The 127,449-nt window shown below is 45.7% G+C and overlaps 5 protein-coding genes across 11 annotated transcripts; 1 reads left to right on the forward strand and 4 right to left on the reverse strand.

The window, feature by feature from the left end:
- Positions 1-19,142: 19,142 nt before the first annotated feature.
- On the reverse strand, positions 19,143-39,696 carry fam53b (family with sequence similarity 53 member B). Its single transcript, XM_084670817.1, is given in 6 exon segments — positions 19,143-20,190; positions 20,193-20,229; positions 25,684-26,471; positions 28,119-28,173; positions 28,863-29,062; positions 39,429-39,696. Coding segments are annotated over 5 exon segments (1,254 nt in total). The 5' UTR covers positions 28,923-29,062; positions 39,429-39,696; the 3' UTR covers positions 19,143-19,876.
- A 2,111-nt stretch (positions 39,697-41,807) lies between these two features.
- Positions 41,808-45,859, reverse strand: hpdl (4-hydroxyphenylpyruvate dioxygenase-like). Of its 4 annotated transcripts, none has more exons than XM_084669280.1 (5): positions 45,730-45,859; positions 43,093-43,259; positions 42,588-42,739; positions 42,356-42,486; positions 41,808-42,186 (listed from the first exon to the last, which is right to left on the reverse strand). In XM_084669280.1, exons 1-5 carry the CDS (start codon positions 45,747-45,749, stop codon positions 41,982-41,984), a joined length of 675 nt encoding a protein of 224 aa, XP_084525406.1. In that variant the 5' UTR covers positions 45,750-45,859; the 3' UTR covers positions 41,808-41,981. The 4 variants fall into 4 exon arrangements, with proteins under 4 accessions (XP_084525406.1, XP_084525407.1, XP_084525405.1 ...); XM_084669281.1 differs by lacking the exon at positions 45,730-45,859 and adding an exon at positions 44,380-44,464; XM_084669279.1 differs by lacking the exon at positions 45,730-45,859 and adding an exon at positions 43,357-44,085.
- Positions 44,567-59,188, forward strand: zranb1a (zinc finger, RAN-binding domain containing 1a). Its single transcript, XM_084669278.1, has 11 exons — positions 44,567-44,707; positions 45,414-46,282; positions 49,369-49,556; positions 51,258-51,411; positions 51,948-52,019; positions 52,489-52,687; positions 53,100-53,220; positions 53,988-54,117; positions 56,521-56,750; positions 56,972-57,189; positions 58,434-59,188. The coding sequence occupies exons 2-11, from the start codon at positions 45,439-45,441 to the stop codon at positions 58,441-58,443; spliced, it is 2,166 nt and encodes a 721-aa protein (XP_084525404.1). The 5' UTR covers positions 44,567-44,707; positions 45,414-45,438; the 3' UTR covers positions 58,444-59,188.
- Positions 59,189-59,719: 531 nt separating this feature from the next.
- Positions 59,720-98,277, reverse strand: LOC146260437 (C-terminal-binding protein 2). Of its 4 annotated transcripts, XM_084669285.1 has the most exons (10): positions 98,190-98,277; positions 70,689-70,843; positions 68,443-68,587; positions 67,607-67,813; positions 65,043-65,257; positions 63,009-63,139; positions 62,264-62,391; positions 61,966-62,083; positions 61,558-61,633; positions 61,048-61,186 (listed from the first exon to the last, which is right to left on the reverse strand). In XM_084669285.1, exons 1-9 carry the CDS (start codon positions 98,245-98,247, stop codon positions 61,570-61,572), a joined length of 1,221 nt encoding a protein of 406 aa, XP_084525411.1. In that variant the 5' UTR covers positions 98,248-98,277; the 3' UTR covers positions 61,048-61,186; positions 61,558-61,569. The 4 variants fall into 4 exon arrangements, with proteins under 4 accessions (XP_084525409.1, XP_084525410.1, XP_084525412.1 ...); XM_084669283.1 differs by lacking the exon at positions 61,558-61,633 and having other exon boundaries at positions 59,720-61,186; XM_084669284.1 differs by lacking the exons at positions 61,558-61,633; positions 98,190-98,277 and adding an exon at positions 76,839-76,977 and having other exon boundaries at positions 59,720-61,186.
- Positions 89,189-91,318, reverse strand: LOC146260438 (uncharacterized). The gene is given in 3 exon segments (XM_084670403.1): positions 89,189-90,670; positions 90,672-90,780; positions 90,814-91,318. Coding segments are annotated over 3 exon segments (1,914 nt in total). The 3' UTR covers positions 89,189-89,370.
- Positions 98,278-127,449: the final 29,172 nt, after the last annotated feature.

Consider the following 127,449-nt stretch of genomic DNA (forward strand, 5'->3'; position numbering starts at 1 on the left):
CCTGCTTTTAAGGGGCCCAAAGCAAAATTAGGGTTTCAGGGTTTGGCCCACTAATCTCTCTAATAATGACAGAAATATATCTGTGTGTGTACAAATTGGAATGGGTTTAAGTTTCCAACACTCGACTAAAGAAACGGACACTCTGCAAAGTTCATTATCTGCATACGTCCTCTTTATAACCCAACGGAGTGCAGCTATTAAAACAGCTATCAAAAAATTCAAGGGTGTCCAGCTATGACTTTTCAGCTTTCTATCTTTTATGCTTGAATTAATATAAATCAATATTCATAATATTTGTGTTTTTTGTTTTTTTTTGTTGTTCAAATCCTCTTAAACTTCTTAAACTTTCAAATACTTTTTCTTACTCAATCTTTCAGCTACAGCCACCATTTAAACTTTAAAATGTTGACAAAACCCTAAACAATTTTTTTTTATCAGCTTTTTGATATCTATTTAAAAATTCATTTCAGCTTTCAGCATTCCAACGCATTTTCTGCAGGAAATGCACTTTCTAGTTATTCTATTTCTTCCGTCGCACTTTTCAGCTCCTTCAAATGTCAGCAGTTTCAGTGGTTTCCAGCTATGACTTTTCAGCTTTCTACATCTTATGCTTGAATTCGTATTCATAATGTTTGTAACATGGTTTTCCAATTGTTTTTTTTTTCCAATCCTCTGAAACTTCTTCGACTTTCAAATCCTTCTTCCTAAATCTTTCAGCTACAGCCACCATTTAAACTTTAAAATGTTGACAAAGTCCTAAAAAAAAAAATTTATTCAGCTTTTTGATATCTATTCAACTTTTTTCAATATCACTGATTATGTTTCATGAGTTTTTCAGACCGTTTTTGAGATTTACATGGATGTGTATTTGAGAGCCTAGATTGCGGACTGAAATGCTAGAGTGGAAAGGAGCTTCAGAATCTGGTTCAAAAATATTTTTGGTTTGCCAGCATTGCCACAGTTTTCACTCTTCATGCTTAATTTTTGGATCAATAGATATGAAAAGTTGTGCTGGTCGTAGACAGTTGTCTGTGGAATCCAACAGACTTACACATTTGTTCAGAGCCAAAGTCTCTGAACAACAAGCGAAACAAAGTCCAACTCTCACCCCATAGAGACCAATGCAAATCTGGTGACACTTTCTCAGAGAATGCAGAATGTACGTGTTTTTGAAACTGCCAGTAGAATCGTATTTCTGACCGCACATATATCTCTGCTTCGGCAGTCTTGGGTCTCTGAAAATATCCTTATTTTTTGTATTGGACGTATAGTTTTGTTTCTAGGTTAACTTGTTTGAGGTGGATTCTAGGTACATTTCTGTTATTCTCTCTGCCCTTTGATTAGCTTGTTAACGATCACAGCTGCGCCATCATTGTGGCAACCACACAGACACGCACTACTCAGTCTCTCTCACAGGTGATTGGTATTTTGATTAGTGGAGTCACATAACAGAGCTATTCAGTCAACTCAGACCGACATCTTGCAAACCCCTCGCTTGTCCCTCCCTCCTCCACACTCTGGTATTTTAAGAGGGCGTTCTCCTCTAAAACCATAATTTTAAAGCTTTCTGCTTCTGCATACCTCCGACATATTGGAGTGGCATAGTGGCTGCATACCCACCACCACCACTACCACATACACACACACACTTCAAAATAAAAGCCCTTTTGAAGGAATTCTATATGTAATTCTTGTGATGAGGTGCATAATTTCATAACTTTTTAGTCTATATACCAAACATTCTGAATATGTCTCATCACTCCCTCTCCCCCCATCCAATCCTGCAGTGACGTGCAGTCAGGGTAGGCAAGGTAGGCTATGCCTACCCTGCCAAAATTCAAACGTAAAAATGTTTATTAAATCATTTTATTTAATAAACTTGTATTTGTATTTTTACTGATTATTCTTGTGATTTATATATGCAATATGTGTGTTATTCCAATTGTTTAGACGTTACGATGACAAATGTAGCAGTTACATAAGCAGTGCTTTTACTGTCCATTCATTGCGGACGACAACGAAAAACTCATGTTGCGCATGCGCACTTCGATCCTGTAGTCTTTAGCATGTACGTCGAAAAGCACAACTCTGCTGTGCCTTTGCACGTAAATATGTTATGCCAGTAATCATCTGCGTTACGTATAAAACAAGGACCAATTAAAATCGAGATATTACTGGAAATTTGCGCAGCTAACGTCATTACACTGGCTACGTTGTAAGCGTAATCCCCGCAAAATTCAAGTCAAAATGACAGCAGCGGTGTCTGCCGATATCAGAGTTGAGGAATTTCTAAAAGCTTGAGTTTATTCAAAAAAGGAGTAAATAGCAAGAGGGAGGTCTATGCCTGACTTAGATGGACTACTGCAGCAAAAGGGACATGTTTTCAATCTTTTCAAACAGACTGGTATGAAAAGATTGGCTGTGCTAGCAGCGGCTGTAAACTACTGCCTACTGTTTACTGCATTTACTGTTTTGACATATTAGCCTAACAATAAATTAGGTAATCTGGTTTTCATAACTCGGTGCCTACCCTATTACTGACATCACCGCACGTCACTGCAATCCTGTGATTACAAGGGAGTATCACCTCCTTTATTGGTTATCAGGCCCCTTGCATCCCTGCAGTTGCTGTGCGGGGTCAGCTGAGGGGGGTGGATCAAAGCTTCATTTTTTTTCTTTCCAACACATTTTCTGCAGGACATGCACTTTCTAGTTATTGTTGGAACGCTGTTGGTTGTGATGAGCATACGGTCGGAACAGCACCTTTCTACAGCAACAGCAGCTTAGCAAATCCTGCTTTAAATTTTTCAAATTTCAAAACTGTCTTAGGTGAAATGGTTCGTGCAAATTAATAATTGAGTGTCGAACTACACAGGGATCTTCTTATTGACAAAAATCAGCCATGCCCATCGAGTGTTTGGTTCCTTGGGAAGACTATGGAAAGTGTCAGCATTCCCTGTACAGCTGGGAACACTGCAATTACGACCGTGGTGAATTTTTCAATATCCTTGAAGAACTTCCAAACTTTCTTTGTAATTCCCATGGAGGTACACAGGGCAATGCACAGCTAAACTGTCTGTGTCTGAGATCTAAATTTGGGGGCGTGACAAAGGTACAGACCAGAGCCCAAAAAGGTGAAGCCACCGAACTGACATCATTTTTTGATACTGACTGTTTTATAGCTACATTTTTTAATTAGGTAAAGACGCACTTGTTGCGGGAGTACAACGGTACTCCCTTAGGAATGATTTGCTGGATCTTATGTTAGTTTTGTTTACTTCCTCTAGGCAGGAATGGCGCAAGCACTTTCGCCGGCCTAGGCTAGATGTTTCAACAGCACCCCCCCCACACACACACACACACATAACTTTAACTTGTGAACGCTTTGGGAAAGCAACAACAAAGATGACCGTGGTGGTAAAGTTATCTAGTTTGAAGTTCGATATTCAACAGATATTTGGACGCCCAGTATTGTTATTTTAACCGTTGTTTAGCACTGCTACGACCGACCGCTTAGCCAATGCTTTTGGCTGCCTAATCAAAAGTCAATAGCTCAATAGTCAATAACATGAACTAGGAGCGTCAAAATAATGTTAAACTGTTGAATATGTATGCATTCATGCTATACAGCATTTATTGAGTTCATTTTCATCTCAGGTTATTAAAAACTATTTTTTTAATTAAAAAAATACATCTTCAAAAACTTCAATAGCTTTTTGTTCATGGGACCTATAATCCTCAAATTCATTTCAGAGTGTTCACTATGCATACATGTTGCACAGCCTTGAGTTTTTTCATTTTTATATCACACACTTCTGCCACGGGGTGCCACCCCTCAAAATCTCTTGCCACCCTCTTGCCACCCCATCAATATTTTTCTAGATCCGCCCCTGCCAGGTTGCGCTCTATGTATGTAGCACTAGTTAGCTTTCCACAGGCATTTCTCATTTGGACAGATGGGGGGGAAATTTTTGTCTTGTTTTCGCTCATTTAATCCGTTCAACCTTACCCGTTTCCATATAGTTGAAACGTAGGGCTATATCTACGAATGTGTGGACTCAAAGATAAATAAAAATGTTTTTCATTTCCGGCACAAACAATCCCCTCAGTGAAGTTTGGCTAGCAACAGCAGCTAGCTTGCTCGTAGCACAATTTACCAATAGTATTGTAGCGACCCTGTGTTATTGGACATTCATTGGTTGTTAGTGTTCATGTTCTTATTGGAGGGTTTGGGGGGTTGTGGGATAGCTGGGGTGGTTCTCTTTGGCTGTAGCCTATATATAGGGGTGTTTTGGCGGTTATCTGTCTCTCTGTTTCCCTTCGTGTTTAAGGTTAACAACTGTGTGTAGGTAAAGCAGCAAAACCGGAGCCATTAAGCATCATTGTTAAGATTGTTCAGATTGTGAGATTATTGGTATTAGTTATAAGGCGTAGACAGTGGCCCACAACTGTCTGTGTAATAAACACCCAGCACGGTTGACTCCCGACTCCTCCATTAGCATCCCGGCTAGGGGTGTTACAGTATGAACCTGCAGAGCCGGAGACCCCGGAGAGCTGGGAGACCCCGGAGAGCCGCAGTTTCAGGCCCGCAGTTCTAGGACCCTGACAGCCCCACCTAACAATGTCACTAGATGCAACAATATATTTGAATGGTTTGCAAAAGGCAAGAAACAAGGAAAACTCTGGCATATGTGATAATGTTTGATGAGACAATTATATAGAAAAAGGTATAATATTTGAAAATATGTTCGAATAATGAACATAGGATAAGTAAAGAAAATTAAATTATAAGCACATAAAATTAGAAACAAATTTACATATTCCATATGTGTCAAGATCCAGTGTAATTTGATCAAATGAAGTAAACAAATTAAGGAAGATAAAATAGCCTAAAGAAAAGGTGGAAAATATATCAATGTGGACAGGTGTGATGCCTGGGACTAGAGAGAACCAATATACACTTTGATGGGCTTAACTTCACTAAAGTGCCAAAGTTAACAAAGCATGTCCTGAGAATGTAACCACATCTCTTGGGAATACAACTACTTAACATGAGTAAATTCTTGATTCATACTGCAGATAATTCAATTCCACACACACACAGGGTCCTGTCTTCCCAGTCAAAATGCTTATGCAATGTTTGTATTCTGTGATTCATTTAATTATGCAATTCTATCCTCTATTAAATATCAAAGTTAGCTGAGGAAATTTAAGTTAAACTGTATTCAGTTATACTTTATTTTATTTCATGTCATCATCACAAATGTTTTTGTCTTTGTGTTATGTGGGATGGATGGGGCTGCAGAGGATCCACCGCTTCCTTCTCTTCTGCTGCTGGTGGTGAACCTCTATGGTGGATGGATGGGCTGCATGACAATGCTTCCTTTGGTGTGGATGGGCATGCTAGGATGAACTGTTTTGTATTGGACATGACTCAAAACATTGACCACGTCAGTGGATCAGATCATCTTTCATATACTTGTAAATGCTGCACATGCCTGTGTGCATGCTACATTTTGTATGTGTCTGACACAACAAAGTACTGGAAAAGTTAAGTTATATTCTATTCTATTTGCTATGGCTTTTACAGTCACTCAATCTCAACCACAAATGTGTAATGTTAGAGAGGCAAGACACAAGGTTGACTCTCGGGGCAGATTCAAGATATACATTATTTTGAACAATTGTCAAACAATGACAATCACCCCTCCATATCACTCCATCCCCCTCCATCTAGACCTCCATATCGACCTCCATACGACTTCATCCTTCAATATGAGACAGAAGCAAAAAAAACAAATATTTTAAAAAATATATGGATATTTGACTTTTCCTGACCCTTCAATATTCAAACCCCAGATTGTGAAGTCAGCACTACTTACTAGTTCAGTGGTCTCCCTTTTGTGCACAATTGTTTAGATATCCCCCTATCAAACTCCTCCACTTCACTGAAATAGTACAGACAATGGCCGGGTTTCCCAGATTCGTTAAGAAGCTCTTAGGCCGAATCCCAATACTCTCCCTTACCCCTAGCCCTTGGCCCTCGAAACTGAGGGTTAAAGGCTACATATCCCTAAGAAATGGGACGCCACTTGGTTACAGGTACGTCATCTAGCACGTATCGATTTATCCAAAGCAAGTAGTGTTATGCACTGATATTAAACAAAATTCGCTGCTTAAAACTGTAGACATGCTAATCAAATAAATGCGGGACTGTTGTGCAATTCAGCACTGTAACATTATCGTAACAAAATAGCGATTTTTAGAAACGTTTAAATTAGGAAAATGGTTGCAAATATATATGTTCAGGACTGTGTATAACACAGAACGAGACTGTCATCATTTTTAATTAATGAATTAAGCCGAAAAGATTACATTTCTCTGACTCTCTGGATGATCTGGCCGCCATTGTTGCCGGTCGCGCAGTATTCACATAGTAAAGTCCATTACCAGCGAATTTCGTTTTATATCAGTGCATAACACTACTAGCTTTGGAGATATCGATACGTGCTAGATGAAGTACCTGTAACCGAGTGGTGTCCAATTTCTTTGGGATATGCAGCCCTTACCCCTCAGTTTTGAGGGCCAAGGGCTAGGGGTAAACTAAGGGCGAGGGGTAAGGGGAAGGGGAGTATTGGGATTGGGCCCTAGGTTTCAAGTAAGGTCCCGATCTTACTTGGTTTTAAGGAGTGTATACCCATTAGTCTTAGTCCTCCCCCTAGCTCAAAAAGAGTATTGGGACACTAGCTCTCACAGGAATGCCCAAAATTAAGGGGAAGGGGAAGGGGGAGTATTGAGATTCGGCCTTAACGCTAAGAGCTTCTTTGGAGCGTTCTAAGAGCGTTTACATTCTCTACTTACCTCCGATGATAAACTGGTCCAGAGATTAAGACCTTTTCTGCGTCCTACAGGGACAGATTCCTCAGCATATTCAGGCCGTGTATGATGGCCTACACAAATTCTATGATTATTTTTTAAGACAGTAGGCTGCAGATTTCATTTTGCTGACAGATAAAATCCACTTGCTTTTATCATAGTTTTTTTATATAATTCATATAAGACACCTACAGTAGTTGGGCTTGCCAAAATCAAACTATGGTTTCAATAAAACGACACAAATAGTCTAAAAGTTCGTATTGCATGAAATTATCATAAGTGAACAGATAATTGTACCAGAATTGTTTTAAATGTTTCGCTAACTTAAATATGTTGAACAATACTTGATTACATAAGCTACGTCGCTCTACTGTTTCATTAAACAAATAAATACAGAGTAGACGAACAATTTACAGTTCGTTTTGAAGCAACCTATGTGTGTAGCTTGCTTGTGCTAAAACTACTGAATGTTAGCTTATCAACTCATTTGTTTGACGTTGAAAACCACTCCGGTGTCGTGAAATGATTTTGACAGCAAAGTTGAAGTTAGCTAGCTCATGTTAACTTTATTGTCCAATTTAAGACACCAGAAATCACATTAGCTACTTACACTCTGATTCTAGTCCATCTTGTTCTGAGCCGTAATCCTACAATATTCACGAATCACTACTGCAGGAAAATATTGATAATCTTGTTCCGGTCCATGTTTATCCAATTCGTTACGTGGCGCCGTCAGATAAAACAATGGTCCTGAAACTGCGGTCCTGAAACTGCAGCTCTCCAGGGTTTCCGGGGTCTCTGACTTTGCAGGTACATGCTACTCCAATTTAACGGGGTCAGCTTCTCCACGCAGGGCTCTAGACTGAGACCAAATGGTCCCATTTGGCATTGTCACTGACAATGATCGCTTCCAGCAAATTTATTTTGAATGAGCCATTTCCCCCTAAAAAATGCTTATTTAATTTTTTGGGGGCATATTTTCAGTTAGCAGATGGTATGTACCATCTGCAGTATTTAAGATGGAATCGCGATTGAATCACAATTCCATCTTAAATACTGCCGGTGACAATTGTTAGAATAGCTTGTTTTAAAGGGGGTTCTTAATGAATGAATGCAAAATGAGTATGCTTAATGCTTGAAAATATCACTAGAAGGGAAAAAGGGACGTTCGGTTAAATGGTTAGGACCATTTTTTTACCGGATTGCCCAACATCTTTGTTCAAACTTTTCAACTGAGGCTGCTATCACTATTCCCTCTTGCAGGGGGAAGGAGAAGACAACCGTTTCATTCTACACTTCACTCAGGGGCGGAGCAAGGGTTGTGTCTCGGGGGGCGGAAACTGATTGGGGGCCCCCCTGTTATTCACATTTTGCAGGGCAATAAATTATAACAATAAAAAGTAACCAATGGCAACCTCTATTGTGAACAGCACATATTAGCCTATATAATAAATGTGTTCAGTCATCATAGCCCCTAATGTGCGAACAAAATGTAGGCCTAGGCCACTACCCTCGCATTCATTAGAATCTTTCACACACTAGGCCTACACAAATCCATGCATAACATGGGTTTAATTATGAAAATGAAGTTAAAGACAGGAGCCTATAGTCATCCTAACAGTGATAACTAATAATAAACAAACATAGGCCTATATAACAATTCTTTCAGCAACAATTTGGGCAAGAAACATGCAAAAACAAGCCCCCATGAAAAAAAACAGAGTCTGGGGGCATGTTCCCCCAGACTACATTTTTGAAAATATAATTTCAAGTAGTGTCCTCTAGTGGGTTTTAGGAAGAGAAATTAACAAATTTAGATTTAAAATTTGAAAAATAAGTACTTTTTTGGGGGGGCTAATGAAACTTTTGGGGGTCCACCCCATTTTCTTTTCCGAACTGACATGTATGGTGCATCTCTCAAAACCAGCAAATTCATAGCCTACACACAGATCAAAACACAAACACATTATTTATACATTTCAGACGGCTGAAAGTTATCGGAAGTACCTAAATGCGATAAAGAATTGCAAGGTTGGGGAAAGTACGGCCATGTTGTTGTCAATGAGAAATGGTAGGCTGTGTGTGTTAAATTCATGGTTTTCCATGCTGAGCTCACGGTACATAGTACGAAGTGTAAAAATTTTATCAACCACATCATCGGCCTTAGACAGATATTCCCAATAGAACTCCGCTCTAATTTCCCTAGCAGCATCAGGTTGACAAAAAAGTTTCGGGTTCATCACAGCAAATTTCTCAGCCATTCTCCTGATATCAGCAAAGCGATGCTCAAACTGCAAAAGTTTATCCTACGTCCACTACGTCTCTACGTCATGTAAACAAATAAAAAATGTATATATATTTAGTAAAATTGTCTTTTAGTTAATCCCCATGCTTGATGGAGTAACAGGAATGAATGAGACACTAAAACCAACTGATGATCACGATAATCCTTGTTGATACAACTAGCCCAGGAACACTGCGCCACAATAATAATCTCACCTGCAAAGAAGGAATCTGATATATTTGCGAAGAGATTGCACACAACTATATGGAAAAACTATATTTAGTAAAATTGTCTACCATGGATACAATCAACGTTTTGTTGCCAAAGAGAAATTATGAAAAAAAAAAAATCTTAGATTGCGGGGCCCCCTCGGGTGCGGGGCCCAGGGTTTACGGCGCCCCCGCCCCCATCCCCCCTCCGCTACGGACTTCACTTTTAGTATTTTGAACTGTGAATGAGCAGCAACAAATGTATGCTTTTAAATCGATGCAATCTTCGTAAATAATAAGTATGCATTTTTATATAAAATATATGGCATTGAGCCTCATGTGAACTGGTCTGTGACATGCAACAACTGTATTTATATGCTGCTGTTTGCAAGGGATTTTTGTATTTAAATGCTAACATTTTTATATGTGCAATATCCATATTTATTATGTGCAATATTTATATTTTACATGGTTATCTATTGTATATTATTTTCCTTTATTTGTATTTACTCTGCACAGGAGTATTGTTTTTAGTTATAGCACTAGCCTACTTAGGAGCCAGTAGAACACAATTTTGTTCATATATGCACTCAGTGGTGGATTTAGTGATTTGGGGGCCCCAGGCGAAGACAGGCATGGGGCCCCCTTAACTCCGATTCTTACTCTTTTCAATCCATATTATAATTATGAATATATATATATATACATATATGTATATATATATATTCATAATATATTATATATATATTGATAAGCTATAGCAGCCTCCGTTGAAAAGTTGGATCAAATGAAGATATTGGGCAATCCGGTGTAAAAATGTTCCTAACCTCTATGACTTTAACGTCACTTTTTCCCTTCTAGTGATATTTTCAAGCATTTAGCATACTCATATTGCATTAATTCATTAAGTAGCCCCTTTGAAACAAGCTATTGTAACAACATTGTCACCGGCAGTATTTCAAATGGAATCGCAATTCAAACAGTAGGCTACAAGTACCATCTGTTAACTGAAAATATGCCCCCAAAAACGTAAATAAGCTTGACAGTTATTTAGGGGGAAAGGGCTAATTCAAAAAAAGTTTGCTGGAGGCGATCATTGTCAGTAACAATGCCAAATCTGGTCTCAGTCTAGGGCTCTGCGTGGAGAAGCTGACCCCGGTAAATTGTGCTTCGAGCAAGCTAGCTAGCCTAGCTGCTGTTGCTAGCCAAACTTCACTGAGCAGCACTTGTGCCGTTGGATACCAGTGGAGAAAAACTATGTTTCCTTCTGTAGTTTCAGTTTGGCAATTAGTTGTTTATTCTCCTCATTTGTCTTTCTCTTTTGTGCTCCGCTCGATGAGTTACATTTAGAAAATTGTTTTTTGCATTCACTTCACTCTTCTACTGTCTCACATTAACCAACTGATGTGATATGCTTTGATGAACAGTAGTTGCAATCGATGGAATAGTCCACAGTAGTATCGGGTGGGAGGGGAGCCTGCGTTGACACAAATAGAATAAACGCTCTGTTGGTATCTTTGTTGATGCTTTTGTGGAAGGTTATGAATTGTAATTGATTTGTATTATTATTATAGTTATTATTGATCATATAGTAATTTTATGTAGTCTTTCAAGGGCACCCCTGGCATCTGGGGGTCCCCTGGTAGCTGGGGGCCCCAGGCGGTTGCCTACCTTGCCTAATGGGTAAGTCCGCCCCTGTGTGCACTCAGTCTGTACTGTTGAATGACAATAAAATCTATCTATCCATCCATCCCAAACAGACATTTGGAACAACACAAACTAGAGAGGGTACAATTTCTGGGGAAATTGTAGGGTGTGCTTGCGTCGGTTGGTAGGTGGGTCCGTCCCCTTACATTTTTCCCTACTAGAGATATTTTCAAGCATTAAAGCCTATTATTATATGGCAACGACGGTACGAGCTTTCTGATATCTGATGCCAGACGCGTATTGCCCTCCTCAGCGGTCAATACGGCTCAGTATTGCCCTCTGACGTGTTCTTCAAAATGAGCGACGAGTCAGCTGCTGAGTTTTACTATCCAGATGATGCTGAAAAGATTTGTCATCGAAAGCGAGGGTGAAGACTAGACTTTTTTAATCACCTGTGTCGTTATTTTGTGTTGAAATTAAAACCATTTTAGCAGAACCATGTTGTCCGCTTTCTATCAAAAGTAATGAGTTGCTAGGCAACACATGAAACACAGCATGAGAAGATTTGAGAGCTAGCTACAATTAGCCTAGAGGTACCATTTATTTTCGTTTACAAAATGAAAAGAAGCTAAAAATGCCATATAATAAACTACTTACTAACCTCGACCGTTCGGTCATGCCGGGAAATATCAAACCTCGGCTTTGCCAACTCTTTTGGCAGTTTCAAAAACATCACCCAATTCTGCTTTCATGGTGCGTGTCTTTTTTGTTGCCACGGTGATGGCGCAGCTGTGATCGCTAACAAGCTGGGCAGAGAGAATCACAAATTTAGCTGGAATCCACACCTCAAACAAGTTAACCTAGACGCAAAACTATACGTCCAATCCAAAAAATGAGGATATTTTCCGAGACCCAAGACTCTCCCGAAACCAGACATGTCATTTATATGTCTATACAGTCAAAAATACGACTCTACCGGCAGTTTAAAAACACGTCTACTTTCGAAATTCTCTGACAAATTTTACCCACCTTTCCATTGACGTTAGTAAGAGAATTTGAAAGGTTGCTCTCGCTTCAAGGCTCAAAGCTGAAAATCTGTAAATGTTAGTAGTTACATTGGCTGAAAGAGGACACATTTTCCTACATTTTAAGGTATAACTTGTTTCTGTAAGTTAAACTATATGAACGTCAGAGGAAATTATTTGACAATTTAGTTGAATAAATTTAGCAGGCAGCACTGCAGCAGAGTGTGCCACTCTGCTGGCTGGCTGCTCAATCATAAAAATCAAGAAGGAGCGACATTTTTCATGTATTTAAAACTGTCATAATTTAAAATTGGCTGAATATATTTTAAAAAGCTGAATCATTTGGGAATAGCTGAATGTCTTGTGAACATTTTTAAGGTTGAATGGTGTCTCTAGCTGAAAGTATTCTGAAGTAGTTTGAAAGAGGAGAGGAAAGAGAGGAAGCTTTTTCATGATTTGAAAGGATTTACCATTACTTTTAATGGGAGAATAATTTGCACAAAAACCTTAATGTCTTAAAAAGTATAAAAGTGAAAAATACCAGAAGTCATAGCCAACATCCCCTGAAGGAGCTGAACGTTTTGATACAAAAATTGTAAGAATTGGTGAAAGTATGGAAGACTAGTTAAAGGCCAAAAAACGGCAGAAGAACTGAGAAGTTGAAAAGCAATAGTGAATGCTTAACAGCATTCTCACAATAAATAATGGGGCTTCCCCAGACTAAGATTTTCTTTGGTCGACCAAGACTCGACTAAAACGTCTGAAAATCGACTAATCGAAATTTGAAACGCTTAAAAAAAACGTAAACATTTTTGCGATCTGATCAATGGCTGCTGGACATTGCAGATTCAGCCGCTAATAGCCTACTACTAATAAGACGTATCACCAGTCCTGTTGTAACCCAATGCAGATGGTATTTAGTGTCTCTTACAATGTACTACAAATTAAAAATATTGTTTGTTTAACATGCAAATCATTAGAGCGCGCTTATCACTGCCTGAACTTGCAGCATGCAAACTTACGTAGAAGCTGAGTGGGGAACGGTGCAACAGAGAAAGATTTTGTTGTCTTGGCCGGAGAAGATAATGTCATTCTATTTGGATGTGGTTCTTATAATAGGCATATTCATTTTTCAACCCAGCGCGTTAGCATGAGTGAAGTAGGGCTAGGCCAACGTACGTTTGTCAGGTGGTAAGTTACATAATATTCAATGTCGAACTATGGAAAATAAACCGCTGTTGGCAGAGTTTGCATTCAACGTTTTTCGAGTCACCCAGTACTTTGTAAATGTAAATGGACTTTAATGAAATGCTGCCATACCACAGATTTCTTTACCATTTCGACTAATAACACCAACAAAGTAGGTGTTAGGTATGGCAGAGTTTGTAGTTCTGCAGCCAATTGTGCTCGTGCCATGTTCAAAATACCAAAACAAAACAAAGTGCAGATTAACGAAAGGGAAAATAGTAACCTTTTCTTTAAAAAATTTTTCTTTTAAAGTTGCTTTATTTGTCTTAAATAATATAATATACAATTTCTGTAGAACATTTAATTAATTCATCAATGACACAAGCGGGAATCAGATCTCACACTGCCATATGGCAGCTCGACTAAAAAAATCCTAGTCGACTCGACCAAGAGCATATCGACCAGAAAATTGACTAGTCAACTGAGTGGGGACAGCCCTAATAAATAATCAATATACATCATAGAAATCAAAGGTTGTGCCCTTGCCAAAGGCAAAGAACACCCAATTACCACGGTGTATGAATTGTGCTATATAAATAAACTTGCCTTGTCTAAATATTAAGACTGCCTTAATTTGGGGTAGAAACATTAGCCACCTCTCTCCCTGGCTTAGCCTTGCGGTAAGGGTTTAGTTGCTATGCCAACAATCTGTTGGAGTTGTTGACAAATGGAAGTAGTGTTGGGGTTAAATTAGGAATCTTAAAAAACGCATACATTATTTGTTAATAAGACAACTTTTTTTCAATATTGTATTCCTCCAACAGATATAGGTTTTCAGCAGTTTAAATGTATCGATCTTTCGCCATAAGTGTTGCTGATTTGTCCTCCATCTTCTCTTTTTTTCGCGGTGTCTCATTTTACCCATAATGCAAAGCGCAACAGGCTATCTAAGTCAGTCTTACGTGAAGCTTTATGCAACAGATAAATTGAAGTCAGACTTTAGATTTAAGTCTAAGACTAGGTCTGTTTGTATGCAACTGGCCCAGGGGTCGCCGTTCTAATGGCTTGCCATACTGTTCAGCAAATGTTCTCACCCTAACATTGGTAAGTCACTAAAACAGCAACCCTGGGTCAAAGTTTTTGATAGGTCATCAATTTCTGTACAACACCGGCCCTGCGACAGAGGCACAGATGTTCATTCAGATCCTTGACATATTTATAGATAGGCCAAATGTTCCAGACATTGATTTAAGCAATAAGCCCCAAGAGGCAGTGGTTTACACTGATTTTAGAACAGGTAAGGGGAGTTGTTAGGCACGACGCGAAGCGGAAAAGCTTATTGCTTTTCTAAAACTGTTACTACAAATATTTGATTTGGTTTCATCAATAAAAACAATTAGACACAAAATAGTTCAATAATAAACCGTCATTCTTCCGCTACTACAAAGTATAGTTCCTACATAAATCGTTGCCACGCAACAGCCAGATGGACATCTTTGCCGTCTTTTTCAATTTGAAATATTCGATGCGCAGTAATATGGAATGTTTAATAATGTTATGAGGACAACCTGTGAGGTTATGCTGGATTTTACAACGGCATGGAACGCCATATAGCCAATCACAATTAAGGATGGGAACAACCAGTTTTAGAATTCATATTGTTAGCCAGATGTAATTGACCTTCTTATCCAATGTCACCAACATTCCATGCAATGTTTCATCATAATGACTTCTGCAAGATGTTTATGTTACATTATATGTTACATCCAGGACAGGATAATGCTTGTGCCTGAGGGAGATGTCCACACCCTCTCTTTCCATTCTGCAAAAACCTTGGGTCACAAAGCTGATTATCTCATTTTCATATTAGTTTGATTGACACGTTGTTGAAACACAGCCTACTATAGTTTGTTTCTACTGGCCTCATAACTCCCCAGCCACACCAACACACTGCTCTATCCAGGAGGCATTGAATCTTCATGGTGCGCACATGCACACACACTCAGCTCCATAGGTATAGGTTTCTATGTCATGTTTGCATAAGACTCTCCTTTTACTCAGAGCACACACACCGCTGCTCTTGTACACACCTGCGTTTTACCATCTACTCAACGGCCAGCTGTGTTACCTTGAGCTTTCATCTGCACTCGTTAAACTCTTCCTGTTTAACAGGAAATGGTAGGTGAGCTGACCAGACGGTGCTTGTACACCTGCATCTCAGATTCCACTGTAACCGGTGGAAACAGTCTTTGTTTTGATACAAGCTTGTTATTGTACCCACCCAATACTACCTACTCTCTTTTGTGTGTGGAGCAATGGTCCAGGGGAAGGCCTACAATGTTGGCTAAAGTCCCTTCTTTTCCCCTTATTTCATCACTGTCTCAACCCCAGGGGCAGCTATGCCAGTAGCACTTGACTTTATAGTGTGGGAGGGCCCATGGAACCGAGTCCAGAATTCGCACCACTCCTCTCTCTTTCCCTCCCTTGCCCTCTGTGTCTTTTCCAAGCAATCTGAGAGGAGTCTGGGTTCATACAGAGAAGGCTCTGTACTGCGCTTACATAGACACTGGCATCACATGCCTCTCCAGAGATGCAACTCTTCCGTTGCCCCCAAGCGGACAGTCCACTGAAGCCTGAGAGTTTCCTTCCCTGACACAAGGTTGCAACCCCATTATGTCATTGCAGGGTGTGTGTATGGAATGGTGGTGGTGGTGGTGGGGGGGTGACTGGGTGGTCACGTGTCTCTCTGTAGCCAGCAGGTTGGATGGCTTATCGCCTGAGCAGAGCTGGCTGGAGATCTGAGGCTGTATTTACTCCAGCAGAGCTGAGCTGTATCAGTGGAGGTGTCTTTTGTAAAAGGCCAGCCATTGACAAAGGGCACAAACACCCCACATCTCATAATCCCAGCACTGATGGGACGCCTCCGGGACTCAACCTGACTCACCAAATCAAAACTTAACTGCGTGTCTGTTAACCCTGCTTTGACGTGAGCAGGCTTGTGTGACCTTTACATGTTTCTTGCCGTAAGTGAGAGGTTAGGGTGTTCAGCAATTACAAGAAAGTTTTAGTAATGGAGGCATGGTTGGCTGAGAGTGTATGTTCTGAACTAACAGAACTTTTAATAATAAAACTGTAGAAATGCATTAACAGAAATATTATCTTGATTAACTTCAAACATCCACATGGTAAACTATTGTGAAAGGGGATCACAACTAGAGATAAATTGGCCACCAGGCAGTTAACGCGCTATACATAATGCATGGCTACATAAACGATGTGTTATGCCACCCACAACACCTCCTGTGGCATACCCAGTTCTTTGTAGGTTTAGACCAGGTAGTGTGTGTGCCACATCCCAGTAACCCAGGAAACGTAGCAAAACACACCCGAGTAATGTTTGACTTGATAAAAAAGGAAAGAGCCCTGAAATGGCATGTACAGGGCTGGAAATGTTCTGTGGCTGCATGAGCTGCAGTAGATGAGTGACCACATGAAAAAGGGGCTTAGCTCCCACCAAGGTAGATATGCACAAACTGTCGCAGAGAGAGAGAGAGTGAGAGAGATAGGGAGAGAGAAGAGAAGAGAGAGGGAGAGAGAGGAGAGAGAAGAGAGAGACGGAGACTGTAACCAGGGACATAGGCGCACACAAAAAATGCATGCTGGGAAGTTTCCGTGTTAGTTTCCTTGCAGTGAGACTTTAAGTGAAAAGCACAGCAACACATGGCTGCCAACTAGACTTAACGGTCCACAGACACAGATGGGGTCAGATGTCATGTTATGTCAATGCAGGTTCTGAGGGTTCAGGACAGGCAGAGAACCTTCCCCCTCCTGCTCATAACTCCAGTGCAGAACACACTGCTTGAAGGGTCGAGGTGGACTGTCTGTCTCTTTCCACAGTCTGTTGCCCTCACCCCCATCATCAGCAAGTGTTTTGAGAAGCTAGTAAGGAACTTTATCACCTCCATGTTACCGGCTGCTCCTGACCCATTGCAATTTGCATACCCTCAGAATAGATCCACTGACGATGCAATTGCCATGGCACTGCACACTGCCCTCTCCCATTTTGACAAAAAGGACTCCTATGTGAGAATGCTGTTTGTGGACTAGAGCTCAGCTTTTAACACCATAATCCCTGCCAGACTAGACACCAAACTCAGGGCCCTTGGCTTATACTCATCCCTAGGCAGCTGGATCTTCAACTTCCTGTCGGACCGCCGTCAGTGAGAATGGGCAACACCACCTCTACAACACTGACTCTAAATACGGGAGCCCCACAAGACTGTGTGATGAGTCCCCTCCTGTACTCCCTGTACACCCATGACTGCACGGCCACACTCCAACACTCCAACAGCATGGTCATCAAGTTTGCTGATGATACAACGGTGATAGGCCTATCTCCAGTGACAACGAGACACACTGGTGCCAGGAGAACAACCTTTCCCTAAATGTCAGCAAAACCAAGGAGCTGATTGTGGACTTCAGGAAGCAGAGGGGGGAGCACTCCCCATAACCATCGACAGAGCGGCAGTGGAGAGGGTCACCAGCTTCAAGTTCCTCGATGTTCACATTGGAGAGGACCTGACATGGGCCACACACACCAAACATGTGGTGAAAAAAGCCCAACAGCGCCTCATCCACCTCAGACGACTGAGGAAGTTCGGCCTGAGTCCCCCCATCCTAAAGTCCTTCTACAGCTGCACCATAGAAAGCATCCTGACTGGTTGCATCACTGCTTGGTATGAAAAACTGCACTGAGCTGATCCGCAAAGAACTTCAGAGGGTGGTATGGTCAGCGCAGCGCATCACAGGAGGTAAACTTCCCTCCCTACAAGACAGCTTCTATCTCCAGGCCATCAGGCTCCTGAACAGACCTCCCTTCTAATTCCTGCACATCATTACTTTTTCATTTATGATTATTTTTATTGTTATTTTTGTCCGTACTATTTGACTATTTAAAAACTGCAATATTGTAGGTAGCTCAGCGGCAGAAAAGCCACTGTACCTGTATATTTGTGTATCCTGTACATGAGAAATAAATGGAATTGAATTGGACCTGTGCACTGGTCCTAAAAAATCTGGATTACAATATAATCCAATTAATTAAAGATAATTGTTTTTACATAAAGATCAAGCCAACAGTTGTTCTGTGTGAATTCAAGCCTAGGGTAACATAGCATGTCAGCCTCTCGTTAAATTGTCTCTTGTCTGTTTCATTGAAGCGAAGATGTACTGTAGCTCACACATTTGAGGAATGACTGACATTATGGCAAGTCTGAACTACGAAGCCAGGCCCCTTAAGCCCTGGCGACATGCAGCTGTCGAGGAGAGAGAAAGAGAGCAGAGAAACAAGAAAGCAGAGATGATAAATATAGAAGATAGAGCAGAGAGACAGAGATTCACAAAGGGAGGGGAAGCAAAGAGAGTAGCAGAAAGCAGCGGCAGTAGCCCTGACACATGGCCCACATTCACAGCCACCTCTCACGTCACGGTGCTCCTCAAAGCCCTTTTGTTTCCCAGCAGAGGGAGGGAGGCTGTGAGAGAGGTCTCTGGGGTGAACCACCGCTCCACCACTTCACCCCAGCCGCCATTTAACAGGAACAGAACTTCCTAACCCAGGTTGTTGTCCCTGGCCTGACTGTTGACTCCCCCACTGTCTCGGCACACAAACGCAGGGTCATCAAAGTGTATCCACCAAGGCTCCTTTGGTAGACTGCTGCTTCCTGCCACTGAACTGGGTCACACTACAGTACTGTCTTAACTACTAGTCAAACAATAACTTTCAAGAGAACATTGTGTTTGTTATCCTAAGCCCTCCAAGGGCAATACTGTATCTGCTCTCAAACATCTATGACTTGCTGAGAAAAAGTTATTTACTAATCGGAAAAAGGAACAAAAATGACAGGATCTGACAAATGGCACACATAAAGCTGTGTTTATTTGTAAAGAAATATGTTCATGTTTTACATACTTTTGCATTTACAAACTGTAAAAAGAAAGAATATAAACACTTTTACCATCACTAATGTTATCTCAAACGGAGAGGAGAAAGATGTTGGTAGCCCAAATGTTATAGTCTGTTGATGTTAAGCCCCAGTGGCACACTTCAGGCTGCAGGTGTCTGTGCATTTACAATTAGACAAAGGAATCTACAGCAGCTCTCAAAGTAGTCTCCATGCACATTGTCATGTACCCATTGTGTACTATTGAAGAACGTCACCAGAAACATCTGCTGTCCCTAGGTGTAGAGAGTTTGTACAAGCCTGCTGTGTATCCTCTCCATATCCAAGTACAGGTAATCAGGGCGAACAGAGAAATGCTTTAAGAAGTCAAAACAACAGAGCTTTCCCAGCTCTTCTGTACCCCACCCACACCCCTCCAGAGCATGTGTGTGTCTCCAATCTGTGCTCTTGAGATACAGAGACATGATATTTGACAAAGGCGGGTGGGAGGGTGCACACAGGCCCAGCGAGAGACACTCTGGGATCCTTCTCAATGCTCTCCATCGTCTCCACAGTGTTCACAGTCAAAGCAGGTGTCTAGGCACTAGCCCCATTAGCTATTCCACTTAATCCTTTATGACTATTTCCGTGTTTTTTCTTCTTCCTATACCCCCCCCCCCCCCCACCCTGAGGGCACTTGGTAGGGGTTCAGTTCCTCTCAATCTGCTCAATGTCAAGCTCGCCCCCCAACTGATCTCTTCTGGTGCTGCATAAGCCCGTCCATACTGGCTCACGCTCCTTGCCATTGGTCGTCCCCACTGTCACGTCATGGTGGCCTGGGGGGTCCGGGTCCAGGTCCTCGATGGTGGGGCATGACTTGGTGCTCAGCATGACACCATCCTCTTTGGTGTCTGGAGGTAGGTCTGATCCCTGGTGGCTTGGAGGTTGGGAGTCTGTCTGGTACTGGGTGGAGCTCCTGGCGATGGGTGTAACCTGGCTTGACTGGCAGCAGTCTTCCCCGTGATCCCAGGGCAACTAAGGCTATGGAAATTCTGGAGTTTCTGTGGATCAATGTAAAGAGATCTGGTTTAGACTTTTCATGTACCAAACAGAAACACAATCCCAGACCCAAGTCAACAAGTGTAATCGCTGGACTGGAATGAGTCGAAAACAGGAATGGAAACCTAACAAATATTGTACTACTGGCAGTTTCCGCCAATCGATCTCCGTGGTGATGGAATATTTGGTCATCAATCCTCTCCCTGTCAGACCCCTGAGCTGAACACAGGCCCTCTGCTAACCACATATCCTGCTAATACATCAGGCCACTATGTTTTGTGAACAGTATAGAAGACCAACTGAGTTACAGTACATTGCTGGCTATGAGATCAGAACCATACAAACCAAAAAAATGACAGAAAGTGGAATTAATTAATAAAACATTTTAACATAGGAGAGCAACTGGTGGCAAGAAGGGAAAGGGAGGTAGAAATAACGAGAGAGAAAGACAGATATTAAGAGAGACAGCGAGAGAGAGACTTAGGCAGTGAGTGGGGGGGTGGGGGCCATCATTCATGTCACGCTGGCCCCTGGACTGCACAGCCCTGCCACTGGCGGTGCACAATGAGCGCATACATCTGGGGCGCCATGTGAATTCCTCTGGTAAATCCACGTGCCAGCGGCACAGAAGGCGTGTCGGGCCTCTCGACAGCTGGTGCCGTTCGCTGGAGCCTGGATCACTGACGCCCCCCTGCTTTCTGGACAGGTGGCCAGGAGGCCAGGGCAGCTGTCCCTGATGTTTGACCTCTGGAGGGGAGCCAGAAGATCTTTACAGAACAGGGGGGCCCTCCACATCTCACCCCCACCGACAACCTCACCTGTGCTACCATGCCTTTTACGTAATGGGGTTACACTCACGGGTGGGTATTTAACCACACACACGCCATGTCTGTATCTTGAGCGGACGGACAAGCCCGCCCAGGATACAACTGAGCTGGGAACAGTATGCAGAAGATGAACAGTCTGAAAGAGAAAAGGAAATGCTGACTTGAAGCTGATTTTCTCTCTTCTAGCAGCCCCGACAGCAGAGGAAGGCCCATGTCAGAGCTGCTGGAGATCAAAGCAGATCTTTCTGCTGTTCCTCAGCTTCCAATCTCCAGGCCCATTCCTCAAACACCAGTATGACCTGTGCCCCAGTACTGTCTAGCCCAGTCTGGCCCTTTCATTACTGCTTCACTCTGGATAACAGGCCCTGAGACAAAGTGTGTAACAAACTAATAATCCTTGCTGGTCTTGCTCAAACTCAAAACTATATCAGCACAAAATCTCCAAGTGTTTGTCAACAAATAGGATATTGACTATTTGAACTTAGTTTTAGTGGTTGAATCACCCTGGGATCTGCGACGGTGACCCCTTCATCCTCTGCCAGGAACCTCAGGGTTACCATGGACGAGCTCTCCCTCACAGTCCACATTGCTGCTGTCTCCCAGTCGTGTAGATTCACCCTCTACAACATCCGGAAGATCAGGAGATACCTGTCTGAGCATTCCACCCAGCTGCTAGTCAAAGCACTTGTCCTCTCAAAGTTGGACTACTGCAAGTCGCTGCTCGCCGGTCTCCCAGCATGCGCAACCCGCCCTCTCCAGAGGATTCAAAATGCAGCAGCCTGCCTGGTCTTCAACCTACCCAGACGCTCCCATGATACCCCTCTCCTCCCTTTACTGGCTACACATCATGGCCCGTATCAGATTCAAGACCCTGGTACTGACCTTCTGAGCGGTGAACGGGACTGCACCCGATCATCAAGTCTCTCCTCCAGCCTTACACTCCCACCCGCCACCTACAGTCTTCTTCTGACAACCGTCTGGTGGTCCCACCGCTCAAGAGCACCCGGTCCCAACACAAGCTCTTCTCCTGTCTGGCCCCCCAATAGTGGAATCAACTCCCCACCTCCATCAGAGACACTGACTATCTCCCCACCTTCAAGAAAAGGCTTAAGACGCACTTGTTCCGGGAGTACAACGGTACTTAGGAATGATTTGCTGGACTTGATGCTATGCTCCAGGATCACAATGGCTCTTATTGACAGACTTGTTGCTGTTGTTGGTTAGTTGTAACGGATTTAAATTCTTGTACTCGCTGTGAAATATTTTAATGTTGATTGTTTTTCTACAGGTACACTCTTGCACTTTTTGAGGTTCATGTTGTTTAATTGTAACTTGTTTAACTACATGCTCTTATGGTTCTTCCCTTTGGCACTTATTTGGTTTTTCCCAATGTATGCTTCATGTTTTGGCTGCCCACAATATTGGGGCTATCTTGTTGTTATGATCAGTGACCTATGCACTTTTGTAAAGTTCTCTGTTGGAAGTCACTTTGGATAAAAGCGTCTGCTAAATGAATAAATGTAAATGTGAAAAAACAGGAGATAAGTGGAAGGAGTTTACTAGTTATCAGGCTGATCCCCCCCCCCCCCCCCACTCTCCCTCTTCGGCTTCTTTACTGCCTGGGGATCCAGGGAGGTGAAGTGGAGTGAAATAGAGCCCAAGAGCAAAGGCACAGATCTCATCCATAATGACCTTAAGTCCCCCGGGTTGATGGTGGCTTATCAATAGCTCATGAGCAGAATTTACGGAGATCAATAACTATTTACTCTACACTCAACCACCCCCCCAGCCAATCTATAATCTCTGCTCCACTTCCTGACTTTCACATTCCCCCTTCCTCCCATCCACCCCACTTGTGAGTTCTGGAAGCGATTTTCCTCTGAGCCTCGGTTCTAAACCAAAGCCACTGGATACGAGATGGGAAATGTCAACAAACATTTGGACTTTTTGTGCTGATATAAAGTTTTGATCCTCATCTCCCTCCACTGGCTTCCCATCACGGCCCGTATCAAATTCAACACCCTGGTACTGACCTTCCGAGCGGTGAATGGGACTGCACCCAACTACATCAAGTCTCTTCCCAGCCTTATACCCCCACCCGCCACCTACGGTCTTCTTCTGACAACCGTCTGGTGGTCCCAACGCTCAAGAGTGCCAAACACAAGCTCTTCTCCTGTCTGGCCTCCCACTGGTGGAATCAATTCCCCACCTCCATCAGAGACACTGACCCACCTTCAAGAAAAGGCTTAAGACGCACTTGTTCCGGGAGTACAACGGTACTTAGGAATTATCTGCTGGACCTGATGTTAGTTTCCTCCAGGATCACAAATGACTCTTATTGAGAGACTTGTTGTACTTGTTGGTTAGTTGTAACTGATTAAATATTCTTGTACTCGCAGTGAAATATATTATTGTTGCTTGTTTTTTCTACAGGTACACTCTTGCACTTCTGAGGTTCATGTTGTTCAATTGTACTTGTTTAACTACATGCTCTTGTGGTTCTGGCCTTTGGCACTTATTAGTTTTTTCACAATGTATGCTTTATGTTTTGGCTACCCGCAATTTTGGGGCTAGCTCGTTGTTATGATCAGTGACCTATGCATTTTGGTAAAGCTCTGTCTTGGAAGTTGCTTTGGATAAAATCTTCTGCTAAATGAATACATGTAAATGTTAATAAAGATTTATTTGAATAATCATATTGATGCTGTCAAAGTGCATTATTTCCTGTGTAGATACTATGTAAAGCTTGTCCAGGAGGAGGTAAGGGTTAAGGGTGACTTGAATCCCAGAAGGATGACACAAACAACAATGGAGATGGACTGGGGCCCTGCATGATGAACAGCAGGAAATATGCATTCTTAACAAACTGAGACCTCTTAAGTCTCGCAATGAAAACTGTTTTGTTTCCCTGAGTGGAATACTCCTTTCTTCCTGCTAACCAGGGCTGATTGTGAGTGCGTGTGTGTCGTGGTGGGTGTGGGCCGGTGCACAGTTGAACTCTGAGTGACTCTCTCATACAGGCCAAAGCCTGTAAACGTTTGCGGCCTTGTGTGTTTGTGTGACAGGGAGGATGTGTGTATGAGTGCTTGTGTGGATAAACCCTTCTGAGAAGAGTAAAGCCTCAGAGATATGGCGTCTCGGGGTTGAGGCATCGTCATAGTAACGGAAGCCAAACAGTTGTAGTCTCAAACTGTTGACAGGTGTCATGTCGGACACCACCAAAGACAGATCCACAGGTGGATTCAGAGGTCTGTCCCTCAGTGGGGTTAAGGCTTGTTTGGGGTGAAAGTACACCCACCCTCTTCTCTATAGGTGCAGGTCTAAAATTTAGGCCGTCTATCAGCCGCGATTGCATGTCGGAGAATAGCACGGACACGCGCTTCACAGCGCAGTTGAGATTGTGTGCGTGCATCCTTAAGAACTGTAAGTCGTATAACTTATGTTGTCAGTTCATTTAAGCCTGTTATTGTATTAGTGTATAGTTCTTGCAAATCTAAATTAAGTTAATTGGTGATATTCGTTGTTTGTATTCTTCTCCTGCCAGCAAAATTTTGTCTGTTGATTCGATAGTGATTGCTGCCATTGCTCACGTTTGTATTTTAGGTGCGTTATTATGCTGAAGTAGTTTTAATTAATAAATAGTGGGTATATTGTTATTATTTGCTACATAATGCTTCGCCTATCAAGATCAAATGAAGCAGACAGTGTACATGCTTCCGAGAGGCCTACCTTAATCGATAGGCTAGGCCACTGACGATTAACAATAAGCTGTTATGTGAATTATTAATTGGTAGCATTTATGCCATTTAGAACATACTTGAGTGTAAGGTGTAAGTAGGCTAACTTTATTTCTTTCGGGGAAATGGTTGTTTTGGCTGGGGCGAGGGGGGGACCTTCCCCCACTGCAAAACAATATCCTAGAGGAAACACTGAGTTGTGTGCCTGTGTCTCTGGTAAGATACTTTGCTTGGCCTCGTTAGACCATCTAGCTAAGGATTTCTTCAATGAAAGGAAACAATTGCTGAGAAAGGCGTGACCCTGGACTTGATATGAACAGAATCGTCTTTATATCGCCAGCAGGGACACTTTCAAATGAAGTGGATTGAGACTTAAGCACACACACTGGCTTGAGCTTTTAAATTGTTTTTTCAACAAAGACTAAAGTGACCTACAACTTGTGTCCCTCCTAACAGCTGATTGGCCAGGCCAGCTAAATGTCTGTTTCCCTGTACACTGCTGTCCCTAAACCTGTGATCAGGCCCATAGAGTGACTGTGAGGGACATCTCAACCTTGAGGGAACAGTCTGAAGGTGACTTTACTTTACACACAGTGTACATAACCTGTACACTCACTGACTCAACTGCAATGCTTTGGGAGATGAGGGTGAGTTGTTGGATGGTTATCTTTAAACAGACAAAGTTTGTACCAGATGATGTCTTTCTCCTATGGCTAAATTGGAGAACAAAGGCTTTACTGTCTGCATTTTAAAGTGTGTTTCATGTCGATGCCAGGGTTTTTCATATCCTTTGTATATGAAACATGACTAACAGGCTCATGTTTGTTTGATAGAACAAGACTCTTTTAACCCGGTGCTAATGAACCATGATCTCCAACCCTGCTGTACTGACCTGGGTCATCTTGGCCAGATCCAGGGAAGGCCTCTGCTTGTGTGTGTCGGCTGGTCTCCGCCGCTTCATGCCAATCTTTTTGTGGTTGAGGACGCAGGGCTGCGAGCGGCTCCGTGCCAGTCCCCCTTGCCCCGCACGGCGCTCCAGCTCGGGGGTGGATTCTGGGGAGCTGGGCGGCGAAGGCCCGGGGAGCTCTTGAGGGAAGATCTGTTCATGGGAGAGGTAAAAAGCCTGGGTTTGGGGTTCCAAGGAGGACGGGGAGAAGGAGGAGGAGGGTCCGAGACCGACGGAGGAGGAGGAGGAGGAAGAAGGGGGGCAGCCAGCCTGGGCGAAGCAGGGCAGCTCCAGGGTGTTGGAGCGGGCGGGGAGGCTGAAGCTGGAGCTGCGCTGCATGGCTGGAAAGTCAGCCTGGTGCAGCCCCCCGGCCAGGCCACGCTGGATGCTGCCCCCGCTGTGGCAGCGCCTCTTCTCCACCGCCGTCCACACCCGCGATCCCTGAGGACGCCAGCTGGAGCGCCAGCCCCCCAGCTCGTCCGAGCAGGACAGGGAGCGGCACTGGCGCTTGCTGGGTGGAGCGGTGGTGGAGGAAGAGGGGGTGGCGGCCTCGGTCAGGCTCAAGTCCTGCAGGAGGCTGCTGATGGCGCCCGAGTTGGCACCCACTTCCAGCCCCCAGTGAGTGTGTCTCTGGTGGGCCTCGGGCAGCGCGTCCCACAGGCTCTCCAGACTGGAGCCCACAGCCTTCTGCTGCATGGCGCAGCCCCTGCCCACGTCTCGCCACCTTCCCGTCTCTGCAAACACCACCGGTAGCCGCCATTAGAAAAAAAACTGTTAAACATTTAAAACAAACAGGCCCCCCTCTCTATGTATTTAAGCTTTCCCCTTTTATCTGTAAAATCTCAGAAGAACCCTTCAGGCATGAAGTTCCAGCAGACGTCCCCTGAGAACCATTCTCTTCTGAGAATAGAGAGGCTGGGAGCCAGACATAAGCCCCAGGAACAGCAGTTCCTGGTGAATGGCTCTCTGCCATGACCTGGGGAGGCCTACTGCACTCGAGCCCTCCAACATCTGTGGAGGCTGTGGTGTGGAAACATCCAGCACACACAGCACCCTGCTCTGAGAAACAAAGTGAGACAAAGACACTGAGCAGGAGAGAGCTCAGGGCTACCCTGCTTTACAAGAGTGTTGATTTTGGTGCTGGTACTCCATTGTACTGTATGCATTACACCTGGAGGACTGAAGCACTTCTTGGAGAAGAGGGATCTGTCAGCAGATTGGGGGAACACAGCTCAATGTCTGACCTCCCCAAGCTGTTCCAAACAACCAAAGACATACTTGGCCTCTTGACAATCGCCCCTGAGGGGAGGTGTTGATAGCAGACAGCCTACAGGCTTTATATCAGAGAAAACAGGCACAGTTCCAAATCGGTAACCTGGCTGCAAGCTGCCACACACAACTGTAACATTGCAACTGCACAGAGGTACAGCTATCATCCAGCAACTCCCCATTCCCCCCCGTTTCTGTGCTGTGCTACAGGTGCTGTGGTCACACTAGATGGATGACTCTCTCTTTTAGACTAGATTTACAGAGAGAGGGGGACCTTGTTATACAAACGACACATTTTGGGCTGAGCTGGGCTGACGCCTGGTACGGAGGAGGAGAAATGATTTTTCCTATTGGAGGTCAGAAAACAAAAATCCCAAAAATGCCTTTGGTCGGAGGAGCTGAGGGGAGAACAAAAGGCACTGTGCAAGACAGCTAACATGCTGTGGTGGGTGTGCTCTGTCAGGCATGGGGACCCATGCACCCAGCACCAGGCTGAGGCTTGCACAAACTCCCTATTGATCTACGAATTGGCCGGGGAATGGGCACTGGGTTAACGGGGGATACTAATCAAGATTGGGCTTTGGTCTGTTTTCCCAGTACAGAAGACAGGCACGCACCTAAAGCTCTTTCTCCTTCTCTTTGAAATCCATTTGACCCCTCTGTAGTACATTTTATGAAGTTAAAAAGTCTGTTCAACTCGGCAGATTCTGAAATGGTGTAAAGGGCCGCAGGCATATGGTGCAGTGTCGAATGTGGCAAGAAAAGAAAGTCTTTACAAAATGTTAAAACACAAACTAATTGCCATCATAAAAGAAACACCTGTTAGGCATAACACCATCAACCATTATGTTACCTTTTACTGTGAAGTGACAATTCCCTCACCCCCGGCACCTGTACATGTCACCAAACGTATCCTTCCTAACAAGCTGCTGAAAGGTGCCATAAGCACATACTTGTAGTTCGTCTCCCCAGTTTGCAATGTTGAATAAAGCCCAAAGAGTGGCAACTATGAGCAGATAAGAACATAAGGAGTGGGGCTGAGGTAAGTCACTGGGTCGGGACTGCTAATCAACACAGGGAGGTCACAGGAAGCTTTGGCTGCACTAACTCACCCATGAGTCCGCAAGAGAAAAGTGTTGTTCCCTGGCTCATGGTCTGCGCCTGGCACTATGGAGAGAGAACACACAAACACGTTAGAAACATCCTTGAAAGTTGACTGTCAGACAAGTACCAAAAAGTCCCCTCAACACAGAAGCTCAAAAGTGTAGCAAAAAAAAACTAAAACAAGGAAGTTGTCAGTATCCCCTCCCTTCAGCTCTTTACGCAGGAAAAGCAGTCAACAGAGACGGGTCTGTAAAAGCATGCAGGACAAGGAGTGTATGTGCGGTATGGAAATGTGTAGCAGCCACAGATGGCGAGACTCTGTAGACAGACTTTACCCTGTGCCAGAGACGATATACGGCACACAGCCCAAATTCAAACCAGATGATGCACCCTTGCAGCAATAATTTAAGCTTTTATTATTATGCGATCACTCCTAATTGGGGGAGGGGGGAATTCAGTGTTTCCCACTCAAATGATTAATGTTGAAATAATGCAAAAGCTTTTGCAAAAATTCCTTGGGATTTGCTAAACCAATACTTGAAGTTTTTCAGCAAACTCAACTTTGGGGAAATTAAGTCGATTACTGGGGAATTACATCAAATGCACAAACTTTAATCACAGGTTAATTTGGCTGCTGATTAACCAGGCTCAAACTGCAGAAAAACTCAAGACTAGTTCATGAACCGATACGTATTACGTAGTACGATTGCTGAGAAATCATCTTACAGCCCCAAATCTCTTAAGGATCTTACATCATCAGTGCCCTTCTTTTCCAGTGTTTTCTTGTAAATGATCACCATGACAACACACATCTGTGCCACAACTGGATCCAGTGCATGCAAACGTGGTCGGAGGCCATCTTGGTGGGCATGGTGAGAGTCAGCCGGATCCTCATCTGTAGAACCACCTCAGGTTCCTCCAGGAACGCATGTCTTTACAGCTCAAACCAATCCTGTGCAGACACAAACACGCAAGGATTAGAATTATACACATTTGTCAGTTCTGTTAACTCATCTGAGCTGAGCAGGACACAGCTGAACTTTGAGGGAGCCAGCATCTCCCCAGATTGACCCAACCCACTCTGGTGAGGTGTCTGGCAGCTCAGAAAGAGAACTCTGAGCACTGGAGGTGGTTGAGCCAGCTGCACAGTCACCACCATGCAAAAGTATCTTGCAGCTAGCTACAAGAGTTGGGGCAAAGCACAGTGGAAAGTCAGTGTGGTTTAACACTTTCCTTTAATTCTGGGGTCAGCAAGTATTGCACTTCTTGTACTTAATGTTTTCTAGGCGTAGCGTTGGCATTAGGCCCGTACAGGATTGTTTTCACAGTTGGGACTTTTGATTTTATCTGCCCTCCCTCACAACTTTCCATGCAATTTCCTCAACATGCCATCACAGTTGGTAATTTGAACCATGTTATTGTACTGAATGTCCATTAGTGATCATTGGTCATATGAGAAAGCGAGAGAGCGCAAGTCGCGAGTGTTCCACAGGAATAGGGGATTGTAGCAGAGCAAAGTCAGAGTTGTGTAATTGAATCCTCGGGGGCTCGGAATAGCACCGCTATGACCTTGTGGTTATCAAAACAACCCCTTGCACATTAGCGCTGCATCGATGGATGCAAACCAGCTGATTAGTGCCAGATGTGGATCTATGGAGCGTAATCAGAGTCTGATTAAAGCAACACTTCAGAGATAGAAAAGGGTGGATGGATAAATGTAGAGTGATGGTGGACTGAAAGTGTCAAATAAATGACACAACAGAGAAAGAGAGAGAGAAAGAGAGAGAGAGAGAGAGAGAGAGAGAGAGAGAGAGAGAGAGAGGGAGAGAGAAAGAGTGCTGTTGTCCGTGAGACAAAAGCGTGTTGTCCCATTGATGAGAAACGTGGGAAAACAAAGAGATTACATCAGAGATGTCAAAGAAAATATAGAAAAAGAAAATTGAATCACAAGATACTGTGGCTGACTGCGCTGGGCCAGGCTATGTTTGCAGCATATGATTTCCATTATCAAACACTTATAACATCACAACAACAACCTAAGAAACCAAGACCCCTTTTAAAACACAAATGTTCCTTTTAACCCCAGAGGAGAAAATACATAAAGCAATGCAATGTTCTTGACTGAATTTACATGTGTAAATATGCTTCATTAAGGCACAAAGATAGGACAGATAAGATAGAGCAGCAAGTTTATCACGTGTGTGACTGCTAAATGGCAACATGTTCCCAACCGGAGACAACCAGAGATATTCTGTAGCCTCGCACACAATTAATACATTACCCATAATGGCGATAACGCCTAGAGGACATGGCTTTTTAAAACACCATCTAATAGACCAAGTAAGTTCTCTGATCAAGAATGAGTAGAAAAGATTTCCACTACACCTCTACCTGACACATAATAATAAGTGGCCTAACAAGAAAAATTGTAGTAGACTAGATTTAGGATATCTTATATTCATTGTATAGCTCTATGCATGTATGACATTAAGAACAAGTTAAACCAAGTAAAAATCCCATCCCCTGAAGGTCCAGTGATTCGGAACACACTCCCCAAATGAAAGGTCTACAGGAGAGGAGAGAAGGCAATACAGTATATTTGAATACTTCTTTTGCATTTAAAGTGTTCAGACAGAATAAAAGAGAAGAGCGCTCAGAGGGTGAAAAAAAACGTACCTTGAGAAATTCTTTCCTTGACAAGAGTAGGCATTGGCAAGGACTTGGAGTTTCTCATGCAAGGACGAGAAGGTAAAACAAACGGCAAGGCATACCTAGAAACTCTCTCAGATGAGCTGGTCAGAGACATTCTGTCCTGTTTCCACAGATATTCACACTAACAACGTCTCGTGATTTGGAGATGTTGATAAACTGCAAGTCACCTACTGTCCTTCAGTGGGCTTTTAATAAATGGCCAAAAAAAAAGTGGTTACTATTGTAAATAACCCAGTGCCTCTCCCTCCACCATAATCCTTTATCTGTAATCTGTGAAAACGTTCTGACAACTAAGAATCCTTTATCAGGGTCAGGGTGTCAGCAATAATGACAGCTGAGAGGACTGATCTCTCGGGGAGGGACAGGGGTGTGGGGGGTGCAGAGCAGAGCAGCGCTTCCTCATCTCTGGATGGTTGTGTTATGCTGTGGCTGACTGACAACAGCAGTGACATGACCATTTATTAAGGGTTGCCACACAAACATTTTGTGGTAATTTTTTAGAGCTGCACGCTTCCTCTGTGGTCTGAGGCTTTTAATAGTGGAATTACATTAAAAATAAAATCTTAGTCGGGGACAGCCCTAGAAAAAAGAGGATCCGGGAGTGTAAGGTCGAATCCCCCTTACCCCTAGCCCTTAGTTTACCCCTAGCCCTTGGGCCTCGAAACTGAGGGGTAAGGGCTACATATCCCTAAGAAATGGGACGCCACTTGGTTACAGGTACGTCATCTAGCACGTATCGATATCTCCAAAGCAAGTAGTGTTATGCACTGATATTAAATGAAATTTGCTGCTAATGGAGTTTACTTAAAACTGTAGACATGCTAGTCAAAGAAATGCGGGACTTTTGTGCAATTCAGCACTGTTAACATTAGCGTACCAAACTAGCGATTTTTAGAAACGTTTCATTTAGGAAAATGGTTGCTAATATATACGTTCAGGACTGTATATAACACAAAACAAGACTGTCATAATTTTTTTCAATTGATCAAGCCGAAAATATTCGGACTGTTTGGATGATCTGGTCGCCATTGTTGCCGGTCGCGCAGTATTCACATAGCCCTAGGTTTCAAGTAAGCTCCCGATCTTACTTGGTTTTAAGGGGTGTATACCCCTTAGTCTTAGCCCTACCCCTAGCTCAAAAATAGTATTGGGACACCACTAGCTCTCATGGGAACGCGCAAAACTAAGGGGAAGGGGTAAGGGGAAGGGGTAAGGGGGAGTATTGGGATTCGGCCTAAGTCTCCTCTGCCAGTACATAGCCTCTCCATCACCAAGTGCCTCCTCACGGCCACACATGGTAACTGGGTACCCTGCGGTCCCAGGCTAAACTGCAGCGGATCTCAGAGCAGCAGTGGACCCCAGAGATGTGGTGTGTAGGCCCACCATTAGGTGAACACGCCCTGGCACCCGTCAACCACTGCCCCAGCTATTGGTAAAAAGCTCCACTGCCTTGTGGGTTAGCCTCTCGAGGCAAGGCTAAGGGAGCAGACCCAGACAGAAAAGCAATGCGCTGGCGGTGCGCAATAGGCGGGTCTAAACAGAGCCAGGACCAGGCAGCCTCCTGCAGCCTGAGTGGGGAACTGGTCCTCCTGGCAATGGGAGCAGGTTTGAATGGACTGGGAGCTTTTTAGTCAGAACCCCGCACGTCAGCGGCACAGGGTATTGGTCGCTATCAGCTGGGACTCAGTGGCAGCCGATCTCAGCAGCACCCTGTGTGACTGAGCAGCCCCTATTTAGGGACCACACTGCTCACCTAAAACTGAGGAGGGGCCTAGAAAAGGTGGCCTTAAAAATGCCCACTCAACTCACACCTGGACAGGATACCGCAGCTGTCGGGTCATTCCATTTCTGCGGTCGAAATAGAAGAAATAAATCCCAAAACCTAAAACTGGCAACATGGAATGTGAGAACTCTCCTGGACTCCTTTGGCAGGACCGAAAGACCTCACAGAAGAACAGCACTGATTGCGGATGAGCTTAGACGTTATAACATCGATATTGCCGCGATTAGCGAGACCAGGCTCCTTGATGAAAGTTCGCTGATAGAGAAAGGGGCCGGTTACACCTTCTTCTGGAAAGGCTACCCCCTAGGTGGACAACATCTGCACGGTGTGGGACCTGCCATCAGGAACACACTGCTACCAAGACTCACTGAAACACCTGTGGGCATCAGTGAAAGACTGATGACCCTCCGTATCCCCCCTGGCGAAGAACCGCTTTGCTACACTCCTTAGTGTGTATGCGCCAACCCTGCTATCCGACACTGAGGCTTAAGACTCATCAGTAACTGGATGAGGCTCCCTACCGGATCCCCAAGACCGACAAGATCCTCCTTTTGGGGACTTCAATGCTCGGGTGGGGCAGAGTGACAGGATATGGAAAGGAGTGCTTGGCAGGCATGGTATTGGTCAGGCCAACTCAAATGGCATGATATTACTTACTCTCTGCTCTGAGCACAACCTGACCATAACCAACACCATCTTCCAGCAAAAGACCAAATATGAAACATCATGGATGCACCCACGCTCTAAACATTGGCACCTGATTGACTATGTCATCATGAGACGATGCAACATCAAAGATGTTCACATGTGCCGGGCCATGAGAGGTGCAGAATGCTGGACAGACCACCGGATGATCATGGCCAAAGTCCACATGCGCGTACGCCACCCCACGTGGAAACGTGGGTCCAGTGGGAGACGCTTAGACTGCGCTCGTCTGGAAGATACCAGCACAAGAAATGAGTTTCGATGTTCCCTGGCTGAAAAACTTGAAAAGCTAGAGCTCATTCTTAGTGGAGAGAATGCCACAGACAGTAGTGGACCACTATCAGCTCAGCCCTTCATGAAGCAGCAGCCCACTCAATCGGCTATAAGACCAAGAATCACCAGGACTGGTTTTACAACAACTCAGACACCATCCGTAACTTGCTGAACGCCATGCACAAAGCACACCAAGCAACCCTGAAAAAACCCTCATCGAGCACCGCCAGATAGCAATGGCAGAGAGCGAGGCGTGAAGTGCAAAGGACCCTGCGGACAATGCGAAACAAGTGGTGGACAGCGAAGGGACAGGATATCCAGTATTTCACTCATAGAAATTATATGCATAACTTTTACAATGCAGCCAAATCTATCAACAGCCCAACAAACCACTGCATTACACCCCTGAAAACAGCAGATGGGCTCAGAGTCCTGAAAGACCAGAGCAGTGTACTGGAGAGATGGGCTGAACATTTTAAGACCCTGCTGAATCAGGACTCTGAAGCAGATCACACCATCCTCGATCAACTGCCTGAACTTCCACCGATTGACAACCTTAACCCAACCTTCCTGGAGGTTCTGTCAGCCGTCCGCTCCCTGAAGAACAACAAGTTTCCGGGCATTGACAATATTCCTGCAAAACTGCTTAAACAGGGTACTTACTTCTGTACAAGAGCGTTACATCAACACATTATGAAAGTATGGGCTGATGAAAACATCCCACAGCAATGGAGATATGCCAAAATTGTCACAAAATACAAGAACAAAGGTGACAAGACCATATGTGGCAACCACAGTGGAATATCACTCCTTGCTGTTGCTAGTAAGGTCCTGGCCAAGGTGTTGCTGCAGAAGCTATTCAACAACATCACATAGTCACTGCTCCTAGAATCATAGTGTGGCTTTAGAAAGAACAGGAGTACAGTCGACATGGTCTTCATAGCCAGGCAACTTCAGGAAAAGTGCAGGGAGCAACATTTTTGGCTTTTGTCGACCTCTCCAAAGCCTTCGACACTGTGCAGAGACCTTCTGTGGGACATATTGCTCCGGTTTGGATGCCCTAGCAAGTTTGTCAACATCCTCCGTCAGTTTCATGATGGTATGAATGCTAGGGTGACAATAGCAGGACAAGAGTCTGCCTCCTTTCCTGTGTGCACAGGGGTCAGGCAGGGGTGTGTACTAGCACCAGTGCTCTTTAACATCTTCCTCCTTTGCGTCACCCAACTTATCCATAAGGAAGTTGAGGACAACAGCGGGGTGACAGTAGTCTATAGACTAGATGGTAATCTCTTTAATATCAGAAGGCTGCAAGCAACCACCAAGCTGCACAGAGTGAGGGTCCTCGGGCAGCAGTATGCAGATGACTGCGTTCTTATTGCTCACACTCCACAAGACCTTTAGGCTGTCCTGGATGCAGCTGTGAAGGCTTACAGCAGGATGGGGCTGACTATCAACATCACCAAAACAGAGGTAGTCTGTCAATGGAGCAACAACATCCCATTCATTTCATCCATCTTCAGATCAGAACAGAATCCAACAAGAATCCAACAGAATCCAACAAGCATCAGTTGCATTTGGGAGACTGTTTGTCAAAACAATAACTTATATCTCCATACAAAAATCTCTGTGTATCAAGCCATTTGCATCACCACCCTCCTCTACAGTTGTGAAGCCTGGGTCACTTGTCATGTGAAGTTCCTGGAGCATTTTCACATCCTCCGCTGTCTCAAGCGTATGCTAGGAATCACTTGGTGTGACCGAGTGCCACAGGATGTCCCTGTAAGAATGTACAGGGACATTCCCCCCGAGGCAAGTAGGGTCCTTGCCAAAGCAAGCAAGTGCCTTGCCAAAGGACACAACGTCATTTGGCATGACCGGGAATTGAACCAGCGACCTTGTGACTTGTGAGGCCCAATTCCTTAACCGCTCAGCCACCTGACTCCCTACAGAAACAAATCATAGGGAAACACAGCTGACTATGGAAGAACATAGCCTATTCTATACATTCAATTCTCGTTAACAATTCCAGGTTAACCAGCCAGGTTTCAAATAAGGATGTTGGATCTGTGGTCTCCTAGTCACATAGTGAACAATCTTGGGATTGAGGCCGTCTCAGTAATCCTTGTGTCTGCTTGCCACCTGAGACAACAGGCCCAGACAACAGGCGATTAAATCCAATTTAGGGATTTGAGCCTTTCTGCTGGTGATCACTAGTGCCTTAGAAGACAATACTCAGCTCACCTCCCAATGGTAAAAACATATGCATGTTCTTCAAAGTGGAACTGTCCCAGAGTCATGGGTTGTGCTGAGCAATAGGCCTGCCTAAATGTCTTTCATAAGTCTCAGCTTGATCCATATTTGGCTCACTAAGTTGAAAAGGGGTGATTTTGCTCCAACTATACAAGAGTAGGACTGTGATTATGATGTGAAAATTACCTTGTGGACACAAGAAAAGACAGACTGAATCTATTTGTCCACTTCTGAAATGACCACAAACACGTGAAGAACACTCAGGGTTATGGTGCCTGGGTGTGATGATCTGATCAACATAAAGTTGAGTGAAAAGAGTGCATAGATGGGAGGCTTCTATAGGTTTTGGAATTGAGGGTCTGGGGCACAGAGATGGTTTCACAAGCGTTGCAGCTGCCCACTTATCATAAACACAAAGCCCCAGCAAGGCCATGCATAGCAGCAAAGGACGCCAGCTTTTTAAAGAAGGCCTGCTGTTTACATAATCTCCTGCTGTTTCGCGCACATAATCACTTGCACTGTATACATTTGTTTGGAACAAAAGGTTAGTTGATGTCTGTAAACATGCCTTTGAGCCAAACTGTCCCAGCTCTGGAGAAATGTTGTCCACATGAATATGCATGTCTGATATGTCTCTTAACTACAATGGGGCTAAGATCAAATGTGACATGTCTCTGCTGCCACTGAAGACATAACAATTTATAGAAATGAGTATTAAATAATAATTGTGTCTTAACATGGCCATCCCTTGGATTTCAACATTTTACATAAGGGTTACATTAAAGATCCCATGACATGCTGTCTTTGGATGCTTTTATATAGGCCTTAGTGGTCCCTTGATACTGTAACTGAAGTCTCTTTCCCAAAATTCAGGCTTGGTGCAGAATTACAGCCACTACGAACAGTCTAACAATGAGCTTTCCTCAGGATGTGCCGTTTCTGTGTCTGTAGCTTTAAATGCTATGAGGAAAACAGAGGCGGGGCTAACTGCCATGCTTGGGTCATTTGCAAGCCATAATGTCTTGAGGAAAAACCTTAACTCAACCGTAGCTAGTTTTTCCATTGGTGGGCCAAGTTCTCTGTGCAGGCAAACCAGAGAAAGGGGAGGTAACCTTCCCTATAGTGACATCACAATAGAGGGATTTTCAAAACCGCATATTTAAAATAATTTTGTAGACATAACAATGGATTTTGCCACTAAATGTGGGTGTTAACTTTTTTATTTTTTCTAAAAATGTCCCTTTCTACCCGGCAGAGGCTGACCTACCAAGGGGTCCTTTAAAAGGTGTATACTTTACAGTTGAATATTAGCTGATATTTAACTACGTACTTTTAACCGATACAAATGCTGCAAATGCTTGCTAGGTACACAGCTGCCGACGCTAGCTAGCTGACGTCAACACAAAAATATATATAAAATGATCCGTTATCTATAACTAGCTAGTATGTAATTATCTGTGCTGTTGTCCAATAACTCCAGTTGGAATATTCTCTCCACATTGGCGGCGCGCTACAAAGCATCATCTTGTGATTGTTAAAATAAAAGCATCCGAGTTTCGCCTCTTGTGCTTCTATACTCTTTGTTGAGCTCTCATTTTCTCTAAGGCGGAGAATAATACCCCGGGCTTGGTTTACACCTATCGAAATTTCTAGCCACATGGGGGACCAAAGGCAGGCTTGGGGAACTTATATTAATGTTAAATAACCTCCTAAAGTGAAGTTTTCATGTCATGGGACCTTTACTACCAAGTAACTACACAGCAATACCGTCAGTTAAAACATTATACATACAAAGGAATTGCTCATGTATTTATATGGCAATATCAAAAAAGTGTTTGTGTTTTAGGTTATCACAAAAGTGTAAGAAGGCACAGTATGGGGGAAGTTGAAGACTTCAAGATCATCAGTAACATCCATTTAACGCTGAATAACCCCACCTCCCTAACACCCCTTGTGTAATAAATTGTACTGCTAAACCGTAATGAAGCGTACATTGCAATTCTGTAACTACAATGTTGTTACGATAGGTATCTGGCTATGCAGTTGCATGGTAGTAAATGTAATTGACCTAGTGACGTAGCTAGTTTTTTCATTAGTTACAATGCACAATGCTTACAGAAGGTATGATATTGATCTTTGCTGCTGTTATAAGGTATAAGTTAGAAAGAGGTCTTTATTTTTGGCATCGGAAAACTTTTGCGAGTGTTAAATTGCGACAGTGGGCAGGAAGGGTCAAAAAGGAGGACAAATGGCGAAAAGACGGACACGCAACAGCGGTCAGGACAAAAGGCTGGAAAACCGGACTCTCTGGCCAAAATCCGGACGTCTGGTCATCCTAGGTACAGACCGCGGCTTTATTTCGGAAAAACACGGTAATGGTTTTATGCATTGGTCCTGTCTATCTGTCCAATCACAAAAAAAACTAGTAAGTTTAACAGTGTTAAAATACCAGTGCAATCACAGAGTGAAAATATGGTCAGTCCAGTTTAACTGAACCCAAGCAAGTTTAAAGCTTCTGTCTTAGGGAGCTGCACCATAGAGAAAGATTCTGTTAAATAGTATGACAGTCTAACCTGAGCGGTAGGGGATACTAATAAGATTGTCAACATTCCAGTGAAACTGCATTGTAATATAAAAGGCACTAGCTGGCCTAACCAATTGCTGTAGTAAAGGCTCAACCTACCACACCATGAATGAAATGCAAAGGAAAAGGCCTGTAACAGCATATCAGTACAACCACTTGCTATAACCCAACTCTGACACTGTTTGGATTGGCGGATAAGACTGCAATGGACTAAGAGTGGGTAGGACTGCAATCGACAAAGACTGGCTAGGACTTCAATGGACTAAGATTGACTAGAACTGCATTGGACTAAGACTGGCTAGGACTGCAATGCAGCAACCTGGGTAAAGCCAACTCCAGACCCAACTGGCTTAGTTGCATACTACTAAGCAAGTCCAAATCCAAGCTTGTGGGTTGAGTGTAGGACGAAACAAAGCAAAACATTCTCGACAACTAACTATGTAATAACTAGTGGATAGCCAACTATGGTCTCCCTAGTAAATAGTCTAGCGCTCTGCTACCCGAGTTGTTATGCGCAGCCAATAGCTTGCCACAGCACTGCACAAGCGCAGCCATACTTACAGCTCAATGTACGAGCTTGTTCTTTAACTAATTAGTTAGCTATTTATATAGGTGGCAAATTTATGTTGAATACTCAAGTGTTCAAAGGCATATCGGAAATTATTCAACTATAAACTTGGTAGGACATGTTAGTTTGATAGTTATTTTTGCTTATAGAACAATGAAACAATTTCCATCATCTAACAATATAAACTGTAAACACATGATCCAGTACTGTACATGGTGAGGTTCCTTAAAGCACGTATCTGTCCATTAGCTAAGTTACAGTCTAGTTAGCTACACAACCTTCTTTTGCCAGACAGAAGTTGTGAAACTAGTATTTTCCAGCTTTAAGGTTCTTCTGTCGGTCAGACAAAGAAATGGGGTACAAGAAAAACTTTTTCAAATTATTATTTTTATGGCTCAATGCAGAAGCTAAGCCAAAATACAGAGCAGCATCATAATACTCACATGTCATCGAACATGAAATAACCTCGTTTGTACATGGCAATGAACTCTGTGAACTAACTAGCAAATCATCATGATTTGCCAGCAAAAAAAACAGTGGCTAACTAGAGAACTCACAATTATCAGGCTGTGCATCTTTTAAGTCCAATGCCTCCCTGATTCCCACAACTGGTGGTTAAGCCTGCCAGACCATTTTCAGGTTTTCACGTAAAGATTGCAAAAACAGGTCATGGAGTGCCTGAACCAAGGCAGCTGAAAGTAACTCCCACATCCACTCGACGGGAATGAATAAGTTTGCAATCTGTGACAGCGCGAACTCAAGGGAAAAACCATTGTCATAGGGGTGATTGTTTATTAGATATAATTATGAGTGTATTGTTTTTCGATAGCACGCACGTCTGGGTACAACTGTATAAAATAGTACAACGTATGACATTTTTTATAAGCAAAGATAAAAACGCACTTATTTTATTAGAGCTGTGGATAGCCAATGAACCTTCCTCTACCCAAGTCATGGTCTAGTCTGCTCCGCAGTAATCGAAAGCAACAATTTGTTGTGTTTTGCCACAGGCACCTACAGAACCATGCTGAGAGGGTGTAGTTGTACATAAGTAGTCATAATTATACAGCCATGTGTGATTTGTAAATGGGTTTTGAATATCTAGAGGTATACATGAATAATATTACTCATATCAGAAAAATGTTTAAATGATTAATAATTGGTAGGTAGGTATTTTATTAATTCCAAAGGCAAATTGCGGAAATACTTGTTCGTTCAAGCAGCTTAACAATAGTGAGCTAAATAATGAGTAGTTTTTTAAGTTCATATTTAAAATACATTAGTTCTCAAATCATAAAATGTGTGAGGTGCATGACTCAAACATGAAGTTAGGGGGTTGGCTATGTATCCTACAAGTTTTCTCCCTCCCTTATGTATTGAGGGAGACAAATCCTTGATGTCCTTTAACACAAGTAGCAGACAGTCTGAACCTTGTAGGCAGACAGTCTGCCCTGCTAAAAGAGATTAGTGGCACACAGCAGATGTTACCCCCTGATTAACAATGATGTCTGCCAGGGGTGAGCCTCGGTACCCCACCCCTACAAGGCCTCAATATTAACTTCAATCCATTATAGTGAATTAACTTATGTGATGTGACAGCTAAAGCAGCAATATTGTTTAGTCATACAGTGCCTCTTTGTTGGTCACTTGGATGCAATATTTTAGGGTGGTATATAGCCTCTCATTTTGAAGCAAAAGTTAAAAGCATTGACAACGCAAAGTGAGCGTGTCTGTAGGCTTCAGATGTTAATGCTATCTCCTCAGAGACATCGTCCTATTTTTTTTCATCTGTTCATATTAGTATCACACAATTTTCTCTGTGCTGTGTTTCATGAGACCATAGGGGGCAGTATTAATCAATTATACATGCACACCATACTGAACAGAATAAACCTAGGCCCTGGTGCAATTAGGGGGGCTTTATGACCACAGGGCAGATGGCTAGATGCCTGGAGGTGCCAAATAATCCTAAATGCCAAAGGGTTTTAATAAACCGTCCACCCTGGCCCACAAAGGACAAACAGTATTGATTGATTGAGTGTTTGATTGAGCTTGTGTATTGTCTATTTTCTGAATTAACTGAAGACTTTGTCACAGTTTAATAATTGTCATAAATGTTTAAGATCAATTAATCGTTCATATCAACAACTGACTTCTGCTCAGTTAATATGACACCCAATTTACTAATTGTACAATGTAATTACATACATTGTGATATGTATAAATGTGCAAATACATTAATCTAGGCTTCATGGCACCTGTACAATGACCAAACTGAGAGGCTGAATATCAGGTCCTTTATTACTGGGAGTGACCAATAAATCATATCTAGAATAAAGCATAAAAGGGACACCTGGCTTCTGGACCCCGAACGTGATGACAAGGCCACTGTCAGACTTCCACTTAGATCCAAGCTAATTGAGATTCAAAGTCTACAGTAATTCATACCAGGAGACTCCAGTCCAGAGGACCAATACATCACAGTACTGTATATCCCACCACTAACTCTTCATGAATTTCCAATGCAGGTGCAGCCATGGAAATGCATCTACATTTTACCATGGAAGCTGAGGTTCATAGATGGCTACCATTTGGTGTACATTTTTTAATAGAGGTTTAGTCTTGGTTGAAGGGCACCGTAATCTTACAGTTTCAAGGTGTGGATAATGTTTTTCCGCCCTACAGTAAGCCAATGTCAGTGTGGCACTGTTACATCAAGATGATTGTTCAGACAGGTTCTAAAACAAGAACAAATGTCTTTGAGAGTCAAGGGTATGGCAGCTTAGTAGTCATGGTATATAATTATAGAAAGTACTGAGACATTTTGGATGACTTCTTGTGGTATCATTTTATTTAGTATGACAAACTCTCTGGTCAAGGCAACCCACCAATATATTTGTACCATCAGATTATAATTTAACACATTTACAGTACATGTAAGATTTTTTTAAGTGCTTTACCAGTATACATTTCTCATATTTAGAATCAAATGGCTGTCAATGTTGACCAGTTTGCACAGTGATGTCATGAGTGTTTTGTCTTTGTGGCATTGCACTCTCATTCTCCATATAGGCCTGCACTGACCTCCACAAAGCCCGAATGTTACCCTCCCCAAATCCAGATGCCCCTCTTCTCTCTATCAGCTCAAGGAAGAAGGTGTCCTCTGCAAATATTGGCTTGGTGAAAACCTGGAGAAGGTACCTGTTTGGACAAAATCAAATACAATAAAGACAAACTGATTAGCATTGTGTGTGTGTGTATATATATATATTTAAACTAGATACTGATTGTTCATTGGGTGGTGAGAATGAGAGAACAAAGGAGTATGTTTAGCTGTATGTATATTGAAACACACTTCTTGATCTCTCACCGTTTATTCTGATTAGTTGTTGTGTGAGAGGGGGAGGAGTCTTGGCGCAGGTCTGTGTCCAGGAGGATCCCGTGCTGGGACAGCATCTGGGGGTCGTAACCTGCATCCTCCATCTCCTGCTGTTTGCCCACCTGGCAAGTACAGAGGATATAGATACAGTGGCCACTGACCCCAGGATCAGGAACAACCATCACAATGGTAGGAAGTCTATTTATTAGAAAAGGAGGCCAACCTCAGTGTAGTAGGCAGGAGGAGGGGAGAAGAAATGCACGCCAGCAGTGGCCATTGTCTGCGTAGTGCAGACTATGTCTTGTGTGTACAGACCAATGTGCTGGATTCCTGGACCTTTGTGTTGCTCCAAGAAGGTATCCACCTGGTTGCTACCTGACAGACACATAATAATGCACACACATTTGTAAGTGTGGATGTACATTAAGGCATAATAGTGGCACAATAAATGTTGGCTACTTTGTATATATTTTGTTTTTTAATTATAAATCCCCTTAATATTAGTTAGACTTTGTACCTTTAGTATAGTTAGACCACGTATTTAAGTTTTAAGATTCCTATATGTTTAATGTATGCACCTTCTGGCCAAAGTAAATTCCTTTTCTGTGCAAACTTTCATGGCGATTAAAACCCAGTCTGATTCTGACAATTTGATACATGCAATGTTGCTGTAGGCTAGTCCAAAATATTCACATACATTGAGGAACTTATTGAGGAAGTATAATTACTTTGTTCAGGTAGAGACTCTGCAATTACAAACTTGCAATCGGGTTCTGTCACATCCTTGAAAGGAAGCTGAATTCCTTCTTCACTGCATTTCCAAAACTCCATTGCAGTAAGACGTAGTCCGATGCCATCCTGATTTAGCACATAACCCTCATCAACATCCTCTTCACTAAGAGGAAAAAACAACCAAATAACAAGGAAATAGTTACAGAATGAGTATGTGACTAGTCAATACCTACAGTAGATTCAGTAGTCGTGTATATTACCTATCGATGAAGAATCTTTGAAAACCGAAGTGCCTCTCATACCACCGCATAACTTCGGCTGTACTTTTTCTTGGGCATGCATACGTTATATGATCAAAATGGGTAATCGGACAATCTGGAATTTGGTCCAAGTCACTACTGATCACATTATCAACGTCATGGAACCCGGGCAAAAAGATCCCTTCGTATTTACTCCTGTCAATGAGCGTATGGCACACATTTCCTACGATCGACTTTACAACCGAGAACGTGACAAGCCCTCTCTCGTCATGCACCACAGTGGGGGGCACCAGAAACTCACAACCTTGATCGCGAAGAGAGTCGAATGACCTTTCTACATCATCGACTTCGAAGCACACATTGCATGCGGTATCCACGGTGTACTGAGGATGGACATCGTAAAGACACTTGTCATTAATGTTTTTTCTGTTGCGCTTTATCGAGTCGTTCCATATTTTGTGTGAAGAAGAACTGCTTGTCGTGGGAGACGCTCCTTCATTCAATGTGTGAAGTGTCTGATTCGATCTCTCGTTTACGACGAAAACCGCCGCTCCTTTCCTGAAAGCAAGCTGTCTTGACTTGTCAGTTAGTCTCGCTGCAAATAAATTAAATTTAAATTTAGAAACTAGATCATAAGCTATTTTATCCACGCTTGTAACATGGAGTGAAATGTGGTGCAACCGACTCAAGTAGGCTGCCATTTTGTCGATGACGTCAGATGGAGTTTTGACAGGTGTTTCCTAATGTTCGAATCAGAAAATATCTTCTGTTCAGTGTCATTACATGTTACTTAATGCCAAGTGTTTTGATTGACATTAAGATAAATACATCTGAAAAATTAACTAGGCCTTTAATATTCCATAACAAATAGGGTGTTAGACAGTTGAAATAATTGTGTAGAATACATTTAGCTTACAACATTAGGTGCATATGAAAAACTTACTATTAAAAATATCAAGTGCATGTCAAAGATACAATTAAACAAACAGTACTACCCAATCAACATTGTGTTCAGTAGCCTACCAGATGGTTCATGACGTTGCCTGCCTTTTCTAACTGCAGGTTTATTTTGGCTCAGCCACAGTAGGCTACTGTCCCTGTCGCCGCCATTAATAACCGAGGCAATGTAAACCATGGAGCAACTAACATGACTCAAATAAAAAGGTGGATATTATTACGTCGGTAATTGTACATCTAATCGTATGCAAAACGGAAAATATGTGAAAGATAAAGGATCGACAAAAGCACTGTTATCGGGAAAAATTTGATAGAAGGCGGAGGAACTGGACTCGAGTGGACTGACAGCCCTGTTTGTTGTGGTTTCGGCTTTCGGAAAACGCACTAACGAACGGTAAGACCGCAACTGATGAAAAATGAAAGAAACTGTTATCTAGTGTACCGACGTGGGTCAACACATGCAAAAAACCGCAGGACTATTCCTGTTACTTTTCTATTTTGATTGTTAGCTAGCAACAGCTAACTAGCAAAAGCTCAGTTTATTTGCAGGAATACAGCCCTTTACCAGGGGTGTAGCTAAGATGTCCTATAGTTACTTTTTTTGGTTGCCAAATTATACCATCTGAATTGAATTGGTTTCCTTATTAGGTTAATTAACTGTTATCGAAGGCTACATTCGACCCAGAAGTCAATTTGTTGTCTTCGTTCTATCTTTTTCAGGGAGCAGTCTGAGCCATGCTCAACGTTCGCATCAACTTCTATTCTGCTTACCTTTTTAAAGGTGTTTACTAGTTGTTAGAACTGTTTATCTTTTATTTCTACATGTAGTCAGAAATTGTATGAAATTTGCATACGGGACATATTTATTCAAATGGAAACGTTGGTAGGATACATTTCACTTCCTAGCCTAGTGGTGTGTGGTAGTATGACAGCGGACAAAGGGCATTGTTTATTTGTCGGAAACTCAAGTTTGTTGGGCCCAAGACTTCACAAATTTCACAGAGACCAATCCCAATTAGTTTTCCCAATCAGTAAGTAGTGTTATATGGTGTATATATGTACAGTTTGGAGCTCTGACATTTGTCTCTTTATTTGAACAGCCTGTCAGCCTGTGCAGCCTCATCCATGATGACGGAACAAGGTGTAAAATGGGCCTGTGACTACTGCACCTTTGAGAACTGGCCATCTGCCGTCAAGTGCACCATGTGCCGTGCTCAGAAACCCAGTGGACCCATCATCACGGAGGAGCCCTATAAGAGCAGTCCTACTCTAGAACCAGGTCCAGAGTGGGACCCCTCAAGGACTGAGGGCAGCAGCAGCCTCCTCATCTGCCCAGATTCCAGTGCCAGACCCCGGGTCAGGCCAGTCACCACTGCTGAAACCAGCAGTAAGTGGTCTTGTCAGATTTGCACTTACCTGAATTGGCCCCGTGCCATCCGCTGCACGCAGTGCCTATGTCAGCGCCAGAGGACCCGTAGGTCCACAGAGTCCTCTCAGACTTCAGGCTCCAAGGGCGGCTGCCGTCCTGCACCATCCTCCCCCGTAGACCCCTGTGAGGAGTACAATGACAGGAACAGACTCAACACCCACACACAGCACTGGACATGCTCAGCCTGCACTTATCAGAACTGGCCTACGACCAAGAAGTGTGTGGTGTGCGACCACCCAAAGCCCAACAACTTGGAGGCTATAGAACTGGCTGAATCTGAGAATCCCTCTTCCATCACCTCCATTATCAATGAGCAGGACCGGGCCAGGTGGCGGGGAGGCTGTAGTGGGGACCAGGGCCAGAGAAGGTCCCCCCCTACCTCCAAAAGGGAATCAGATGTGAAAATGGACTTCCAGAGGATTGAGCTAGCAGCTGGAGCCATGAGCAGCAGAGAGGATCAGGAGGTGGATTTCAAAAAGATGAAGCAGATTAAAAACCGCATGAGGAAAACGGATTGGTTGTTCCTAAATGCTTGTGCTGGTGAGTTGGTTTTTGGAGGACAGGAGGGACTCTTGCATGTTCCCTTTCGCTCTGCCACCAAAAACTGTCAAGCACCATATCAGCTGTTAGTTCATGACCCTGATTCTGCCAACACAGATATTTGCCAATTGTACATGATTGAGAGTTTGAGATCTGATTGTGTTTGGATACTTTCACTATAATTACTCTCTGTTAGCCCTTCACCTGAATAGTTGAACTGTAGTTAGAGCCCCCACATCCCTTGTCCCTTCCTCAACATAACAACAACAGTGGTATTGTAACGCTGCCTTCTCTGGCCCTCTGTGATGTCATGGTCAGTGGTGACGGAGAAGGGAGGCTCCAGAGGCAATCATTTCTATGGTCATTGTCCTTATAGCACTGGGTTCAATTTCCCCTCAGTGCTTTTGTTACATAGAGGATGACCTCACTCCTGTCAGTGTCCCTGGCCTACTGTAGCCTGGCTTTTCTAAGCCAGGTTTTGGTATTGAAAGAGAGCATTTCTGTGCCCTGCCAGCGTTTTCCAGTTCTCTTTGCTGTCGCTGAATGCACAAACTGAATAGTGCGCTTGATCTGTAAGCTAAATAAATGGGGCCGAGTTTGTGGCATAGTCTGGGCAATGGAGCATTCTCGAGAAATGTGTTATGCACAGAGTTTATTAGAAGACTAGAGTGCAGTAATGGCATGATATTTTATTTTGACATGATGGATGGATTGCAATATAAGGACAAATCAGTGATATGGAATTTGTGGCCCAGACTAACATATTGGAATCAAGTTCCTTTGAGACTTGGGAAACTACTAGAAGTAGTATTTGTGTGTGAAAAGCTTTGCCAAGTAGATGGGACTAATGGGAGCACATCATAGACCTTGAATATGCATGGGCCTGGCAAGACTCAGCAGAGGTGCGAAAACTCCCCTGACTGGCTCCCAGTCAAAAGGGCCTGTAAACACTGCTGCTTAGAGTGAGTTTTAAGCCAGGCAGCACACAGCTGTAAAAATAGACTTGACAACACATGGAAGCAACAGGCAAAAAACAACAACACATGACCACAAACCTGACCTTCGTACGGACTGCCCTCCCAGCGTCTGGTGTGTCTGTCTGACCATGGAGAGTTTGTACACGGGTTGAGTAACAGAATAGGCCTTGTGACACCAGCAGTGAGTGTAACTTGATGCTACAGTTAGAATTGCTATTGCCAGTGTGTTAGCTTAGCTGACATTTCAACCCTTCAACGATTATTAGAAAACTTTACTTGCAGCATAGAAAACCTTCTAACCTTGACACTGAATTCCAATATGGGGTCTTGAGATCCTGTTGGTTGTGTGATAAGCAGCCCATTGGAGTCCTCCTTAATGACATTAGTGTTTGTCCATGGAGTATATATGTGAGCCAAGCATCCTATTATAGCTGCTGTAAAGTGGAATTGAAAATGAGTTTTATGTTCATCACACCACAGAAGAATGTGTTCTTAACTACCCAAATTCGAATGGGGAAAAAACAGACAATTATGTTAAATTAAGGTTTGAAATCATGAGAAAATCAGCAATCTTCTCTGCTTGAGACTGAGGGGGCGTGTCGTCTGAAGGAACTGAAGCTCCGCCCCCTAGAATTTATTGAATTCAGCAACAACAGCAACACTAGCTAAATCAGTTGCAGATATCAGAACAGACCTACCTGCTGTTTCTGAGTGTTTTATGTGTTAATTAGTGCTGTCAGTTAAACACGTTATTAACGGCATTAACGCAAACCCATTTTAACGGCGTACATTTTTTTATCGCGAGATTAACGTTCTTCTTGGCCTAGCAAACTTTGTAGTTTTTTTTACATGCTGTTACAACAACTACTGACGTTAAGAAAACTACAACACCACACCGGATCTAGCTAGACCGGAAACAAAACAGGCACGTCGCACACTTGTTAGGGCTTGCGAGCCGGCTAAAGAGCATAGTTGTCAACATTGAACACTGAAAATAAGGGAGATTTCCCAGAATCCATCCCCAAAATCCGTTTTTTTTTTTTACACGATTATTACCCCCCCCTCCCCAAAAAAAGCACAAATCATTAACAGTCTAAAGAGTTTATAACTACACAATATATATTAAAGAATGACGGACCAATGGATATGTTTAAAGTGCTTTATTTATGAACAAAGTAAACATTACTTACTAATTTTCATTTGCTACAACGTGTTTTAGCTTAATGTTGGGGGTAGGAGTGAGAAATATGTTGTGTGCCTAGCTGACTCACTCGCGCGCTTGTGTTTCAGTGATTTGTTGTGCTGCGAAACAACAAGCTCTGTGGAAGCTGGCTAATGACCATTCATAAGAATCAGGTGTGTTGGAGCAGGGAAACATCTAAAACATGCAGGACAGTGGCCCTCTAGGACCAGGGTTGCCTACCCCTGGTCCAGGGCATGACAGGGTGTTCTGAGACATCCCAGCACTCTGAAGAGGTAACTCGTGGCTTCTTCCCTACAAAAGCATGTTCTTCCTCCGTCATGGAGTCAGCCTGTTAAAATGATCCCAACTTTTCCAGTGGTCACTGAAGTACTATCTCCCATTGGCTCTCATTTCCACAACAACAGAAAATGAGACTGGTTAACAGCAGGAGTTAGCTCCTAAACTGGAGCTTGTGTAATGCCTCTCCCCAGATCATGTTCTGCATTGTAGAAGAAGCTAAGTGGAAGCGCACTTGTATCAAAGTCCACAAGAGGGGCTGTGTGGACTAGAGGTCATATTTGAGTTACTCTTTGATGTCAGGGGCCTGAGGAGAATCCACTGGCTTCATGCACCTGCCATGTTTAGATATTTTACTCTGCCTCTCCGAGACTTTGCTCAGTCATCGGCACGAGAATTAAGTCGCCAAATTCAGAGAGTGACTAGGAACAGCATGAAGCACATTCAGACTTGATGGATGGTGTTGTGTGGCTTTAATGAACATGACAGGCTGTCAATTATATCTTGCATTTAATTACTGACTAGGACTTTTCTCTGGAGCTTTTCCAAACACTAAGGCTCTTATTCAAACTTGCTGGCGCTCTGTCTCTCTCCTCTATGCACACTCTCTCTCTCTCTATGCCCTCCAGGTGTGGTGGAGGGAGACCTGACAGCGGTGGAGGCCTACAAGTCGTCTGGTGGCGACATTGCCCGCCAGCTCAACGCCGATGAGGTGCGCCTCCTCAACCGACCCTCGGCCTTCGACGACAGCTTCACCCTGGTCCATCTGGCCATCCGCTTCCAGAGGCAGGACATGCTGGCCATCTTGCTGACAGAGGCGAGTGTTCTCCATCAGGCTGGGAATGAGGAAGGGAGGAGGGCGGACTGGAGCAGAGTAGGGCTCTCAGCAGTAGACTGAGAGGGGATTAAGGGGGGTCAAATCTCGAATGCGCAGTGCCCCATATAATATCCGGTAATACCATCTCCTCTGAGGTACCGAAGCCCATGAATATAGTACTGAGAAGATTAACGGGGCAGTCCATTCATTCCACTGCCCCAACCCAAACCTAAAACATAAAGTTCTGGGGTCTCATTTCTAAAACTGTGCGTAGGATTCTTACTAAAAGTGTACGTACGTCCTAAAGCCTAAAATGGTGTACGCCCCCAAAAATTCTGACTTCTAAAACTGCGTATGCAATGTTTTGGATCAAAGATTACCAACAAGTGTGCGTACGTGAAGCAGCATCTTACCCCTCCCTGACCACGCCTTGAAATTGAAGTACCCTACTTGTAGGCGAGGTTGAGGCCGGAAAACCCACATTATTTGGTGGCCACAGCAGCAGGACCACCATTAAAAAAACTGTGACAGCATATTCACACGTTTTATCATGCCGGTTTTGTTATGAAAAGTATTAAAGTTTGGACTGATAACAAGGACGTAGAGTCTAGCGATAGCTCTGGAGCTAAACAACTGTATTTCCAATTTTTGACATGATATACTGTCTTACTGTGACCAGTTTGCCAACAGTGGTTGTTATTGAATTTGTCTAACGTATTCATATTAAACAGATAGCCCTGTGTTCTATGCATGCAAGAATTCCAAACAGTCCTTGAAGCAGGCCACCCCCCATCCCTCTAAGATCTGCCATCACTCTCTCTCTGCCTCTCACTACCTCTCTCTGCCTCTCTCTGCCTCTCTCTGCCTCTCTCTGCCTCTCTCTGCCTCTCTCTCTTTCTCTGCCCTCCAGGTGTGGTGTGTAAATCACAACCTTTGCGTGGGAAGTGGCGTACGCACATTTTCAGCCCCGTTTTGTGCGTATGCAACGTTTAGAAATGAGACCCCCAGATCATCGGAACAACGCTCTAAGGAAATTAAGATCCACCAGACTTGAAACAGAAAGTTGACTAATGTTTGCTCGGTAGAATACAGAAACTAACGCAGTCTCTCACATTATCCTTGTTACTTAAGTGCAAATAAGTGGTCTCCCAAGTAAGACTTTCTAAAACCGATCTCATAGACATTAAGTCTTGCTTCAATCGTTTAAGTTTTTAGATGCTGTGCTTTAGAGACACGACAGACTGAATGATGACTAAATGCGGGAGAAACGCTCCCTCAGGATTAGGTTGAGGATTAGCCCTGAATGCTGCCCTGTCATTGGTCCACTGCTGCCACAGAGCTGCTGTGAGGTGGTGCCATACAGAGCCCTTATTAGCTGAAGCCCAGAAAGGCCACACACCCAATGACAGGAGTGAAGCCGAAAGGATGGGATGTGATGGGAGGACGGTAAATGGGGACAATGGGGTGTTATGCTGACGCGCTAGCCAAAAACATCCTCCACATGTCTTCTTTTAAGGGATATTGTATGATAAAGGCCTTTTGTATGCACAACAAGTTCCACAGGAAACGCCATTCAGAATGTTTTTTTTGTGTAGTCATATAGGGTCAGAGTTGAGGCCCAGTTGTTGGGCTATGCCCCAGCATGTCGTGCTGACTCGCGAGTGCTCTTCCTTGTAACCTGGTTGTCTCTGTTCCCCCCAGGTGAGCCAGCAGGCAGCCAAGTGCATCCCGGCCATGGCATGCCCTGAGCTGACGGAGCAGATCCGCAGGGAGATTGCCGCCTCGCTGCACCAGCGCAAGGGAGATTTTGCCTGCTACTTCCTCACTGACCTCGTCACCTTCACGTTGCCTGCCGGTCTGCACGCACGCAAACACACACACATCTATATAATTGAACATTGTGCAGCTATAATATTTTGAGAGACAATAAATTAATCCATATGTGTGTTCTCACCAAAACGCGAGTCTCCCCCGGGTGGGGAGCGCAGTAGGTCAGCTCGTCTCAGGAGGGCGTGTCTTGCCCTGTGGTGTAACCATGACAGCATTTGTGCCTCAGTGAGTCCCTGGTGGTACTCTGTTTATGGCCACTGTGGGGTGACAGATTATGTAGTTTAAAAATCTTTTTTATCATGACAAGTATTTCAGGAGGCAAGACTTGGCCCTGGACCACCACGAGGCCCATGACAATGTCAAAGCATTCACTGTCGAGTCAGAAAAAGGTCACCAGTGTTCTGATGTGTGTATGCGCGTAGTTCAGTACCGCACAGTCAAATGACCTTACCACAGAAAAGTTCATGTTTACAGTTGATAATATTTTGCTTCAGTTTCAGATGGGCACTGCTTAAAGTGTTATTTGTTTGACTGCTTTCTGAGTTTTGTTTTGTTTTGCAGACATCGAAGACCTGCCCCCAGCTGTCCAGGAAAAGCTGTTTGATGAAATTTTGGACCGAGATGTACAGAAAGGTAAAGATTTCTCACACAATCCTATGGTGGGCTGGTGAGTAGAAGGGAGAGCTTGGGCTTAAATCTGCCATTCACTGGCCAGCTACCAACCTTACCATCCCCCCCCATCTCCTCAATCCCCCCTCTAATTACGCTAATTGAGCTTTCTCATTTCCCCTTCTATGCACTTACCCAATGGCACGTCCCTTGAACGCTACGTGCCCGCCTGGGCTGGTCATTACTGGTGCAGTTCTCTGAGGTGTCTTGTGACTTATTTAATATGCTGTAATTGGGTTACAGGACAGATGCTCCAGTTGGTTGCTGCAGAACCAGAGAGTAGTCATTAAGTGACTCGACTGTGTCCTTTGCACCCCTCGCCCCCCCACCCGCATACACACACTCACGCCATTCTCTCCCTCCTAACGCTGTTTCCTCTTTTCCTCCCACTGTCCTCTCTCCTCTTCTCCCTCTGTCTTCCTGACGTGAGCAGAGCTGGAGGAGGAGTCCCCGGTCATCAACTGGTCCCTGGAGCTAGGGACTCGTCTGGACAGCCGGCTTTACGCGCTGTGGAACCGTACGGCCGGGGACTGTCTGCTGGACTCGGTCCTCCAGGCCACATGGGGGATCTATGACAAGGACTCGGTCCTGCGCAAGACGCTCCACGACAGCCTGCACGACTGCTCCCACTGGTGAGCAGTCTCACAGGAGATTCAGTCATATCCTGTTCAGTGAAGACTAGGGTCGGGTATCGTTTGGGTTTTTACAATTCCGGTGCCAAATTGATACTTTTAAGACTGCCTAAATGGTACCTGAACCGATACTTAAAAAAATTGGTTTTGCCACAAAATGACAGTGGATGACATGTGCGGTTATGATGCTTATTAAATCCATTTCGGAGCACATAAGGCTAATATTTCAATTGACATCTTAGGTTTTTAAGTGGCAGTGGCACTGAAAAGGAGGCACCAAAATCTGTGTTCTGCTTTGGTCCAGTACATACTGGTCATATAGGTACCGGTGCCATATTAGCACTGGGTTTTGGTACCCAACCCTAGTGATGACCTCCACAACCCATCGACACAGATTTTACTGTGTGCGCAGGTTCTACTCTCGTTGGAAGGAGTGGGAGTCATGGTACTCTCAGAGCTTCGGTCTACACTTCTCCCTGAGGGAGGAGCAGTGGCAGGAGGACTGGGCCTTCATCCTCTCATTGGCCAGCCAGGTACACACACATCCTCTCACTGGCCAGTAAGGTGTACACACACACACACATCCTCTCACTGGCCAGTAAGGTGTACACACACACACACACACACATCCTCTCACTGGCCAGTAAGGTGTACACACACACACACACACACATCCTCTCACTGGCCAGTAAGGTGTACACACACACACACACATCCTCTCACTGGCCAGTCGGGTGAGACACTCCGCAAGACTATTCTGTACTGTACCCTTTATTTGACTACATTGTACTACACAGTCTTATTTTGTACTAGACCACACAAGACTGTACTGTAGAGCACCAGACTACGCTGTTCCACATTACACTACATTGTACTGTATTACACTATACTAGACCACACTGAACACTAAACTAAATGTCATTGTATTGCGTTATAATATACGACTAGACGACACTGTACTGCTCTTATGTTATTACATCACAAGATGACTTTAGACACTAGTCTATTCCGGAGCTCTTCCTCCCCCACAGCAGTCTCTAGCCACACTGAGCCAGGGCTCAACCCAACCCTCCCGTCCTGTTTGGATTACCACAAGGGGCTTGTCTCTTCTCATCAAATAACTGAAATGTTGTCACTCCATTCACCCTGTGTTTAGGTTGAGTATCCACAATACGAGAATCCTGTTAATTACTGGCTCTCCTCCCCTTTTGAACACGTTATTTGCTTATTAGTGGATCTGATGGGTATGGTGTGTTTTCTGTTGACCCCTGGCTACCTCTGCCTCCCCTTCCCCCAACAGCCAGGAGCCAGCCTGGAGCAGACCCATATATTCGTCCTTGCACACATCCTTCGCAGACCAATCATCGTCTACGGAGTGAAATACTACAAGAGTTTCCGAGGAGAAACATTAGGCTACACTCGTTTTCAAGGTAAGCGCCATTCAAAAATACCACCTAAATGAAAAGGTTATAGTTTGACGCCAGCGGGCTGTAAATATAGAGGGCTGGATATGCTGGACATATGCCAAGGCTTTGTAATTGGAGCAATAATAGATATTTCTATACGGCTTGGCAACGTTGCACCACCCAGACCTGTAAAAGCTAATAAATCCATTGTTGCACCTTATAACAGCTTTTTCACCCTTATTCCCCTGTCATGGAACAATACTGCACCTATACAAGAGTAGTCTGGACAGTGAATCTTAACCCTGCACACCATGAACCACAGGTTCACTCCCAAATGCAAAACACTTTGTGTTCCCTCTAGGAATCCGTGCTGCCAGCAGGCCGTGTACAAATCTAAAAACAAAGCTTTGGATTCTGAGAAATCAGGGCCCTGTACTACGAAGCAAGTTCAACACGCCCAGGATAAATTATATATCTTGCTTCACTAAGCCTAACAACTGCATTCATACTAAGCAGTATCACAACGGTGGCTATCACGTCCTTAACTCAACCCAGGATTACACAATTGAGCGATGGGCACGTTCACATAAAATGGGGCATGTTTGCCAAATATGACCAATTACAAACATGGACAAGTTAGCTCGCCGTACTTCACACAAGAAGAGAACATTTATTTTAAACAAGTATGAAGTTTAAGAGCAAAATTCAAGCGAAAAGCAACACTGTTGCTGCTTCCAAAATGGAATGTTGGGAGAAAATTGATGACTGTGAATGTGTAAATTAATGGCTTTCTCAATATCATTAAGGCAGTAGTAGATCTTACTCTAAATACAATAGTGTTTTCCATCAAATTATATCTACAGGATCTTCGACAAATGGTAGTGCCATTTTCCAAGATGATTTTGGTTGGTTAGTAGGCGGTGCTTTTATACATGTTCAGTGTTTCTCACAGATTAGAAAGCAATTTGTGGTGGTGGTGGTGGTGGTGGGGGGGGGTCAAAATAATTCCTTCATTAAGAATTCGTCACACAGAACTTTATTGTATTAAATATTAATCAAAAAAGATTTACACCTTACCAAAAATCCACACATTTAACACCCTATAAGGGAGCGAGACATGGTCCTCATCCTCAACATATGCCTTTTTCAGTCGCAAAAAATACTTTGTAATACTCATCTGGATTGAAGCAGCAAACATTCAGTGTAAAAGTGAAAACATTGACATACCTCTTTATAATAAGTTTATTTGATTCACAGCTAATAGTTAATAGTTCAGAGCATATCGTTTTTTGACCTCGACAACCCAACTGCATTTTACCGCAAACTTGCGACTAGTTAACTTTCTAAAGAAAGCGCTTGTTTGGTAAGGGTTTATGTGGTGTATGTGAGAGAGATGCGTGAGTGACAGAGAGACGGAGGAAGAGCAGGGAAAGGAAATGCAGCTGAACGAATACGCTGCGTGTTTTAAATAGCTTAAAAATAACTAAACGCAATATGTGTCAGCCAGTGTTGATTCTGTGGCGCACCGCCACAAATTAGTCTGTGTTGGAAACACTGATGTTGATCTGTTATCTCAAACAACCTGCTATGGAGCAGGTTAGGTGTGCAGCATGAGTTACCATGGTGATCTATCCTGGTAAGAAGTGAACCACCGTTGTGACACTGAAAATCCAGAGTTAAATCTGAAGTTACCTCGCTAAGTAGTATTGGGCTCAGGGCCTGAAAAGAGCTTGTTCAGTTTGCTTGTCCACAGCATGTGGTTTGGAGTCTAGAAACAGGCACAGGGTGGATTAGTGGAACAGTTTGATGGACTCATCTTAGGTATGTCCTGGAGTTTCAAGTGGGAGGCAGAGCATCCAGAAATGCTGTGACACAACCCATCTATCCAAATTCGTATGGGAGGTAGAACCGAGACCTAAACCCTCAGCCATTGAGTCGAAGTTGTGTTTCAAATGTAAGGGGTTAATACCGCAATCATTTGCAACTTTTGAAAGGCAGTGTGTGCTATGTTCGTAAAGGAGCTTCCTATCCTCTTATCCTAACAGAGCAGGCAGGAATTTAGTCCCAGAATCATCCAGCAACCCCCTGGAATAGGCAGGAGGGAGGGAGGTCATATAAACCAGGGCAGCAGGCTGCGCCAGACGGAGAGAACACACAGCAGCTCTCCACCACCTCCGCCTCCATGTAGCTAATTCCCAATGGGTCAGTTGTCCACATGCGCCCCCCCCCCCCTTCTGATCCCCACCCGCCCAAAGCTAGCATTACTGCAGGGTCTGGTAGTAAATTGTGCTTGGCCTCAGTGTTCACACACAGTGTAATCTGAGGTCTGGGCTGTGTTCCTTGCGGGGCTTGTGGGATGTGGATTAAAAAAAAAATTAGGCCTTTTTTGTTGTCTTTCTTGCTGGACTGACCCGTGTGTATTCGCAGGTGTGTACCTGCCCCTCCTTTGGGAGCAGAGTTTCTGCTGGAAGAGCCCCATTGCCCTGGGTTACACACGGGGCCACTTCTCCGCCCTGGTTGCCATGGAGAACGACGGCTATGACAATCGTGGCGCTGGCGCAAACCTGAACACCGATGATGACGTCACCGTCACTTTTCTGCCGCTGGTGGACAGTGAGAGGAAGCTGCTGCACATCCACTTCCTGTCCGCGCAAGAGGTACGTTTGGCCGTTGGTGTCTAAGCCTGCTCTGTATTGGTGTATAGAACTCAGGTTTGACAGTTTTTTTTTTGTGGGGTGTTTTTATTTGATTAATATGAGGTGTGTTCTTTGAGTGGGACTGAGTCTTTTCTGTGGGGCTGTGAGGATTCTATCCGTTATTGTGAGCCCCTCTCACCCTCTCTTCCTCCCTCTCACCCTCTCCTCCGCCCTCCTGCCAGATGGGCAACGAGGAGCAGCAGGAGAGGCTGCTGAGAGAGTGGCTGGACTGCTGTGTGACGGAGGGAGGAGTGCTGGCCGCCATGCAGAAGAGCTCCCGCCGCCGCAACCACCCCCTGGTCACTCAAATGGTTGAGAAGTGGCTGGACGGATACCGGCAGATCCGTCCCTGCGCCTCACTCTCCGACGGCGAAGAAGACGAGGAGGAGGAGGAGGACGAGTGAGGACCGGGGGGGGGGGGGGGGGGAGAGAGAGAGAGAGAGGGCGCTGTGGGACTCAAGCCACGGAGGTTGGACTACTCCTCCCCTAGTCCAGGAGGACAGAGCACACGCAGGCAGAGTTCCTCCTCATCCTTACGAAGGATGTGGTGTGGTGTGCTGTCACCACAGACGCACTGGAGAGGGCGAGCTGCCTGAAGGACACTGGGGAGGCGCTGATCATGAACAGGGACAGCCAACATCAACAATCCACCAGTTACAGAGGACAAAATGCTAGATACAGAATTACTGCTTCAAAAATTGTATCTCATTAGTACAAATAAAGGATTACAGTCGCTTATGTAAATCCCGACAAGATTTTCAGTTTTCCTACCCCCTTCCCCTTAACGAGTATACCCCCAACCCACCCACACAAACACACCCCAGTTTAATAATGCATGTGTTCTGCGATACATCTAACACAATCTTTTCTGTTTGCGAACACTTGTGAGCAAACACAAAACATCTTACAGTTTCATCACCGGTCTCATCCTCTTCAGACTCCAATCCACTCTTTTATTTTTGGAATTGAGCTAAAACCAGAGGTCCCTACCCCCACAGTTCATAATTAAAGAATCCTTATTGCTGCACTTGTTGAGAAATTCTATTTAGAGATATTGCCTGACAGAATTTGCTTATAAGCCACAAGCATTTATCCCTGTGTGTGTGTGTGTGTGTCTAATGAGGTTAAAGAGCATCTATTTTTCTTGTTTTTGTAAACCTTCTAACTACTTCAGGAGGTTGGACAATATTTATTCGTTTAGGAGGGCTAGCGTGCGAAGGTGTTCAATACTTAATTCAGTCTGTAATTGGATTGTTTGTTTTGTTTGCTTTTTCTGTTTTGATTGTCTTGAAGACATTGTACGTTGCACAAAAAAACACCCTTCCACATGAGGGGAAAAACCTTCAGTTTACTGATTTGTATCAGTTTTTTTTTTATGTGTGATTTAGTACCTCGTTTTGATGTTGATGTGGGTGGGAGGAGAAGCAAAAACCAAACACCTCTTTCTAAAGAGTGCATTAACATTAAATTGACTCACTCATATTGGGATTCTCGTGTGTTTATGTTCCTCTACCTGATGTTCATTTGTGCTATGATGAGTGGGTTCTCAGTGCTCCAAGCCCGGTTCTGTGTCCTTGAAGCTTCATACCTAACCAAAGGGGGGGCACCTGTCTCACCTCCTCCTCCTTATCCTCCCCTACCCAGCTGCCTCTAATCCTCCCGGCTTGGGTTTTCGGGTCTGGTGCACCTCTCCGCTTACTCAGCAAGACTACAGGGAAGCCACACATGCACCCAGGTTGTATATCCATCTTCCTAATGTGCCAAAACCGCACCTCATACAGTTAAATCGTGACCTACATTGACCCATCAAAGACTATCATTGTATATAATAAAACCTGTATTAGTGCCATGTAAATATACAGTCTGTGTGTGTGTGTGTGGGTGTGTGTGTGTGTATATATATACACAGTATGTAAATATGCAAAAAATATCCTGTTGCTGGTCTACCATTCTGACATTCTTCTGTTTCCATTAATGATCACGTCACACTCACCAGCCAGACCAGTCTAGAATGGTTGACTTCCAAGACTTTGGAGTGACTTTGGAGTGAGCTGTTCATTGTAATTAACTATATCAAGATAAATGCCTTGACCTAAACCCTTTCCATTTGAGGAGCAGCAATGATTCAATATTTGTCACAGGGTGCTCCCTAGTGGCAGTCGCGGAGTATATCACAAGGACAGAAGTTAAACCTAATGATCTTGAAATCAATTGAAATTCTCCGAACAGCGCAAATGTCCAGTATTCATTTTGATATCTGTCACCCAGTCAATCATTCTCACATGGAAACTGACGGACAGTTGGTTCTCAGAATTGTATATTTTATTTGAACTGCACTGAATGCTAAATGTTCACCTTGTACAAGAAACAAATACAAATACTCACACTAAAAACAAAAACATACTGCTGGCTGCCTCTTCGTTTGCTATTGGTGGGACACTAAGTAGGAGTTTTGCTATTGCTCTTACAGAGTACATGACTCCTCAAAGAACCTGGCCTTCGATAGAACAAAGAAAATATAAGAGAGAGAGAGAGGGATGGATCACAGAGGACTATGGTTATAGGAACATTTACCTAGGCAATACAAATCTAACAAAACTCTTCCAACACCAGAAACATGGGATGCATCGTGTTATAGAAAAATACCACAATGAAGGGAGGGGGATACAGACTAACCCGATTATGCTTTTTTTTCTTTTCTCAAGACAGTTTTTTGGGGGAAAAGAACTCTCTGCAAAAAGGTGTTTTCCTGAGTCATTAAGGAATGAAGTGTTCTTTAACCCTTTCCCGCTCACACTCAATCGTAGCAAAGGTACAATTACTACCACCCGACACGGTGATTGGTCGCCATGGATAGGTGGGTATCTGTGAGGAGTCACACAAACAAAAACCGCAGAGACCCAGTCTCTCCACCCGCTTTCTGGGGGGGGGGGGGGGGGGTTGGGGGGGGCAGCCGAACACATCCCCTTTTGTGATAGCGAACAATATTCTACTGACAGCTGCACATAAAATGTCTGCTTTCCTTGTGTGATGACAGGCACATGACTCACACTCTCACTACCCATGAGACGTTGTCTATTGGCAGATAGTGTGAGGTTCAGACTTACGGTAGCAGAGACAAAGGAAACATCTCCACAACAGAGTTCTTCCCTCTTTCTAACTCCAGAGCCACGGGGCAGCAATCAGACATTCAGAGTACACGCCTACTGAACACTGGACCAACACACCAAATGTATTGGCCAATATTTACTCTATTGCACCAATAAGTTATGATCTTGCTTTTCAGTACCAACTGTGTTGCAGCCAAGAGGAATCAAAGAGTTGGACAATGATTCAGGACTTTTGTATTTCACTCAATTCAAATAGGCCAAGGGTTTGTCTCAGTCCTGGCCATTGTTAAGTGATCAGCTTGCAGCAAATACATTTGTTTGAAAATGTGACCTATGTGGGGGAAAATGGAGGAGATTCACGCACACACCAACTGTGTAAATGCGCCCTCTGGTGACCAACTTGTTGAACTTACATCCGTTGTAATAATAGCAATAGGTTACCTCGTCAGGAAAGGGTTAAAGTTTACTCACTAGATTACTGATACTGATGAGCAATCTTGGTTTTTCCTTTTGTTTGATGAATGATAAATATATATAGTTTACAATATTTTTGTAGTCTCATTTTTGCCTTTCACACTGAAGATCAAAAGAAAAATATTCTCTTAGCTCAAGGGGAGGGGCAATACAGAATGAACTTGAGGAGGAAATCTAACAACACACACAGTTACATAAGAAAGGGAGGCTGGCGGGGAGTGGGTTGGATTGGAGGGGAAGAAGGAGGGTGGGCAACGTCCAGTAGCACGCAATCTCACAGTTCCTGTGTTTTCCCCTTGGTTGTGTGTCCAGAAGTGAGCCCAATCAAATTAGCTCAGGGGGGGTGGTGAGGAGGGGGTGGGGCACTGCCCCGTGGAGGCTAACACTGGACTCAGCCCCGGATACCACGGGAAGAAAAAGCATCAGCATTAAAGAGTAGAGGTATTGAACCAAAAGGAGACGAGAGAGAGTAGAAACTAAACAATAGAGTACATATCCATGGAACACTTCACTGTTCCCAGAGCTGAACTGAGCCAGCCTCCTCTGTGTGTGTCTCTTGGTCCCAAGTGGATATGGGGTTGGTTGTCGGAGGGTTCAAGTGTGTGTGTGTGTGTGCCGTTTCCTCTGTGCCGCTATTGCTCAGTGAGGTGCTCTCTGGTATCGCCATGTTTGGAGGGCTGGTTGGGCGACGGGGCCTGGGAAGGGTGTGTCCCGGAGGGCAGGGTGTGGGCAATGGGCACCCCCCCTGGTACCATGCCCTCAATCGTCCCCGGGATGCCCCCCGGAGCCACGCCCACCACGCCTGGTGGGTACCTGTGGGAAAAGGGGGGGGGGGGGGGGTTAAGACAGGTGGAGAGAGTGACCGAGAGAGTGAGCATACCCCAGCTGGGTTCCTCCCTGTGGCTCAGATACAGGTCTGTGTATTGCCCTTTCATCTCCACAGCTGCTCTACAAGTCTCCTGTACCAACCTGTACCATTGGACGCTTGTAAGCATTGTTTTTACTAAGTGGTGGGTGTATAGGTGTATAATGGGTAGTGGTGGAGGGTATTTCAGCATGTGTATTGAGGGGGGCACACAAGTGGCACACAGCAGATCAGGACAGAGAGAGAGAGAGAGGGGTCAATCCAGATCCCGTTGAGGGGGAGGGGGTCAATCTGGATCTGAATTAAAGGGAGTAGTTACCTGCTCCTGATTTTAGGCATTAATTTTGTCTTGGGGTACACCGGTTGTTATGGCGTGAAGAGTTTGGTTCACTTGGCTGTGTGAGAGAAGCACATGGAGGGTGGGGAGGGGGCAGACTGATCAGTGGACCCAGAAATGTGGGGTGGGGGGGGGGTCACTAAAGGATCTACGCATGACAGCTACACTACAGGAGAAGGTCTAGAAGGCAGAGGCATACACCTGAGTCACTTGCTTTCTTTCTTACTGTTGTGTCTCAGGTCTATCAAGTATATTTTCATTCTACGAGACGTTTGGTGAAACTGCAGTTTGAAGCAAATCATGGCAAAATGGGCAATGACGGAGTTGTATATGAATATTCCTGAAGTGAGGGGAAGGGGGGTTAATTGATGGTTCCTTTCCTCCTCATACCTGTAGGCTGCACCGTTGAGTTCGGGGTGCACCCCCTGCTGGTCCATGACGGCCCATGGTGCTGTTGTCACAAAGAACTCCTTGTTGACGCAGTTTCGTAGGCTGTCAGGTATACGGCCTTTGATAAGGGGAGAAGAAAACCGAGGCACAAGGACGCACACACACGCACGCACACACAGAAGAATTAAGTGACAGTTTAAACAGAGGCAACTGAAGGCCATAAAGTTAAGAAAGCCATCACAAGATCTTTTGAAGTGGGAATAAGACAGCAGGGGTGGGGTTGGAGGGGGAGGTTTACCAGTGATGGCTCTTCGGATCTCAGTGGCGGCAGCCTCTCTCATCTCCAGTGAGGCCTGCTCGCTGTACCAGGCTGTGTGTGGCGTGCAGATCAGGTTTGGGGCGTCTTTCAGAGGGCCCTGGGCAAAACTGAGGTTGGGGGAGGAGGATATAAAGAGACAGAAAAAAAAGTTGCTAAATCTGCTCCTCTCCACCCGCCTTCCTCTCCTCTGTTCCCCCAGCAGTCCTCCCTCCCTCCCTCCCTCCCTCCCTCCCTCCCTCCCTCCCTCCCTCCCTCCCTCCCTCCCTCCCTCCCTCCCTCCCTCCCTCCCTCCCTCCCTCCCTCCCTCCCTCCCTCCCTCCCTCCCTCCCTCCCTCCCTCCCTCCCTCCCTCCCTCCCTCCCTCCCTCCCTCCCTCCCTCCCTCCCTCGCTTCCTGCCAGCGTGCCAGATCTGGACCTGGTATCTGATGTAGTGCAGTTATGAAATGCTCAGTGGCAGTTGGAGTGTCCTCCCTCTGGTCCCGCACCTAGTTTACAGAGGCCTGCACCAAAACATCAACACTAGTTGTTTCTGATGCTCGGCTGATGGGAGCTGTGTCTGCCCGTTTAATTCTCTACCCTCAACTGACTCACTCCCTTTAGCACTGAAATGCAGGAGCCCCCACTACCAACCCCACCTCTACTGTCTAAAGTTGTTTCTGACTGTAAAGCTCAAACCCCTTCGCAGAGTGAATCGTCTGTCAGTCCGTGCATGTGTGTTTCTCACCTGAAGGGCTCTGTCTCGTGGACGTCCAGAGCAGCCCCTCGTATCCGGCCCTCCTTCAGGGCCTGGGCTAGGGCCTTCTCATCCACCAGACCCCCCCGCGCTGCGTTCACCAGGAACGCCCCCTGACGCATCTGCGCACACACACACACAAGAAAACGTAACAAGATACAGTCAGATTTAAGGAAACTCAACAATAAATAACAAATATCAAATTAATACAGAGATGAGTGAAGGGGAGAAGAAAGAGAGCGAAAGAGAGAGAGAGACAGAGAGAGAGAGACAGAGACAGAGACAGAGAGAGAGAGAGAGAGAGAGAGAGAGAGAGACAGAGAGAGAGAGAGCAAGAGAGTAGCCTTGAAATGTAAGGATTCCATCAGTGGGGATATTGATCGTCAATCTCCCTTGGAGGGTATTGCACAGGGACAGAGATGGAGACAGCGGTGAGCCACTGAAGACCTCACACCTGAGTGCGGACCTGTCTGTCTGATCCCTGATGGAACGGGGAGGGGGGAGGTTTTCTACATCCAATTTGAACCCTAAAAGATGAATGCCTGACTGTAGGATGATTACATTAGAAGCCATGAGAAGAAAAAAAACGCTTGAATTTTTTTTTATTAAGAATTGGTAGTTATGAAAAAATTATAATAGTCCAATGAATATACTTGGATCAAAGTATGTAATGTCCTGTATTGTCCAGCAGGTGGCAGTATACCAAGTTGACACAAAGACCCCCATCCACCCCCCCTTCCCTCAGTGCCCTCAGCCCCCCGCTGTGGAGCCTAGTCGATATATTTGCACTAGCCGTGGGCTTGCGCTAATTGCGTTTGACAGAGCTGGGGAATACATTTGTTTCCAGCTTTGGGGAGCTCAGGATGAAGAAGCTAAGGGGGTTGCTGCTGCTCTGGGCTGTGTGCAGCCTGTAGTGTAGCAGAAAGACCGCACCATGTAGAGTGAAGGGGAGCGTGTGGAGTTTGTAGAGTGTGTCTAGACTGTGCATAGAGAGTGCAGAGTATAGATGTGGTGTATGATAGAGTGTGCAGAGTATAGATGTGGCGTATGATAGTGTGCAGAGTATAGATGTGGTGTATGATAGAGTGTGCAGAGTATAGATGTGGCGTATGATAGAATGTGCAGAGTATAGATGTGGTGTATGATAGAGTGTGCAGAGTATAGATGTGGCGTATGATAGTGTGCAGAGTATAGATGTGGTGTATGATAGAGTGTGCAGAGTATAGATGTGGTGTATGATAGTGTGCAGAGTATAGATGTGGTGTATGATAGAGTGTGCAGAGTATAGATGTGGCGTATGATAGTGTGCAGAGTATAGATGTGGTGTATGATAGAGTGTGCAGAGTATAGATGTGGTGTATGATAGAGTGTGCAGAGTATAGATGTGGTGTATGATAGAGTGTGCAGAGTATAGATGTGGCGTATGATAGAATGTGCAGAGTATAGATGTGGTGTATGATAGAGTGTGCAGAGTATAGATGTGGTGTATGATAGAGTGTGCAGAGTATAGATGTGGTGTATGATAGAGTGTGCAGAGTATAGATGTGGTGTATGATAGAGTGTGCAGAGTATAGATGTGGTGTATGATAGAGTGTGCAGAGTATAGATGTGGTGTATGATAGTGTGCAGAGTATAGATGTGGTGTATGATAGAGTGTGCAGAGTATAGATGTGGCGTATGATAGAATGTGCAGAGTATAGATGTGGTGTATGATAGAGTGTGCAGAGTATAGATGTGGTGTATGATAGAGTGTGCAGAGTATAGATGTGGCGTATGGTAGAGTGTGCAGAGTATAGATGTGGTGTATGAGAGCAGCCCTCTGGGCCAGGATGACATCTCTGTCTCACTACGTGTGGGTGTGTCTCTGCAGCAAGTTGAAGCGGTTTGATAGGATGCTCAAGGAGATGGGGTTTGTTTACATGTGTATACTGCGGCTTGTTTACACACGTGTGCATCCTACACACCCCCACACACGGCGAGACAGAGAAGTCAGCCGGGCCCACAGTGCGTGTGTGGAGCCCTTACCTGTTTGATGGTGAAGTCGTTGATGAGGTGGTGGTTGTGCTCGTTCAGGTTGCAGTGCAGGGACACACAGTCGCTCTGGTAGAGCAGGTCCTGGAGGGTGTAGACGCGCTGCACCCCCAGCGAGCGCTCCAGGCCGTCCTGCAGGTACGGGTCGTAGAAGATCACGTTGAAGCCGAACACCTTGGCCCTCACCGCAACCGCCTGCCCCGACCGGCCTGGGGAGGTACGCACACACACACACACACACACACACACACATGTACACACGCAGACGCATGCACACACACACACACCAAAGAATGTGAACACACTGTTAGAATGGGTACTGCATGGCTGGGGGCTTGCCCTCTCTCCTACACACACCATTTGTTGTGTGGGCTGCTTGTCTGTCTGCCTGCCTGCCTGCCTGCCTGCCTGCCTGCCTGCCTGCCTGCCTGCCTGCGATGTGAAAGGCATCAATAGAGCTCTTGAGTCTCTCTCAAGGTCCACTCTGGGATGGTGGCGTTTTAACCCAACATTTCAGCTGTCACTTTGCCAACACACACACACAGCTGAGACCTTACTGTAGGAGACAGTTCTACCAACACACACACAACCAGACACGTAAACACTTTCTCTCTCTGGCCCTCTCACACTGGGTTGCTATGTGGGTTTCCTGATGATTCTGAGGAGACACAATGGGACTGCCTGTATTGACTCAGCAATGTGTCACAGGGGAGGGCTTCTGTACAGACACAAAGCAGGATTCTTTAAATAATAGGAATGTAGTTAATACAAAAAAAATCACTGACCAGTTTTTTTTTTTTTTTACTAAAGAATAATGAAGAATGTGATATTTAATGTAGGACACCTTTGTAAACACCCCAATTTGCGAATTCAGACTCTAATTAGTCAGTGGCCTTTTTTGTGTGTGCATGTGTGTGTGCCCCCTCGCACAGGGATCTTCAGGGACATTCCTATTGTAAAGAGTGACTCCCCGCTCTTCCATCAGAGCACTTTTCCCCACCACCGACTGTGGAAGAAATTTAGATTTCCTGTGTGCTTACATTATTCACTAATCAAGAGAACTAGTCATTGGATACTAGTTAGTATGTTCTCATGTAAGCTTGCTATTAATAAGAGTAGATTGTGTCTATGTGTCAGGGTTAATAGATGTTCGGGGTCAGGAGAAAGTGCTGGCTAAATGTTCCTTGTTATGGCTACAAGGAGAGCTCCAACTATGAACTCTCTAGGCTGAGTGGTCATGTGTTGGGAGCTGTGAATCTTTTCCTCTGAGACTGTTGTAACGTCATTACTGCCTGACTGTCACTATCTATGTTTACATTCTTGTGCCCTATAAAAGATGGTCCTCCAGCCTTCAGGGCTGAGAGAGACATGATTGAGACCTAAGCCTGGTGTTGTGTTGTCATTTATGGTCAGAGGTCCGATTTTCTCTCCCAATCTGCAGATTGATAATACTTATTGAAATCCAGAACTCAACTGAACTTAGTCACTCCGTTTATGAAGAGACGGACAAAACACTTTCTTCATCACCCCCCTCCATCCCCTCTCCCTCTCCCTCCCCTTCCTACCCCATGCCCCCCTCCCTCAGTCTGCGAAGCTGGCATTTCAGGGGCTGGTCTGGGCCAGTGGAAGCACAGACAAAAACACAGACACGCAGACACACACAGAAAAACAGTTGTGCAGACAGACCGCAGCCCAGCCCGTGTTTCAGAGTTCTCTGGTTATCTGCAATGTCAGGCTCAGTGTCACCAGAGCCCCCTTGCCCCCCTCCTCTCCAGACCCCACCCATCTTCCAATGCCCGTTGTTCCGTCTGTGTGTATGTGTGTGGGAGGGGGGGGGTCTGGTCTGGGAGGAAAAGGCTGGGCCCAGGGATGTCTGGCACCAACAGAGAGTTGAGGTGGAAGTGAAGGTGGGGGGGGGGCTGAGGGGGAGGGAGGTGTGTGTGGTAGATAAGGTGCACTTTGGAGAGGCTTGTGAGGGAGCAGGCCTTTCCTTCTGCCGGCCCCATGTTGGACACACACACACACACATCTGGTCAGAAGAAGCATGGTTATGGCAGAGAGGAGAGAACAGGGAGTGAGAAACGGAGAGAGGGAAAGAGGAAGAGAGAGAGAGGGAGAAGAAGGGAGGGAAAGAGACTGTTAAAAAGAGAGGGTAAGAACAAAAGAATGTCTGGGAATGAATGAGGGAGAACGATAGAGGAGTAATGTGGAAAAAAGGAGAGGAAGAGAATGGAGATCCCCCACCCCCCGGGTCTCCCCCGCCCCCCGGAGAGAAGAAACAACCTTGAGATAATCTGTGACAGACAGAGAGACGGAGAGAACAACCTTTTAAGAAAAGGAGACAAGAAGGAAGGCATATGAACATGAAGAAAATAAAAGAGGGATGGAGAGGGGAGCTGCATAGAGAGAAAGAGAGAGAGAAAGTTGAAAGACAGGAGAGAGCAAGTCAGGCGATACAGACAGAGTAAAGATTGACGTGGAAGACAGATCTAAACAGGAGAAAAAGATAAGAGTGCGGCTCAGTCTGTTAAAGTCCTCCGCCCCACACTCCTTCTTACCGAAACCGATGAGTCCCAGGGTCTCGCCGCGGATACGGGCGGCGCCGGAAGCCACCTCGCGGATCTGTTCCACGCTCTGTACCCGCGTGCCTTCACGCAGGGCCTGATACAGCCAGGTGTTCCGTCGGTACAGGTTCAGGATGTGGCACAGGGTGGAATCAGCCGTCTCCTCAACTGCTGCCGACGGAATGTTACACACTGCAATGCCTGCCAAGGACACACGGAAGTTAGATTGGCATGGCTAAATTCTGTTTTTTCAAAACAGCAGTTCAAGGTCTCCCTATCTTCCTTGAGTGTAATGATATCATCTCGTGAACTTCATCAAAGGCAGATTCCGTTTGGCCTGAGGTAGCCTGACCTGCCGTATGGCACTGCTCTCTTTCTCCCCCTTTCCCTCTTCCTCCCTTTTTACACCTCTTCCTCAATCTTTAGTCCTGCTTTTCTCTTCTCTCCTTTCATCTCTCTCCTTCGCTCTCTTTCTCTTCCTCTCTCAGATTGGGTTTGAACTTCTCTCTCACCTCGTTTCCCCTCTGGGCGAAGCTGGATGATGTCACCACGGAGACATCGAGACACACACACACACAACTTGCCTCAGGCACACAGAGTCTATTTGAACTGGCTCAACTGGGGGGGGGGGGTTGCTTTGAAGCTGACGTCGTACAGGAAGGGAGCCTCAGAGAGACAGCAGTGCACTCAGATCTCAGCCCACGCGGACATGCTTCAACTGGAAGTGTTGCATGTGTTGCATGCAGTGTTGCATGCATGACCATATGCTTGACCAGTGTGGTGAGCTAGCAAGGGCTGGGGTTTTGCGTGAGTGTGACGGAGGTTTCTACCCAGCTCTCCTGCAGCCTTGATGTCGATGTTGTCGTAGCCGCTGCCGATGCGGATGATGATGCGCAGGGCCTTGAACTTCTCCAGGTCCTCCCTGGTCAGGGTGATGGTGTGGTACATCATGGCCCCCACCGCCTCGTTCAGCACCTGGTGACACACACACACACACATTCAACGTTTTGGGGAAAATGGTTCCTTGCACTGTTACTGTACACACACCCGAACACAAGCACACCCACACACTTTAAAGGAATAAGATACAACCAGAACACACGTGTCTAAGCAGTGTCACTCGGAACTGCTGAAAATGCCATGTTGATGGCTTTGTTAATCTCTAACCCAAGACCGTTAGATAGCAAGGGTGTCACCTCCAGTCCACGCGTCACACACTGCTCACTTGCTGGTTGGACCAGAAGAGACAAGCTTGTCTGTGATCCAGACCGTATTCAGCCTGCTAGGGTCTACATCTATCCTTAGCTAGGCTAACTGCATTAGAGCTGATTACTGAATTCCAAATACAGTTCTTATTAGAGTTGTGTCACTGGCCTGAGAAATGCTAATTCAAGGTTATAGCGCTCTTGGAACGCATGTGGATGTACACACTCACTCTTACATACACACACACACACACACACACACACAAATAGTCTTTTTCTCCGTCTCTTTCACTCTCAACAACTAGCCGTAGGGCTCCATTCTGCCAGAGACAAAGCACTCTTGCAGACAAACGACTGGGCCAATTAAAGATTTTGCGAGGGAAATTGGTTCTGAACATCATTTACTTAAAGGGAAAATGTGACTTAATCTGCCTATTTTTCCCCCCATGGTCCACTGAAACTGGAGCCTATAGGTTCGGACTAGTATTGTTTGAGACAGGGCTGAGCTATTCACTGACACGAAGCAGAGCACTCCATTTTTGAGTGGGTGCGTGATGACTCCATGGTGTTCAGGGAGGGATTTAATGGCTCTGATGTCATCCTGCCAGGGAGCGGGATGACAGCGTGTGGGATACAGAGCGAGCCGGGTGAGAGATGACATTTACACCAGCTCTGTCTGAACACAGCTGGCACACGGACTGGGGAGTCAGAGGGCTCTTTACAATAAACACACAGATTGTAACAATTTAACAAGGAATGTAGAAGTGTAGTCTAGAACATTAAACCATTCACTTCTATACAAAGTCAACGCTGATCACTGCAGTGAGTGTGGTGGAGTGAAAAGGAGTCCAAATTCTTGTTTTGGGTGCTTGCCTCTTTACCATGTTAGTCTCACCCATAAGGTCTGGTACATAAACGTGTGTGTGTGTGTGTGTCTGTTCTTTGAACATCGAGGAGCCCTTTCCTCCTTTGATGCACATCTCAAGACCTTTCTGGTTGAGTGGTCAGAGTGACTAAATGAAACAGTGCCGTCTTACCCAGTAGCCAGTTCCAAAATGACCAGCCTGTCGGGGTGACCCTTGAGAAGATGCGCTATGGAACAACAATGCTGTCTACAGTGTACGCCCCCTCCTTCCTTCCCTTCCTCGCCTCCTCCCCAAGGTATGAGATTGAATACTGTAGATCTTGTAGACATGATGCAAATGTGTGTTATTATTATTTCATTTATTTATGTCATTAACACCTCTCCAATTTTCCCAAAGGCAGAGAGAGGGGGAGTCAATCTCCTTCCCTCCCCCTCTCTGCACATGTAGATAGCATCTGGAGGAGATTCCCATTGGAGTTGCTGAGGCCCTATACAGTTATATATATATATATATATATATATATATATATATATTCAGCAGCCGCTTGCGCTGCATAAAAAGCAATAAAGAGCTCCTACAAGCTGGGGCAATGTAATTACACCGCACTCCCCTTATGAGACTCTCCGTTAGAACAATGGCAGTGCTATAGGCACCGCGCACTTTGCCACCAAGTGACATTGAAGCATAATGAGACCACTTTATTTTAACAGGCGAAGAGAGCGAAAGGCCAATACAGTGCACTTTATGTATTAGCACCATGTTACGGAGGAGTGGAGGGGGTCAAATGGAACGAGACACTGTGAGTGAGTGACGGCAGGGCGGAGTTTCAGCTGTCTGTCTAGCTAGCTTTGCTCGAGGTAGAGTGTGTGTGTGTGTCGGTGTATGGATATGTATGCCGAGCTAGCAGTTTGTGCGCGCAATGTTTGGATGCCTGCACGCGGGCTTGCGTGTTCTTGAACGTGTCGATGGCAAGCGTGTGGTGTACACGCGAGGATGGCGTCCCACCTTCTCGTGGATCTCCTGGGTGGACTGGGCGTCGCAGAAGGCCACGGTGGCCAGGTCTTTGAGGATGGGCATCTCCACGGTGCAGTCGCGCCCATCCAGCAGGGCCACCAGGGGGCGAGGGTGCATTGGCCCGTTCATGATCTGGGGCCGGATACCTGGTCAGAAGGGGAGGAAGGTTAGTCTCTATGGCAGGATCAATGGATGAATACATGTCCTCGTCACACAGCAAATATGAAGGATAACCCAACAAACAGAACCCACTTCCCACACAGACACAACACACAGCGGTACAAAGAACCCCCCCCCCCCCCCAAAACCCCCCCCCCCCCCCCCCCCCCCCCCCTCCATGTGTTGTAGTGTGTAGGTTATGGAACTGAACGGGGCTCTGCTGAGCTCACCAACACGGCTCGATAATTCAATGAGCTGACTGGAGACTGGATTAGCCAACGCGTCTCGTTTTACCGGAAACCCCACGAAGCTCACCTTGCTATTCCTCCGGGGCCCTGTCCGCTTAGCCACCCGCATTGCAACAGTGAGCGCGCTACCATGCATGCACAAACACATGCGCGCACACATTCAGCCAAACCATATGCACACACACGCTTGTACAGACACAGTACAAGCGTCTCAAATTGATGCAAGCGTATACATGCATGCAGACCGAAGCCCTACCCTGGAGAAAGATGTCAGCTTTTGTCAGCCTTTGTTTGTGCAAACAGAAACAAAAACTACTCCCCAGTATAAATCCCCAAACGAGCCATCGAAGACCTTGTTTTTGGGGGGCACAGCTGGTTAAAGCGCTGTCTGTAAAGGTCGTATTCGTGTTTGTGAGTCAGAGGACCCGAGTTTGAATCCAGTACGGGAAAGATCAGGAGGAGGAGTCACTGAGGAGCAGCGCGACTACACCTGTTACATTTGCAATGATGCGAGAGGCAGCAGCTGCTGCTCAGAGAGAGCAGGAAGAGAAGGTGAGAAAGAGATAGATGGAGAGAAAGAGACGCAGGAGAGTGAGAGAAAAAGATTGACAGGAACACCGGAAGAAAGAGGAGAGAGAATAGGACAGACAGAAAGCTGATGGTGACGTCACTATAAGAACAGATTACAAGTTGTCTAGTCTGGTCTATTCAAGAGATCTAGTGTCTGCATGTATTGTATATGTACTATAAGGCAAGACGGCCCTTTAAAGAGCACCAATTTGAGAAACAGCAGCTGCATTATCTCAGCCCCCGCTTGTTGTAAGCGGGGGCTGAGCCCCCCAGGCGGGACGACTTCGTCACACCTCCGCGATGGAGACGTGTCATGCTGCAGGGACAGACCATTACCAGGCAAGCTTCATACGGTGTTAACAAGCTGGGCGACATCAATATTCATGTTGAGCTGTGCTGTGCTACGCTGAGCTAGGCGACAAGAAATTGTGGTTGTTCGGGCAGGAGAGTGACTGTGCTCAACAGCGTGGCAACGTCCTAGATACCTAGCAGGACCAGAGGGAGAACATGGCTGGGCGGGGGGGTGTAATTACAGGTATAGATCTGCCACTGATCCTGTCAACAGTGCCTACACACTGGCTAGGTTGCACCGGTCCCTCAGGAGACAAGAACAACCCTGATGTCATATTCTTCTTCCTTATCTTGAGTGTGTGTACGTGTGGCTTTCTTTGTGTATCCAAGAGTGTATGTGTTGTGTCTCCGGTGTCTTGTCAGTAAGATCATTATCTGTGTGCGTACAGATGAGCTCACCACGAGGATGTGTATATTTATTTCCATGTGTGTGTTAGACTACAGACACTGACGTCAGCCCCCCCCCCCCCCCCCCCACATGCACTCTGGGGAGAGGAGATTAAGAGAGAGGAGAACGAGCACGCTTTGGTTAGCTATATGCTTCCCAGGATGAGAGGGGGATGGGGTCAGGTTAAAGCAGATTAAGGTTAGATTAGGAGATTGAAAGGTGAAGGGGAGAAAGTTCTACAGACGCAGAATGAAACAAATCTTTTTCTTCTTCTGATAAACTGTTGCAGAACACAACAGGCAGAAAAGAAAATAAACACCACATTCTTTCCCAAGATCCTTCCTGCTAAATATGGTGACTTGGGGAGGGCGTTGTGATTGGCTGCCCCTACCGAGAAGCTCAGTTGTGTCTCCCACCTCCCTGCATATAAAAATGATAATAATAAAAATATATTTGAACTGTTATGTGCCGTTCCTGCACTCACAGTGCAAATATTCCCAAGAGGAAGCTGGTGATGACAATGCATGCTCTGGAGAACATACGGTGTGTGTGTGTGTGTCTATATATGTGTGGGGAGGCGCAGGTGGTTAGGAGGTGCCCTGGTGGCTGTCTTACTGAGTGTGTGCGCGAGAATGTGTGTGAGTGTGTATGTGTGTTTGGGATCTTTCCGGCAGGGACTACGAGTGAAAGAAGAAAAGTGAGACATGAATGGAGGCATAGAGACTAATTTCCCCCTCGTGCTTGGGCATAAAGACTTTACCCCGATCACATGCAATCTTCACACCCAACCGCCTACTAAGACGCTGCTATTCCACCTCACGTTGCCCCTTTACCCCATGTACAGTAGGGGAAGGTAGACTGTGGTTCTGTTGAGTGTGTGTGTGCGTGCGTGTTTCGGGGGTGATGGGGGCAGCCATAGGAGGCTTTGAACCCACAAGCCTCAGATAGTGAGAGGAGAGTAAATCATGTAGCCTGTGTCACACCCTGACCTTTTAGACCAAGCAGTTACTGCTCCCTGTATCTCTCCGTCATCTTTGTCTATCTCTCCCCTGCATGCCCCCCAATGCTACCATTTCTGTATTGCATCCGCATTACCCCACCACTCTTTCTGCTATGTTTGTGCTTCTCTTTCTCTTTTCTCTTTATTCACAATTATTGGGCCATAACTCTCCCTCCCACTCTCTCTTTTTTTTGTCAATTTCTCTTTGCTCTTACACTTTCCACTTTATTCCTCCTCCCTCTCGCTCACTCTCTCTCTTTTCTCTCCACTCTCTTCAGAGCCGGTGCTCCAGTCTCTTCTGGTGTGACAGATTGATTCTCACTCGGCTGGTTTTTGATGGAGAGAAGATGATGGCGGGAGTGTGGGAGAATAGAGGGATGGGAGGCGATAAACTTCCTCAGCGATAGACCAGTGGCCAAGATATCAAGCGATCCGAACCAGAGATGGGGTGGTAGGAGGGGGAGGAGATAGAGAAAGAGAGAGAGAGAGAGGGGGGCTAGATGTAGAGTTAGAGGTAGAGAGAGGGAGAGAGACAGAGACAGAGGGGGAGAATGGGATAGAGAGATGTAAAGGGATATGGAGAGAAACAGAGAGAGAGCAGGGGAAAGCAAAAGAAAGAGCAAAAGATATGGAAACTGGTATAAAGTAGGTGGCCATTTAGGTTGTCTAAGATTAGAATGACTTGTTATGGGTTTCGAGGACTGTAATGAGTGACTTGAGAGAAAACACATGAAATGTGACAGTGTGATAGTGTGAACCCAAACAGACAGACAGGCAGACAGCATGCAGCATGCAGAGTGGACAGTGTTCTGACAGGCCTCATGTTTAACAGCCACAATGCCCATTGAGGATATCATTGCTTCTTCAATGCCACTTCACGGCTGCAATTTTCTTTCCCCCCTCCCTCTCTGTCTCGCCCTATCTCTCTCTCTCTCTCTCTCTCCCTCTCCTGGACAACGGCAGCGGCTGCCCGGGCTCATTCTCATTCTCTGTCTGGCAACGACATCAATGAAAAAGCACATCAAGCGAGCCCCCCCACACTCCCTTCCATCAAATCGGGGGGGGTTGTCCGTATGTTGCGAGACGAGGCCCTCTTAATTTCCTTCTCCTTTAATGAATCCCCGCCCATCGACTCTCCTCCCCTTGTGCCCTCCTCCTCTTCACTGGCTCTCCAGTCCTCAGACTGAGTGTTAAGGGCTGAGGAGAGACACTGAACAGGCCGCAGCTGTTGTTGCTTTATAACCTGCCAAGGGAACACACACACGTACGCGCACACTTTTGCACGCACACATTTACACTGGAAAAAAAAACATTTACACACACAAAGCCACACATACACTTGGAGGACTGGTGATGTGTATAATGATGTGCACTCCAGAGGCATGCTCTACTCTACATCCTGGACTGCCATTACCTTGACCATATTTCATGTCTCAATTCTTTCTCTCTATGTGTGTGTGTCTGTCTTATTATTAAACACATAACGACAACCAAATAGCTCCATTCTCATAGAAAAACATGGTACGTGTCAAGACAGAGGATAATTCCCTCTCATCATTTCTAGCCATAACAACAGGATGCACACACATTCAGCAGAGAACGCAAGATATCTACCGACAGAAAAAGACCAATGATTATTTGGTGTCATGCAGAATATGGAACATGGTTTGAGCTCAACTGTCACTCCACTGAGGGATACTCTAACGATGGTTGTTGGAGCTAGCCTAGTGACCTGGTGGCTTAGTGGCCTTGCACATCTCGGAGCTTAGCTAGCCTTGCTAGAAACTAGCTGCCTCTCTGTCACCCTTTAGCAGCACAGACAGAAGTGATTAGTAGAGACAGCCAGATTTTCCATGCTGTGGTGGAAATCCCTCGTTAGAACAGCTGCTGTTGCATGGTCTCTACTGAGAGGAGAGGAGAGGAGAGAACCTCCAGACTGTCAACTGGTGACCAGTGAGAGCAGACCAGCCTTCCACCCCTCCGCCGACAGCTGCCTGCCTGGTTACCTAGCAACCCCAAGCTGCCGTTGGCGGGGTGGCAGGTTCCTTGACAACAGACGTCTGTCTGGAGCTCCCGACTGGCTGGAACTGGCCACACGCTGCGGCACCTTGAAGGGAATGCCAGCGTATGGACACTCACCAGAACTCCCCCGGCCCACCACACTCACAGTAGGGTTGTACGTGAGAAAGTGCACTTGAAGCCGGTGCATTTATCCTTTGGATCTGTGTGATGCAAGAGTGTGTGACGACAAGCATGTGGGCGTAAAGCAGCCAGCACACATGCATGCGGACACACAAACATACACATACACACACACGCATAGTAGGATGCACACACCAGGGGCATGACTGTGGAGTAATAGACTGCTTTGGCATAAAGCACAGATGTGCTGACGGGTCACACTACACTCTGGGCTTTCTTCCCGTTCTGCTGGCACGCTGCCTGACCTGGGGCACCGTTCTGGGGGGGCTACAATACCTCTTTGGAATTACACACAAACAGTTGTTGTTACGGTGCAAGGTCACTACACAGGAACTGGTGGCTGTTGGTGTAAGCCCCATTTGTTGGCAGCCCTGTCCTTGCCCCCCACCCCCACGAAAAAAAGGGTAGACCATACAAAGGCCACTTGTCCCGTTTGTGCTCGCCCCACCTCTGTCACTATCCGGCTGTCAGCCACAGCCCCACCAAGCTCCCCCTTTGCCAGGGGAAAAAAATGCCAGGGAAATGCAAGCATGCCTGGCCCCCCGTGCCTGCCTCTGTGTAAATGGCAGCCTTTGTGCTGCCCAGGAAAGGCCCAAACTATCCACAGGACAAAAGCAGGCGTCAACCGGGGCCAGGGCACACACCCCCACTGGACCTCACCCTCCCTCCCTCCCTCCCTCCCTCCCTCCCTCCCTCCCTCCCTCCCTCCCTCCCTCCCTCCCTCCCTCCCTCCCTCCCTCCCTCCCTCCCTCCCTCCCTCCCTCCCTCCCTCTCTCCCTCTCTCCCTCTCTCCCTCTCTCCCTCCCTCCCTCCCTCCCTCCCTCCCTCCCTCCCTCTCCCTCTCCCTCTCCCTCTCCCTCTCCCTCCCCCTCCCCCTCCCCCTCCCCCTCCCCCTCCCCCTCCCCCTCCCCCTCTCCCTCTCCCTCTCCCTCTCTCTCACACACTCACACTCACACTCACACTCACACTCACACTCACACTCACTCACTCTCATTCTCTCACTTTCTCGTTGCTCTAAAAGGTGCAAGCCTGACAGATTATGGACAGCAAGGAGTAGAAAACAAAACATAAAAAATGCCAGTGCGCACATGTGACTAAAAGAGAACATTGTCAGTCGACAACACACCCACCCACACACACACCAGCCCCTCACCTGCCTCCCTCCCCCACATGCCGTACTTTATTAGACATTACAGAAAAAAAACAGAAAACATGCTCCTTGCCTGGAAAGTGTTGTCTCCACATCCTTCTGCTTAATAACTACGCATGACAGCAAATAAAGAGAACAAGTAAAAACAAAAGAATGCAAATTTCCAATTACACGAAGAAAAAAAAAGTGAGTCTCTCCAAATTAGACTTGAGTTGTTTTTAGGGGGGTGGGGGGGGGGGTAAGTCCAAGTCCTCTTCCTCCTATCTTTTTCCTCCCCCCTCCCACTATTCACTCCTCTGCCCCCCGCCCTCTTCAGCTAAGAATGGGCACAAGCCCACAGTTAGCCCCTGGCAGCACCATCTTAACACCCTCCAGTCCCTTTGAGAGGAAAGAAAAAAGGCATCACACACACATACACTTTCCTTCCCTTTTCCTCCCTCCCTTTTTCTTTCGTTCTTTCTTTCTTTCTGTCTGTCTTTCTTTCTATTGAGCACGGAGACGAGCGCAACCCAGCGATGGGACAGCAACACTGTCGGGAGAAGCTGTTGTTCCCTTTTAATCTTCCAGGAAGAGAAGCCGGTGGTGGCGAAGCACGGTTGCTGTTAAACTCTTAGCCCTGTCAGCCTGCAAAGCCCGGCCACTAGGTCTTTCTTTCTATCCTTTTCTTTCTTTCTTCCTTTCTTTCCTCTAGTCTTTGTCTCAGCTTCCGTGAAAAACAGAGCTCTAGCTTAAAGTGGATGGAGAGAGACAGAGAGAGACCAAAAATGCTGGTTTAAATTTTAGGGAGCTGAGCTCGAACGAGTCCTGTCTGCGTCCGCTGCGCACTCTCATCCCCCTCCCTTCTATTTTTTCCCTCCCCTTTTTTTGCTTTATTTGTTATCCAGCCTCCACAGTGTTTTAAGAATGACTGCCCATTTTCCCCCTCTCCCTCCCCTCAACTATTGCGTTTCCTCCACTACATCCCCACATCATTGGCGCTTAACAACCCCCACTATTTCCATGTTACCAGGGAAAAGATTGGAATACTTACATGCAATCCGCTACAATACCAGCACGCACATGTGCACATGCTCACACATACACTGGAAAACACACTTTCACAGCAGAACAATGGGACATTCAGACCATTCCAGCAATAACACCAGGGGATGTGGGGCCGTGTGTGTTTGGTTTGGCACCAACAGCCCTAAGATAGAGAGTGTGTTGGGTTCATAGCTTGGGCCCCAAGACTGACAGCCTGGGAGACTGACAGCCTGGGAGACTGACAGCCTGGGAGACTGACAGCCTGGGAGACTGACAGCCAGGGAGACTGACAGCCAGGGAGACTGACAGCCTGGGAGACTGACAGCCTGGGAGACTGACAGACTGGGAGACTGACAGCCTGGGAGACTGACAGCCTGGGAGACTGACAGCCAGGGAGACTGACAGCCTGGGAGACTGACAGCCTGGGAGACTGACAGCCAGGGAGACTGACAGCCCTGGCTAAATACAGGGGCGGGTGCATGTGGGGTTGGGATGTCCAGGGGACAGGGTGGCTGACTAACTGCCTGTTTAGAAGAACAATGCAGGGTAAACTCTGCTGTATGGCCGAGTCGCTCATCCCAGACCACAGCACGCACACACACACACATACACCTCACCATCTGGGTGACAGGCACAACCAATAGACAAAGAGTCTGGCTCCGTCACACGCCCAAAGTGATTATCCCAGACAGCAAAGTGGAGAGGTGGAACGGCCCTAGTGGTTAGGATAGCTCGCCTGGGTGTGTGCGGGCATATGAGTGTGTTCTCCTTTGGATGTTAGAGAAAGTGTTTGTTCTCATATTGTGTGCTTGTGAGTGTGAGTGAGTGGATGTGACTGTCATTTCTCGGTGGTTAGCGATCCTGCCATGCCCAGACACGCCATGTCATCTCACAGCCGACCATGGCATCCTGCACCGGCACATGCTGACACAGCGTGACCATCAAAGACACCAGCAGCCAGCCAGCCAGACAACCAGCCAGACAGACAGACAACCAGCCAGCCAGACAGCCAGACAACCAGCCAGCCAGCCAACCAGCCAGCCAGCCAGACAACCAGCCAGCCAGACAACCAGCCAGCCAGCCAGCCAGACAGACAACCAGCCAGCCAGCCAGCCAGCCAGCCAGCCAGCCAGCCAGACAACTAGCCAGCCAGCCAAACAACCAGCCAGCCAGCCAGACAACCAGCCAGCCAGCCAGACAACCAGCCAGCCAGCCAGACAACCAGCCAGCCAAACAACCAGCCAGCCAGCCAGCCAAACAACCAGCCAGCCAGCCAGCCAAACAATCAACACAGTCGACTAACTAGCTATCCAGCAGCCCAAACAACAAACCAGGAAACCAGTCATAAAACAAGCTAGTCAGTTAATCAGTTAACTCAACAAACTGGCCAGATGACCAGTTAGGTAACAGCACTCCCTAAAACTCAGGCCTTCATGTACGTATATTTGCAAACGTAGCATTATCAGTGCCATGGCCAACCCAAAATGTCATTCGCTATCCCTGGCAATTGGATGCTGATTGACATTTAATTTATCTTGTAAAAAGAAGCGTTTCTTTTGACATCTGGCAGAGCATTTTTTCAATCGAGGATATTTCCACAGTTCACCAGTCAGTCTCAAATCACTACGCCAGCATCTGATACAGCGCCAGCGACTGAAGACTAGAGCATCATATTACAGTTATCGTTTTAAGGTTTAGCATTGTACTTTAACTTATTTTTGTACTTTAACTGCTAAGATTCCTTGATGATTGTATATGACTGTTTGAAATACGTATTTACTGGGCTCTCAAGTTTTGAAGACAGGCAAGAGTGACATTCCCTCCCTCCATATGACTAGGCCTATTATATGTAACAGACAAAGTATTGCAAGCTCCGTCAGAGGTATCGGGCCTATGTTTGTCCCGCACTGGGTTCGAACCTGCCACCTCTGACATCCCAAGCGCCACCACTACCAACTACGCCAACGAAAAGCTAGCAATCCATCGATGCGGGTGGCCTGTTAGTTACCTGAGGAGTGAGTTTCACTGATACACACCAGCTACATCTATTAACTACTTGTTCTGAGCAGGTGTCAGTGAACAGGCTGTAAAACTGTTTGTTAAGACACTCATGAAAAACTGATGCTAATTATCTGGGACACATTTTCTAACAGCAGTCATGTTGTCAAGTTGTGAATTTGTTGTAACATTAAAACAGGAGATCATGACTGTGCTCAAAGTGATGCTCGAGCTCCAGTGGTTTGCTTTGTCGGTGAACAACAGTTTCGGAAGAAGTAGCAAAATCACGAAAAATTACAGGACATGCTTTTTTTTCCATTGGTTAACTAGATACAATGGTGCTATTTTCCGATTGGCTATTATATAGACCTTTTCTTTTTTTGGATTGGCTGATAAGTGGCAGGCTCAACTAAGAACTCCAGGGGAGACATGCTTGATTCCTGCCGGTCCACAAACCACACAATACTACCAGTCATTTGTCAAAGGCACCATAGAACACAAAAGATTTCCGCCAGAGGTCAAATGACCAATTGGTATCAACTGGTTTCTGCTAAGCCGTAGATATAGAGTGCCAACCTAAATCAAACTCACATGTCCCCCCTTCCCCCAAGTGTAACTGACTAAGTATACCAGTGCAAGAGCAGGCAGGTCGCAGCAGGCATCCTGTTCAGAGGCAAGGCCGGGTACAACCTGCCTGACACTGCCAAGGTTTGCCTTCTGGAGAGAAGTGTGTATGTGTGTTTGTGTGTGTCCTCTCATATCGGTGCACCTTGATGGGGGCAGATAAACACTAATGAGAACAGATTGGAACAGCGGGCGCCCCTCTGACAGTGTGCGTCCAGATTTGGGCCAGCACAAGCACTCTGCGCTACATCTGTTCCTCCTTCAGCCCCAGCATTCACTTGCCAGCAAATGTATTTAAATTCAAACGCATGCAATCGGAACGCATATGTACGCAGCATAAAAACACACACACCCTCCACACTTAACCCACTTCAATATACCTTCATCACACTTGATTATATCAGATCTCAAAGTCTACTATTCGTCATAGTCTGAAGAAAACTGAGCAGATTTATGTGGATGTCTGATGTCCGTTCTGATCGCCAGGACTGTTAGGTGCTGGGGTAGCCGCTAGCCTGCTGATAACAGAGTGCCGGTTCCAGAGCATCTTACTGGTGTGGCTGCCGTTGAGTGACCAGGTTCTGTTGGTGTAAATGGGGGCCATATCTTTAGAAACAACCATCTCCTTAGAAACAACCATCTCCTCAGCACGGCGAAATGCTTCATGATCTGTAATCTTATCTAAAAAAAAGGCCATGTTGTTTTTCTGAGTGTCTTGGTTTAAGTGTGTACGTTAAAAGCGGGAGCTACACCCCTGCCCCTAATCCCCCCCCCTTTATTTTACTAACACATGGCTCTATGAGATAGCGACAGATACCAACACCATCTGATAAGGGATATAGGTTTTCTTATTAGAAATACTTATCGACCTCCTCTACCTAGCTCACTCTAGAGTTTTTCCTCTCCATCTCTCTGTTTAGCTCTGTTTTTCCCCACATCCAGTCTTATAAACAGTACCTGAGGTGAGTAGGAGAATGAGATGGCTTCAGCAGCTCTGGGGAGGGGGGCCGACTATATAGGGACTATATTTTTATGGGGGAGGGTCAGTTCACTGATCTAGAGTCACCTGTGGTGGCAGCCAGGGGTCAGGGTAAATAAGCCCTCTGGCTGGCATAACCTGTAACCAGCCCCCGCCCCCCACTGCGCCGGCACCAAGGCCTGATAACAGACCCGAGTCAACATTACCACCTCCCTATCACTTTGTTTTCTCTACCTCCTCCTCCATGCTCTGCTCCTGACAGAAATGGAGGGGTGAGGGATTGCGGTAGATGATGGCTAGAGCACGCAGGGGAGAATGCAAATGAGCGTGATTCGGCTGGGGGCTGGAGTAAGCGAGGCACGAAGAGGCGGGCTTGATTTGCATGTTGGTACGGACCCCCTTGGCCTCTGGGGTGGCGTAGAGAGCAAAAGGGAAATCTCAGCTCCGCACAGGGAGGGGCGGGGAAAGGAACGTCCCTCATCTTTCATTTCAACCAGTGGAGGGAGGGGAAGGAGAAAACACAGCCCACCAAGGCTGACGCAGTCATAAAAGAAAATGATGCTTTGCTACGCTTCTTGTTCCCCCCCACTCTCCACCCCATGTGTACACCCACCCAACCTGGAGGCATGTTAAACTTGCAGAAATATGGGCATTACTGCCACAAATCCCAGCCAAACAGCCTACTGCTGCACGCAAGCACACACACACACACACCAACCCCCTCCTTTCCCTCTCTTGAAAAATAAAGCGAGTGACAGAGTTGGAGGAAAAAAAGAGTGTTTCAGAGAGAGGGAGAGACAGAGAGAATGCAGGATGGAGGGAGCATTGGAGAAGGATGGAGAAGAGGCCAGGAGGGGGGGGGGGGTTGCTGCAGGTGGGCTCCAGATGTGGGGTCTCTTAGGGAGAGCCAGAGCCACTCTGGCAGTGTTAAGGGGGACTCAGTGCTCCCCTCCTCTTCTCTCCTCTCTCCTTCCCTCCGTTCTCTGGCAGGAGCCATCTGGCTTGGCTGAGAGAACGGGGACAAGGAACACGGTCCTCTTGCTGGGGCCCCCGTACGCAACGCAACCGTGTGGCAAGTCACACACACACACTCGTACACACAGGCATGCATATTTGCACAAACCACCCCCCGTCTCCCAAAGTTGTCACATGGCTATTAACCCGTGTCAGCTCTGGGCCAGCTGTGCTCCATTATACAAAATACACCAGGGTCCAGGGCTCCTGTCCACGGTGGGTCAGCCCTCACACACACCGCCGTGTCTCGTTACAGAGTGTTCTAAAGGACCGCCTCTTCCACGCCGACGCACAGTTACAGCCACTTTCATCATCGTAAAACCCAGCCCCTCCCACTCCCCCCGACCACACATCTTCTTCCTCTGCCAGATGATATTTCACACTTCCTGTGGCCTCTGGGCTCTGGCCCACCCCCCCCCGACTGTAATTGGAGATGGCCACATAAGCCACTCTATCCGCTCCTACCCCCACCTGAGCCTTTGCTCGCTCCAACCTTCCTTCCTTGCTTGCTTCCTGCTCTTCCTTCCTTCCTCCCTTGTTTCCTCCTCTTCCTTCCTAGCTTCCTCCTTGTACTTCATTACTTCCCTCTCACCACATACGCAAAAGAGCATGGCAAAGTGTAAAAACTGCACAGGGAGATCAGGGTAAATCTGCAAGTAAATGTATTTGCGACAAATGATCATTTTGATAGTGTTTTTTGAGTAACAACCCTAAAACTCTAAAACCTGGCGGTTTCTGTCCCCATGACTCCAGGAGAGACTCCATTTTGGTGTCCTGCGTGCCTTTCAGAGCACCGTTAAAAGGATTCCTGGATAATTGTCTATCCGGAACTAGAAATGGGAAATGGCCAGAAACAGATACAGCTGCAATCATGTAATGAGCAGTGTAGAGCGGCATGCTCTCCCGCAAACATGATAATGCCCATCATATCAGGGACAATTCATGTATAGTTTCTCTTTTTTTCACTGTATTTTTTTTAATTACTTTATTTAAGACTTTCTGCCGGGGTGACTCACTGCATGTTTCAATGTTTCACTACGCTGAATCCCTGAGGCATGGCACTGTACCAGGCACTGACGAGCGGTAGAGGAGAGCAGTTTTTGTTAACACATACAGTATTAAAGCATTTTTGGGGGTTGTTTGGTCTGAGGCAGCACTGATTTGCCATGTGACTACAGATCCATGTCAGGAGAGAAAAAAAGAAAGACAAGGAGAACAAGAAGGGGACCAACAGAGCTAACATGCCCAGAGAACAGTGAGCGGTTGAGATGGAAGACCACAATGAAAACCACAACCGGGCTCTTCCTCCTGTGTAGCAGCTGGCTGGTACAGCAAACAGGTGTACTGTGGATACACAAACGCGTGTCAAGTTGTTGCAACTGAGGTAACGCTCTAATGCTCTCTACCAACACCCCCCCCAACCTACTCTGGAAATAAACGATAACAATTTCTTCCCCACTTTCTCTCTGCCCCCCCATCCCTTTTCTCACTTCCTTTTCACACAGAGACGGAAAAGTAAATATGTGAGGGAGGTGAAATACTGAGGCAAAGAGATATTCTGCTCTTCACTCTGTTATGGGGAAGAAGAAAAAAGAAAAAACGAGGTTGGCGGCCACTTCAGAGGCCGATATTCAATATCCATGAGCTTTTTCATTTCGCACTGATGAATAATTCAGGGTGACCTGTACACCACAGAGAGAGAGAGAGAGCAAGAGGGGAAGAGGAAGAAAGAGAGAGAGGGCAGGAGAGAGGGAGGGCAGGAAGTAAACAGGGACGTGAAATGAGATAGGGATGTGGAGAGAGAGGCAGGGAAGGAGTGCGAGAGAGAGAGAGAGAGAGAGAGAGAGAGAGAGAGAGAGAGAGAGAGAGAGAGAGAGAGAGAGAGAGAGAGATAGAGAGAGAGAGAGAGAGAGAGAGAGAGAGAGAAAAGAGAAAAGAGGTGGTGGGGCATAAGAAGGCTGGAAAAGCGTGGAGGGGTAGCTGTCCGTATTTGTGCTGGCAGCTGTTCCTCTGATAGAAACAGGAACCATTCTCTTCCTCTCTGAACAGAACCAAGGGGGGGGGGGGGAGGGGGGGGCTGTGGCACTAATCAGCGGAGCATTTGAGGACAGATAATTGAAGAGATTACATCAAAGGGGCCGCTATTATTTCTGCACAGCAGTACACAAACAAGCGATTTGCTGTAAACAAAACATCCACAAACATAACTGTTCCGGACTGCCACGTGTGAAAAGGTGGTATTTCCCTGAAGAATTCACAAGTCTAGTATGTATCTAAATATCTATTGATATATATATAGATATAGATCTATATATAAATAGATAGATATATATGTATATATTGTGGTCTCACAATATCCTGGAAACCCTTTTTGCAAATCTCTACCCCTACCCTGATTGACAGTGATGGTGACCTTTAGGGTGGGTGGGTGGGTGGGTGGATGGGTGTCTGTATCGCTCTCTGGCTCTCTATAGCTCTCTGGCTCTCTTTCTTGCTTCTTTCCCATCACCACCTGACCCCTCCTGCCTCCAGTGGTAACTGGGGTGGGAGGGGTACCTGTACAGCAAGGGATATTTCCTATTTGGCTGGCTTCACTGAAACCATTACTCCTCATGCTAGCCTACACTGATGGGATGGGGAAGGATTAGCGTGAGAGTGAACAGACAGTTCTGAGAAAAACTATCGTGGAAAAATATAATAATTTTTCTGTATTTTCCCCAGGGTGCACACAATGTAGATACATGATGGGATGGATCCACAGGCAGTCCATGTACAATTTCCTAAGTTTTCTGAAGCATTACAACATGCGCACACACACACACACATGCAGGTGCAACAAAACACAGGCATAGGGACATGTACAGGGAATGCATTGTCGATATTTGCTTGTACTGGTGAACACTTAGAGATCATAAGCCAACTTCAACTGAGATGGAAGAACTGACATTACTGGTGCAAATGTTTGCCATTACCTGGACATATACTATATTTACACATAACTATAAAGTGACTTCTTTTCATTTATAACATTTTTTCCCCAGTGGTCTAGTGACCTTATGATTCGTTTATCAAGTGACCATTGCTATGGCGGAGCACCCTTTCATTAGTCACGCTTGCAGCACCAAACTTTAGTTACAGCGCCTGTATTCTACGAGTATTTCTGTATGTGTGTGTGTGTGTGTGTGTTTGTGTGTGTGTGTATGTTAAAGCTAAAGAGATCAGCCCTGCTGTCTATAGATTCAAGTCACAAACATTTACACTCACACTTACAGATGGCTGTTGGGATCTCTCTTGTTTTAATCCCTTACCTATTTCTGGACAGGTAACATAAGGCAAGCCTCCACAGTGAGCTGAAGTTATACTTCACAACACACAAAACATTTATTTTCCTTCCTCCTAATAACTCCTCTCACCCCCATCCCACCCACACACACCAACACAGAGAACATTCAAGAATAGCACATCTGAATCAATGTCAGCCACAAACACCTGAGCATACCCCTTCCAATCAAGGTTATGAGGACACATTAAGCATGCATCCCGATGACTGTCCTTCCAAACCTGGACCGGGGACCATTTAGATCCTATTGAAGGCCCCCTCTGGGCACCATGAGCTCTGAAGGTTACGTAACTGTCAACCAAGAGATAAAACAGCCCCCCCCACACACGCACATTCGGGAGATTGGGATCTGAACAGTTTTAACCCCTTCTTTTTCACACACGACACAAGATACACAGATTAACAGATCAAATACAAACCTTGTAGATCCCATCAAGCTTTGCGGCAACCCCTGTGGGCTCCCGACTCCCCGTCACCCTCACTCAATGCAAAGCTCCTCCCCCTCCCTTCTCCTGACAACCCAACCAGCCTCCTGAGGCTCTGTCCCGGAAAAAGCATCTGAAGATGTTCTCGTGACACATGCTGGATTATCCTTAGTGCCGGGCCATGTGCACTTTACACAGATGGCGATCCCACCTAACTAATCTAGCAAGCACACCCACACACACACACACGTCAGCTAAGACGGCAGCTAGGCTGCTTCACGTGACGAGTACCGACCTGCAGCGCTCTGAGGTACGCCACTGACAGACAACTCCATGGCCAATGCGAGAGCGGGCACCAGTGCACTCTCCCTACATTGGGCAGAAAGAGAACTGCCGCCAACGAGGCTAGCCTGACCATTTAATGCCATTATTAATGCTACTTATGGCCTCAGCCAACCAAGAGAGGCCCACGGAGACGGAAAGGCCCTCCCACCTGCCGTCCTACATAAAGCTGCAGTGGAAGATCTCAGTTCAAAACCTTTTGTTTGGAAATAAGGAAAATATGGCTGTTCCAATAACACAGTAAAATATGTAAAATACATCATACTTGAATCTACTACAATGTTATAATATAGTGTAGAGTTTTCCATCTTCAATGTAGCAGGATAAATGGTTGTTTCTTTTGACTGTAGGAACACTACTAAAAAAACTGCTTTGGTGTATTCAAAAAGCAGTGTCAATATGCATGTTTGATCTTAAACACAATGCGTGTAATAAGATGGATTTTCAACAGTGTGATTGTCTTTACACAAAAAGGAAGGCAATCTCTTGAGACGGCGCTCAGAGAAAGACGCTGGTCTTTTCACCAAGTGGCCCGCAAAAACACATTGTTATTTTCCCTCAATTTTCTCTGTCTCTCACCAAGTGAGGCTTTTTCTGACACAAACATGTACACAATGCTAATTTCTCCGCGCCGCACAGGTCTCCAGCTCAGAACCTCTCTCTCTCTCTCTCTCTGCCGTTTCTTAAATGTGAAGATAATCTTGCACTGATTACCACCAAAACCTCCGGTTGCCTAGCAACACACAATTAAGGGGCACGCTTTCAGATGTGAGGCAAGGGGCTGGCCATTATTAGATGAAATTACCTAAGCAACAAATGTCAGACAAATGCAAATTAGATTGACATGCCAAACCTTTTCTTTCTTTCTCGAGGACCAATAATGCGTTCTGAAGGCGACCTTGTGAGTGTGCGTGAGGAGAGGAAGGGGTTGTGGGGTGAGTGGGGAATGCAGGAGAGTAGAATGTAAGAGAAGTTCTCTAATAACCTGGCCTAGCTCCCTTACCTTCGATTTCATTGACACAAGTCAAGAATAAAAACTAAAAATACAGGAGGATAACCCATTATCCCTTTATTGGAACCAGAAAACACAGAACCATTCACACGGACCTCCACAGCCAGCTCAGTGTCTGGGTTGCTTGGCCAAAACACAAGGTGATAGGATTAAAACCCTTACTGAGCTCATCAGCTCTCTTCATCAGGAGAATAGCTCTAGCTGTACTGGTGTCTATTCAAGCCCATTGTTTACAACACAGGGTATATCCTACAAGTTATCATGGTAAATTGAACACAGACATCTTCTGCAGAAGCTTACACTATTGACCTTCAGATAGTTGTCTCCCTCCTATTTTATATACCCGCAGAGAACATGATGAATATGAAGGCAATTTAACAACTCTGTCTAAATAGACATGCACAAGAACGTGAAATGAGTAAACGCCTGTTTCTTTGCTGCACTCCATGGCATCAATTAGGCATCTAAGACCTTCAAAATAAAATAAAACATTTTAGCTTGACCTGGCTGATACTGCATATCCATGTAAATCTTAAGAATTTCTCAGCATGCTTTTCAAACCTTTGATGGGAAATAACTAGGCAACTTGTGTGGCTTAAGACATTCTACTGCCTTCACTGTGGAATATTCTAGAGAAAGCTACTAGAGAACCCATGACAGCTTCCTGTAGCTATGGAGATTTACCTTAAATTTAAGTTTCAATTAAAGTAGGAGAATCCACCACCCTCTGTATCCCTGCTTGAGGGTGGTAGAATTAAATTTGGGGTCCAAGACCAAAATGCACATAATGAAACTGACTTATATCTGCTAAGCCAGCCGGATATTGTTTGGCCAGTGTGCAGAATGTCTAAAAAAAGCAGCTAGCTACCTCTTACAATCAACTCCATGGAAGAGCCACACATCCAATTACTGTAATTGGATTGGGGGGGATATTAAATCCCAGATTAGGGAAAGAATTGTGTAAAGTAGAGAGTGACAGTGGTTCTCCATCCACCTCCAACTGTAAACCCCACGGCCAAGTTACCTTTATTGTCATTCAAATGTCTCCACATACTGTATGTTAAAACAAATCCAAACATAAAAAGGTTGATTAAAAGTAGTGTCTCAAGAGGTCAATTAGAGGGAAAACAGCGGGACCATCAGTGTGGTCGATGAAGATGTTTCTCCAACACTCTCTTTTTACTCTTGTAGGCATTCTTTATTTGCGTCCAGCTGTCTTACATGTAAACAAATCCCACTTGTCATATGAACACAAAACAATATGTGGAGGGTTGTTTTTTTCTAGGTGTGGGGCGTGGGGTGGGGCTAGGCTGTGAATATTTTGGCAATATTGACCCATATTTCTCTGAAGTAAAGTAAAGGCAACACTCATTCGTGGGGTGATTTTCATTTAAAACAGTTCAACAGGGATCACAGCAATGCTATCCCTCAGGCACATTGCACACACACATTGCTGCGCCGAATGTATAAATACTTGACAATTTAAAAACAGACCTCTTAGTGAAAGCTGCTTAACATGTCAGATATATCACATGCTATTTTGTCGCTCGATTGAAAATGGTACTCCATGCCAAATGCAAACATCTCCATGAAGACATTTTTGCGAATATGGCTTGGCATTTAACCCAATCAAAAGCACACACATTGTACTAAATAATATGGATGTTAACAAGAGAGCAAAGCACAGACATGAGTGCAAACATCGCTAAATGAACCAAACTAAATTAACAAGACAGAAAAGCGATGCAGACGACACATTGAAAAAATTGACCACATCCACAACCAGGACTCCTATAAAACACAATGCGTGAAAGCCAGGAGAGATGGGAGGAGGGAAAGAGTGAGAGATCAAGGGAGGAAGGGGACGTTATAGCGGTTACTTGTGTCAGGCGATGCCATGGTTGAGACAATGACGGGTGGTCCAGTCCGACGCCCCACCATCTTGTTGTTGTTGAGGGCCTGCCCCTGGAGAGAGGACGATGCCGTCGGGACCACGGCGTTCTCGGTCGCTGCGGGCCCCTTCCGGAGAAGCTGGGGGCTATGCAGGGGGCTCTGGGCAGCGGGGGACATAGGAGGCAGGTTGGGGGCCCTCTTCATCAGTTCCATGGGGGAGTAGGAGCCAGAGAATGTCTTCGGGGCCGCTCCAGGGGTCCCAGGGGCGGGCGGCTGTTGATGCTGCATTGCTGACATGGCAATGCCAGTGTGAGCATTGTACATGGACAGGGGTCTGGGCTGGGTCACCGCCACAGCATTGGTGTACCCTTGGCTAATGGGGTAGACTCCTCCCATGGACCGGGGAGCTCCGGGGTAGGTGGTGGTCTCCAGGAGGTGTTGGGAGGGGGCGCTGCTGGGTCTCCTGCCCAGGAACTCTCCCATCCTGGGGGAGTAGGTCTGGACCGTGGTGGGGGGCTGCTGCATGACGTGGGGGTCCATGGCCATGTTTTGGGGTGGCATGTACATGTCGGTTCGGTGGCTGAAGCTGTTTGAGCGGCCTCGCATTGCCTGCTGGCCTGCCCCGCCCTTACAGTTGAGCACCACACGAGACAGGACCCGGGCCTGGCCAAGGTTAGAGGCTACAGAGCGCACATCGTGGTCCTCCATGACTCCTAGCATGGCGGTGGAGTCGAAACCCTGCTGCAGCAGCAGTGTGATGGTGCTCTCCGCCAGACCCTCCGAGCGCAGGTATGCCAGGAAGCCGGGGTCTGCCATTCTCTTGGGGTCGGCTCCGGGGTGGTGCAAGGGCATGCCGGCGCTCAAGGGCCCCGCCGTGGATGCCACCATAGCCGAGCCGGAGTCGTAGCCCGGGTCATAGGGCAGCCGCTGGGCTGGCATGGCACCGTAGCCCCGGGGGAGAGATCCTTCCATTCCCTGGGAAGCCGGGTCCACCACTAAGGCAGTGGCAGCAGTCTGGCGCGGGTCCAAGAGGTGGCCGTTGAGGTTGCTTGTGTAGGAGGGCGGGCAGGCCGAGGAGTAGGAGAGGACGGGCTGCTCGGTCGCGTAGATGGGCAGCGGGGGCTGGATCCCGTAGCAGGCTGGAGAGGGAGAGCTGCCGGCAACGCGCTGGACGTCTGGGATCATCTTGGTGCCCAGCGGATCCCTATACAAACGGCTCAGCTCAGCGTGAGAGGGTTGGGGAGGCGGGGGGGGGAGGAGGCGGGGGAGGAGGGGGAGGTGGAGGAGGAGGGGCAGGGGCCAGGGCTGAGGCCAGGTGGGAGGGCCTGCTTTGCCCTTGATCCCAGGCAGCTCGGACCGCCCCTCCTCCTCCCCCGTCTCCTCCCACTCCCCCCACACCAGACAGCCCGTAATGATGGGCTGATCTGTTGAGTAGGTGCTGGCTGGCCCCATAGAAGCCAGGCCCTTCCCGTTGCTGGCCAGATAACGCGCTGTTGGCCTGGTAGTAATCCTGTGGGGGTGCCGAGGCTCTGCCCGCCATCAGCTGCTGGAGGTACAGGCTGCCCAACTCGGGCACAGAGCTCTTCCTCAGCAGTGGGTGCAGCCCATGCAGGGGCCTCTCTGGGCCTGGCGCTTGATAAGGGTACGTCTGGTACGTAAACGTGGGGTACGGCTCCTCTTTCGGCCTGAACTCCGGTGGGGGATGTGCTTCAGGCGGTAGTTGATACCAACCCTCGCTGCCCTCTTCTCCGCCCAGAGCCGCCACGGAATTCCGGCGCCCCGCAATGGTGGCGCAGAACCGACAACGGGTTGTCTGACCGTCGTCCCACGGGCCCTCAGTCCATACCGGTGGTCTGCTGTACAGAGAGGGGTTCGGACGCGACTGCTCTCCTGGCGCGGGCATTGGGACGGACGGACTACGAAAGGCAGTTTTAAAGGAGGGGACAAAAGAGACGGCGTCATGTTTCAGGCCTCCGATTTCACGCACCTCCACAGGTAGACAGAAGGGGTTTAGGGATGGAGGGAGGAGAGGAAAAAAGGTGAAGCGTGATGAGGTATCCTTTCACCTGATCTGCAGATGGAAGATGGTTGGTGTCTTGTCCTTCCTTCAGGCTGTGCTATCAAATAGCTCCCTGCTGGCAGGAAAACGTTAAATAATTCAGCTCTAGAAACATTAGACTGCTATTCAGAGTATACATTCTGACACACACACACACACCCTCAAAAACATATTCTGGCAAGTCCAGAACACCAAAACGCACCTTTGGAGATCTGCCGCTTTTCCATTGTATGGTGGGCGTTGGGGAGCATGCTTGTGCAGTGGACCACATATTCACATTCTAAAATCTGACTGAGGATTGAGGCAGAAAATGCTCATAAGGGAAAAAATACTCAGAGAGAAAGAAAAAATCCACACCATACAATGGAGGGCAGTAGAGGAGTGGGGGAGGGGTCATGGTAATCCAGTAGGGCTGATCCCTTCCTTTGGCAGGCCTGCTACAACACACACACCCCTTGTCCCCCCAACCACCCGCCTACAGACTACACCACAGGGGATTATAGTCCAAATAAAACCCTGCTTAATTCCACTGGCCCATGTGACATCATCTGAACCAGTTTGTGCAGCGTAGACAATTGACCTTTTGCCTAAGCCAGGCCCACCTTAGTTACCGGTGTTAGTCTGTCAAGTGTTGTTTCTTTGTAAGCGGATACTACTGTAAACTGCTGTATAAGTAGCATACTGTACCGGTCAGTGTAAAGGCCGAAATATACTACTCTGTTTTCACGGACATGAACACAGGGAACGCCCTCTCCGATGTGGAACGCTCTCTCCGAGCCCCTCGGAGAGCTCTACGTGCACCTCCTGATTTTCCTGACTATCCATCCGCTTGTCGGTCATGTTACGGATACCCCTTGGCTGTGATTGGTCCACGCAATTGGTTCCACACACAAAGACGTCATTTGGCAGGCTTCAAAAACGTTGCTCAACCTACTTTTCTGGCGGTGAATTGTTTTCAGCACCCACAGCCTTCAGAGTACTATAAATGTAACAAATCCGTCCGACTCCGTTTGTCTGTCTGTCCATAATTCGGCCTTAAGTGATATGATTATGATGTGATATTTTTGGTGTTTTACTTGTGTAAGTGATTCTTATACAAGTAATAGGGGAAACAGTGCAATATGCAGTGGATATATTCATGATATTCAAATCAACAAGGAAGGGGACATATCAATAATTAAAGCAAAGCCTACTGTACTACAGTACAGTAGTACTAGCAGAGGGTCATGGTTAAATTGCTTCTCACGTTGTTATTTTGTTCTTCAGTCAATATGACAGTATAACCTTCAAATGCATAACGCAAACCTCCTGCCTGCTTCTTTCTTAAGTAGCTTTTTTGTTTTTTCCATTAATACTGATAATTATTAGTATAGTATAAGAGTATAGGGCTTCAAATTTTTCGGGCAGTAATTAAGGTTACAGCTTCAGTAACAGTTGGAGTGTAGCTGGCTAGTAAACTGCTGTCATGGTCTAGCTAGAGCTAACGCTATGTTGGATAATATTCACAAAACTGGATTTTAAATTATTACTTACTAGTATGATTAACTACTGCTAATATGATCATCCTAGAAGTAGTGGCTAGCTTCTATATAGCTTAACTTTACCGCAATTAGTTTAGTTTGTTGGTAATAGTATCTCTAAAAGATAGCCATTATTAAGATAATATTAGAAGTAAGCCTAATTGTACTAATAAATAGTAACCACAATTTTTTTATCCAGTTTTGCAAATGTAATCTCACGTCTAATAGCTAGCTAGCTAGCGTAGGGCTTCAGAGAAAGTACAATAGCAACACGTTGAAACAGACAAAAGTATGTTTTTTGATAAGATATTCAGCTCAGAATGGGGCATACAGTTTTACTCTTGGATTTTGGGATGTGGAAAGGGGAAAATTGACTCTCCCCTCTCAACTCTTGGGGTACTTGCTATAGGAATGTTCAGTATGGCATTTTGTGCCTAAACAACCGAAAGTTTGACGGAGGTTGTTAAGTATTCAAGATATTTATTGTCATGTATATGGTTTAACAAAGTTAGCCCATACAATGAAATTCTTATAGTGCAATGTCCTCCTTCCACATAATTACAATAAAAAACACTTAAAAGAGAGAAATATATAAATATAGAGTCAGAATAAAATTGATAAAAATATGGCACATCAATGAAATGACAGTTTCCTGAGTGTTTAAAGTGCGTTGCTTGTTTGTTTGTTTGTGCAAATATTGCAAGTCATAGTTCAGTATGTGTGTGTCTGTGTATGCGTAGTAGTGACCGGTAGCTAAGGTAGGATTGGTCAAAGTCGTTTTGGAGAGTGGCTTTCGCCATAGGTCAATTGGGGCTGAGCAGGCCTCACACAAGCACACACTCTGGTCCTGGCTGGAACCCTCTCTGGCCACCACTGTGACCTTTGACCCTGTACCTCTCTCCAGTGAGGAGCGTGGAGGGTCGTGGCCTTCCCTTGGTCGAGCTTGTGTCAAATGGGAGCCAAATGTCCTCCTACTTTACACCGCACACACACACACACACTCACAATATATTTTGCCTTCCGTCTCTGATCTCATTAACAGTCAAACACATGCCATCCTCAGGCCGATACAGTGCTACACATGAATATCAGTAAAACGTGCCAGAACTGTATGAACAATAGAATTAATGTTGTTTATTCAACATGAACAAATGCTGTCGCGCATGGGGAGAGACAGCGTCCCCATGTTTGTTTTCAGATCCAAGAAAAAGGTAAACAACCAGGAGGGAACCAGTAAGAGAACACAGCTGTTATGTGCATGCTGGGAATTGGGCAGATAAGGCTGGAGGCCAGATCCCCACTCCACCAACTGAGCGTTTACCTCAAGGACAGAGCTGAGCTGAGCCAGGCAGAGCGGGATGGGGGTAGAAGGAGGGGAGGGGGTGGGCAGGAAAGATATGAGTAGACTGCAGTAGTTTGTGAAGATGGGATCACAGTCATTCTCCCCCTCCTCCCATTGTCTCTCTCTCTCTCTTTCTTCCTCCCCTCTCTCACCCCATCTCAGCTCCTCAGCAGCAGTGGCGGGAGATTTGGGGGATTTCTGTTTCGCAAGTCACCAGTGACATCGTCTGGAAAGGAGCTGAGATACACAGAGAAGCTATTTATCCTTGGCTGGTCTGCTGAGGGCTACTGCTGAGACTAGTGTTTGTTTGTGTGTGTCAGAAAACGTTATCTCATGTCAAACTACAAACTGCCCTGTAACCAATGGAACATGATGGGTTCCACGTAAAAGTTATGAAATCCAAGACATACAATGCTAATAGGCAGCAAACAAGTATTCTGGACCCTAACTATCAAATTAATGTAAAACATTAAAGTAATCTTTTATTTGCTTTTGTGTGTTAGCAGTCAGCCCACTGATATAACTGTCATAATACTGTGTATCCATAGCTTCTTTAACAGAGGGGAAGGTCGAACCCACCCTTTTTTTATTTTATTTTACGGGGAGTGTGTCTGCTGTAAAACACACCCTTAATCACAGTGTCTCATCACTCCACAGCGACCGGCAACAATAACTTCTTTTAATAATCCCCTTTCCTGGCCGCGTGTCACTCACTTCACCACTTCATGCCAAAATATTAACACGTCTCAGGTCTACCGCTGAGTGCCATGACACCTAGGAACTAAGAAGGCAAATATTGCCTTCGCAGGAGGAAGCAAATGTATACATTTCTCAGGAGTTTTTTACAGGCTAGCTAAATAACGCCTGGCCAATCAGACTGCCACCCACCCTATCTAGCGTGTCACCAAGGCACCGACTATGTTCCACATGAGCAAAATTTTCTTCTTGAGCAGGGGGGGACTCTATAATTAAAGTAAAACACATCATGTTCCAGCCCAACATGTGACATAGAAAGACGAAGAAACCATGGTTTAGTTTCAATTTAGTCCTGTCATACATAAAAACTACAAAATAAAATAAACTACATCGACATGGCAGAGGAGGGGGATGTAGCCAGGGCGACGAAGCAGAAACTATTCCGACCAGTTCTCAGTGCTGAGTGGCCCTTCCCTGACAGCTCGAATGGTGGGAAAAGACGTCCAACAACATGTCTTTGGAGCAATCTGGCCATCTTTCTGGGGCGTGGGCTGCCGCAGGGTAGCACTTGGCAAGCGGCGGTGGTAGGAAGAGGAGGAAAAGCTGGAGGAGAGATAGCTGTGGAATGATTTCAATTGACTGTAGTGCCATTCACCCATTAAACTTTCATGGGGACTTCATAAATTAGAACCATGACGGAAGAACTTGAACATTTCCAGTCAATTACTGTGATTGTACAGTATATTAAACTTTTAACAAGCCTCCAGGCACTCCCCCCCCTCTACCCTGCCACCACAGTCTTGCTTAGAGAAGGGGATAAGAGAAAAGAGAGGGAGGAGAAAGAGGAAAGGGAACACATGGTACTAATTCAGGCTTCATGACTTTCTGAGGGTCCACATCTGCTGTGTTATCAAGTCCCCCACCAGCAGTCACCCTTCCCATAATGCATCAGTCTGAGGCATGACACAGCAGGTTCAGGGAAAAAGATAAAAGGAAAGAGAGATTAAAAGAAAGAGAGCAAGAGGGAGGAGAGAGGACAGTTAACAGTAGCCAAACACCAGCTCTGAAAACCATTCTAATTTGGTAATACAACTCCTTCTGTATCTTTTGGTAGGTTTATACTCCAATGTATTTGGTTTATTGCTTTCTCCTTGGTGTCATGCAGTCCTGTTATCCTGCCTGTCTTTCTCTAGCCAGTGCCCATACTGCCTCACAGATGGGTGGACAGAAGGGAGAGGCAACAGCACGCTTGGTTTTTTGGGGGGTGCGGGGGATGCAGCCGGGAGGGAGGCTGGAAGACCTAGAGGGAAAAGCTGTTCTCCTTATCATCCCCTCACCAGAAAGACCAACGATGAAGCCGGGTCCAGGTCCCTCATGAAGACGGGACACGGGTAGTGTTAAGTGTGAAGAGAGGCTTGGAACACACAGACCAGTGACAGTGGGGGGAGGCGGGGTGGGATGTGGGTTCAGCATTAGACAAAGAATGTGATAGGACATGAGGCCGGGGAACAGATTTCTAAGACACAGCTCCTCCTGTGATTGGAACGTCTACTTGCTCGGGTTCATGAGAGGTTTCAGTGCACCAGCAGTTGGGGCGGGGGGGCAAAGAGAGATCAGTCCCCCGGGTTGCTTAGATTGGGTTAACTAAAAGCTCTTGATAGTAAGTAAATAAAAACCATGCACTTTGTCAAGTCAGATTATGGTGAACAAGTTCATCTGACCAACCATCTAGTCGCAGAGTCAAATACATAAGGACGGGGAGAGGAGGGACGGACAAAACTTCACTGAAAGGGAACTGGCTTGTGCAGTCGTGACCATCTGTCCTAAAGACACATTCTGAAACCCAATTCTAGAAACTGAGTCTCACATGTAGTAAGACAATGGAAACATAGACCACGGCCTCACCACCGGGTTTGCCAAAGCTTCTCTTGGCATTTCAGAAATATGAAGAAAAAAAAACCTTGGCGATGGAAAGGATGGAGGACATATTTGAAATTGTGCATTTCTCCTTCTTTTGGGTTGTGATTGCTGGAGTCTGGGTGAAGTGGATGTTCGGAGGAGGATAAGTAAGGCCTGGCCAAACACAGGTGAACCCACAGGGTGTGTTTGGCTAAGACAACACAGACAATCGCCATGGCAGCCTTATCATGGTGCTACACACAATCAATAGGAAAACTTTGCCTTGTCACTGGCAAAACAAATCACACAGTGCGTTTCCCCCCCTTCTGCCCTCACAATAGCTGCCTGTGAGCCAGCCGACTGATCCTCAGTGGCAGCCATCTGTCTGTCCCTCTCTACGCGCTTGAATCTTGAGACAGTGCAGGTACGCTTGCCACAGCATGCCACACGCATCACAGTCACACCTGTTACTGCAAAAACACCCACATGCTGTGAGACACACAGAAAAAAACAGGACACACACATAAAGGGTAACCACACAATGTCCCCCTGTCCCACTCCTACACACACACACACACCAGCGAATACCCACAGGCAGGCACAGACGTCCAGCTGCTTGACTCATAGGTGCTAGAACAGCTGGACAAGACCAGTGGCATTCTGGGTGTGCAGGAAGGGGGCTGGAAACAATAAAGGATTCAGCAATGCTCATAGTGAAGTCTATGACTGTCTCAGGATACAGGCCATCTCAACACAATATTCTGTGACTGTCTACAGTCTGACTTTGTATGTAAAACGTTCAGTACCACCCTTGGCCTGCTCTGGTCCCATTTTTTAAAATAATTTGTGAAGGGAGGAGGGGGGACAGGAACATGTTGATCAATGATTTGGTGATAAGGTAGACATTTATACAGGCCCTTAACATCTTAAACAGACAACTAGTGGTGAGTAGAGGATTATCCCAGTCGATAGCCATTGATTATCAATAGGTCTTTGTTTGTGCTGCTAACAATAAGGACAATGAAGAGGGAAACACAGTGGAAGGACTTTGGTCCCATTAGGTTCTGGAACCAGTCTGAAGCAGGTAGCAGAGGTGGGCTTATGCAAGTAGGGGAGCCCAGAGAAAAAGGTAAATGAGGAAGTCAGTTCTGCTGTGAAATGTGAAAGAGTGAGTGTGTGTGTATGCAAGAAAGAGTGTGTGGAAGTGAGAGAAAGACAAGACAGAAAGAGGAGGGGGGAAATGGGTGGGGTAGCCTACCTTCGCAGATCCTGTCCAGTCGCTGCCTCTTCACTTTGTGTTTGTCTGTCAGAGACATGTCCTCTGCTGAAGCCAGGCAGGGTGGGGAGGGGGGGAGGGGGGGGGGAGGGGGCGCGGGCTGAGAATCCTAGAGCACTGTCCGCAGTCCTCCCCAGGGCATAACGCCTTGACACACACCTGCATAGCCGCACGCACACACACACACACACACGCAAACAAGACAAACATGCATGCAGAGAGAGAGAGAGAGAAAGATAAGAATACAGGTTAATCAATGTCTTCCTTCTTTGAGGTCTCGCGCATCGAAAAGCGCACAGCCAGAGTTGATATACAGCCACAAACACGCGCAGAGACATGGCGAATTAGTAAAAGGGTTTTTGACAACAAAGTCACACAAAGCAGAGCAGCCAAAGAGTCCAGGATGCTGCAGGCAACAGATATACAAACATCTTAAGCACACGTTCACGCACACTCACAAAGATGCCTTTGGTGACAAAAGTGCCCTATTTGCTCTAAAGGTAACAAAGATTCAATGCTACAAAGCTTCTTATTTTATTGGCTCTGAAGTGTGTTTTTGCCTCCTACCTCCCCCTCCACCCCCTACTGAGCTCACATCTAACAATGTTGTTTCTAAACTGTCAATCTTCAGGTTGCTTTACCTCGTTTTCGCCCAGCATTGTGGGGTACCTCTCACTCTTCAAAACTTTTCTATCTTACATCAGTGTTTCCTCTATGTTGATTTTGCCGGCGCCCCGCCACGGCTACATTTCTGCCGCCACGGTATCAGAAATAGGGCTGTACAAAAGGCCGTCTATAAGCAGTGATTGTTAGAGTGCATGTCGGAGAATAGCACGGACAAGCGCTTCACAGCGCAATTGAGATTGCGTGTGTGCGTATTTGAGAATTGTAAAGGTCGATTTAGTCGTATAACTTATGTTGTCAGTTCATTTAAGCCTGTTATTGTATAAGTCTATAGTTCTTGCAAATTTAAAATCAAGTTAACTGGTGATTTTCGTTGTTTGTATTCTTCCCCTTGTAGCTAAATTGCACGTCTGTTGATTCGATAGCAATCGCTACCCTTGCTCACGTTTGGACACACCTGCCTCCACTGCAAAAAAAACAAAAAACTGGACATATTACATTTTCAGAGAAATTTTCCTGAGTTGTTTCTAAACCACAACACCAGCACAAGAACAGAACAGCCGACAGGAACTGAGACATTTATGGAAGTTTGAGACAAATCTACAGTATTTAGTGCCATAGATGTCAATTAAGACTGTGCTGTAATGACACCTTCTGACCTATAGAGGGTAGTAACAACTTCTAATACAGTAAAGACAGAGTTCAGCACATTATCAATGACACAAGCTCTCAATTCTTACAGAGATACCAGGATATGGATAATTAATCAATCAATTCATTAGGTAGCTACACCAAACATACAACATATGGAGTTTATTGACATATAAAAGTCAATTGTTTACTGAGGCAAGATAAAGGCTACCATTTCACTATAACATTTTTTATTTTATTTTTTGCTCAAAGTGCTGACATCATTTCGGCCACAGCTTGAGTGTTCCGACTCTAGGTGCCAGGAAACAGGCCCAGAACGAACTCCAAGTCACCATAAATTCTTTGTAGTTTGCCTTTAGAGGGGACTAAACCCCTAATTCCAAACAGCAGACCCCTCTATAATCTGTGATTGATCTGTTGGCCTGAAAGTGGGCCAACCTTCCCACTCATCAGGGTTGATTTATCTGGGATGGGCTAGCCTGGTCTGAATCCCCCCCACACCCCTCTCAATATTCTCTTTTAACGCTCCCCAGTGAGTGAGTGAGTGAGTGAGTGAGTGAGTGAGTGAGTGAGTGAGTGAGTGAGAGACGGAGACAGAGACAGAGAGAGAGAGAGCGGGGCCCAGACAACAACCTAACATGCATTCAACATGGCCAACCCTGATACGGACCAGTTTAGGTCCTGGTTGAAAGCTCTCTCTCTGCTCTCTTTATGCCCCACCTTGTTTCTCCGGGACGGGTTCAGCCAGAGCAGTACCAGTTACTACTCCCCCTCCACCCCTCTCCAAGATGGAGAAGAGCAGGGCAGTAACAGAGAACAAAGTAGTTTGCAAAGAAACCAGCAAAACACAAGCCAACCAGCAAAACCCCTCCCCCAAATGACCATAAACATAAATGTGTTTGACCAGCACCACTGTAAGAGGGATAGGTAGAGAGAGACAGAGAGAGCAATATAGAAAGAACAGCAGAGCAGACATCAGAGAGCATAGCCCTGAGGGGACATTTAGAATGGGATTTCCTCAGCTCAGTCCAAACACAAAGGTCATATACATGAATCTTAATATTTAGGAAGCATAAAAAGTCAGATGATCAATAAAATGCTGCCTAAGGCTGAGGGAAGTGGGGCTTGAGAAATGTTTGTGTATGTGTGTCGACCTGGGTAAATGTAGGAATCCATAACTGTGATTGGTTCCCTTTCTCATCCTAAGGACGCCTCCCCCCACAGTGTCAGAAGACTCCACATCAACACACTGTCCTGAACATAACCTGAACCAGCATCAACACACTGTCCTGAACATAACCTGAACCAGCATCAACACACTGTCCTGAACATAACCTGAACCAGCATCAACACACTGTCCTGAACATAACCCGAACCAGCATCAACACACTGTCCTGAACATAACCCGAACCAGCATCAACACACTGTCCTGAACATAACCTGAACCAGCATCAACACACTGTCCTGAACATAACCTGAACCAGCATCAACACACTGTCCTGAACATAACCTGAACCAGCATCAACACACTGTCCTGAACATAACCTGAACCAGCATCAACACACTGTCCTGAACATAACCTGAACCAGCATCAACACACTGTCCTGAACATAACCTGAACCAGCATCAACACACTGTCCTGAACATAACCTGAACCAGCATCAACACACTGTCCTGAACATAACCTGAACCAGCATCAACACACTGTCCTGAACATAACCTGAACCAGCATCAACCACTGTCCTGAACATAACCTGAACCAGCATCAACACACTGTCCTGAACATAACCTGAACCAGCATCAACACACTGTCCTGAACATAACCTGAACCAGCATCAACACACTGCCGCAACATGACCAGCACCTCTGTTCACTACTGTTTATAATTATATTTGTAGACCACTTACAGTAGCTCGCTGACCTCTCTACCAGCCTCCCATTAAACCGGGTTTTAACACACTAAGACTTTCGGCATACAAAAATGAACATCCCCAAGTCAAATTAAATTAATTTGCGTAAGTCATCTTGTAATAGGATAAAACGCAAAGATAACGTGACTGTAGCACGATCCATGTTCCTGCTGGAAGACCAGAGAGACTAACAGAATTGCCTCCAATGTGATTAATTGACTTTGCTGAAATAAGAGAATAATTTGGTTTGGTGAGCAGATATAGAGCCGCCCCCGTCAGACGCTAATTAGTAGGGAACTGATTACTGACTTTATTAGACGTCGCCATGGTGCCGTGGGGGTGGGTTGATGCTGTTGAGGGAGGGAGGGGGGGTATTGATACATTGGCTTTTGCTGAAAAGGAGATGCTTCCAAACTGTCAAAAACACACCCTAGAAATCCAAACGAAATCCATTTTGTTTGGCACAATGTGCATGTGGCAGATTGGTGGAGTGGTTATTCAGGCAGCCCAGGGGATGGAAGAGGAAGAAGAATGAGGAGAGGGGCTATGGTGAGAGCTGGAACCATGTAGAGAAGGGTCTCACTTAAATAGTGTCTCTCGACTAGTTTGCGATAGTGAATAATTCAAAAGGTCAGACAAGCTGCTGTGTCTCACTTCACAAACGTGCACACACACACACCGACACAGCTTTCAAACACCTCTGTACTCGTACAACCCAAAAATGCACAGGGATGTCGTTTGGGGATGAAATACTTCACCTCAAACACAGTGTTTGAACTAATTGGGTAAAATCTATAATACATGTTTTGACATTAAGCCTGGGGGTCTTCTTTGACACCCCTCTTCAAGGAGGTGTTTGAGACACAGGAAATATGTTGCTTAGGGTGACTATATGTTTTACAGTTAAATAGCCTACATGTAAAATATAAATCATGAAAATATGTTATGATTTAACATGGGCAATGGGCCATTTCATATAGCTAAAAGTGCAATTCGGTATCTGAATCACATCGAAAGTGCTCTGTGACATTTAAAACCAGATGTTACTTTCTGATGCTGTTCAAGATTATTGCGGCGCTCTGGCGATATCCCTCTCGCTTCTGATATCTTTGACCTTTTCTGTTCCTTCCACGCAGAACAACGCTGTTATCAGACTGTTCGCTTGCCTGATTCCTGTCACCAGGCAGTCAGACTTCCAACACCCTGCCCTGGGCCCCCAAAAAGGAGCAAAAGAGATTCCCTCAAAGAGCGACAACAAGCCTACACCAACACCTTTATTAACAAACTATCAACAGAAAGAGCCCACTTGGAGACGAAAAAAATAAACTGTCTTGACGCTATGGCTTTGAAATAACAAACAAGTGTCTCAATATCGAGGTTGTGTTTTTACATCTTATATTGAAACCCAGTCTTTGCTTTACTCAGAAACACTGTCCATTTCCTTTTGACTGGAACAATGGAGGCCATTTTTCCTTCATCTGAGCAGTTACTCCAAAGGTAAATCTGTCAGTGGCGAGCCAAAACAAAGAACCAGCCAGAGAGAGAAATTAGAAAAAAATAAAAAATAACATGAAGGTTTAAGACAATCCACAGAAAAAGGCCCCACTATACTATTAATATCAGCTTACACTCTTCAGCCTTCAGGCTTTTGGTTAAAACCGGTTAAAAAGTTGGGTGCTGTGAATCATTTTCTTGTTTGCGTGTGTATATCTATGCATGTGTGTTTTTGATCAATTGGAAGTGATGTTTTAGGCAGCCCTTGTTTGTGCATTACAGGTGTGTGTGTACATTGTGTGGTTGATAAACTCCTGACAGTGGTCAAAGGGTTGAGAGGGCAGGCCAGTATTGTTGTGACACAGTCTTTTGTTTACCTTAATAGTAAGTGCTAGGGTACGCTCTTTTGTCAGCCACGTGGGAATACAAATCATTATATCCAATATGTTTGTGCAAAACTAGTATTGGACAGAATTGTACATTGTAGATACTTTGACCAACCTCCCTTTGTTTATGCATAGACAAAAATATATATATACATACACATTTGCCCAATGACATAGCAGACATTAAGCAAAGCGGGGGTGTCCACAATACTAATCTCCCCTGCAGTGAGCTGGAAAGGGTGTGTACAATATACAGTATGTGTGTGGCAGCGGAAAGGGGGGCGGGGGGGTTGTAGCCTAAAAGGGAAGGCTGGAGGAATGTGATTGCCAGTGTGCTGTCAGAGAGAGGGCCAGGCCCGGTACAAGCAGGCCCCATATGGGTCCCTCCCACCTCTCTCCCTCTGGGTCCTTCCAGGAAGCGCCAACATGATTCACAGCTTCCTGTCTCTCAAACAGAAATACAGTGGTCCTACACTCCTTGTTCGTGCCCACACAATCCACACACACACACACACACCTCCCACAGATACAGACCCTGTCATAGACACACACCCCACCCCAAAAATCTTACTCCCACTGGACAGTGAGACAGCCAACTTCAACTATAATTCAGCTTACATTGGGTGGGGGCCAAGCCAAACAATGTGTTGATAAAGTACAGACCAGTAAGACAGAAAAACAGAGGAATGCACACACACATACAGGGAACCTGTTCACACATACGCACACACACACACACACACACACACACTCACAGATTTTCCAGTCCCAGAATGTTTTTCTAACTGGCTTTATTTTGGACTGTTTGAGCCAATTGATTGCATTTACAGGGAGAGCTGCTATCAAACCCCTCTGAGCTGGTTCAGAGCTGGTCCTCCTCCCTCCCTCTCTCTCCACTCCACCTCCTGTCCTCTGTGGCTGTATTATACTCACTGTTTCCAGGGACCTGGAGTACCGCACACACACACACACACACACGCACGCACACACACACACACACGTGCAGGGCACAGTCAATTAGTCCAAGCCCAACCTTGCAGCTGGGAGATAAATGGTGGAAGAGTCTCAGCAGACAGAGAGAGGGGCTCTGCTCCTTGTGTTGCATATGTAGAACAGGCCTCTGGGGGAGGAGGGGAGGGGAGCAGGGGGGAGCAGAGGATGGAGAGGAGAAAAGAAAGAGAGGTGGCTGCTGGGAGAATGGTTGAGACAGGGCTGACGTGTGTGTTTGTGGGGGCTCTGACTGAGAACATGCCCCTGTAGGCCATAGGGCCCCTTCCTGATCCCTCCTGATAAAAGAAAGATAAGCTGTCAGCAGGGGATTTTTGTTACTTCAAACAATCACTCTATCCTACGGTAGGCTACTGTACAACATTAACTTGTACCACCAGTAGTGAAGAGAAGGAGGGATCTTCCTAGATGGCTGACATGCCACTGGTGATGGAAAATAATCCAGGAAGCATGTTGGAGGGGGCTTTATCTCCATAACAGGCAGTGAGATAAGTGTCGTAGCTGCATCAGTTTATGTAATATGACAATTCTTTTTACCACCTGACACCCCCCCCCCCCCCATGCTAACAAGGCCAGGTTGACAGGTCAGGTAAAATATGGACTGGGCCTCATACACTCATCACATTCCTTCGGCCTGCCCTAAAACACGCATGCACACACTGCACAACAAGGTGAAAAATCACCGCAGGGTAACTGTGCGCAGTGGCCTTGTGGATTAACGGCAGAATAAAACTGCTGATCGCCAACAAAAGAGGCAAAAAACGGCCATTCATCACCCTGGCACCGGATCAAACTGAGGAGGAACTCAAATGCCCTCCTTGAGTTATTATGCTGTGTGGAAATCCTGGCAGCACCACTGATAAGGCTGCTCTCTGTGATTTGATTGGGCCAGATATCCACCATCAGAGGAACAAAAAAAAAACGAACAAAACTATTGGATGGGACCGGTGGGGACCACCTCTTATCTCTCTTTTGACCTGGAAGAGGGTTTGACCAATGTTGCCGTCGCATGCTAAATAGGGAAAACATTTTCTCTTTTTGGGGGGAGGAGTGGAAAGGGGGGAGTTGTATTTTTTGGACATGTACAGTACCAGTCAAAAGTTTGGACACAAATGGGAAAACGTGTCCAAACTTTTGACTGGTACTGTATACAGCACTTAGGGTCTTTTTTTAAGGCACTTTGTGACACATGGCCTCACAGTCAGCTCTGTGCATTTTACACAAACCAGCTAGTCTGAGGTGCATGTAAATGGCAATATTAGTGGAATATACATTTTTACTTGTCATGGAAACAGATGAGGAATATTTTCTTTTTGGAATAAGGGCAAAAACTGAATATTCAGTGCATGTAAACGTAGTCACGTAGACAGAAAGAGACAGAGACGGAGAGAGATAGTACTGGCCTATACCTATAAGGTAATTTTTTAATGAATGCTGTGCTTTTGTTCCCCTCCCTGAGGCTGGATTCTGCAGCTAGTGCAGTTTTGAAGGGTAAACAAAGGAAGGGCACTGCTGTGTGACTGACATCATCTCACCGCGGCCCTGGGGTCAAATAACTGAAAATCTTTTAAAGAAAATGTTAATGGGAAGGTCCCGTTTGTACAAATTTATTTTAGCACTGTTAAGCCACTCCTGTAACTCAGCTTCAGTACTTCTCCTGCAGGACCAGCCGTTTAATTAAAATTGCAGCTTTTCAGCATTGTATTGTATCTTAGCCTTAAAGAAAGATGAAAGTGATGATAGTGTGATCGTAGATAGTAATATTCAAAAGCTAACAATAGTAGATTCATCCAGTATGCTTGTCTTCACATCAGCACCCAGATGTGAGTGTATAGATCAGGCTTGTGTTGTGACTGCCTGTGTGAGAGACAGTATTTGTTGTGTGTGCTGGCCAAACAGAGGGCTTTCTGGTTGTCACACAGGAGCAACACAGAGCTCAGTGAAGCGGGCAGCGCCACTGGGCCGAGGGGCCGACAGTACACTCCCTGCCCCTGTGGGGAGGAAACGCCATGAAAAGGACATGAATCATGGGATTGTGTCCCGCTGAAAAACACATTGAGGGCCCGAGGGTTTAGGTCAAAGCTGTTGTCTGTGCCACAGAGAGGCTACCCCCCCCCCCCACACACACACACACACACACACACACACAGTCTCCACATGTGATCTTTTCTTCATGACCCCTAACCAGAAACTGACATCTCCCTTTGCTTTTTTCTTGATTGTTTTATTAGCGGATATTGTTGGTGTAAGCGACAGTTCTTTCAGTAAGGCCATGAGAGTAGGTGGTGTCCTTGATTTCAACTCAGGCAAGGTCAGGGGGTCACCGAGGCCTTTTATGGAAGTGAAAAGCCCGTCACAGCCCTAAATTGGTGCTCCCTGCCTGCCACAACATTTATCCTGATACTAAGTCGCTGTTCGACTTGGCAAACTCCCAGAGCTTAATGCTGCAAAATCTGAAGAACAAAGACATTATGTTTTATAAAGTAAACTCTAACCAAAAATCTGCTAAAACAATATTTTCAGCCTTGCGACCAGACCACAAACACAAGTTTATGTATTTGTTGAAATGTTGTTCTTCTTCGATGTTTGGCTCAGTCAGAGCAAACCGAAGGTGATGTATTCAACTCATCTGCAGCTCTGTTCTTCGCCTTAGGGAAAAGCCTCTCCATTTTTTACTTGATCTTTTTGGCCTAAGCTGTGTTCTGCCTCTCTCCCCACCCCAACCCACCAAAAAAACAAGCTCTGCAAGATTGTTGTCCCGTAGGGACATTGATCATTTCTACATTTGCCTCTCTCCTGAACTCGAAGCCAATTAAGTGCTGCAGGTCCGAAACAAACATGACGGGAGTTATTTTGAGCCTGAACGATCAACAACCTGACTGCAAGAAGACAGTTTAGCTTTCAGATGTGCAGATTACAATCTTATTAATGAAGAATTACTCCTTGAGGTGATTCCCGATGAGCAAACAACAGCAATGTGCTGTTCTGTAGATCTGGGTGTATAACATTAGCTGGCATATTATGAAACAATATCTGATATGTTCACACCTATATCCTCCTTGTCCTCCTACGAGACTTAGTGACCCCTTCTATTGCCCCCCCCACCATCCCCCCCCCCCCAAGACATACACACACACCTCATTGTACCCTAAACTGCTTCAGGAATCACCCCCCCCACAGGCCCTTCCAGTGGAACGTCAGGCTCCCAATTAAAAGCACGGGACCTCCAACAGCAGTGGGAACGGCCTCACGACCCTGAACCCAACGGTGACCTCAATGGCCCCGGGGTCATGGGTAGAGTGCTGGCTGGTTGTCAGGCGGCTGGGGGGGGGGGGGGTATTGTCCAGGGAGATACGCTAGACTCTTTCTCACTCCAGAGGTGGTGGGAGGGAGGGCGGAGAGATTATTGTGGTGGGCTCGACCAAGCGGGACGTTTTTATAGGGGAACAAGAAACCTGATGCAGCATGAAATACCTCCTAGAGTAGGCGCTCTTTTAGCCAAATTAACTGACAAAGTAATGGAAAAAATACAACAGGGGATGGGAGTGGAGGAGCGGGGATGGAGGATGGAGGGAGTGGGGGTGGGGAGTGGGAAGGTGACACGGGGATTGCTGCTGAGAGAGCGGGAAAATGAGTGAGGAGAAAGGCGGGGGGGGCTGCAATATCGGCACAGAAAATTAACAATTCTGCACCATGCAGTGTCAGTGTGTGACATTAAATGTATGAAACACATGAATTACTGCATCGGCCATGCTGAATTAACTCTATATATCAAGCCTAGTCTAAACAGGGGGAGGGGGGGAGGAAGTGGGGAATGGAGTGAGTGTATGTATATACGTACGTGTGTTTGAGTGTGAGTGTTTTAGTGTCAACGCCATTGGCAGGGAGAGCAGGCGGAAATAAATAAATAAAAGTAACTGAACATTTATATCTCCTCCCATTAAAGTTAACCACTTCTCTCTCACCAGCCGCATAAAGCTGTCAGCCGGCCTGCAGATTTATGCCGCCCTTGCCCCGTTCCTGTCCTAACTATTGCACGCTTCCAATTACATTTTTTTGTGGCTCTCTCCCTTTCCCCTGTAAATGTAATGAGATAGCGGCAACGAAAAGAACGCTGACTGCAGTTAACACACAGTTCCCTAATAATACCTGAAAGCCGGACGGGCAAAAGCAAAAAATGAAAGGGAAGAAGCATGCTCTTCCAACAATGTTATTTTAAAGAAGGCCTGCTTTTGTCAGTGAAGTAATTAGCTCGATTAATCACAGTGTATTGCCATGAGCCCATGCGACTGAACAACAAAAACCAGGTAGCTTGCATTTCGAAGACTTGGCGTCAGCGATATTTTTTATTATCAGCTCACGTTGAAAAGTTAGTTCCACAGATTTGAATGTGTCTGATAACAGTAGCTTCATTTGGATAAAGATATCAGGGGCCGCAGGGGTAGGAATAAGGAGCGGGGCCTGTTAGAAAGCAGGTAAAGCTTATTTACTACAACACAAACTGCAGATGAAGCACTCTGATGGGTGAGAGAAAATGGCTGCCAGTATTTGCATCAGATTGCAGCAGATAGCCCCGCTGTCTGTCAATCACAGGGGTAGAGGAGGGGTAAGGGTGCTACCCTGTTTTTAGTCATTCCCGTTTGTAACATCCAGTTGGAGGCTTCTGGGAGACAACAGGACTGTAAGACAACAAACGGAGCTTCCTGTGGAGCTTGCTGGGTGGAAGAGGTTCTAGTTGACCGTGGCAGTGACCGTTATGGGTGGTGTCAGGTGTGTATGGTGGGTGGGCCGTTTGCGGTAAATTGAGTGGGGGCTCAGTGTTGGTGAGGAGTGGACTTTATTGGCCGTAAATAAACAGACAGGTGCTAAAAATCCCTTTAACATTTCTGTCATGAATAGACAGGGGCAGACAAGTGAGTCGTGTGAGATCAGAAAAACTGGCCCACCTGTTTTCTTTCCTGAATGAGGAAAAAGGCTAATTCAAATTCCCTCTCTTTATCTCTGCTATCTGTGTGTGTGTCTGCAGGGTGGAGGGTGGAGGGGCTACGAGCAGGTGTAATAAACTGACACTCAAGTCAGTGCCGGAATGTCAAAACTGAGCACACTTAATCCATGTCAGCCATTAACAATTCAACATTGTTTGTTGGTTGTTTCTGACAAACTACGATGATTGATTGGCATGTATTGGAGGACAGAGTCCTGAGGAAGTCTTCAATGTTTTGTTCTATTTGTGTGAGTGTGTGTGTGTGTGTGTGTGTGTGTGAGTAAGAGAGAGAGATACGGTTGTTTATTAGAGCAATGCATGATTTGGGCTTTGCCTGGTGAGAGGGACTCATCCTAAGTGAAGCATGTCTAATTAGCAGAGAACATCAAACTTCTGCCAACTGAGACTCATTATAACCATGGGAGGACACACACACACACCATTATATGTGAGTGTTTGTTTTAATAAAACTAAGGGAAATGATTGAGGGGGTGGGGCAGGACTAAGTGCTTCACCCCTTATTTCATCATACCAGCTGTTTTTACAAGGTGGAACATTGTATAACCCTCCAAAAAGACTTAATTTAGAAAAGTACAGTTGAGGGCAAGAGAAATAGTATTGTCTCTCTAACAGAATAACCGGCACAAGGGATCAAATTTCAGGTTGAAAACACCAAACTTTCCCACTTGTCAAACTCCCCTCAGAGGAAGTGTGTGTGGGGGGGAGGGGTGGGGGTGGGGGGGGCCACAGGAGAGTACAAAGCAGCACATTATGTCTATTACCAGACAAAACCCACTGCTGAGGGAGGGGAGGCAAAAAAAAGGAGAAAAGGTTGGGTTTCTGGTAATAAGCCATTCCAGCCAGCCGCTCGCTCTCTCTGGGGCGCTAGGGAGGGCGTTCCAGCCCAGCCTACGATACAAGGCCCAGGCACATTAGTCAGCAAACTTAGGGGGCATTCACCATGTCAGACCACTCACACTGCCACATGGGGTGTGGCTGGCAGATACAGGCAAGCCCTCATCCCTTGTACGCTCACTCCTCGACCCCTGGCCCCCTCCTCTCCCTGTACATATAACGCCTCTCTCTGTAGTTGCGGCTTCCTGTCACTGCCCCCTCTTTCTTCCTTTCATTCTTTTCTCTCCCCAGATAAATTCAAAGGACCAGAAGATCAAAGCTTGGTTGCCCTTTTTGAAAATGGACAGGAGAGGTGAGGGGTGTTTAGCTAATAATTAATTTAGGAGGAAAAATTTGGAAGAAAAAGTCTCTCTCTTTTGATCAGTTGATCTTGCAGTAAAACTGGATTTCCATCACTCTGAACTATATATACTCAAATAAAAGGTAGCTCAATGCAGTTGTCGTTGCTGGCTTTCATTCTGCTGGTGGGGAGACATTTGCGCTATCGCAATACAATAGTGACTCAACAGCAAACAGCAAATCATTCTGCTGCTCTACCTCCTCGGTCTTGGCCTTTTATTCTTCAGTCAGTTTGGCACAAGAAGGTTTGAAATACAGAGCACACACTATATATCAACTGGAGGCTATGTGGGCTGCGTGTGTGTGGGGCTGCGTGTGTGTGTGTGTGTGTGGGGGGGGGCGGCTTGGGTGATCCTGTGATCCATGTGAGGGGTCTGGGTACTCCAGAAGCCAGCGTCCTGTGCTAAATCACGTCCGACACATTCTTTAAGTGTTTACTGGCTTCCTACACACACACACACACACACACACACACACACACACACACATCTCAGCTGACTGCCCTAGAGCAGGAGTGGGTCACCCCGTCAATGGCTCCATCACAGCAAATGGGGAGGCGGGAGGAGGTTGCAGCTTCATGAGCGCACACACAAACACTGCAGCCTGGCTAGACATGTTTGACCGTGTGGTCACAAGGCACAGCTTGGCCTGAGGAGGTCGGTGCAGAAGGGAGGAAGTTGGGGGGGGGGGAGGAATCCTACATGATGTCCTGCCATCTCCTAGTAAACCAGTGATGGGCTGGCCTGGGACCAGCCTTTTTGCTTATTATTTCAAGTGGGATTAAAAAGATCTGGTTCCTGATTCAGGGGCAACGGGATCTGTTATTATTATTATTCCTCACATAATAATACACAATGATTGTTTCCGAGCAATAGTCGTACCTTTCGTGTTTACCCAAGATGCAAAGAAAATTCAGGGCCCTTCGCTAACTTCCTGCAAAGCTCGGAAGCTCAAATTGTCAGATCCTCTAGTCCTCTGGTAAACGAGGGGGGAACTTACCGTTTACCCCTGGACCTCTGTGGACCCTCGAGTCACCGTGATGTGATCTCTCTCTTTTTCTGTTCATCCCAATTGCTCTCTCTCTCTTCCTGTGACCTAGATGTACGTACACTAGGTGGTTCTGTACATGAGTCTTAGTTCCTGGCTGGGGGCCTGCACCATCTGCCCTGCAGCTCACCTGGGACACGCCGTGTTCTGGCATGTCCCTGGGGGGGAGGGGGGGGGGGGGGTAGTCTACATACATGTAGTGGGATTTATGGGTAACAGAAAGACCTTACGAGCTCTCCCATAGAGACGCAGTGAAAAAGGGTGAAACAGAAAGAGAGAGAGGCAAAGAGAGAGGCAGAGAGAGAGGCAGAGAGAGAGGCAAAGAGAGAGGCAGAGAGAGTGCCCAGATGAGACCCAGCAGCTCTGAGGACGTCCCATGTAAACTGCCGTCTATTCAGCCAAGCAGAAGTGGGACATGCTGGTGTTCAGAGTACAGGGGAGACACAGGCTGGATACCGCATCTTTGTGTGTGTGTGTGTGTGTGCGTGTGTGTGGAGAGAGCCCTGAGGAGCCCAGACACACACACACACATCCCTTGGCCTAAGGCTTTCCAGGATTCCATATTCTGACTGTGTGCAATCTAGACCAGGAAAGCCAAGCTTACTACAATAAAATGTACACACAAAGAGAAGGGTTAGTTTTGGACCTTATACTTTCTCTCAAGAATTGAGGCTGTGTTTTTACAGTGTTTTTGTGCTTCTCTTAGCAATGGGAGAGGGGGAGCAGGGCTTTTGTGTGGGTTCTGTGGGGTTGAGGACAATGGTGACCTCTCTCCATTGAAGGTTAATGAATGCTTTCAGGAGGCGCTCGTTTTGGGCCAGCTGAGGTTAATTACAGGAGCTGCAGACCCTGACAGGCGGCCTGTTTCAGCCCATGCAAGAGTGAGACAGGTAGGACTGCAGAGGCAGCTATTAGCATCTCCCGCTTCACCCAGCACCCTAACCGAGCATGTGTGTGAGGGGGCACACACACACACGCACACACACTCAATAACTGCCCCACGGTCATTTGCCAAAACGTGCAACCTTAGCTCAACGATTACAAACAACACAATTTTCCCCCTTTCTTCTTGCTGTTGCATTGTGGGACTTTCCCCTGTAATCGGGCCTTCAGTCTGAGCAACAAGATGCAGATTCCACAGGGTGCTCTTCCCCTCCGCCTCCAGCTGCTCTCTTTGTGTTTGTCCTTATCGTTACGGGAGGCCGTCGCAGTGACATTTATCCATTTTTCATGAACGGGGAGGCTTGGCACGGGCGACCAACAAACAAATCCATTTCTCAGCGTTAAATTGCTTGGGAGAAACAATAACAAGCACCAGGATAGGCCCCCGAAGCTGCATGGGAGAATTAATTGCAGATGTGGTGAAAAGAGGCTGGGGGCCCGAGGCCAGCTCACACATCTAGGAAGCTTCCATAACCCCTGACTGCACGTACCACCTCAGATCCCTTTTCTATCTATACATAACCTCTGAGATCCACGTTTTTATCTCTCAGCTACATCCCATCCAGCCGGCCAGAGCAGATAGACCTAAAAAGCTCCTATAGGGGTCATTGATTGTTGAGCTGTGCACATCTCTAGCCTCACATCTGTGAGGAGGATGGGTGGATGAGGGGGTTTACCATCTGGCTGTGACTGCTGCTCCAGTCAGAAACACACTTATGTGCACACACACATACCCACAAACTAGACAGTAGACAATGGCCCTGGTCCCAGTGGTAGTGCAACCCTGGACACCCAGTCTGAACAATCCTCCCCAATTTACTGCATCCAGGGGTTCCAAAGTCACAAACTCATCTAATGTAGCTGACTGATCACATTTCTCACCAGGCCAGGCAGACTGCCTTTCCCTGGCCCCAGAGGCTTCTCAAACTCCTCCCCTACCCCAGCCCCAGAACTGCAGACAGGAGCACACAGAGAGCAGGACACACACAGCAATACACTAGTACACTGGCAAGTGGCACGCACACACATTTATATGGGCATGTAAATGCATGCACGCTCAGAGAAAATCTGGTGCAAAGTGCAAAGAAAATCTGGGAATAGTATATTGCCTGGAAATAATTTTCTTACCAAACATGTGAAACAAGCACTGCAAGCTTCTACCTGGAGACAAGGCATTCTTTTCCACTAATAAGACACGTTCCCCACTTTATTTGAAAACAACTATAAACAAAATAAAACCTCCCTCTCATAAATCACTTACAAAATGTATTTTACAAGCGAATGGTAAAACTGCTTTATATGACAGTGTGTCTCGCCCCCTCTCATTTACTCTCAAAGAAAGCCAAACACTTAATACAGAAAATAGCCCAGTAGAGTTCAGCAGAGAACTGTCTGGCAGATATATTGTGTTAAACATTCTTTGACGGAGACGATGCAAATATGTAGACAAAGTTCAACCAGGATTGTTTGTTTATCTTGCTGCTTCCACAGGCTAAACTTCAAAATGGGCGGGCTACAGAGCAATTCCAGAAAACATTGGTTTAACACATGATGCATTATTAATTATTTTCACCCATCCTGAATACAGGTCATATTAGACACCAATTGAACAACTGACAACTACTGGGCCATTGATGCTGTAATTGGGAAGTTGAACAAGAAGCAAAAATCTGATAATTATACAAAAAGTTTTTGAGAAATTTCCTCTGGATTTACAGTGGGAAACTATTGGTGTGGAAAATAAGTTTTAAAACCCAAGCTAATTTGTGAGAAAACTTCTCTACTCCTCAGGAGAAAAAAGTTTCTCAACAACAGAACCCCCAGGACACCTTCTAGAAGGTTCTTTGTTCAACTTTCCTCCACCAAGTTGAGATATGGACAGAAATACATGTATATTATGTAGAGTGTTGCTCTAGCCTGAGGGAGATGGCAGCAGAACGGCATTCTAGGAACCTGGAGGCGGGCTTTGGCCTGTTTAAATATTCTGTTTTCAGCTCTTCTCTTGCTCTCCCATAAGCAATGCTCCTCATACGGTTTCTGAAGAGGTGGGCTGCAGAATGACTCTAGGCCAGGGTCCACATAGACAAAAGGAACATATCTTGCTCTGAAGACGTGTAAAGTGTGTAACGGTAATAATTCTAGTCAGAATATGAGTCTGAAACCTTTCCGTTGGGCTGTGAGTATGGGGCGTGTTTCAAACGAACCCAGAAAAAAATGCCTCTTCGCTAAATTGGATAGACCTACAACCAATCAGAGCAACGTAATATGTTGTTTGTTGAAAACAAATTCAACCCAAGCGCTCTTTGTTGACGTGGTTGATTACTGTTGATCATCTGTCCATCATGGTATGAAGCCCGCCCTGACAATTTGATTGGTCCGAACAACTCCTGTTCGGACATACTTTTTCCCAAAGCTAGCGACCCCACACCCAACTTCCCGACCAATTTTTTTGTGGGCTGGGCTAAGTTGGGCTGGCAGCCAGGCTAACATGTTTTGCTTGTTTTCTTATTTTCGTTATGCATTTCCTGTTGTAAGTCTGAAATTCCAGTCGATTGCCAATGCGTGTATGCAGGGCCGGCCCAAGGCATAAGCGAACTAAGCAACTGCTTAGGGCCCCCATGGCCACCACAGGGTTCCCAAGAGCACATGAAATTACAGTTTAATGTAAAAAAAAATATATACACACATATATATATATCTTTTTTTTATATGTATTAACAACGCCAAGGGGCCCCCCAATCAATTCTGCTTAAGGCCCGTAAAGGCTTGGGCAGGCCCGGCGTGTATGTTTTATGCAGAATTAGTTTCTTCAGAGCGTAATAGGATTTTGGGGGGATTTTTTATGGTTGATCAGTGTTGTTTTCATTTGTGGAAGAATGAATAAATGAACGAACGAACAAATGGTCATGGGTATAAGTGCAATTATTAATGACAAGTCTATGCAACACAGCCCTGCAACAACAAAAAAATATCTGCCTGTCTCACAGGCACTTTTACAGCCGCAGTGTATCACATGTAAAACATTGTCCGAGAGAAAAAGAAATGGAGAATACAACCTCGGCTTTGCCGTATCGCTCGGTCGATACGTTCCAGCCTCAGTTTGATATTTCCCGACATGACCAAACTCTCGGTTAGTAAGTAGTTAGCACGCGAAAGGCACCGTCTCCATCAGTTATATGCCCACGACTATGCTCACTCCGTATTTGGCACTGGAGCATTGACTGTGTCACAAAGTCACTGTAAAGGAACTCCCTATAGTCACGCCGATGGATGTGATAAACACCCTGGAATCAGACTTTAAGGACATTAAAGGAGAAAACAAGACAGTCTCACAAGAGGATCTCGTTTTCCTGAACAAACTCAAAGAAGGCATAAGGAAAAATGATCAGGGACATTATGAGATGCCACAGCCCTTTTAAGCAACGGCCTTACTTACCTGATAAGAAACTAGCTATGCCCATCATGGCATATACCACCCTAAAAAGTCTGAAAAACTATGTGTTGTGTTCGACTGTTTTGCAAGGTACAGCGGCACAAGCCTTAACGAACACCTTCTACCAGGACCAGACATGATGAACAATCTAACAAGTGTCCTCATACGGTTCAGAAAACATCCTATTGCTCTCATGTGCGATGTTGAGGAAATGTTTCATCAGTTCCACGTCCAAGAGGAAGATTGCGACTACCTGCGCTTCCTGTGGTGGAAAGATGGAGATACAAGCACACAACCTCAAGAATATCGAATGAAAGTACATATTTTCGGTGCAGTGTCATCTCCTGGCTGCACAAACTATGGACTGAAGTACCTAGCCAAGGAAAACAGTCAATCACATCCAATGGGATCCCAGTTTGTGGCAAGAGACTTTTATGTGGATGACGGAGTCACAAGTACAAACACTGTGGGAGAAGCCATTCAGTTGGCTCACGAGGCAAGGGAGATATGTGCCAAAGGTGTGCTATAGATGCCAAGAGCAAGGATCTCACCTTCAACGATATGCCACCTGAGCGAGCGTTAGGGATCCACTGGAGCCTAGAGAATGATAGCTTCAGTTTCAATAACACCTTGAAAGAGCAACCAGCGACACGCAGAGGCATATTGTCTACCGTCGCCTCCATATATGACCTTCTTGGTTTCCTTGCGCCATACATTCTCACAGGGAAGAGGATCCTACAGGAAATGTGTCGCCAAGGTACTGGCTGGGAGGATTCCCTGCCAGAGATGCTGAAGCCACGGTGGGAGAGCTGGCGTCAAGACTTTGCCAACTTAGAAAAGCTAGACATGGCTAGATGTTACTTACCAGACAATTTTGGAGAAGTTGTGGAAACAGAGCTCCATCCCTTTTCGGATGCGAGCACCAGCGGATACGGTCAATGCTCTTATTTATGAGTCATGAACCAAAGAGGAGAGATTCACTGTTGTCTAGTATTAAGAAAGGCATGTGTTTCTCCCACAAAGTTGACTACGATACCAAGGCTGGAATTAACCATGGCAGTAGTTTCAGTCACCATCAGTAGTATGCTCAGAGTACTTCTGGACAGACTCAAAGGTACTCAAAGGACTCCTAGGCTATATCAATAACAATGCAAGGCACTTTCACACCTTTGTTGCCAACCGAGTCCAGAAGATCAGACATAACACAAGCCCCAAGCAATGGTTTTACGATCTCACAAATGTAAATCCAGCAGATGGCGCATCCAGGGGAAAAACTGTGAACGAGTTGCTTGCTTCCAACTGGTTCACTGGCCCCACATTCCTTTTTGGAAAATGAAATACCTTCACCTAAAGATGTAGTAATGGAATTACCCATAGGAGATCCACAAGTCAAAAGGGCACAGATTGCAAACAAAGACCACAGAATCGTTGAGTCTTGCTGATCGCCTGTCCAAGTTCTCTTCATGGTCCCAAGCCACCAGGGTTGTGGCTTGCCTTCTGCGACCAACTAAGAAAATCAAGTCATGCGCACATGCTACAGTCAGTGAACAGGAAAGTGCTAAACATGTCATAATCCAAGATCTACAAAGTCAAACATGATAAAGAAATCAAGCTGTTAAACAAAGGTAGTCAACTACAGCATTGCTACAAACTGCACCACTTAGACGTGTTTATGGACAGTATCCTCAAGGTGGGAGGAAGACCCTTGCTGACTCATTCAAGCATCCAATTGTCCTCCCCAAGGAGCATCATGTGACAAAGCTAATAATAACTCACAACCATGAAAGGACAAAGCATCAAGGAAAAGGCTTCACCATTAATGAAATCAGATCTAATGGCTATTGGATTCCTGGAATGAGCCGAGCAGTTGCAACGTATGTTCCCCAATGTGTGACTTGTCGGAGACTCAGGAGATCTCCGGAAGGCCAAAAAATGAGCGACCTTCCAGTAGAGCGTGTTGAGTCTTCCCCACCCTTCACGTATTTTGGTATGGATTGGATTTTGTCTTTACAGAGGGAAGGAAACCGCATAAACGATAGGGGCTACTCTTTACCCGTTTCTGCTCATGGGCCATCCACATCGAGATGCTGGAAGATTTGTCTACGGATGCTTTCATCAACAGCCTCCGATATTTCATTGCAGTTCGTGGTGCAGTCCGTCAAATTCAGTGCGACCAAGGCACTAACTTTGTTGGTGCAAAGAATGAATCTAAGGCAGCTTTGCAAGAGCTTAACGCACAAAGACTCAATACATTTCTGTCACAGAAGCAGTGTGACTTCATCATGAATGCGCCCCACTCCAGTCATGCAGGCGGCGTGTGGGAGCGCTAAATAAAGACGGTCAGGAGTGTGCTGAATTCCACGCTAACACTTCCTCATGGCAGACTCAACGATACTTCACTACAAACTCTACTCGAGGAAGCTATGGCTATAGTCAACAGTAAACCCCTCACTGTGGATAATTTAAACACTCCAGACAGTCTGGAACCACTCACCCCCAATCATCTGATCAACATGAAATCTGGAATATCTCTTCCGCCACCTGGAACGTTTCCCAGAGAGGATTTGTATGGAGTGAAAAGATGGTGTCGCGTGCAGTATCTGGCCGAGCAGTTCTGTAGTCGGTGGAAACGGGAATATCTTCATAACATCATCACAAGGCAGCACTGGCATACACCAATGAGAAATCTGTGTGTCTGTGACATAGTGATGGACAATGATGGACTGTTCCTCAGAAGTGAATGGAGACCCACAAGAGTCGTAGAGACTCTTCAGTCTGGTCAGTGGTAAAGATGGACTTGTAAGGAGAGTGAAAATCTCAGTGGGAGATAAGAGACTGAACAATAAGGGTGAGCGCCATGGAAATCTCTCGATAATGGAGCGACCGGTGCAGAAGTTAGTTCTGTTGGTAGAGGCTTCTTAAGGTCATGATTATTATATATATCATTGAAGTTCCTAATTTGAAATTATTCATAGTTCATATGATGTAATATGAAGCATTCACAATTTGGTGGGAGTGTAACTAACCCAATTTTGCACTACTATGAATGTTTTGCGCTTGTTACATGTTTTGCTTGTTTTCTTATTTTTGTTATGCATTTCCTGTTGCAAGTCAAATGCTTTTATTCTGAAATCGGCTCGGGGTTAAATACGGTATCAGTCAGAGTTGTGCGCTCGAGAACGGTGAGAGAAAAAGGAATTGAGAATACTACTGTTTAAAAAGTAAAGACATAGTTACGGTATTAGTGCCCCTCCGAAGAGGCAAAGGATTTGTCAATGTTTAATAGATTAGATATAATAATCAACAACTGTAATAACTGTGTATTTGTTCTTAAACAGCATTATTAATGGCTAGTTATGTGTATAAGCTACTACAGTGGTGCTAACGGCAAGGAGATGCTAACACGTGATTGTTGGATTTATAATTAATTGTACAATTGTCAGTAAAGCGTCAGACCATCTGTCGGAAGGGATATGCTACAATCCATAAATATCTATATAATAGCCTTAAAAAAAGTGTAAAAAAGTTTCACACCGCCATGATAGTATGATTCTGGAATGTCATGGATAAGAATGATCACCATAGATGATCTTGAATGTTCTGTCTGTGACAGAGACCGTTTCCTCCACCATGGGAGAGGGCCATCTCTTTAGGGCAGAGGTCTTCAACCCTGGTCCTCAGGGACTCCCTGTCCTGCACATTTTAGATGTTTCCCTGCTACAACACACCTGATTCAAATGAATGGGTCGTTATCTAGTTATGCAGAAGCCTGTTAACGACCATTCATTTGAATCAGGTGTGTTGGAGCAGGGAAACATCTAAAATGTGTAGGGCAGGGGGTCCCTGAGGACCAGGGTTGAAGACCTCTGCTTTAGGGATCTCCTGCCATCTTCCCAACTTTCCTTTCTGGTAATGTGAGTAGCATCTGCAAACCCAGACAATTTCTCTCTCAGGCAAACACCCGGATTCATTAGCCCTAAAATGAGCTCATCATCGCCACATTCATAATTTTGTGTAATGGATTATGTAATTGCTCTATTAATCAGTGGAACTGTTCGGCATACTTTCCAATACATTAGTTTAATTATGGGAAATGCCTATGCTAAAATTGATGCTATGTTTGCAGAAGCTGGCAGAACCAGGCCTCGCTTAAACTAATCGGTTGAACTTATTGTAACTCCATTTGCTGACTCCAGCTCTGTCTAGCTTGTTGCAGAAAGCAAAGTAAGCTGAAAGCTGTCCAGAAATCTAGTTCTCAAGCCTATACTTAACACAAGATCAATAATTGATATTTGAGATATTTTCTTGTAATAGGGACGCTCCACACTCAATCCTCAGTGTTATTGTTGGTTCCTTGCTGTTCATCAGAGTGACCGTTCACAGTTGGTGCTATGGGGAAGTCCCTTTGGGAGGATTCAGGGCCTCCACTTTCTTATCAGCAAAAGGTCAATGGTGGGTACAGACCCTTGTGCTCTCTTAAGTGCACAAAAGGTACTGACAAGAAATAACTGGTTCTGTGCGGAAGGGGCGGAAGTGTCCCTAAAAAAGATTATTGTTATTTTACTTGTGTGCACAAGTACTACACTGTAGCTCCCTAGCCTGGATTTTATTTTGTGGTTAATTCATCTGCCCTGCCTCTCTCTCTGTCCTTTACTCTCTGACTAAGTCAGAATGTAAAAAGATGCAAAAATCCTTTAATGTCAAATACATTTAGTCCAAACAAAAGTCCACTATATTTGTAGGATCCAAGAGTTTCCAAAGAGTCTGTTTTTATTCACCGACTCACCAACACTGTAACCTAAATTAAAGACCAACATTTTATGTTTTCTTTTTGTTTGTAAAAATGTTGGCCCTTTTCCATAAACGTCATCAGCAGTAGAAGAGAGAAGGGTGAGGAGAAGGTGGGAGGAAACATATTTTCCCTTTGTGGGAAATGATCATGTAATGGTAAAAAAAAAAAAAAAACTATATTCAACTCCGCTGAGGTGACATTTAAATATGCAGGAGCTATTTTCTTAGCAACCCCCCCCCCCCCAATCACACACACACACACACACTCTATTTTCCCCTTCCCCTCCTGCTCTGTAATTTAAAGCTGTCACAAACAAATCCTCCTTACAGACCTTTCCAAATGTCAGGCTCCGTCAAGCGAAATGACGGCTTTCTCAAAGAAGGGCCCTCAGAAAATGTGTGAGGAATAACAGAGGTTTTTATGCATATTTATGGATACTGGCTGGTTCACCTCTTACACAGTTCCCAGGCTAGAGAGAGGATTGCCTGAGCAACCGATCTGACTGAACCACTTGACTTTTTTTTTGTGCTAGGGATTTTGACAATGAGTTCTTTTTGTCTCGGTATCTTTTTTCATTCTCATTCTTTGATTCTGTCGGTGGGGGAGAAACTGTCAGACTGATTGAAACTCAAAGGGGCAGTTAATTAATTAACTGCAATGCTATCGTGACACCTCTGGACTAATCCTCTTCCTGTATTTGGTTCACCCCCCAAAATACTTTTGAAGTAGAGATTTTTAACTAGACTCCCCCACCACCACCAACCTCTCTCCACTCAGTCTGGCCAGGAGAGTGTACTGCTGGAGCCATGTTGTCATTTTTGCAACAATGTGCCAGCGGTCAAGGGCTAAACATCGGCCACCATGGCGAGCAGTGCCCAGCTACCCTGACAATGCTCAGGGTAGCTGCTCAGCCCGGCAAAAGGAAACTGGTGTAGGACATCAGCATATTGGTGTAGGATTTACAGCATATTGTTACATTATAGTATATATATATTATATCAGGGTTTCCTGCAGCTCTTTGCAGTTAAGGCGGCCGCCGAAGTAAAACATGCCTGCCGCCTCTTTTTTTTATTTAAATGAGCGATATCCGCTGTGGTACTGTTTTCTCCCTTTCATTCCAAACCGTGACCCTATCACCTTAACTAACCAATTTTCTGTATATATATATATATATATATATTATATATTATATATATATATAATGTCCAATGTCCAATGCATATTTTGGATACAGAATTGGATAGGTTAAAACTATAAAAACAACTTCCTGCTTGAGAGTTGCTGCAACAGGTATTCAAATGGGGATATATTTGCAATTATGCCAGGCTTGAGTGGAGGAAAAAAATTGCACCCGTTATTAAAGGGACACTAAAGTCAAGCTGAGTGGGATGCATTAAATCATAAATTATTCAAATTCTCCTGAGCCTTTTTCACTGCTTTAAGCATGAGTGAGTGCGAGTGAAAGGAGCCCCTACAGTCTGCTGTGCCATGGTGGGTTCTCTGTGCCACTGATTCAGTGCAGAGGGCACTCCGCGAAGGGAAATCTGACCCCAAAAAGCCTTGAACAGTTTCCCTCCGTACATAGGTGCATGTCTACAAGTCTTAAATGAAAGTATGGAATATTTCAGAACACTACAGAGAAACATTTCCCCAAGAAATCAAAAAAGCAAGAGTTTATCCTGCAAGACCGACATATCGAGTGCAGCTAAATCTGCATTTCTTAAGATGAACAAAAAGCTGTCCTCTCGCTGCACCTAGCCTAAGATGCTGAGCCAATAGAGGTGGTGGGCGGAGTGGGGAAGTGCGAGGGGGAAGAGAAAAAGAGTGTGGGTGAGGGAGTAAAGAAACTGCCTTTTCATTTTGAAGTTTTGTATTTGCCATCTAATCTGTGCCATCGCAGCTGCATATTGTGTCCAGGCTTGTTTTGGAGAAAGGGGGGCTTTTTAAGGCTTTTTTCCCCCTCACCCTTCCCTTCCCCTTGCATCAGGCTGAGGATCTGGAGGCTTTAATATGGTTGCCAGTGTGGCAGCAGCCATTTAATAACAATGCAATAGTTCCTCTCAGCAGTGGCCGAGTGTCACTCAAACTCCCCGCCGGGTGCAGATGGTACATTGTCTGCCGTTTCCCCAAACACTCTCTTTCTGAGATGTTTTCTCCCCCACACACACAGGCCTTTCCCCGCTGGCCAATCCCCCCTCAGAAATGTAGTGTTTTTGTCCACTTGTGTCGCTACCAAATAAATAAAAAAAATAGCTAGCAACTAAATAAATAGAGCTAATATAACATTTTCAAGTCCAGGCAGAAGGTGACAAAGAGAGTGTGGTGGTACCCTGGCGCTAGTGTTTCAGAGCCTCCTGCTGTGGGGGACATCTGGAGGAGGCGTTGCTATGTGTTAGGAGGAGGAGGAGAGGAATGGGGGTGGGGGGGCGAGGGAGCAAGGGCTTGCAGAATCATTCTCCAAGGACATAACTAGGCCTTTATTACAGTACAGAGAAGGGATGAATGAGTGACTATACAGACTTGCGGGATTTATTCAAATCAACAGTGGCTAATGTCTCCATAGGCCAGCCTCCTTGCTAATACCAAACTAAATTATTTTCCTTCCGCATGCCCCCCCCCCTTGTAATAGAGAGCAATTAGACTGTGTTTCATCGAAAATGACTAGTCATTTAGAGTAAGGCAGGGCTCCAATATAACCACTTTGAAGGCTTGTTGTTCATCAGACAACAGCAGGATCTCACCCTTAATAAAGTGGCAGTTATAAACATGCCTCATCATCACTCATCCACCATTTGATCCCACCTCTGGGTGTGTGTGTGTGTGTGTGTGGGTTGGTTAAACTGGGGTATCTTTGTCTTTACTTGGGACTCTTGTCACCGTTGTTGTGTAATGGACTCCATAGACTGAAACTAGCCAGTGGTCTAATGGACAGGGGGCACCTCTGAAAGTGCAGATGGGCAATCCCATGTAGGCATTTGATGGCATTCCGACACAGCTCCGAGTACAGCTGCAAACTGGATCTCAGGTGGATTGGCCCAAGTCAATAAATACACAATATTCTAGCAATGGATTATTTTACCATCAACTATGGTAAACCATACAACTTGCCGAAAGTGGGCATTACCCAGTGTATCATGTACCTAACCTCTTTTACCAGGACACAGGGCTGCCACCTCATCTCCTCCTCGTTTAGCTGTGTGGGCACAGTCTATCTCCTGTCACAGCCTCTATTACAAGGCCGGGAACGAGGGTTCGCCATCTGTCCACCTTCGCGGGGGTTTGCGCTTGCCGACGTTGCACAGCTTTGGCACAGCCCACTTCCCTAATGCCGCACAAATGTTTAGAGAGACGTTACATAAATGTGTCGCACACTTGGGTGTATCACAAGAAAAATGTGTGTCGGAGTTGATAGGGGGAAGGGGCAGCAGCGCAGGCACGCAAAACACAGAAAAACAGGCTTGGTCCATTTCTGTCAGCCATCATGTTGTGATGATGGACAATCTACAGAAGCCAAGAATGACATTGTACACTAGTGCCGCCTGGTCAATCTGGGGCATTACAGCCTACTTAAGGAGGTTAGAGCAAGGCAATTGAAAAGAACCGTGAGAGGGGCACCTCAGAAAACCAAAGCAAAGTAAAAGACAACAGAAGAAACAACAAGTGCCAAACAATGCCGGGTGGTATCAGTATCGTGCAGGGCAAACAGAGTCTCAACATAACCAATGAACAAGTGCACATCTGAACACGTACGCAGCATGAAAGGCGAGAGGGTAAGCATGCTGTATGAACCAATGAGAGAAAGCTCTGGGAGGGCTTAGGAACAGCGAGGTGTGTTGCAAACCCACACCTGGAGGTGCATTTGCATGTTATTAATTCACTCCCCGCCCGTTTCACCAGGAACGAGATAAGGGTTGCGCAGCCGGTGCAGTGAGAGTGTGGTAGAGAGAGAGTGGGAAAAGGAGAGGGAGAGATGACATGCAAACAAATAGGAAACCCAAGAGAGGATCATCTGATCCCTCAGTTCTCATCACTCTGAAGCAGGCAGCTGATGTAGGAGCTGGGAAATGTACCCCGCCCTCACCCCCATTCCTTTTCCTCAGAAGTGCCCTCATGCTAGTCAAATACTATGATTGACTATACGGTTGCCGCAAGCTGCAACGAGGATGTAATGTATAGCTTTTTCAAATGTATGAATATTTCATGGAGTTCTGTAGTTACTACAAGAGAAGAATAATCGCTGCTTTGTGTGTGACAAGATGACATGCTTTTTTTTTTTGGCAAGCTAGACAGTGATTTTATACATCTGAAGATATATACGTGTAAGATTAAGATAGACAGCTGTTTGGTGGACCTCAGCCCTCCATCTCCAAGCCTGCCCTGAAAAAGATTATGCACTCTGATGTGTTCCTTGAACCCCCCCGCCCCCCCCCCCAAACACACACACACCCCTCCCTGTGTGTTTCTGTGCATGTGTGTGCTCGCGCTAATTTACCCTTGAACACACCAGCAGAGTAACCACAGAATTTGTATTCCGTAATGAGACACAAGCTGAGGGCGATAGTGAATTTGTAAGCACACGCCATTTCTCTTTACTCTGTTTAATATTTTCTGAAACACTCCTTACGGACACCCTCCTACCCCTCACCACTCGTCAGGAGCAGAGTCTCTGGAAAACCAAGGGCAATAAAGAAAGGAGATCTTCCAAATCACATTACGGGACATTAAATTAATCCAACCCCAACCGCCTCAACCACCCACAACTCCACCAACCGTTTGGCCTTTACAGGTTTAACCTTGAAACTGCTTCTTACTCTGTACATTAGACTTCATGAACACCCCCCCCACCCCCTCGCATCATTAAAGGGTCCAAAAGACAGACAATATAACAAAAGCGGTAGTGAGGTAATTATTCAATAGGAGCCTTCACTGTGCCCATGATACGTTGTAATTTCATTTCACTTCATGTCTGTTTCATAATGCAATACACAATTGAGCAGGGGTCTCCTTACAATCCCAGAAGACCACTTTCTCCTTAAGATAATAGAGGCTTTTGTGCCTTGCCTTTGAGAAATCCTTGGTGGATTACGCAAGTGTGAATTCGGGAGTACATCAATTAATACGCATTAAACGAACAGAGTATTAAGTTGTGAGGAAATAATTAATAACTCTAATTGCCTGCACCGGTCCCCTTGCTCGACTTCACACACGGTATCATACCTTGTTCTAACAAGACTACGCCTGATATTCACCACCCAGGGTCACAGCGCCAATACCATCCATTATACAAGGAGAATTCCTCTGGTAGTGCACAGCCTGTGTTATTACCATTGCAGCCCACGTGATACACGCCTACAGAATGTAGAAAATACTTGTCAAAGATATTAGCTGGTAGACATTATCACACTCAAGTTCTCACTAAGGAACACTAAGTTGTACCCTTTACGAACCAGTGTGTTATGTGATGCTCTTGACAATGCGCAGGTATCCTTGCCCAGTCTCTCTGAGAGCCACTCTGTTGTTGGGGTTCTCCATCTTTCCCCCATCTGGCTACCAACTAACTTCAACCACTTCCTGAAAAGGCAGCTTCAGAGGAGCTATTACAGTACGCCTCTCCTCTCTATTGCTGCAGCTGGGAGAAGAGTATCACTGCCACTGTAAAATGAAATAATATCAATGGAGAAGTCAGCAGTGTGAGAGGAGAAAGAAGATAGCAACAGCACTCGTTTTTCCCCACACACCCCCTCCCTCCTTTGCTCCCTCCACCAGTTGAAATGAAGACTGGGAAGAGCCTTGGAGGATAGAAAGTGAAGAGAAGGGAGTGACTCACTAAAATAAAAGTCTATGAGATATCTCCAACGCTATGAAGGGGAAAGGCGGAGTTATGAGTGTAAATCTCTGAGAGGGGTGAAGCATTAAGCAGTGGAGCATGGACAGAATGTCTTTAGTTTTGATTGGGTGGGAAGGAGGCTACAGCATTCTATGGTTACGCCGTCCTGACGCTGGTCAGCAACATGGGAGGGCAGTTGGAAGGACTTTGCAAAAACCACGGTCTTTGACAGTTTACAGCTTAGCCTCGCTGTTTAGCAGGGGTGTTGCTGCAAATTAGTCTGGCTTTCAGCTGAATCAATCTTGCCTTTGGTGGGAGATAATGAGCATGTAAGCCTAGCTTCAAATGAGCCCCTCTGCTTTGATACTCCAGAGCACAGCATACTTACACTCAGACTTTTTAGGAAATAATTTGTAATAATTGTATTTCCTCAAAAGTCTGAGTGTGACTGTGTTACACACAAAAAATTGTAAGAGAGAGAAAAAAATATAAGACATGGCCTACAGAGTCCAATGAAAAACCACATATTCAAAAGGACCAAAATGAAACTGTCAGGGTTTCATTTATGTGCTGTAAGTTCCACTCCCATCAAATTTCCTTTTTTTCAAGAGGGGATTTTGTGTTCTTGATCTTTAGTGATCTTATTGGCTAACAAACAATATCCATCTTGTTTGGGTTTTCCATTACAGATACATGTCCTCCGTAAATTCTCTCTAAAGGGCAGATATATGTCTCATCAGTAGCAACTGGAGAAGATGAGAGGATGATGTGAGTGTGTCACAACCATACAGAGCAGCAGGCTAAAAAACGCATCAAATCACTCAAACAGAGAAAGCCTCCATTGTCACTGCAATTAAGTAGATAGAGATACAAAGGGACTGAATGTTGCT

The sequence above is a fragment of the Hypomesus nipponensis genome, chromosome 13 (assembly GCF_054491055.1).
Source record: "Hypomesus nipponensis isolate SF chromosome 13, ASM5449105v1, whole genome shotgun sequence".
Taxonomy (NCBI): domain Eukaryota; kingdom Metazoa; phylum Chordata; class Actinopteri; order Osmeriformes; family Osmeridae; genus Hypomesus; species Hypomesus nipponensis.

Bases quoted from the DNA above. Each gene is read 5' to 3' on its own strand.
- hpdl (XM_084669279.1), bottom strand. From the start codon at position 44,057: ATGGCAGCCTACTTGAGTCGGTTGCACCACATTTCACTCCATGTTACA. The intron at 43,260-43,356 runs GTAATATACACG...TTTTCCTCTTAG, and splicing joins CAAAGATTCTTCATCGATAG to TGAAGAGGATGTTGATGAGG. The intron at 42,487-42,587 runs GTTGGCCTCCTT...TGTACTTGCCAG, and splicing joins CTCCTGCCTACTACACTGAG to GTGGGCAAACAGCAGGAGAT.
- zranb1a (XM_084669278.1), top strand. From the start codon at position 45,439: ATGATGACGGAACAAGGTGTAAAATGGGCCTGTGACTACTGCACCTTT. The intron at 52,688-53,099 runs GTGAGCAGTCTC...CTGTGTGCGCAG, and splicing joins CTGCACGACTGCTCCCACTG to GTTCTACTCTCGTTGGAAGG. The intron at 53,221-53,987 runs GTACACACACAT...TTCCCCCAACAG, and splicing joins TCCTCTCATTGGCCAGCCAG to CCAGGAGCCAGCCTGGAGCA.
- LOC146260437 (XM_084669283.1), bottom strand. From the start codon at position 98,247: ATGTCTCTGACAGACAAACACAAAGTGAAGAGGCAGCGACTGGACAGG. The intron at 65,258-67,606 runs GTAAGAAGGAGT...GTACCTCCCCAG, and splicing joins CCTGGGACTCATCGGTTTCG to GCCGGTCGGGGCAGGCGGTT. The intron at 62,392-63,008 runs GTGAGAAACACA...CCCCAACCTCAG, and splicing joins CACGAGACAGAGCCCTTCAG to TTTTGCCCAGGGCCCTCTGA.